This window comes from Amblyraja radiata, chromosome 19 (assembly GCF_010909765.2).
Source record: "Amblyraja radiata isolate CabotCenter1 chromosome 19, sAmbRad1.1.pri, whole genome shotgun sequence".
Classification (NCBI taxonomy): domain Eukaryota; kingdom Metazoa; phylum Chordata; class Chondrichthyes; order Rajiformes; family Rajidae; genus Amblyraja; species Amblyraja radiata.
In genome coordinates this window covers 16,779,546-16,923,724 of record NC_045974.1, presented here as the reverse complement: position 1 = coordinate 16,923,724, position 144,179 = coordinate 16,779,546, and the positions used below count along the sequence as shown (strand labels likewise).

At 43.2% G+C, this 144,179-nt stretch overlaps 3 protein-coding genes across 6 annotated transcripts; 1 reads left to right on the top strand and 2 right to left on the bottom strand.

Annotated features, from left to right (window-relative positions):
* The first annotated feature begins 24,919 nt into the window (after positions 1-24,919).
* Positions 24,920-61,020, top strand: LOC116983880 (aldo-keto reductase family 1 member B1-like). 2 transcript variants are annotated; one of them, XM_033037768.1, is made up of 10 exons: positions 24,920-25,070; positions 44,242-44,409; positions 44,707-44,823; positions 48,285-48,362; positions 48,593-48,715; positions 48,845-48,951; positions 50,805-50,886; positions 51,512-51,595; positions 52,120-52,202; positions 60,700-61,020. In XM_033037768.1, the coding sequence occupies exons 1-10, from the start codon at positions 25,011-25,013 to the stop codon at positions 60,740-60,742; spliced, it is 945 nt and encodes a 314-aa protein (XP_032893659.1). In that variant the 5' UTR covers positions 24,920-25,010; the 3' UTR covers positions 60,743-61,020. The 2 variants fall into 2 exon arrangements, with proteins under 2 accessions (XP_032893659.1, XP_032893660.1); XM_033037769.1 differs by lacking the exon at positions 24,920-25,070 and adding an exon at positions 36,367-36,579.
* A 13,782-nt stretch (positions 61,021-74,802) lies between these two features.
* On the bottom strand, positions 74,803-82,569 carry pkdrej (polycystin family receptor for egg jelly). Its single transcript, XM_033038377.1, has one exon. It carries the CDS (start codon positions 82,567-82,569, stop codon positions 74,803-74,805), a length of 7,767 nt encoding a protein of 2,588 aa, XP_032894268.1.
* A 2,631-nt stretch (positions 82,570-85,200) lies between these two features.
* On the bottom strand, positions 85,201-143,245 carry ddx11 (DEAD/H-box helicase 11). 3 transcript variants are annotated; one of them, XM_033037765.1, is made up of 27 exons: positions 142,771-143,245; positions 136,968-137,111; positions 133,409-133,654; positions 132,033-132,119; positions 130,038-130,192; positions 128,165-128,207; positions 125,882-125,989; positions 123,983-124,070; positions 121,841-122,052; positions 119,766-119,918; positions 117,711-117,757; positions 116,265-116,344; positions 113,932-113,976; positions 110,810-110,877; positions 109,814-109,852; positions 108,294-108,423; positions 107,055-107,189; positions 105,179-105,291; positions 101,928-102,000; positions 97,379-97,482; positions 95,796-95,945; positions 95,200-95,268; positions 91,602-91,702; positions 90,220-90,304; positions 87,036-87,111; positions 85,980-86,134; positions 85,201-85,465 (listed from the first exon to the last, which is right to left on the bottom strand). In XM_033037765.1, exons 2-27 carry the CDS (start codon positions 137,106-137,108, stop codon positions 85,427-85,429), a joined length of 2,742 nt encoding a protein of 913 aa, XP_032893656.1. In that variant the 5' UTR covers positions 137,109-137,111; positions 142,771-143,245; the 3' UTR covers positions 85,201-85,426. The 3 variants fall into 3 exon arrangements, with proteins under 3 accessions (XP_032893656.1, XP_032893657.1, XP_032893658.1); XM_033037766.1 differs by having other exon boundaries at positions 142,751-143,176; XM_033037767.1 differs by having other exon boundaries at positions 143,040-143,176.
* Positions 143,246-144,179: the final 934 nt, after the last annotated feature.

Sequence of the window (144,179 nt, the reverse complement as noted above, 5' to 3'; positions counted from 1 at the left end):
CAAAGAGTGGTGGGTATATCAAGCAAACTGCCAGAGGAAGTGGTGCAAGTAGGTAGAATTACAATGTAAAGAGATATTTGGACAGGTACATGGATAAAATAGAAAAGGTTTGGATGGCTATTGGCCAAATGCAAGCAAAGGAGACTAGCTAAGATAGGCAGCTTGGTTGGAATGATGAATTAGGATGAAGGGCCTGTTTCCATATTGTATAGTGAACAAAATTGTATTATTTGTAGGATTAGTTTGAGGGGGTACTTGTCCGGCTGAAAATCCAGTTTCTGTGCTGTACGACTGTACAACTGGGTCTATAATCATAGGGTTGACGAGGTCTTTGTTGATAAGTATTTTATTGTCCCCGTCCAAAGGTTCTTCATGCTTACCAGTGGTTCTCCTGCTGCCATTCGTTCATTACCAAGTATTTTAGCAACAGAATAAACAATAAAGTGCTGAAGGAACTCAACTGGTCAGGCAGCACCTGGAGAGGGATATGGAGAGACAATGTTTTAGGTCGGGACCCTACTTCAGACTAATGGAGGAGAGAAAGCTCGAAAAGATAGGGGTGGAGCAATACCTGGCAAGTGTTACGTGGATACAGGTGAGGCGGGAGGGTGATTGGCCATGAGTGGAGATACTGACAAAAGTTAGAGGTGAAAAAGAGACAAAATGCTATTTGATAAGGAGAGGAGAGGTAAAATGTAAAGCAGGGGGTGTGGGGGGGGGGGGGGGGGGGCGGGGGGGAGGGATATTAGCAGAAGGAGACAAGGTGGAGGGGAAAGAGGTGGGATAACAGGGAAATGTGGGACTAGGAGATGGGAAGGGTGTGAGATGAGTTTAAGGAGGCTGGGTGAAAAGAGAAGGGGAGTAGGAGGCATTACTTGAAATAGGAAACGTGGCATTAATAGTAAGATTAAACGAGAACTTACCAGTTTGAAGTTTGATCTGTATTTTATGAGGAGTTACGATGAGGGATTACGTGAAGAAGAAGCCTGCCAGGATGCATGCGTGTCATTCTTCAAAGCAGCGGTGTGAAATCACAGATCACTGTAATGACTAAACATAGTAAGATTAGAGAAGAGGTACCAGTTAAGTATATGATCAGGGTGGGAGCGGAGGGCACGTAATCCCTCATCGTAACTCCTCATAAAATACAGATCAAACTTCAAACTGGTAAGTTCTCGTTTAATCTTACTATTTTACTTCGGAGTCACGTGAGTGACTACGTGAAGATTTTAAAGCTCTGATTTCATGCCGTGGAACGAGTCCATGCATCACGTCTGCCTTGACTGTGGGAGGAATTGTGTTAACATAATTTGGACATGAATTCGACATTGAATTCATAAAAATGTTTAACACAAGTTTATAACCCCTTTTTAAGGGTTTAAATTAATTTACAGAACTTAAATTGTTTCTGCAAACGTTCCAGGTTTCATTACTGGTTTATTACAAAATAATTGGAATGTTTCCCCTCCAGACCATCCTGCTGCCTTGAGGATTTGGTCCATTGGTACATCCAAATGTATGCTGCCGATGTAGCCGCAGCCCTGGTGGAAAGAGATTTTTTAAATTTAGTATCCACCCCAGCCTGTGTTAGCAACTGTTTCAGCCATCTTGAGATGGTCTGGACTGTCACTCTTGGTGTGGTTGCTAGTGGCTGACCAAAAGTGCCTTTTCATTGCCTCTTAGGATATTCGTTTTCTTCATGTATAACGACAGATGTCTTGTTATACACAGACGGTCATCTGTTGGGTATGACCTAATTGTATATTGAGGCCAGCTGATCCCTTTTCTGTTCTGCTTACTATCTCATAAATATGAAACTTAATATTTTCTGTTGAGGAAGTCATATTGTCCAGTCTAGTTTTTGCAGTGACTGTATCCTCTGTGCCCTGACCAATACCATTAGCATGACTGTTTAATGTCAGTCTGTGTAGGGACAGAACTGTTGCTGGAGACCAATTCCTGAGCATCTTCAGGATTATTTTCACATCCCATATTAGGGAGTATCTGGTTCCCCTCATAGGTTTTGTACCAGTGGGTGAGTCCCAACAGTGTAATGGTCTGTCCCCTGCCATAGGTAAGTCGATAGGGCACTTCTGGCGCAGTTGATGGCACTGTAACTGAGCCCCTCATCATAGTGGAGGCCTGCCAGATATTCCAGAACAGATTGGATGTTCATGTCTCTGATTCCATGTTTGATACCACTGGGAACCATGGTTGTGTAGGCCAATCGGTACTATCAATACCAGATGCAGAGTATTGTTGTATTTCCTTAATGCCCGACTGATGAGGCAGGAAAAGGCGGGAATGCGTAAAATAACTTGATAACTGGTGGTTAAGTCTGGATGCGAATAAATCGATATCTGGTGTTCCATGTTTTGCTGTGATATCAGCAAATACTATTTTATTCAACATCCATTTGGTGTTTTTCATTAAATTTGCGTGACCTGGTGTTTGCCACTGAATTTAGTCTTCCTGGTAGGTAAGTGGCTGATATCCAAATATCTCTCTGGATACACCATTGCCGATTTGTATAGCCAGATTGTCACATGATGTCGATTTGTTTCCACCCTGTGGTTAATGTATGCTACCACGGTGGTATGGTATTGGTGGCTCCGCACCCAAGTGCACTGGCATCAGTTTGTAGTACCATGGAAAGGTTACTGACAATGCTTGGATAGGAACAAGGCCAGATATTGTCTATCCACCATTTTAGTTCCATTTTAGCTTGATTGGTAGTTTCACAGATCTGTCAAAGTGACCTGCATAGTTTAGAGTGCTTCCAAATTGTGTGGCTGGAAAGGCAGCCATCATTATGCCAATTACTTTAGCTACCAATCTGATGGATGGTTTGCTGATGTCATTGAGGTTATTGCAAGCCTCTATTAAATCTCTAGCCTTTCCCTTAGGCAGAGTCACCGACATGTGAACTGAGTCTATGGTGAAACCCCAGGTAGTCCATAGTAGTGGAAGACGTTAGTTTAGATTTAACTGGATGAAAAATGAATCCCAGTTTTCCAAATAACTTTTGTGTGGCTGTTACAGTTTGTTTGGCCAATTCCAAAGTTTTGCCCATAATGAGTATTTCATCTAAATATGCCATGACCATGTGTATACGTTTCCGTAGAAACGCTTGGGCTGGTTTCAAAATTTTTTTTTGAACAGCCTGGGCTGATGATAAACCATTTGGCAGTACTTTATACTGTCAGAGTTGTCCCATCCAGTTAAATTTTGAGTAACATCTGTGGTCACCTCGTATAGGCACTGAATGGTAAGCATCTTTTAAATCGGTGCTGGCCCTTGAAGTAACCTTAGGGAATTAATTGTTAAGCAGTAACAAAGGTATCTATTTTGTCAGATCTATGATGATGCGATGACCATCATCTTGTTTGTTTTGATAAATATATTGGACACGAATTCTAATGGTTCGTGTTGAGTTTTCTCAATTACACCTTTTATGTGAAGCCGCATCAGTTCAGCTTGCGCTTTTGATTTCCCTTTATCAGAAAGCACGAACATTCGGTTCAGTATATGTTGAACTGGAGGGCTGTACTTGTGTATAAACTCTGTTGTATATCCCTGGATACTGCTTAATCATGCTTCATGCATTCAGAAAAGAGTGTAATCTCCACCCAATCTCCGTGCCCACTGTATATTGTAGGGAACCAGACCCACCTACCTCTATAGTTACCAGTGGCAGGTTTACTTTTTGTAGGTTCTTCGCTGTTGTTGTAGCGCTGGGGTCTGGATTTTTGGTTTGGTTGGCGTTGGAGGTCCCGCATCTTCCAAGAAGGCCGGCCTGGGCCATGGCCTAAAAGACTCATGTTTGTGGGTACCGGTCCTTCGAGCTTTCACCAGTTCTGCTGGTGGGTGCGTGGGGGTGCTGGGTTCCAGTAGGTTCTCTTGTTCCTGCACCACCTGCACACTTGTCTTTTCTTCTGCGGACCCCTCTTCCAGGTCAGCCCAGAACTGACCCGCAGTGCTCCCCTCTGATGAGGTAGAAGCACTGTGCAGCCCTGAAAGAGGTACAGCTGTGGGTTTATCATAGGGCCCACAGTGACCCGACTCCATCTCCCGGAGTCTGTCACGTTGGAGCAAAGCTCCATACACCGCTTCTTCCCGCTCCAGCGCTCTCGGGCGCTGGCCGCGGGCGGTTATTCAAAGTCGGACTCCTCTGAGTCTATGAGTTTGTTTTGTGTCTAGCCTTTCCGCCCGGCCGCGTGGATCTGGCCGGTGCGGAGGCGACATCGGGTACAGCTGATCCCACTACGGGTGATCCAAGTGCCGCTGGCTGCTGCTCCACGGTCCTCCTTCTCCAGCTTTGTCCTTACTGTCCTTCCGTGGAGTGGGTATGGCCGGTGTGGAGGACATCTGGCACAGCTGATTCCATCTAGCCCACCAGCTTTGTCGCAGCCTGTTGTTTCTGCACCTGCAATCAGCATGGAAATACAAAAAAGACCGCAGCTCTTACCTGCAGGTCCAAGTTAAAATCATTGCTACGGGTGAGCGTCGTTCCATCCCGTCTGCTGCCGTCATTGACTGGTCAAAAGTCAACGGCCCCATTTGAATGGTCTCCCGCCCGGCCGTAGTGTTCTGGCCGGCGCGGGACCAAAAGTCGGCACTGCTCTTCCTATTATGGGAGATAAACGTGCCTTCAGCTGCTGCCGCCGACGCCGCTGTCTTCCCCAGCCAGCTTCACTAGCAGCACTTGTGGACACTCCTTTGTCCAGCTTCCCCTCCTGTACAGACCCAGCGCGGGGAAACATTAGTTTTGCTCCCTCTCCCGCCCGGCCCGGGAGCGAGTCGGGAGAGAAAGTCGGGCACAGCTATTCCTTGCCTTTGGTTGCTGCTGCCGGTGCTTTTCTCCTTTTGTCCCCTAATTTTAAAAAGGGGACAGAACACAAATACAACCCACTGTCTTTGTGGGTTGTTGGTTCCGATTTCCTCCACCCGTTTGGGGTGAAGTTTGCCACTCGCTCCCGTTATGGGAGATAGTGGTGCCGACGTCCGTTGCTGGCTGCCTGCTGCTTGTCGGTGTTTTCTCCCCGGAGCTAAAGTCGCACGAACTCCCGCTAAGGGAGATGGTCGTGCCACCGGCCGTTGCTGGCTGCCTGCTGCTTGCAGACTCCTCCCCCGCCAGCTTTCAACAGCCTTCCTGTAGAAAAAAGGTAAGTAAAGAAAACGACGTTCCCTTACCTACTGTTGCAGGTTCAAAAATCCTGCCATTTGGGAGGAACGTCCTTCCTCCCGACAATGACGAGTTGCAATGCGTGTAGCGCAATGATACGCATGCGTCCTGGCGAGCTTCTTCTTCACGTAGTCACTCACGTGACTCCGAAGTAAAATTGGAGGAGGTCCAGACACTCAGCATGTTAAAGTTGGTTAGTCTGAACAACGATCTTAATTTTTGCTTGACATGCTTAAATCACTATGATTCTGTTTCACGATCATTGAGTTCACTGAGTGCACAAATATGTTTAGTAATTCTACGAAATCCCGAGAAGGGATTTGCAAATGTCAGGGTGAAAGAGTTAGTTGACGGCTGATAGTGGAATGGAATGTTAACTGATAGACGAGGGCCAGAGAATCTGTGGAACAGAAGGTGGAGTGTAACAAACATCTGAAATAGATTGGGAAGTCAGCTGTAATAATTCAAATATATATGGAAAATAATAAACATTGTTATACTTTAACAAAGCATTTATACATTAAGTATTATGTATTCCCATCGTATACTGTATGCTTACATTCTAACCTCACATGTTTCTCATGAAAGTAACCATTTAACAGACCAGCATTTTAGTCTGTAGAATGCAGAATGCAGAGTGCTGGAATCTTGGGCAAAAAGCAAAATGTTATGGGACCTCAACGGGTTAGGACTCTTCATGGAGTTCCAAAGGAATCTATGCTGGGACCTCCATTCGTGAAAATATATAAACAACGTGGACATAAATGTAAATAGGTTGGTTAGTATGTTTGCAGATGACATCAACATTAGTGGAGTTGTAGACAGTAAGGAAGGTTGTCAAAGTATACAATGGGATATAGAGCAGCAACAGAAATGGGCAGAGAAAATGCAAATGTAATATAATCAGAGCAAGTGTGTAATGATGCAGTCTCATAAACAACCCTCCACCACTACCCTCTGCTTCTTACCATGAAGCCACTCCTGCATCCAGTTAACTAGTGCTTGCTGGATCTAAAGGCCTTGTTGAAGTCCATATAGACCAAGTCTATGGCCCTGCCCTTGTCAACCTTCATGGTTACTTCTTCAAAAAACTCAATCTAACAATTGTCCAACAATGAATCATATATCTCAGCCAGGACTCTTGCAATTTCTTCTCAAGCTTCCCACAGTATCCTTGCATATATCTGATCAGGCCTGGGAGATGTATCTACCTTAATCTACATACTTCAGAGATGTTGACATTTCATTCATCCAAACAAGCAGAGAGTATTGCAATACGTTCCCGTCGTACCTTATAAATGATATAAAGGCCTTGGAGTCTTCTACTGCAGGACATTCAGCCTTTCACTTGCCCTTGTAGACACAATATTTATCAGGCTGCTTCCATCGTATATTTGTTCATTGGTGACCTCTGAAGACGGAAGACTCTGGATCATAACGCCACTGAATGTCAAGGAGTGGATTAGATTCTCTCTTGTAAGGGATGATTATCTACTGGAACTTTTGCAACATTACCATTCCTTGTCACCTATGTCCATGACTGAATGTTGCCAGACAGGGCTGAGCTGCTTCATTTGCAAAGGAAATTCAACATGGTGCATTCATCAGTGAACAGCCTTAATTCTGAAAAATTGAAAGAAGGAAATGAATTAAGGAATTGAAGATGGTTGGGTTGGATTTGACTGCCATTAACTAAATTCAACTACTGAACTGTTAAATAAATGGATTTAAACTACTTTACTATGAGTACAAAACTATTCTGAACGTTTGGAAATGTTTATTTCATTGTAAGACTTAATCCGGTTTTGTTAGAAGCCATCATATGACAAAGTACACTACCTTCTTCGGAAAGTCTAACTTGGTGTTTGAAATGAGAACTTGCCAAGTTTGATCTAACCACCTACTTAAATGGACAGTTGTGGGAATCTTCAGTAATGTCAAGGGGCCAAGATGATTAACCTCTCAAACCACAACCTTAGTGCAAGGTATTTCATAGTTTCATAACTTTTGATAGAATGTAAAGACATGAACATACAAGTTTATAATTTCCAGAAAGGGGTGGCAGGTATATGTAAAGAGCAGCCAGAGAAAATGCTAGAGGTGGGTACAATTACAATATTTAAAAGATATTTTGATGGGTTTATGGCTAGAAACGATTTAGAGGGATATGGGGCAAATGCAGACAAATGGGATGAGCTCAGGAAGCCACCTTGGTTTGTATGGATGAGTTGAGATTGCAATCAGATTGGTTCATGGTCTTGCCACAGAGTTGTGTGATGCATTCTGATAGAATGCTGTCTCTGGTGCATCTGTAGAATCATTGAGGACATACCAAACATCTTAGTCTTCTGAGAAAGTAGAGGCATTGGAGTGCTTTCTTGGCTGTGATTTTAATATGCTTGGACAAATTGTTGGTAATATTTACATCTAGAACTTGAATCTCAACCATTTCCATTGATGCTGACTGAGAGTGTATACCGCCTTGTTTACTGAGGTTAATGCCAAACTCTTTCCTGCAGCACTCCACCCCCCCCCCCCCCATCCCGATGCACACAATACCCCCCTTAATCCCTCTTTCCTGTGCCCGCTCCCACGCTGTGGTGCTAACATTTCTCCCACCCCCCCAGTCACCCTGCTCCCTTTGCTTCCTTCCATCATTCATCTCCCATTCCCAAGTCCCCCATTTCACTTTCCCTCTCCTCTGTTCCCTTCCACCCATATCCCTCCCTCAGGCTTTACATCTTTACATTCCCTCTCTCTTCTCTCTTCATCTGACATCCTTTTGGCTCCTTTTCACGTGTAGATATTGTCACTTACTCCACCTAATCCTACTCCTGAAGGAGAAAGCCTTTTTGTCTGTCTTCTATGTTATTAAAGAAATCTTTCTTATTACTATCCAATTTGTCAGGATAGAAGCTACCAATTGCACAATGAGACAACTAGTGAATCATCTGCAGGATCCACAAATTCTGTCATGGGTGCAGTGCTAAAAGGGACAGGTGGGAGGGTAGAAACTCAACATGGTCAATGGCCTCCCGAACCACTCCATTTTTGAGTGGTCGCATGCCAGGGATACTCATGAGTCAGTAAAGATTTTTGTTTCTTATGGAGACTTGTTTTTTTCCCCCTATTTTGGGTTCAATTCCCATGATGGACTTGGTGCTGTACTGTATTTCTGTATGTAGATTTTTACTGTTATGGCTCCAGGAACACTATATGGAGATAATAGAGAATTGTAAGGTAGCCGTATCTTCATGACGGAAGGAGCAATAGAGAATAGGGATATTTGTATCCAAAGTAGCAATGGAGTTAGAAAGAGTTAACCATGGTAGCACCCTTACAGCTGTAATAGTGTGCTGCAGATTAAAATCACACTCCAGAGAAGTAAGCATAATGTAGCAGTCAGTGGAATGGAACCACTGGAGGTATCTGCCTTCATACAAATATTAAACTGATGCTTTGTGCAACATCTGAGGCGTGATGAAAGAAAATCTTGCATATGGTTCCTTTTCGCAATTTTCAGCAAAACAAACCAATTACTGTGAAGCAATTACTCTACAGAATATTATTTATCTATATGTGCATAAATGCTCGATCAACGTAAGACATACTCTAATTCAATTCAAAACATTACATAGACTATACTATTCAAAAACCAAAATAAATAAACTTTTCCCTAACGTCTCACCCATTTGTGATAAATGTCAGTCTCAAGAAGCTACCATAACGCACTCTTTTGTTTTTTGTATAAAAATCCCAAAATTCTGGAACGAAATATTTGAAATCTTCACAAAACTATTTAAAATAAAACTGATACCAAAAGCAGAAAGGATTATTTTTGGAATAACGGAAGGTAGCCCTGAACTAAACGTGTTTCAAAAGAATTTATTTAATTACGGGCTAATAACGGGAAAAAAGCTTATACTCAAATTCTGGAAAAACGCTCCTATACCAACAATAAAAATGTGAATTTCAAATATGTTCGAAACATTACACCTGGAAGATATGAGACTCCTCCTCGCAGGCAAAGCAGACCACTTCCAAAAGACATGGTCCACATTTATGAACTTACTACAAGCATAAGGTGCAATAGTAATTTAAAAAATAAATGGTGCCAGGATTTGGTAACGGGGGGTGAAAAATATGGTTGGTATATCCCTTTTTGCGGAGTTTTTTTTATAATAGAGCGATTGTTTCTTTCTTTCTTTCTTTTCTAGGGTCTATTTCTTAACTTTCTTCTCTAACTCTCTCTCTAATGGGCTTTCTTTTTCCAACACTTTCCTGCACTTTCACGACTCTTTCTCACTTTCCTCACTTCTTTTATTTCTATCTTTCTTAAAGCTAAAAAAATGAAGGGGTACAACAAATGTAATAAGATATATGTGGTGTGTATTACTGTAACTTATTGTACTTCTAATAAAAATAAAAAATAAATTAAAAAAAAGAATATGATTCTATAGGCTAGCAATATAATCTCTGAGCAGACAGGGACACTTTCACAACTCACTTGCGTTGGAATCTACCACAACTTCAGGACATTCAAAAATACTTTGTAGCTAATTAAGCTATTTGAAATACACTCAATGTTATGATTCATTTCTTTAAAATAGTCAGATCTTTTGCATCTCTAGGTTCCCAGGAGTCTATTAGGGGTGGATAATAAATGTTGACATTGCCAGCAACACCCAAATCATAATAGATCAAAAACAATATAACAGGTTATGAAATTGAATTTAATATGATGAAAAGCATTGCCAATGTTTTAGAATTTGGGGGGAGGGCGGGGGGGGGGGGGGGGGGGGGGGGAGGGGGCTATAATCTTACAATGCACCATTCAGTCTTAGTGCTCTCTTCTCTGGTGATTTGAAATTGAATCACTGAATTTACCATTCCAGAGATATTACTGTTCTGGTTAGTCTGGAGATCCATGAATTAGTCTTGTTTCACCTGGTCTTCTCTTCAACACGGCATGCAATTCTGCTTAAATCAAATTCTCTTTCCAAGGTGGTATCTGCTACTTTGTTGATCACAAAAAGTACTGTCTAGTTCTTTTACATCATTATTGCAGAAAGTCACAGCTCCAGCCTTTCTCTGATACCAAATGCATAGGAGGTGTATTTAGTATTGATAGTCACAGAGGAACTACAGCTTTAAGGCCATTACCTTATTATGTAATCATCATAACCATGTAATCACATCCTTCTGATGCAGCAATCATCTGTTACATAGAAACATAGAAAATAGGCAATAGGTGCAGCAGTAAGCCATTCGGCCCTTCGAGCCAGCACTGCCATTCAATATGATCATGGCTGATCATGCAGAATCAGTGCCCTGTTCCTGCCTCCTCCCCATATTCCTTGATTCCGTTAGCCCTAAGAGCTATATCTAACTCTCTCTTGAATACTGTTGGAACATGCCAAATCTGTTTGCAGAGCCTGTTGGTCTAAACAGTTTTGATATGCTGAGCTATTGATTGCATGTCTGTTCAGACCCATCCCAAGGTAGCACAAAGAACCCACGCATTACACTAATAATAATAATAATAATGGATGGGATTTATATAACGCCTTTCTAATACCCAAGGCACTTTACATCGCATTATTCATTCACTCCTCAGTCACACTCGGTGGTGGTAAGCTACTTCTGTAGCCACAGCTGCCCTGGGGCAGACTGACGGAAGCGTGGCTGCCATTCTGCGCCTACGGCCCCTCCGACCACCACCAATCACTCACACACATTCACACACAGGCAAAGGTGGGTGAAGTGTCTTGCCCAAGGACACTAGTGATATGGGTGAGATTGACCGCTGAAAGATAAGGATGGGAGCAGCAGAGCTGGATGCACATCTTGGCTCCATGCCTGAGTAGAGGCCCAGCAGCTTATTTTTCACTATCCAATGCAGCGGCCACAGACTATGGCAGTGTTAAAGTGGAAGTACAGCACTGCCTTGGCCTCTCCTCTGTGGTTGCAGCACAGTAATTCCATGACTGGGCAAACCTCCCCGAGCTGAGCTGGCTCAACCAAGGAAGTTTGCCACACGCTGGCTTCAGCCCCACCGGCATACCTCGGAAGAAGTTATGGATCATGTGGTAACGGAACATTATCTAAGGTGCCTGCTGGCTAAGGACCAGCACTCAGTTGCACTACAAGCCCCTTGGACATACAAGGAAATAATTGACTGTGCCGAATGAACCCAAGCCATACAAGCCATGGCTCGGGACCCCCACATGGGCAGGCTCCCCACTCAACCCTGAAGGGAGAAGGCACCCCAACCCACTCGGCCAGCAGACAGTAAGGAAAGGCATGAGCACACCTCATAGCCAGAGCTTTGGGACTATGCCAGGAACAACCCCATGCTCTACAGAGCCAGGATTCCCTTTGACCCAATCCAAACCATGGCTGACAGGTTGCACCATTCATGGGGCCCAGAAGACAGGCAATCATCCTGAACATGCACAACATATATCAGCATTATTAGACTCGGGCAGCCACATTACTCTGCTCCAGCCAGAACTGTTACACATAGGCCAGCAGTTATCTGAGACGCTACCTGATATGTGTGCAAGGAAATGAACGCCAAGTTGCAGCTGCCCGTATATCTATTGCCATTGTGAGATTCAAAAATCACAAATGCTCTGGAGACAAATTCAGACAAAGAAGTGTTTTTATTAATTTCATATTCTGCAGAATAGGTGCCTCTCCACTGATGTCCCCTAGAGGCACACCGAGGATCGGGATGTCTTTTATCTTTATACATTTCTTTTCATTATTATCACATTCTCATCTCTCCCCATTGAGCTTCTTCCAATCATAACATAAAGCCCAGATTCCCATGAGAACGTCGTGGAACGCCCACCCAACGTCAAAGGCACCTCCCCTATCATGCATCGCATGTGCATTTAAATTAGGCATCTTGTCATAGTGGGTGTGAGTACATTTTCATGGCATCTCATCAAGCAAGTGCAGTACAGAGTAGCTCATGCCCCTTCCCCCAGTTACCGTTATGTTCTTGTCTGACTGTGGTTATCTTCTGACTCTCATCCTTGAAATGTCACCATCTGTACTTGCTGCTATTATCTAGAATTTCTCTCTGTTCTTTATATTGTTACTTTCTATTCTACCAGCAGTCTGGCTTCTGCTGACATCTTATTTCTTTCTAAGTTTTAATTTTCAGAGTTCTAGTATAAATCAACCATCCCTATTAACCCTTCTCTCACAATCCACCATTTTTCTTTTTGCTACGTAACTCTTGATTTATACTATCTCCTCCTTTTCTAATGCTAGCAGAAGATTCTTCACCTCCCTATCCTCCTCTCGTTGGTCATACTGTGTTCTGAAGGCCATTATGGTGGCAGCACTGTTCTTCGTCAGGGCGGTTTCTATCAATCGCTGAGCCAATCCCCGTACGCAGGGAATGATACAACATCCGAACAAACACAATAACCCTGCCATGACTATTACTGATGTTAGGGCTGATATATAGATGTGCTTCTATTTCCCAAACCAGGAGTCTAGAAACCCGGTCCAGGAGGTGTCTACTCCAGAGTTCTCAGCCAATTCGAAAGACAGAGAGGTGAGACCTGCTAGGGCTCTTGATACTGACCCATCCGGAGCAGTGTTGTTGGGGATGAATGTGCAACATTGTTCGCCAAACATTACACACACCCCTCCCTTCTCAGCCAGTAGCATCTCCAAGGCCATGCGATTTTGCCAGGCCATTTGGCTGGTAGCTGTCAGTTGTTCCGCTAATCCTTCAACTGCATCTCGAGTGTAATTTATAAAGCGTTGTTGATTGTAGTATAAGTAGTTGATCCAGTCCACATTTTTATTAATTGTGGACCACCAGAAGAGTATGGACTCAAAGCCCGCAGCTATCTGATTTCTGGCTTTAAATTCATCGGGTACCCCTCTTGGCACCCCTGTCGCATCTATATAGATGTGTGTGTCGAATGATCCTCTCACCTTTCTCTTTTGTCGTCGGCTTCCTTTATCGAGTTCTACAGCATGTTCTACTGCTATGGTGAAGGGCATCATCAGTTGTATGAGGGTACAGGTTCCCGTCCATGACCCTGGTAACCGGGGCCACAGGGTATTCTCCCCGCACCACCACCAGACATCGGCTCTACTGACTATCTGCTTTTTCAGCCAGGAGCTATTGAACAGCGGCCCCTGTTCCTCAGCCGTTATATTATACGTCTTATTGCAGTTGAGCACCTCCCCCATGTCCTGTCCCTCTGGGTTATTTCTTGTATAGCACTCAAACCCCTCCTCCCCAAAAGGAATGGTAAATGGAGGAGGTCGAGGGTCTTCCCTTCGGCCCTTCGTATTGTTGTTGCTGGCCGGAAATAGGTAATGATAACTCTGGCATATCACATTCTTTGGTAAGAGGGGATTCGTGAATAGCTGTAGTATACATGTCATAGCCCTAGGTGTTCTATCCCAATTCAGGGGAAATGGTACTGGGACCAGCTGAGGCCTAGCTCCAGCGCAGGCGTAACAATTGGTTCGTTGCATACTTCTGGCTGTGTACATCATCCAGGCAAGCCAGGTGTTGGCTCCTTTTCCCCCTGTTGGTATTCCTTTCTTATATAACTGCCTTAATCCTGTTTCTCCTGCTACTATCATTATCTTCAGATCCTTAGACTCATCTTCCCTGGTGACATTGCTGACTACTGGTGGTGCTGGTGTTGCCCCGGGATCCCTATTCTGACTGTCATCTATCTTGAACACCTCTCCCCTATCCTCGTATATTACCATCTTCCCATCTTGCTTTACTTCTATCTCAAACTTCAGACATGCGTCCTTCCCTGTTTTATCTGCACATATCCAATACCTACCACTTTCCTGTATTTGGACACTCTGTATGCTCACATATACGCGTCCTGGCAATTTCTCGTTCGGGTTTTGATATACTCTCCACCTATCAGTTTGATAGGTGGTCCGATGCCACCCATATTTTGATGAAGTAAACACCGCATGCCAATCTTTACAGGGATGGGTGCATACATACATTCTATAGCCGCACCACCATTTTCCTTTACATACATTAAATGGGATGGTGGTGAACCTTCTATTCAGTGGTATTGTGATTTTTATGCATGTTACATTACTTACAAGTTGGGTACCACCCAACACACGACCCACCAACACGAAATCTTCATTTTTCCTGCGGGTTCTTGGTAAATATTAAAGTCAATGGTTCTTTTCCTTTGCGCACAGTCCACGGGCTGATATCGTCTGGTGGGGCCTCCACAGGACCCTTAACTCGACTTGCGTGTGTCCACCCTTTCTCTTTTGTTCGTACTGCTTTCTCGGTGATTAGTAACACCAGGTAGGGTCCAGTCCACTTAGGTTGCAGCTTTTCTTCTTTCCACGTTTTCATTAATACCCAGTCTCCAGCCTTGACTGAGTGAATCGGAAAGTCCAGTGGTGGGCTCTGGGCCAGCAATCCTTTAATTTTTAGTTCTGGGTTCCATGCACTGGAATTGCTCGATTGATTTTTCGCGATTTCCGACTACTCCCACTTCTTTGTCGAGTCTCTGTGTGGTCCGCATACTACTGCTTAAACAGCTGACAGCAAGCAAGGAGTCTGAGACCGCTGAACTCAGCAGGGTGCACCTTCCCTTCATCCGTCTACTCCCATCAGCTGTCTAGAATATTGGATCCCGGACGAGCCCCCAAGTTGTGAGATTCAAAAATCACAAATGCTCTTGAGACAAATTCAGACAAAGAAGTGTTTTTATTAATTTCATATTCTGCAGAATAGGTGTCTCTCCACTGATGTCCCCTAGAGGCACACCGAGGATCGGGATGTCTTTTATCTTTATACATTTCTTTTCATTATTATCACATTCTCATCTCTCCCCATTGAGCTTCTTCCAATCATAACATAAAGCCCAGATTCCCACGAGAACGTCGTGGAACGCCCACCCTACGTCAAAGGCACCTCCCCTATCATGCATCGCATGTGCATTTAAATTAGGCATCTTGTCATAGTGGGTGTGAGTACATTTTCATGGCATCTCATCAAGCAAGTGCAGTACAGAGTAGCTCATGCCCCTTCCCCCAGTTACCGTTATGTTCTTGTCTGACTGTGGTTATCTTCTGACTCTCATCCTTGAAATGTCACCATCTGTACTTGCTGCTATTATCTAGAATTTCTCTGTTCTTTATATTGTTACTTTATATTCTACCAGCAGTCTGGCTTCTGCTGACATCTTATTTCTTTCTAAGTTTTAATTTTCAGAGTTCTAGTATAAATCAACCATCCCTATTAACCCTTCTCTCACACCATCAAGCAGCTCAGCTGGCCGCTCACAGTAGGGGTGGTTAAAGAATCCCCAGTCCCACTCATCATTGGATGTGACTGCCCAGGGTTTGAGGACCTGTACGTCGGACACCAGGAGACCCACACCCCTCGTTCTTGGAGAAAATGCAGTCGATGATGAGCAAGAGGCCGAAACCGAAGGTGGGTTATCCGACACAAATTAACCCTCTGTTCGATTATTTTGAACAAGTAGGGAAGGAAGGGTAATTTGCAGCAGGTATTGTAATGGAGCTGGCTCACACTCATCCACTTGGATGGCACCTGGGAGCCCAGAGGACTATAGAACATAATACGGGACCAATTCCACTGGCCTTCCCTTAACGCCAAGGCCTGGAACTTTTGCCTCCAATTGCCCAGACTGCCAGAAGATAGCACCCAACCACCCAGCCCCTGCCCCCCCCCCCAGTACCGCTGCCCATCATCGAAATACCCTTTGAAAGTATTGTCGCCACACCGCTCACTGATCGACCATGTATAACAAATGAAGGAATACATTGCTAAAATAACATGAAAAAAAACACATAGAGGAGGTCCAGCAAGCCCAACCTCTGTTACATCTGGATAGCCCAGCCACAAGAGTTCAGGCCCAGAGACCTGATGCTGATAACGAATGCCGAGTGTACGTTTCTGGCCACCTGGCAGGCCCCCTACACCATCATGGAGCAAGTTGGGCCAGTGGATCACTAGGTACAGCAACCCGGAGGGAGAAAAAGAGAACATATTTTTAATTTAAATCTCATTTAAGACTTTTGCCTTCCATTACAGTGAGGAGGTGCCTGGTGAACTCACAGTGGTAGATGTTAAATTTGTGTTTATTATGTATTTTTGTTATTTTTATTATATGTATGACTGCAAGGCACGAAATTCCGTTCAGACCGAAAGATCTGATTGGCAATAGAGGATACTTTGACTTGACTTTGACTTTTGATTAAGAAATGGATTGAACCCTCTCCTCACGGATGGGCTGAGACATCTGAAGATGTACAGGCCTGAGAGTTCATCACCATTGGGGACCAGTTCTCTCCCCACCAGCGGCAACAGGCAGTTGAAACAGTGGACCAATTTAAGGACATCTTCTCGGTGACCCCCAGCTGTTATATCCGATTAGATCCACATCAACCTGGAAGTGGTTGTACATCAGTGGTCCAAAGGCGTAAGGTTGCATCATTGAGGAGGAGGCTGAATAGATGAGGGATCGCGCAGCCCCTAGTCCAGTCCAGTTGTAAAAGCCCCCAAGCCTGATGACACATTCAAGTTCTAGAATTATTATCGACACCTCAACAATGTCTGCTAGTTTGACAGCTATCTCATGCCTTGAGTGGATGAGCTCTTAGAGGGGATAGATAGGTCACTGTATAATTCCACATTACACTTGATAAAAAGTTACTGGCAACTCCCACTGTCCTCCTGTACTGAACGGAAAACAGCCTTCTCAGCTCTCTCCGGCTTTTGTCAGTACATGGTTCTTCCGTTTGTTCTCCTTGGTGCCCCTGCCGCCATCAGCGTATGATGGACATTATCCTCTGGCCCCAAAGCCTTTATGCTGCGGCCTACCTGGATGATATAGTCATCTACTCAGAGGACTAGGAGGAACACCTGCTGTACATCGGGGGCATGCGGCAGGCTTCACAGTCAACCCCAAAAAGTGCAGCATTGGACAGTCAGAGGCACAGTACCTGTGATATCATATTGACCGTGGCCTACTTAAACCACAAGAAAATAAAATCACTGCCGTGAGGGATTTTCCTTGGCCCACCAACAAGACTCAGATACGTGCCTTTTGGGTTAGTTGGCTGTTACACCTCTTTATACCTCGGCTCCCCTCTCAGACCTGACCAAGAAGGGCCAACCAGAGAAAATGCAGTGGACAACAGCAGCAGTAGAAGTATTTCTGAATATAAAAACAGCCCTCACCACTGAGCCCATGCAGTGCAATCCTGCCTTCAACGGGCCTTTCATTGTGCAAATGGATGCCTCCGAGACAGGATTGGGAGTCGTCCACTCTCAGAACTTTGATGGAGAGGAGCACTCAATGGTTTTCATCAGTCTGAAAATTAACGTGGCACATTGCTGTGCAAATGGATGCCTCCGAGACAGGATTGGGAGTCGTCCACTCTCAGAACTTTGATGGAGAGGAGCGGGTCCTGCAGGTGTTACAGTACTATCTGGCGGGGCAAGAGTTCACACTCATCATCCTACAATAGATGGGAAAATCCAAGGACACACTAACACCAGCATAACACGCTGGTTCCTCTCTCTACAAGGGAGTGCAGCATGGGAATGCAGATGACCTCTCCCATTTTCACACCCTCTGGTCAGGTCTGTAACAAATCCCAGGTTCATCATTAAGGGGAGGGGAAGTGTGACGACCCATCCTCCTTAATGTCAGCTCCGATACCAGTCACTGGCAGACAGGCCAGAAAGGCCCAGTACCAGGGTCTGGCTGCCGAAAGATACGGTCACTCTGGACTGAGCTGAGGCCACAGTAAAATGAGTCACAGCTAGATCAAATTAGTGATTATTGGATCAACTCACCTGCACCGTGTCAGCCCTGCTCCTTATTAACCCAGCAGAACCCAGGTAGTCCAGCCAAAGGAGAGAAGGGAAAGAGTAAGGGCAAGGAGGACAGGAAGCAAGGGAAAGAAAGATACAGTCCCTTATTAATTGTGCCTCCTCAGTGATGATGAAGGACTATGCCTGTGTGTGGACCTGGACCTTCCTGTCACTATTGTTTGATGTTAGATCTAAAGCCTATTGTGTGTTCACCTTATGATGAATGCCAGTGTAGTAATTGCTGATCCTGTGTCATGACTGATGCCACACATGGCACTCCAATTTTAGAATACTGTCAGGTGCATTCAAAAAAACTTTATCCATGGGTTTACAGATTAATGCATTCAGTCTATGTTTGTAAATATATTGCAGCTCACATTTGAAGTTATATTGGGAACAGCATTGGTAAACATGATGAAATACTATTCGGTGCAGGAGGTATATATGCATGTGCACATTGTAAGTCAAACAATGAGTGCAGTTAAAATCGAGGACAACAAACAAAACTGCATTTTGCTGGAATCTGAACATAAACAGAAGTGTTGGAAGAACTCAATCAATCAAACCGCACCTGTGAAACAAGAAGCCAGTCGATGTTCCGTCAATCATCCTTCCTCGGCATGACATCTTTGCTGAAGGGTGATCTTGGCAACAAAAAAAAACAGTTAAGGACAACCATTCTATTTATGTTTGACCAATCTGAATAGTTCAATGGTTCCATTGCAACAAAGTAGAATGCATTGCACTGGTCTGCAAGTACAGGTAAACCACAAAATTCAGACAGCAAGGAATAGTCTGCGAAGCAAGCACTGCGAGTTGTTTAAACACCATCATGAGGACAATAAGGAGGCATTTTAAATTGTATTTATTACTATGGACAAAGCCCCAAAGGCAATTGACAGTGATTTTTAAGACCCGAATTAGGGTGAATAAACTAAATTTAGACGTGAGGATAGATTCTGCTGAAATGTGTTAATTCTGTATATGTTCTTTCCATGTTCAACAGGTGGTTCATACACACTCAAATGAGACATGTAAAACCCTGGACTCAATGATGTGTCTAATTTTCTTATTTCAAGAAGTTGAATTCCCAGGCAGTGTTACACTGTATGTGTGGACCAACGTTTCCGGCAGAAATTGGAAGAGATATGGCTGAAGTCAAATATCCCCCTTCTGTATCTAAATTGGAAAATGGTTTGAACCTTCGAACTGTGGCATTCAGGGGTTTGAATCCAGCTTACATCCGGTGGAATGCTAACCTGATTCCTTACATGGTGACATGAGGAAGAGACAGCTGATATTGTACCAACACCCAAGAAAAAAGGTAACCGTTGAGATAAAGTTTGGGCTAGAAAAAACGGAACAGATACAAAAGAGAAGCAGTCAAATTTAAATTAGGACAAGAGGCAGACGCAGAGGAACCTTGCATTTTTTTGTTGGAAACTTGAAACAAATATATTTTGTAAATGATTGATGACTCTTTCACTGAAAAGCATTTATTAAAATCCAAAATCGGGCCTGGCATAATTGTAGCTTTCAGCAGAGGGCCACTGACTAAAATAACTTAGCATGTCTAACGTATCTATTGTTGTGAAGAATGGCCCCTAACTGAAACATCATCTGTCAATTTCTTTCCACAGATGGTGCCTGATGCACTGACTTCATCCAGCAGCTTGTTTTTAATGTCTGTTTGAGTGTTATAGATATTATTGGTCCAGCAAAATGTTGATAGTCCACTGTTTGTTCAGAAATCCTAATGGTATCTGGCTCAGGGAGCACTGTTTCCATACTCCATTTAAACTCACAAGGGCCCTGTTTTCCACACACTTTTCAAATTCACCATGGCCCTGTATCCTACACTCCTTTTAAACTCACTGCACTACCTTAAAATCGTCAGTGTGTTACTTTCCACACTCCCTTGAAATCACAAGTGCCTCTTTTACAACACTCCCGCTAAGCATACCTGCCCCCTATTTTTCAAGATCCCTTTAAAATCCCGTGTCCCTGTTTCCCGCAAATCCTTTTTAACTTACTGGGTTTATTGGAAATTTTATTTAAATATCTAAATAAGTGAAGTAAAAATGCATTGGTGTATTATTTGGAGTAACATCCAAAACTGTCAATGTGGCACCATCTAAATCCTGTGGAGCAATCCGAGTTTTATTTTATGTTTTAATTGTGAATGTTGATGTGTGTATGTTCCTTTTGAAACACAAGGGTCTACAATTTACTCTTATTCTAATTTATTATTGCCTTTCTTAAATACTGCCATGAAATTCCAGCAGAAGCAAAGATGTATTTATGGTTCATTTGTACAAAACTACGCTGATTTTGTTGGTTTTATTGCTTTATGCTTCGGTTAGTGAGCAAGTTCGTGACAATGAATAACACGCATTGTTTATTGTTTTTGTTTTGATGGGGGGGGGAGAAAGAAAAGAAATGTATGATTTCTATAATTATTAATAGACTTCTGAATGAGTTCTGCATGTATAATGTGTAAGTAAAGTTGTGTAGTACAAAACTTAGTCACGAGTCTCCTGACTAATCATGTCTCCTGACTAATCATGTCTCTTCTGATTCCCATAACATTAGATCACTTTAATCAGTAATTGACATTCAATTTTTTTGTTATAATCTTGTGATTGTATAGAGTTCAATATACTTTTCTTTTGCATTGTAACTTGTGCCGGTCTGTAATGGACATGCTTACAGGACCCTATTTGAATGAACATATGATTAACTTTGTTATTTATTTTGTTTTATATGTTACTGGGCAAAGCCATGCGCATTTGTGCAATTTTGGGCTGTCGGAACAGCACGTATCACCGGAATAGGTGGATGCAGAATGTGTGTGCCAGCCATAACTATAAATTTGCAACGGGAAACTGTTTCTGCCCACCTCCCTTCAAACTCTACCCATTTCCGACAGAGAAGAGGGATGGAGCAGCCCGGTTGCGTTGGTCCAAACTGGTCAACCGAAAGGACGAGAAAGGCAAGAATTGGCAGCCTGACACCACAGGCAACAGCCATGTGTGCTCTAAGCACTTTGTGGAAGGCGAGCCAACAACGCTCAATCCAGACTCTTGGTTATTTGTTATCGAACTCCCCAATGTCCCCACGTGCGCTCCCTCGCAGAGATGGAAAACCTTCAAATAAAAGGCGAACGTTGCTAAACAGGCAAGACTTCAGTGAAGTAGCTGGCTGGTTAGCCTCATCATAACTGGCAAGATGATTTGACAGCTCAACGATGGATGTGGGAAGCCAGCAGTTTAGTCCTTTCGATTCTCCAAGCCATCTTTCGTTTCCCTCATTGGATCGGGAAGAATTCTTTCTCCACATTTCACGAGTTCATTGTACTGATCAGCATGGCAACGTTTTTCTTCACATGCAGTCGGTAGCAAGGGCTTCCTGTACGCTGCAGCATGAGCAAGAGTAGCGAGTTCGGCTTTTCGTCCCGTCTTTTTCAACCCCCTGTCCGCTAAAAAATGCTTCAAAGCTTCGACTTTCCATCGCAGAAAATCATCCAGTGTCATATCGTCGTAATTTGGGTCAGCCATAACCAATACAAGATTCAAAGATGAAAACTCGGACCGAAAATGTACTCAGTTTATACAGCGCTTAGTTCGCTTTTTCTTTATTCCGAATGACCTTTGACAAATCTCATTATTCCTTGCATTTATTGAAATACTGAACTAGCTTATTACAGCACACTTTTTTAAAACTTTTCTAGCAGGACTTCTTCCCAACGTATAACTTCACTAATCCCATGATGTTCTGCATGTAAGGTGTGTTCAAATTCTAAAATCAGCAATGTCTTTGCAATAATCTTTCAACCGTGAAGGAGGTTATTCAAAACATTCATGTGATGCAGGGCTGGACAGAAAACCTGGAATGAAATAAAATTGAAGCACAAGTCCAGTGGAGAAATTGTAAAGAAATCCTGGAAACATTTTCAATAAAAAGAATGAACCTATTTATATACTGTAATACTTCACCTGGTCATATCAAAGTCATCCCAATTAATTATACATTCGAGTCGTACAGTAGTTGTTATCTTGGCAAACACAGCCGCTAATTTGTGAAGAGCTTCCCACAATGGTAAATGAGATGAGTGTCCAGTTAATTTGTTGTGACCATCTTGGTTGAGGGAGGAATGCTGACCAGAACACCGAGCACGCTCTTCTAGCAGTGAAAAGGGGTCCATACACCACCCACCTTGTATAGGATACGGGGTGCTATTTTTAATTAAAGGTGATAAATGCAAGATTGTAAATTCAAAAGAGATTATACGCAGCACTTTGCTGCCATAAGAGGAAATATGAAAATTATTTTGTTATGTTGTGATAGATCTAGTAATTTGTAGTTTTGACAGGGAACTTGCACATCCTTTCACATGTCATTTTCCTGATGTACAATTTTATGGCAGTCATCTCACCTGAGAGCCCAGTGGTCTTGCTTAACCGCCAAGGTTACAACCTTGCCAGGAATCCCTAAAGAAAAAAGCAATGTTTGCCCATTTACATTATTTCAATAGTGTTTCTTTAACATCTAAACTACAGATAGCTGGAAAAATACTAGCCTTTGGAGTGGCTCATTGTCAAACCTCTCCCAAAATGGATTTTTTTAAATATTTCAATACGTTCAGAATTTTTTCTCTCAGAGATTAGTTAATCTCTGGAATTCATAGGGGTGGTGGAGACCAGTGCATTCATTACATTTAACTTGGAGTTCTTAAATCTTATATTTAAGATTGATATTTGACAGAACAAAGAATTTTGGTTTTTGGGAAACTGGCATTGATGAAGAGTTAACGCCAGAATGAATCAGTCATGATCATATTGAATTGCAGGGCAAGCTTGAGAGGCCAAGTGGCCTACTCCTGCTCCTGTTTTCTTGTGATCTTGTGTTCCCCTTTTTCGCCCAGTGGTATTGAGCAGATCAGTTTATAATTATTTGCAGTTGCACAAATCGGAAATTGGGCTGGGTAGCCACAAATAATCTGCTGGAGCAACTCAAGTATGAATCATTCCCTTCCACCTGAAGATGTTGCTTGACCCATTGAGTTTCTCCGCAGATATTTGTTGCTCCAGATTATGAATGGGTTTTGTTTTTTAACTTACATCAACGCTACTATCAATAATATCTTGTTTTTGTCTTTTTTCGGCATTTCAATTTTTCATTCTGCAATCGTCTAACACCTACTTCTCATCTGTCAGCATTTTTCCATTCAACTAAAGGAAATGAAAAACTTGCTCTTTAACCTCATTTCCCATGATCCAAGCTCCAAACACTCATGGTTATCAGAGATTCACATTTAATCTAGTGTATTTGCCTTTAATTTATGTTTTATTAAAACATAACAGAGCAATGTGGACAAAATCTATTATTTTGCCCATGTATCAACAATATACTCAGCTATAAAAATGTTGGGAACATACACAGTCACATTTGTTTATGAATACGCATTAGAAAATGCATATCAATTATGACACTGGGGGGCTATTGGGGCAAAAGAAACCTTGAATAATAAAAAAAAATGTGCAGGTATCATTATCGTCACTACCAATTTTGTTTCATTTTTATACAAATCCAGAGCCTAATGTTGACTTAATAACGAAAAGTTTCATTTTTGTCAAACAATGGTAATAAGCAAAAGAACACACTGAACTTTCCAAAACTAAGAAATGGCAACATTCAAGCCCTAAGTGTACAGCGGGAAGATTAAATTTGTTGCGTGACCTCTGGGGAAAGCCTTTATTCAGCCAACAAAGGGGATTCTGACACTAAAACAGAAATACTGGAAGGGCTCAGCAAGTCAAGCAGCATATGTGGAAAGAGAAAACAGTCAATGTTTGTGGTTAAAGACCGCTCATCAGAAATGAACTAGTGAACTTTCCTTTCACAGGTGGTTGTCTTTCCACAAGTGCAGCTTGACTGGCTCAGTGTTCCAGCATTTTTGTGCTTTTGTTTCAATTTGACATCTGCGATTGTATTTGTATTCCAAGAGTGATAATGAACTTCCATTTACAATCATTGTTATTCTCAGTTCCATTCCTCTCCTGACATTTGTTACCATTCCTCTCTATCACTTTGTGAATTTTTCCCATTATTGGTTCTCTTTTCCTGATGCCTCCTTAATCATCACTTCTCTCCTTTCGTGTCTCTCCATCCTCCTTTCCCCAATCCCTTCCTCCTTTTCTATCTTATTCCTCTCGCCCTTTGAAAGTCAGTGGGTCAGGCAGCATCTGTGGAGGGAATTTGATGTCCCCAGGGCAGTGATGCTCTCAGATGGCTGTCATAGACTAACAGTGAACTACTCATTGCCTTTGGAAAGTTGTAATGTGATTCAGTGATTGGATTATGTCTTGCAGCTCAGGAATGCCCCTGCCGTCGCATACAGCATATAATCCTCCAACATTTTCGCCACCTCCAACGGGATCCCACTACTGGACACATCTTCCCATCCCCACCCCTTTCAACTTTCCGCAGAGAACGTTCCCTCAACAACTCTCTGGTCAACTCGTCCCTTCCCACCCAAACTACCCCCTCCCCAGGTCGTTTCCCCTGCAACCGCAGGAGATGCAATACTTGTCCCTTTACCTCCCACCTCGACTCCATCCAAGGACCCCGACAGTCTTTCCAGGTGAGGCAGAGGTTCACTTGCACCTCCTCCACCTCATCTATTGAATCCGATGTTCCAGGTGTCAACTTCTGTACATCATTTTGTGTTCATCTTCCCTACCCTCCCCGATTTACTGATCTGTTGCGGCCACTCCTTTGCTTCGTGCACCTTGCGCTGTGGGCGAGGGGCGAGGGGAGGGACAGACAACAGTGGGCGGGCAACTAGTGGGAGGAGGAGCTGGCACCAGTGGGCTGAGTTGTGGGATTCCATTTAAACCCGGGGAGCGCTGTTTACCAGAACCTTCCACCGGCTTCGCAAATACCATGGCTATCACCCTCAACAACGGATGTCGCGTGCCCAACATCGGGCTGGGCACCTGGAAAGTGAGTAACCCTGCCGCCGTCCGACGATCAAGGCAGATATTAACCCTCCGTGTGGCTTCTGTGTTGATAATCTCCAGATGCTGGTTTACTAGATGGACACAAAATGATGGAGTAGCTCAAGAGTCTGAAGAAAGGTCTCGACCCGAACCGTCACCCCATTCATTCCATCTCTCCACAGATGCCGCCTGTCCCGCCGAGTTACTCCAGCAGTTTGTGTCGACCTTCTGGGTTGATGATGAATGGCCTGAGGAGGGAGGGGGTGCGCCTCTCTCTCTCCTTCCTCCTTCCCTCCCTGCTCGCATTGAACGGACGAACCGACCCAAGGCATTCGCCGGCCCGACGGATCACTTGGTGTGTGCGGCCAACGGCCGGCGGGTTGGGTCTGTGACTGTGTTATAGATGGTGACCGATCGAGAAGTTTAGGTGGAGGGGAAAGAAAAAGTACGCGCGTGGAGAAGAGTGACAGGCGGGAGGATGGTGTGCGCGCCACAGTGGTGGGGGCGGAGTGAGTTGGGTCGCGCGCGCAACAGTTGGGGGAGGAGTGAGTTGGGTCGCGCGCGCAACAGTTGGGGGGGGGGGGGGGGGAGCGCGCTCCGGGCATAGTGAAGTGCACGCGTTCGGTCAGCGGCGCGCGTGAACTCTTGATGAGTGTGTGGGGTGAGTAGATTTAATAAACTTGTGTTGTATCTTGACGTGTGTTCGAGTCAGCTCATTTTCCTGGGGAAAATGCGGGGTTGGGGGCGAGTGGGACAATTTCCCACCTTGGGAAAGAAAGAACGTGCTCGTTAAAACGAGTTGTGGAGAAAACGTTTCTCCAGCTTTTTTGTGTACCCTCGTTAAAACGAGAGCGTGCAACCAATTCCTCAAATAAAGAACTTGTGTATGTGATATCTTTGTTCAAAGCTTCAAATCGTCAAGATTTTCCTCTGTTGAAGGAACACTCAGCATCGTTTATTTGTGGTAGGACTGATCAGTGACAACGATGAGTCAGCCTACCGAGAGGAGGTCCAGCACCTGACAACCTGGTGTGCCAATAATAACCTCGTCCTCAACTCCAAGAAGACGAAGGAACTTATTGTCGACTTCAGGAAGGTCAGAGGGGGCAGACATACCCCCATCCACATAAACGGGACTGAGGTGGAGCGCGTCTCCAGCTACAAATTCCTCGGGGTACACATCTCGGAGGATTTGTCCTGGTCCCTCAACACCTCCAAGCTGATCAAAAAGGCACAGCAGCGCCTTTACTTCCTGAGGAGGCTCAGGAAAGCCCACCTGTCCCCCCAGATCCTGACCAACTTCTACAGGTGTACCATCGAGAGCATCCTGACCGCCTGCTTCACGGTATGGTACAGCAGCTGCACTGTTGCGGACAGGAAGGCACTACAACGGGTGGTGAAAACCGCGCAGCACATCATCGGCGCCCCGCTCCCTGCCATGGATGCCCTCCACCGAAAACGGTGTCTGAAACGAGCTGGGAAGATCATTAAAGACCCCTCCCACCCCAACCATGGACTGTTTGCCCTCCTCCCATCAGGGAGGCGGTACAGGAGCCTCAGGTCTCGTACCAGTAGGATGAGGAACAGCTTCTACAATCATACCGTCGCATTGCTGAACTCGGAGTCCCGCCGATAGATTCCTCCGGTCCCTCCGTCCCCATTGTTTAATTATTCTGTATTTTTTATTATTCTGTGTCCTCTTTTTTTATTTAATTTTCTATATTGCACTACTACGGATTGACGCAAAACTGCATTTCGTTGTACCCATACTCAGTATTTGTGCAATGACATTAAAGTTGAATTAAATTGAATTGAATTTCCATGGCAATTGCCCCACGAGCTTTGCCCGGCAGAAAGTAACGGGGTGGGGAGGATAGGAGAGAACTTGAGATGGGAGGTGGGAGGGTTGCGGCGATTGAGTCACATAGTTGGCGTCGAGTTGTGGAGGTATGGACGATTTGTTTTAAGCTTCGATGAAAGTTGCAGAAGTGGTAAAGTGGTGTCGCACTTTACCAAAGAAAGAGCATGGCATGAGACAGCAATTTTTAAAATATCGAGACACTATTAGTCAAACGTGCCCGAAATATTTGGTCTCCAAATCTGAGGAAGGACATTATTGCCATAGAGGGAGTGCAGAGAAGGTTTACCAGACTGATTCCTGTGATGTCAGGACTGTCTTATGAAGAAAGACTGGATAGACTTGGTTTATACTCTCTAGAATTTAGGAGATTGAGAGGGGATCTTATAGAAACTTACAAAATTCTTAAGGGGTTGAACAGGCTAGATGCAGGAAGATTGCTCCCGATGTTGGGGAAGTCCAGGACAAGTGGTCACAGCTTAAGGATAAGGGGGAAATCCTTTAAAATCGAGATGAGAAGAACTTTTTTCACACAGAGAGTGGTGAATCTCTGGAACTCTCTGCCACAGAGGGTAGTCGAGGCCAGTTCATTGGCTATATTTAAGAGGGAGTTAGATGTAGCCCTTGTGGCTAAGGGGATCAGAGGGTATGGAGAGAAGGCAGGTACGGGATACTGAGTTGGATGATCAGCCATGATCATATTGAATGGCGGTGCAGGCTCGAAGGGCCGAATGGCCTACTCCTGCACCTAATTTCTATGTTTCTATATCGTGAGTTTTTGTTGTATTTCGCCCCTGAATGTATCTGTGGGAGGAGAGGAAATAAACCTGGGTATGGAAAAGCATTTAATTTTTAAACAATGCAACCCATGTTTGTGTTGTGAATTGAACTTTTTTTGTTATTTTCCTTTCCACTTCTTGCAGTGAATTATGTCTCCAGCCCATGCGCCCTTGTCACTTGATTGCTCCCAATGTTTAGGCTGCCATCCAACTGACCAGTTCCCTGTATGGCAGTCTCCTTACCTATTCAGACAACACTTTGGGTGTACAATTCCTGCTTCATAGCTGCAGGAGGGATCCCCATACCAAATCGGCTGTTTGGCACCCAGTTTCTATACCTATTAAGCCAGGGTACACTAACATTTCTAGACCAGCGTATTTGCATCACAGTGCTAACGCATGGACAATTTCTGATGGCCAGGAGCATTTATATTTTTGCATTTAACTATCTAGTTCTGTACAGTTTTTTAAATAACAGATTTGGTATCAATCAGTTTGACAGGAAATTGTGACCTACTGATTTCATTGAGCCAGCCATTGTCTTTGAGATGAAGAATTATGAAGAATGTTAGTTGCCAAAGTTTGGACTGGACTGAAGCTGTCATAGATATTGATACTCTTAAATTAAATTTAAATTTCTTTATTTATATAGCACATTTTTAGTCAACTTGCATTGACCCCAAAGTGCTTCACATAATTACATCCACGCACACAGGCAAAGGTGGGTGAAGTGTCTTGCCCAAGGACACACACAGGCAAAGGTGGGTGAAGTGTCTTGCCCAAGGACACAACGACAGTATGCACTCCAAGCGGGATTCGAACCAGCTACCTTCCGGTTGCCAGCTGAACACTTAGCCCATTGTGCCATCTGTCATCCCTTTACCTCTTTACGTTAGCTGCGGGGTGGAAGATTGCAACCTTCACGTGGACCACCCTGTTTCGACGAATGCAACCAGGCATGCAGAATCAAATAAGTTCAAATTGAACAAGTTGTCCTACAACTTTCGGCTGTGCACGCCATATGCAAGAAGATACACAAAATTGCTGGAGGAACTCAGCGGGTGCAGCAGCATCTATGGAGCGAAGGAAATAGGCGACGTTTCGGGCCGAAACCCTTCTTCAGACTGATGGGGGGTGGGGAAAGAAAGAAGGAAAAAGGGAGGAGGAGGAGCCCGAGGGCGGGCGGAAGGGAGGGTGGGAGGAGACAGCTAGAGGGTGAAGGAAGGGGAGGGGACAGCACAGGCTAGCCAAATTGGGGGAATTCAATGTTGATGCCATAAGGGCGCAAGGACCCCAGACGGAATATGAGGTGCTGTTCCTCCAATTTCCGCTGTTGCTCACTCTGGCAATGGAGGAGACCCAGGACAGAGAGGTCGGATTGGGAATGGGAGGGGGAGTTGAAGTGCTGAGCCACCGGGAGGTCATGTAGGTTAAGGCGGACTGAGCGGAGGTGTTCGGCGAAACGGTCGCCCAACCTACGCTTGGTCTCACCGATGTAAATTAGCTGACATCTAGAGCAGCGGATGCAGTAGATGAGGTTGGAGGAGATACAGGTGAACCTTTGTCGCACCTGGAACGACTGCTTGGGACCTTGAATGGAGTCGAGGGGGGAGGTGAAGGGACAGGTGTTGCATTTCTTGCGGTTGCAACGGAAAGTGCCCGGGGAGGGGGTGGTGCGGGAGGGAAGGGAAGAATTGACGAGGGAGTTGCGGAGGGAGCGGTCTTTGCGGAAGGCAGACGTGGGGGGAGATGGGAAGATGTGGCGAGTGGTGGGGTCACGTTGGAGGTGGCGGAAATGGCGGAGGATTATGTGTTGTATTTGCCGGCTGGTGGGGTGAAAGGTGAGGACCAGAGGGACTCTGCCCTTGTTGCGTGTGCGGGGATGGGGAGAGAGAGCAGTGTTGCGGGGTATGGATGAGACCCTGGTGTGAGCCTCATCTATGGTGGCGGAGGGGAATCCCCGTTCCCTGAAGAACGAGGACATTTCCGATGCCCTGGTATGAAATGTCTCATCCTGGGAACAGATGCGGCGTAGGCGGAGGAATTGGGAGTAAGGGATGGAGTCTTTACAGGGGGCAGGGTGGGAAGACGTGTAGTCCAGATAGCCATGTGAGTCAGTGGGTTTATAATGTATGTCGGTCAGGAGTCTGTCCCCTGCGATGGAGATGGTGAGGTCAAGGAATGGTAGGGAAGTGTCGGAAATCGTCCAGGTGTATTGGAGTGCCGGATGGAAGTTGGTGGTGAAGTGGATGAAGTCAGTCAGTTGTGTGTGGGTGCAGGAGGTGGCACCAAAGCAGTCGTCAATATGCAAGAAGATGTTAGTTGCAATATTACTAAAGGTTAAGTACTTTTGAATGGCGTTCTGGATATCATGGGGTTGGGTGAAAAGTGAACAGATAATCAGAATTTGTTGCACTACAGCAAAGCAGTGTGGACTTTACAATCTGAAATGGTTTTCAACACCTTCTATTTCTATGAAGAGAGAATGTAGATCAAAGAAAGTAATTGACCAGACACATAACTTTCTCTTGTGGAAGCAGTCTGACCTGGGAATTTTCAGCATTTATTTCCATTTCAATTATGTTGAAATCAGTTGGAAGTAATTGCAACTGATCAAGTTGTTTATCATTGGCATATAACATGGAAGTAAGTGGCAAAGAGCTGGATGCCATCCCAAACTACAGCAAATCTGTCTCATGATTCTTCAGCTGCCATGTTTCACAGCTTGTTGAGCTTGAGAAGTTGAACACGTGGAACCTGTCTTGGCTTTCATTCATTGTTCTTTATCTCTCTACGTCATCGTCTATATCTCATGTTTCCCTTTCCCCTGACTAGTCTGAAGAAGGGTCGGACCCGAAACGCCACCCATTAATTCTCTCCAGAGATGACGCCTGTCCCACTGAGTTACTCTAGCTTTTTGTGTCTGTCTTTGGTTTAAACCAGTTCCTACACATTTAGTTGGCTTTACTTAATGTTGCGTATCACTTTTTTACAGCTTAATGGCAATCTTTCTGTTTGAGATAGTGGGAGCACTGGTTTCAGAGCTACTGAAGGACGGGAGGCAATGTATAGCAGGAAAGCATTCAAGCCCTGAGGATGAAGTAAATCTACTGAATCTACTGGCGGTGGATTGGCATGTACAAAGAAGACATGCTTATTGCAAATGATATAATTCTGTTGATGTCACTAATCCCATATCAGTAGTAGGGATAACACAAAGGATCAAATCAACAAAATAAGGATTGAGCTGTGAATAAACGATATATGAAAGGAAATAATTATTGATTGACTGATCTGTTTGATTTGGGGTGTATTTACTAAACTAGCTGAAGGGAGCTAGCAATTTTTGAGTTAATAGTTTTAAAGCAATTTATTAGAAGGATGAGGTAGTTAAATGTTTTTAAAACTTTGTAGGGGTGTGGAATTCTGCATGAAAGGATGGTTGAGGAGAGACTTGTTGATCATTTGCTGAAATGTGGATTTTAGATGGGTGGATATTTTTCTGCAGGCAGGAGCTAGATGGATGGAATGTCTTCCTGTTCCATAAGTTTTCTTTGGTACCATATGGAGGGAGGTTTGTTGGTACAGTTTAGAATTGGATGCACGTTGCAAGATTAAGATATATACAAATGAAAAATTGACTTGTGGGAGAGTGAAGAAAGTGGAATTAAAATACTGAGATGATTATAAGGGTGCAATTTATGCTGCAAGAATTGAGCCTATGGAGGTGCAAAGAGGAATGCATGTGGTGACATGCTCTTGAAAATAAAGTGTAGGCTGAAAGATGCCACAATCTGAGTGGGTTTTGCACAGAAGAATGCATGTTTATTAAGAATGGTGACTACAATAACTAGCGATTTTTGAGAGCGATGCTTATGAATTTTAAGAAAGAAAATGCTTTAAATATTGCAGGAGAATTCAACAATCATGCAAGAGAAATTGAAATAAATATCTGCCTCGAGGCTGGGCAGAATGCAAAGATGTGCACAAGTAAACTGGTGCATGCCAGTTGCGTTGCGTTGGGGAAAATTGGGATACCAAGTTTGAAACCAAATCATAGGGACATGTGTTTTATTAAGTTGAGGTTCCAGGTTAGACTCCGTGTTTCCAGGAATTGCGCTATAGTTCAGGAGATAATTACAAAGCTCCTAAATCATTGCATGATTTATGAAAGGAAAGTTGTTTAAACAGGTAGCAGCGTTTTAATATGCATCTAAAATAGTAGATGTAGAGTATTTACATTTTCTAAGGAATTTTTGATGAGGTGTGATGAGGATAAAGCTCTTGAGGTCGAAGATAGTTTATTAGCATGGTTAGCGGTTTGGTTGAGGAAAAAAAGCAGTGCCAAATGGACTATTTTCAAATTGACAGACAATAATTAGTGGGCAGCACAAAATAAAGTAATTGACCAATTATTTATAGTCGATATTACAAATTATCCTTTATTTTATTCATTAATCTATTCATGGGTGCTGATATATACCTGTGGTTAACTGGGCTATAATAAACATGGAATTCACAAAAGAATATGAGTGGGCAAGAAAGTTGTAAAATAAATTTAATGCGATATTGTGGAAAAAACAATACCCATTTTATTAAAAAAAACATTAAATGTTGCAGTTTAGTGAGGGATGTCCATTTGCCATAACAAGTGGCGCAGCGGGCGATTTTCTGCCTTACAGCGCTGGCAGCGCCGGAAACCCGGGTTCAATCCCAACTATGAGTGCTATCTGTACGGAGTTTGTACGTTCTCCCCGTGACCGCGTGGGTTTTCTCCGAGATCTCCGGTTTCCTCCCCCACTCCAAAGACGTACAGGTTTGTGGGTTAATTGGCTTGGGTTTGTACAGTGCATTCAGAAAGTATTCAGACCCCTTCACGTTTTCCACATTTTGTTACGTTACAGCCTTATTTTAAAATAGATTAAATTCACTTTTTTATCATTAATCTACGCACAATACCACAGAATGAAGAAGCAAAAGCAGGTGTTTCGAAATTTTTGCAAAGCAATTAAAAAGAAATAACTGAAATATCACATTTATATAAGTATTCAGACCCTTTGCTATGACACTCAAAATTGAGCTTAGTTGCATCCTGTTTCCATTGATTATTCTTGAGATGTTTCTACAACTTGATTGGAGTCCACCAGTGGTAAATTCAATTGTTTGTACATGATTTGGAAAGGCACACACCTGTCTGTATAAGATCCCACAGTTGACAGTGCTTGTCAGAGCAAAAACCAAGAAGGAATTGTCCATAGACATCATAGATCGAGACACAGATCTGGGGAAGGGTATAAAACAATTTATACAGCTTTGCAGGTCGCGAAGAGCACAGTGGCCTCCGTCATTCTTAAATGGAAGAACTTTGGAACCACCAGGACTCTTCACAGAGCTGGGCTCCCGGCCAAACTGAGCAATCGGGGGAGAAGAGGCTTGGTCAGGGAGGTGACCAAGAACCCGATGGTCACTCTGACAGAGCTCCAGAGTTCCTTTGTGGAGATGGGAGAAAGTTCCAGAAGGACAACTATATCTGCAACACTCCACCAAGCAGGCCATCTGCATCCACAGCTCCATAAAAAAATTCCTGAAATAGAATCCCAAATTATCTGGAATTTGATGGTATTTACTGAACTTTTCAAAACTGCTTCCTGGGTGCTATTTGTTGGGGGGTTTTTGCGGGTACACATTAACAACACAAAGAAGAACAAGGCAAAACGGATCTATGTAACAACACCGTATCTGCCTACTTCTGTTACTCACTTGTACAGTGTTATGCAAGGCAGCTTTCGTTGCCTACAACAGCTTTCGTTGTCTCCTTTTTTCCAACCTGCTCTCATGTGTCATGTCTCATGCTCTCTCTCTCCCTCTCTCCCTCCCATTTCCCTAAAATTACCTGAAGACAACCAGAATTTCCCGAATTTCGGGTAATTTCCTTCAAAGTGGAAACACTGCCTTTATGGTAGAGTGACCAGACGGAAGCCATTCCTCAATAAAAGGCACATGATGGCCCGCTTGGAGTTTGCCAAAAGGCACCTAAAGGACTCAGACCATGAGAAACAAGATTCTCTGATCTGATGAAACCAAGATTGAACTCTTTGGCCTGAATGCCAAGCGTCACATCTGGAGGAAACCAGGCATCGCTCATCACCTGGCCAATACCATACCTATGGTGAAGCATGGTGGTGGCAGCATCATGCTGTGGAGATGTTTTTCAGCAGCAGGAACTGGGAGACTAGTTAGGATCGCGGGAAGATGAACTGGACGACTAGGAAAAGGGGAGATGCAGCGAGACCTGGGTGTCATGGTACACCAGTCATTGAAAGTAGGCATGCAGGTGCAGCAGGCAGTGAAGAAAGCGAATGGTATGTTAGCTTTCATAGCAAAAGGATTTGAGTATAGGAGCAGGGAGGTTCTACTGCAGTTGTACAGGGTCTTGGTGAGACCACACCTGGAGTATTGCGTACAGTTTTGGTCTCCAAATCTGAGGAAGGACATTATTGCCATAGAGGGAGTGCAGAGAAGGTTCACCAGACTGATTCCTGGGATGTCAGGACTGTCTTATGAAGAAAGACTGGATAGACTTGGTTTATACTCTCTAGAATTTAGGAGATTGAGAGCGGATCTTATAGAAACTTATAAAATTCTTAAGGGGTTGGACAGGCTAGATGCAGGAAGATTGCTCCCGATGTTGGGGATGTCCAGGACAAGGGGTCACAGCTTAAGGATAAGGGGGAAATCCTTTAAAACCGAGATGAGAAGAACTTTTTTCACACAGAGAGTGGTGAATCTCTGGAACTCTGCCACAGAGGGTAGTCGAGGCCAGTTCATTGGCTATATTTAAGAGGGAGTTAGATGTGGCCCTTGTGGCTAAGGGGATCAGAGGGTATGGAGAGAAGGCAGGCACGGGATACTGAGTTGGATGATCAGCCATGATCATATTGAATGGCGGTGCAGGCTCGAAGGGCCGAATGGCCTACTCCATTGTTATGTTTATCTATGTTTCTATGAACGGAGCAAAGTACAGAGAGATCTTTGATGAAAACCTGCTCCAGAGAGTTCTGGACCTCAGACTGGGGTGGAGGTTCACCTTCCAACAGGACAACGACCCTAAGCACACAGCCAAGACAATGCAAGAGTGGCTTTGTGACAAGTCTGTGAATATCCTTGAGTGGCCCAGCCAGAGCCCGGACTTGATCCTGATCGAACATCTCCGGAGGGACCTGAAAATAGCTGTGCATCGACCCTCCCATCCAACCTGACAGAGCTTGAGTGGATCTGCAGAGAAGAATGGGAGAAATGACTCAAATACAGCTGTGCCAAGCTTGTAGCGTCATACCCAAGAAGACTTGAGGCTGTAATCGCTGCCAAAGGTGCCTCAACAAAGTACTGAGTAAAGGTTATGAATACTTATGTAAATGTGATATTTCAGTTATTTCTTTTTAATTTCTTTGCAAAATTTCTAAGCACCTGTTTTTGCTTTTTTTTACTATGGGGTATTATGTGTAGATTGATGATAAAAAAAAATGAATTTAATCAATTTTAGAATAAGGCTGTAATGTAACAAAAAGTGAAGGGGTCGGAATACTTTCTGAATGCACTGTATACTTGGTATAAGTGTAAATTGTTCTTCGTATGTGCAGGCATGAGTTAATGTGCGGGGATTGCTGGTCAGCGTGGACTCGGTGGGCCGAAGGGCCTGTTTCTGCACTATATCTCTAAACTAAACTAAACAAGTCATGGGAATGCTGAATAACATTAATCTTTTATTACAATAGCTTTGGACTATAAGAATAAGCAATATTTACAGTAGTTATAAAGGTTTTGTTGAGGCCATAAATAGACTTGTGTAGTTTTTGCTTCCTTATGTTAAAATTACATACTTATCTTGGAAGCGGTGCAACAAAGAGTCAAAATATGAGTAGGTTATTCTAGGATATGTGGAAACATTGTGCAGATTTTTTTTCTAATGTTCTCGCGCCATGTGATCTAAAATACATACAAGATTCTACAGGAACATGGCAGAGGTGATGTATAAGGGAATATTTCCCATTGGTGGAATGGCTAAAACTGAAGATCATATTCTCTTGGATGTTTAAGACTGGTTGGATGAAAGTTCCTCACTTGGATTGATTCTTAAATTCTCTATCCTAGAGAGCTGTGCCTACAGTTGTTGATCATATGGAAGGCTAAGTTCAGTAAGTTTTTGATTTTGAGAAATATGGAAATTGGGTGAGAAAATGTTGATGTCTAGATATTGGAGTCAGTTTTGTGTCTCATACCCAACTCATTTCATGAGCTGCATTCGTCCTGGCAAGTAATGAGTATCACACATTTAACTTGTGCTTTATAGGTGGGAAACTGATAATCACTTGCTATTCATAGGACGTGCAACCTGACTTGCACTATAGCCACAATAGATACTTGATGCCAGATATTGTAAAGGCTATTAAATATGATAGCATTGCACATCACTATACTGTTGGAGTGGTTGGTCCAAATATGTATCTGGATAATGCTGATGTTCAGTATGTTAATGGGGAGGATGCAATAATGGCACCGTAGTTGAATTCACGGAGAGGTGGTCAGGCTCTCATGTTGGCAATGGTTATTGCCTGGCTCTTGTCTGGCACAAATCTTATTTGCCATTTATCACCCAGTGCTGTTTAGGTCTTGGTGGATGTGGGCATGGACCACTTCATTAGCTGAGGAGTAACAAATGGAACTACACTCTAAACAATTATTAAAGAACATCTTCACTTCTGACCTTATGAAGAGAATGTCATTGAGGCAGCTGAAGATAGCTCCGAGGGCCTCCTGGAGTGATGTCCTGTGGTTCAAATGATTAACCTCCAACTATCAGAACCAGCTTCTTCAAGGTATGATTAGAGAGTGATGACTCCCTCATTTCCATTGATGCATTGTATTTGGATTCCTTGATATTGCACTTGATAAGCTGCATCCATGATGTGGAGGAGCAATCTCTTGTATTGTCTTTGGAATTTGTCTCAAATTCCCATATTAGGACCAACGCCTAAATGTGGTCTAATGGTGCCAAAGTAAGTATTGGCCAGAAAGTTGATATCTGGAATTAAGAGATTGTCTTGTGTGAAATGATTGAGCAGTTTGGGTCTACGCTCAGAAGTGATTTTATTGAAACACAATATTCTGAGGTGACTAAGAGGGTAGATACTTGGAGGACTTCCTATCATGGGAACATCTAGAATAGGTGTGGACAATGTTTTGGAATAAGTTGTCAGTTAAGGAATCTTTTAAAGATCATGAATCTTTGAAATTCGGTACTCCAGAGTGCTGCGCTGGCCAAGTTATTAGAGGATGTGTAAAGCGAATTCTAGGCTGCTGGGATTGAGGTTTATGGTGATTGGGCAGTAAAGTGCAGTTTAAGCTAATGTTAGGTTGGCTGTCATCTTTTGAATGGTGGAATGGGTTTGAGGACCATTCTGCCTCCTGCTGCTGTTTCTTGTAGAATGACAATTGATAACATTGGCATTGAACCCCTCCAGTACCATCAACCAGTGATATGTTTGGTTGAATAAATGTCAGTTGTTCCTGTACAAGAGCAGTTTGGCTGAGGCAGGGCACATTTGCAATATTTCTGTCAGAACCTGTCGTCTGGTGTAACCAGTATCCTTAAAGGGCTTTCTCACTGCGACCTGAAGCAAGATTTAACATCGTGGGAACCTTCTGCGATAGCAGTACGGCATTCGTGGACCACCGAGGACCTCCAGCACTAACATTAACGGCAGGTAGTCGTGTGACTTGGTAAGGTCGGGAGAAAATTCAAACATTTTTGAATTTCTCCAAGAGTGCCTTGAGCACTTTTGGGTGAGCGTTGCAACATTGTATGAACGCAGTGGCCCGTGCGATATCCGTAATAACTCTTGCGGGTACCGTGGGAACTCCTGCGAACGGTGAGTAACTGAGCAGTTTGATTGTCTGTGCTTGTTTTACCTCATTGTTAAATAAATATATTTTTTACTATCAGATTGATGTCTGCAATTCTTCATTAACATATCACTACAAGATGAATGTCTCTAATGTTATAATCCCTCTCATGCTGAAACACAAAATAGTTGAAGGGAGGTGAAATAATCACATTTTCATTCTTTTTCATTTTGAGTGTTCAGGTACCTCACTTGCTGAGCTATTTTACTCCAGCAGTTTGTGTCTCTTTTTGTCTAAAGCAGTTTCTAAGACTGGAGGAACTCCGCGGGCCAGGCAGCAACTACGGAGGGAAATGGACATGCGACCCTTTCTTCAGGCTGCCTTATCTCTCTCCCCCCCTCCCCCCAACTCCCACCCCCACACACAAATGCTGGAGAAACTCAGCGGGTGCAGCAGCATCTATGGAACGAAGGAAATAGGCAACGTTTCGGCCCGAAACGTTGCCTATTTCCTTCGTTCCATAGATGCTGCTGCACCCGCTGAGTTTCTCCAGCATTATTGTGTACCTTCGATTTTCCAGCATCTGCAGTTCCTTCTTAAACACAAATGCACCGAGTTCCTCCAGCACTTCGTGTTTTGCTCAGTATTCCAGCATCCGCTGTCTCCCGCGTCTCCAATAAAACAAAACTACTGTCAAAAGGGTGAAGAATAGGGGCAGAGATAGATACATTCCTGATTAGTGCGGCTGTCAGGAGGTTATGGGGAGAAGGCAAGAGAATGTGGTTGAGAGGGAGTGCCCATCTGTTACTATTAATTGGACAGTTCGGTCTGTGAAACGCAACATGCCAGCCCCGACATCCAGCCCGGTGGTCAGTCCTTTGAAGATAGACACCAGTTGCTTGGAGCAACTCAGCGGGACAGGCAGCATCTCTGGAGAGAAGGAACGGGTGGCGTTTCGGGTCGAGAGCCTTCTTCAGACTGAAAGTTTCACCTCTCAGTAGATAATAAAATAAGACAATCATCACGGTCAATGTGAGACACAGTCTTTATTCCTATTTGACAAAATAAAAAGACGACTTCTTGCACATATTGAGAGAAGGTGCATCACACCAAACAACATTTGTCTAAAAAAAAACAGATTATTCTTCAGCTCATTAAAGAGCTCGGGTGAAAAAAAACAATATAGTGTGTGAAAAAAAGTAACATCATTTGTGTCACGTGATTAACAACACTACAGTCCACGATGTTCATTCAAGATTAACGGGAAAGATCGGGAGACGGACAAGTCACTCGCACAAATAACAGAAATGCCGAGTACCGTGGGAACTCTATCTACCCCCCGTTATATCGTGCGGAACTCGTGCTGGACCACGACCACTTCACTTGGGTGACATCTTGCTTCAGGTCGCACCGTGAGAACTGGCCATTAGATTTGTAATCATTTTGTGAAATGTGGGTGTTGTTAGCAAGACCAGCAAATTCCCCTAGATGGTGCTGGAGCTCACCCACTAACTTGCCATTGCAGTTTTTTCTGGCAAAGTATATCAATAGTGTTTTTGATTTGAGAGTGCCAGAGTTTATACCCATTTTCTATGAAGGGGAAAGATGTGTGTCCAAGGAAGGATAATGTACAACTTGAAGAGCTAGCAGCAGGTGATGTTTCCATTACCTGCTGCCTTTGTTCTCCTTGGTGATAAAGATTGTGCTTTTGAGAGGTGCTGGCAGAGTAGCTGTGAATAACTACTTTGTGAAAGTCTGCAATTCTCTGCTAGTGTAGGGACTCTACATTTAGAATAGTAAGATTAAACGAGAACTTACCAGTTTGAAGTTTGATCTTGATTTTATGAGGAGTTACGATGAGCGATTACGTGAAGAAGGGCCGTCCGGCTGCGTGCGCGTCAATCTTCAAAGCAGCGGTGTTAAATCACAGATAAAAAGAAGACCTGAGAATAGTAAGATTGTGAAGAAACTAGAACTTCCATATGACCTTGATAGTATGAGGGTGGGAGCGGTGTGCACGTAATCGCTCATCGTAACTCCTCATAAAATCAAGATCAAACTTCAAACTGGTAAGTTCTCGTTTAATCTTACTATTTTACTTCGGAGTCACGTGAGTGACTACGCGAAGTTTTCAAAGCTCTGATTTTACGCCGGTTACGAATCCAGGCGTCACACACTGAATGGAATGACCATGGATGCGTGTAATCATTAAAGCATTCAGACATTACGTAGTTAAGTAAAGAAACTGATGCTTTAAATGAAAGAAAAGTTTTTAAAAAAGTTACCCCTCCCAACCTTGGGGGGGAAACTAAGGGACAGAACTTAAAATGGTACGTGCAAACACCCCCAGTCCGGTTATAGGTTTGTTATAAAACCGGTGGCCGTTATTTCATTCGTCCATCTTGCAGCCACTGGGATGTCGTCAAGGGGCACGTCCATAGCTCTTGCTGCCGACGTAGATGCAGCCCTGGTGGAGTGAGATTTAACCATATAAATGTTTACTCCTGCTACCGCCATTACCTCTTTTGACCATCTGGAGATGGTTTGAGTTGACACCTTTTGGTGTGGTTTTTTATGGCTGATGAGGACCAATTGTTCTGTGCCTCTGAGATTCTCCGTAACTCTCAGATAGTGGTGTTAGTATGTTACCACCCACACAACCGTTGGTCCTCTGGATATGCCAAGAACTGGATCTCCATCCCTGGCATTCCTGGCCTGCTCTGTTTATCAGGTTCCTGATTAGGAATGTTATGTTGTTCATATTGGTGGTCATGTAGTCCAACCGTAGCTTTTGCAGTGTCTGGACTCTTTGTCAGCATACCACCTTCAGGGTTAGTTATAGGCGGTCCCCACTGTCAAAGTAGGGCTTGTACCACGCTCACATCCCATGTGTCAGTGTACCTTGGCCTTGGAGGTCTTAAATTGTAAATTCCCTTCATGAATTCTGTTGTAAAGGGGTGCGTTCCTATCGAACTGTGCCCTGCTTCCGGCATCAGATTGGAGGAGAGTGCGCCTCTGGCACTATAGATGCACTATAACTTAGTTTATAATTATAGTACAGTTGATAGGAACTCCAAGACATCCGTTATCCGAACTGTGTTGTATTTGTTCGGACAGTCCTATGCCTTGAAATGGCCTCCTCAGAATCTGCAGACCAACAAGTTATACGTTCATATAGTGGATGATTGCTCCCTGTAACTGGGTTCACTAGGAGGTCCCTGCTCTTGGGTACAGCCATTACTGGCTGGACTATAATTCCCAAAATTTTTGGGGATCAGGCTTGAGTAGGCCAATCTGGCACTACCAATATGCCTGTGGCTTAGTCTTGCTTGATTTTTGTCAAGCATCGGTTTGTGAGACAAATTGGCGGAAAGCATACATAAACATTCCTCCCCAATTGAGGGAGAAAGCATCCACTGCCTTGCTCCTGGATCCAGCTCGCAGGACACATATCTGGGTAACTAATGGTTAGTCTAGATGCAAACGGATCAACATCTGGTATGCCAAATCGTGTAGTTATTTTGTTAAATACTGTCTGATTCAACATCCATTCTGTGTTGTTATTAAACATTCATGATCCAGCATCTGTCACCGTGTTATATCTACCTCGTAGATTTCCCAAATATTCCTCTCGATACACCAGTGCCAAATGAGGTTCGACAATCTCGTAAGATACAGATTTTACACCACCCTTGTTAATGGATATATGCCACCGCAGTGGTGTTATCAATCTGAATTTGAACAAGCACCAGTTGCATATCGCTACAGAGAAGCTTGAGTCCATATTGTGCCCCCAACAATTCTGGGTAATTGATTCCATGTGTTGGGGAATTGCAGACTCCTGCTCATTCCATCTGCCCCCACAGCTTTAGACTGTGTTGGTGTCTCCCCATCCTTAGCCGCTTGCATAGGTCTGAAGAACCCTCGATGGCTTTCGAGCAAAATTTCCCTGAGCTGTCTCCCATTCGTTATCCACCATAGTTCTTCAACAATGGCCTCAGCTGGCAATCCATAGTTTGCCAATTCGGCCTGCACATAATTTGAGTGTTCATTCCTTTGCTTGCTGTAAGTTCTGGTAATGCAAAGGCCCGTACTGCTGGGAATTTATCGCAGTCGCTGCCTCAAAAAGGCTGGCAGTGTCATCAAAGACCCACACCATCCTGGCCACACACTCATCTCCCTGCTACCTTCAGGTAGAAGGTACAGGAGCCTGAAGACTGCAACAACCAGGTTCAGGAATAGCTACTTCCCCTCAGCCATCAGGCTATTAAACCTGGCTCGGACAAAACTCTGATTATTAGCAACCACTTTCTGTTATTTGCACTACCAGTTTATTTATTCATGTGTGTATATATTTATATCATGGTATATGGACACATTTATCTGCACTCGCTGTTTGCCTGATAGATGGCTAGAATTTGACTATCGGGTCATTGCAGGCTTAATTAATATTGTCGTTTGCCCCTAGGCAAAGTCACCAACATATTTACTGTTTTTGATAGTAAATTCTAGGTAATCAATTACCCTTGTAGGTGTCAATTTTGATTTAACTGGATAGATGAGGTAACCAATTCTTTCAAACAGGGTTTTGGTTTGTTTGACTCGTGCTTCTGCCAATTCTTGGTGACTCCAAAATGAAAATGTCCTCCAAATATGCCATGACTATGTAGTTTTGAGACCTTTGTAGGCCCAGAATTGGTTTCCGTAGTTTTGTCAATAGTCTAGGAGCTGATGTCAACCCATTTGGCAGATCCATACCATCCAGTTAAACTTCAAATATCTCCTGTTCTTAGTGAATAGACACCGAATAGTATGCATCTTTGAGGTCGATGCATGCCATGTGACCATTCTATAGGAAGCTCCTATAAAACAGTGGTTAAACCGTAACAAAATTACTGTTTCTAAAAGTCTATACTGCACAAATGAGTTACACCTGGATGAAGTGACATCCTCCATCTGTCACATGTCCTGAATGGCAATCCTGCCCAAAAATACTGGGCCTGCCTCGAAGACAATTCCAGTCCGAGTTCCAAGTCTGCTTGGAACCTGTGTATGTTGTGCAGTAAAATTATCACGTTATTATCTGTTTTTAAAAACCCCGTTCTGAAATTTCTTGTTATTGTCATTTTGAACAAGAACACAAGAGTAAATTACCACCATGTAACTGCTCCACAATCCCTTGTTTCAGTAAACCCAGACCCACCTACCTCCATGGCTACCGGTGGTCTTGTGGTAAGCCCAAAGGCCCCTGATGCGGATTCCTTTCCTCTCTTTGATTGGGAGTAGGACTGGTAAGGAGTGTGGATTCCATGTTTCTCCCGACCTCTGCTTGGGTCTAGTCTGAAACCTCATCATACTGAGCCTGCCTTGTAGGACAATTCTGGCCATTATTTTGAATCTGCCTTGACAGACGACTCTGATCATATTTCCGTGCCCAGCTTTCAAGCTACCACCGGATTCAGTGAACCGCTCCACTGAGAGTGAGGTTCGTAGGCAGCCCTGAAAACAGGTGCTGCCGCAGGCCCCTGAGGATACCTGTGCTGACATGGCCCTTCCAGTGGACCTAAATGAGATTCTAGCTTTGGTCAGACTGAAAAGGACCATGAATGCTCCTCTCCTTAGAGCAGGAGACATTTGTGCAGCCCTGAAAACAGGTGCTGCTGCCTGCGGGCTCTCCATAATACCCGGGCTGTCAAGAGCTAGATTCCATCCAGGGAAGCACCCAGTGGAACCTGGATGATTGCAGAAGCACTTATTTTCTGTTTGTTTGTATGGAAGCTTATTATTCCTTTTATGTAAAGCATTTTGGTGTTGACTTAAACAGTGCAATATGTCAAACTTACTTACTTACTTCCTTTCTTCTGCTTGTCCCTGGGAAGGTTTCCCCCCCCCCCCTCTCTTTGTACTCTGATTCAAAGTGGTTTCTTCCACATGTAGTTCCCCCTTCAATGGGGAAGACATTGGGCTGCCCCATGTGCGAGGCTCCCGGCACCGGCACTGCTGTAGGCCGTGCTGATACTGCTCCTTTGGAGCAGATTATTGTTGGAGCAACTTCTCCATAAGTTGCTCCATGTGGGAGAAGTCGTCCTCAGACGCTCTCCGTTGAGGGAGGGTATCCCTCTTCCCCGGACTCATCTGAGTCAACGGGTTAGTTTAGACTTGCGGGTGGCATTACGTCCCGCAGGGCAACCATGGAGCTCCTGCTCCCGCGCAAAGTCTCCTGCCGATTCTGCTGTCGGCGCTAATGTCGGGAACAAGGCCGTCGCCCGCTATTTGGAAGGCTGCGGTCTTCGGCAGCCGACATCCCCGCGGGCCGTCTCCTCGACATCTGGGCTCTGAAAAAAACTTCAAGCCCGAAAGAACGCAGGTAAGTGATTTCAACTTTCCTTACCTGCTCATCCCGACGGCCTGGGAGGCTCAATGCCTGCCAGTCCGTCGTGCGTGTTGCGTTCAGACGTAATGACGCGCACGCAGACGGACGGCCCTTCTTCACGTAGTCACTCACGTGATTTTTTTTAAAATATGTTCTGTTTTGAAATACTTTGTTTCAATTGATGGTCATTTATATTTATTTTCTATTTGAGCTGTGTCTTTCCATTTGATTTTTTAAAATTTATAAGCACTTTATTGTTCAGTCTGAGCCAGGTAAAGTGACAGTGGCTGTGAAAGAAGCCATTGACGTTGGATATCGTCAAATCGATGGTGCATTTGCATATGAAAATGAGAAAGAAGTTGGTGAAGCTATTGCTCAGAAAATTAAGGTTGGAATTGTAAAACGTGAAGACCTTTTCATTGTTAGCAAGGTAAAGAAGACTACTTTGAATGTCTCTGTTTCTTTCCTAAATTTGTACTCGGTACATTTATTTTGAGATAAAAATAATGAAATTGATGCTGCTGTTACATTTTAGACCCTTATACAGCTTCTTTTTTTTAAAATCTGTCTAAGGTATTGACTGTTATAAATGAATATTTGATTAATTCCAAACTTAAGAGAATATAATCATGTATGTAGATAATATGCAAGGAGAACAAAAGTGTATTTTAACTTTAGTGCATTGAAATTGCAACAATGCTGATTAGAGATTTCTGTTTCCTGTTAGCTGTGGTGCACCTTTCATGCAAAGGATCAGGTAAAGAACGCCTGTGCTAAAACCCTAAGTGACCTGAAGCTGGAATATCTGGATCTGTACCTTATTCACTGGCCTATGGGATTCAAGGTAAAGTACCGCAAAACAACATTGTTGCACACCTTTCTCTAATCTGACTCACACTGATGCAGGAGTTAATTTACTAAGGTAGCCAAATATCCCAAATATCAATAGTAGATTAAATAGAAATCCAGGTTAACCTTGGATATGAAGTACATGCGGTTATTTTCACTATTTCAATTTAGTTTATAAGATACCTCAATCAATTGAATTGCATAGATGTGGCTGATGGAGTAATTGTTGGGGAATGGATGGGCAATGTTAGAACATGAACGGCACAAAACGGGTTGTTTGGTCCACCATGTCTGCACTGACCATGATGCCAAGCTACACACTTTCATCTACAGGCCTCATGGTCCATATACCTCTCCTCCCGCATTTCACGTCTGTCTAAATGATTCTTAAATACTACTCCAGGTGCACAACCTTTTATCCGAAGATCCAAATAACGAAAAGCTCCGAATAGCGGACATTTTTTCGGTCCATGAAGAAAGGTCCTTGAAGACGTTCACCGAGGGCGGCCCGCAGAGGTGACAGCGGAACCTCCGGTCGGTCCTCGAAGAAAGGGGAACTAAATCCCCATTCATAAAAGAGAAGGTGAGGGTATATTGCGCGGGAGGGTTAATAATTGACAATCTGCTGCTGCCTGCCCGCTGAGTTAAAAAGTTCCCACGGTAGACTCACGATATACAGTGTATCGTGAGTCTTGCCTGGGAACTTTTTAACTCAGCGGGCAGGCAGCAGCAGATTGTCGCTCCCTTCAGTTTCACCCCACCTACACCCCTCTGCTTCCCGGCCATGTGTGTGACCCCTTCCCTCCCCTCTCCAGCTCCCCGCCCATTGCACCGGCGCGGGGGCTTTGCACTGTCTTCACGTCGGCGATGCCAGCAGGTCAGTGCCAGTCACCGGAGACGTCAGGACCAACGGGACACCGACCCCCAGGCCCACTGCAAGCACGGAGATCCCAGAGACCCACAGCCAGCAGCAGCCCAGCCCCGTTCCAACTCCAGAGGAACACGCTTCCCGTAGGGACAGGAGCTGATGGTGTGCAAGGTACGTCTTGTTCTTGGGGTGGCGCAGCTCGGGCTGTGGGCGAACTGCCACTTGTCGCCATAGCGGCCCATAGGGGAGCGGATTCCTCTGGAGTTGGAGGGACAGGGAGACACAGCGGCTTTTGAGAATGGTGGGCAATCACTTCCAAAGTTCTGCCCACACAGTCAGTACACCTCTCCTACACTTGTCTCCCACACTAAGATCATCTCGCAGAGAATGATCCCAGCCTAACCCTCCCTATTCTCTCCTATTCTGCAAGAAAAAACTACATTGAAGACTCAAACTCGCGATCGAGTAACTGCCGGGATCGAGGCGCAAACTCGCGACCTTGCGGATATGAGCCGAGCACTCTACCACTGAGCCAGCCGTTAAAACCTACGCTAAAAATCTTCCAATCCAAAAGCCGAAAAATTCCGAATTACGAAAAGTGTCTGGTCACAAGGCTTTCGGATAAAAGGTTGTGCACCTGTATTGTACCTGCAAATGCCACCTCCTCAGGCAGCAAGTTCCAGTCACCTATCAATTTTTGTTTATCTTGCTTCTCAAATCTCCTTTAATTTTTCTCCTTAAACTTATGCCCTGCAGTATTTGATATTTCTACCTTGAGGAAAAAAGTCTGTGTTCGCTTCATAATTTATCTATTTTTACTAGGTCCTCCCCCTTGGTGATGCTCTGGAGAAAACAATCCATAATAACCAATGTTCTCCAATCAAATCAATATCCTGGTCAACCTCTTCACTCTTTCCATAGCCTCCAAGTCCTTCCTATACACCTACAATGCGTCTTCCTAATGTTTATACTCAATACCCTGACCCATGAAGACAAGCATGCATTATGCTGCTATAACATTATATCCACTTGTGTTGCCACGTTCAGGGAGCTAGGATCTTCCTGGTTCTTATCCATGAAACTGAGCTGTTCAAAGAGGGAACACCCAGATAATTATTCAGTTATGATAGAGCCAAGGAGAGCCAACTATATATCTTTCCTGATAGAGTGGGCAGTATGATTTCTGTCCAATGTTCTTGAGATGATTATTATTAATCTTTGTGGTTTAATATTAAATAGTTATTCCACAGATGAAGGTATGGGTAAGAGTTAGACGAATAGAACAGTGCAGCACAGGAACAGGTCCTTCGGCCCACAATGTCCATGATGAACATAATGTCAAATTAAATTAATCTCAGCCTACATATGATTCATACCCCTCTATTCCCTGCAAATCCATGTGTCTGTCTAAAAGCCTCTTAAATGTTATTATCGTAACTGCCTCCACCACCATCAGGAATGTTCCAGACACCCACAACCCTGTAATTTTGCTTTAGAATGTTTACCTCTCAGCATAAAAATGTGCGCTCTAGCCAAACATTTCTATCCTGGGCAAAATGTTCTGACTGTCTACTCTAGAGAAAACAATCTGGGTTTGTCCAGCCTCTTTATAGCCAGTGCTCTTTAATCCAGGCAGCATTCTGGTAAACTTATTCGGCCTCTCCATTCTTCCAGTACTTGTGCAAAAAGAACTGCACACAATACTCCAATTGTGGCCTAAACAAAGTGATATAATGCTGCAGCATGACTTCCTAACTCCTAAATACAATAGACTGGCTGATGAGGGCAAGCAATACCATATGCCTTCTTTACCACTAACTACTTGTGTTGCCACTTTGATGGAATAGTATTAGAGGCTGAGATAAGGATATCAAAGGACAATGCAAAGTGATGGAGTAACTCGGTAGGTCAGGAGCATCTCTGGAGAATGTGGCTCGGTGATCTTTTGGGTTGTGCATTGTGAAGCTCGAGGGAGAAAAGTTGTGAATTGTGAAACTGGAGGAAAAAAATTATGTGGGAGGGGAGGCAAAACCAATACAAGGTCATCCAGGGTTTGGGAGGGGGGGGGGTGTGATGGTGAGAGAAAATTGTAGGCTATCTAAAATTGGAAATTCAATGCTCATGCCGTAAACTGCCCAGGTGGAATATGAGATGCTGTACCACCAGATTGTGTATGGCCTCACTGTTGCAATGGACGGGGCCCAGGAAGAAAAGGTATGGGAATAACAGCTGATCCTGTCTCTCCTGACATGCTCTCCAGACCTGGTAACATCCTTGTGAATCTTTCTGTACCCTTCCCAGCTGTTGTGAAAGGAAGTCAGAAGAAACACAAAAGACCATTGCTCTTGCCATTTACTATGTCTTTTCCTAAATGATGTCCAGGGAAATGTACTGGGAATGTAATCTAAGAAGTCTTACCCAGGAAGTAAATGTCAGGTGCAATACAAATGAAGGATTAATCAAAGATAGAACTTGCAAACAACTGTTAAATTTGGCATAAATTAATTCATTTCATTAATTCCAAGAATTTTCATGGTATACAAGTTATGTTTATGGCAGTTATTTTAAAGAAATGTCTCTCTTTCAAGGCTGGTCAGGTGAACCTTCCTCTTGATGAGAACGACATGATCATACCAAGCAATACAGATTTTGTTGACACTTGGGAAGTGAGTAAATATAAACTCAATTTTCCTCAAATATAATTGAAGAATTGGTAAATCTATCATTTCGAGAGTTATCTGTGGAAAGTAAATTTATAGTACATCTGTTTATTTTCTGCTGTTGCTGTTTGACTGCTTCATGACATTAACTGCATTAAATGTTTTTATTTTAATCCTATATTAAAATTGTTTTTTATACCAGATTTTTAACATTTAGCATTATTTTCCCTTCACAGGCAATGGAAGATCTAGTTGCCAATAAAAAGGTTAAAGCTATAGGGGTGTCCAACTTTAATAGTAAGCAGATTGAGCGTATCCTAAATAAACCGGGTCTAAAGATCAAACCAGCTGTCAACCAGGTAACATTATTTTTAGATCTTGACATCCTGGTATTTTGTTTTCTGGAAGCATTTGGTGATACAATATCTTTGTCCATGAAAATCTCTCTCCAACATTGAAGTTCATGTTGGCTTTGTTTGCTTTAATAGATTGAATGCCACCCTTATCTGACTCAAGAAGATCTGATCTCCTATTGCAAATCTAAAGATATTGCTGTGACAGCCTATAGTCCACTGGGATCTCCAGATAGACCATGGTACCTGACGTGACTCAATAATTTGCTCCTATTTTAGTGCAAAAGAAATTACTATTATAATTGAATAATGTGTATTTTTTTAAGAACACATCTATAAGCATGGCCTTTGTGAATATTTATCTAGAGTTGTAATAAATGTTCAATGTAAATCAGCAAACTGCTCCACATGAAATTGTTATACTGCAAAGATCTATAGTCTGTAAATATATACCATAGAGAGCTTGACCCTTCTCTATTGTTAATATGAAGTGGATATAATTATAGGGTGAATGCACAGAGATTTTACCCCCAGCTTCCTGCTGGATAGGGGTACAGAGAACTAGAACACATATGTTTAAGGCGAGACAGGAAAGATTTAATGGGAACCTGAGGAACAGTATTTGCTCACAGGGTGGTGTATATATGTAATGAACTGACAAAGGAAGTAGAGAAGGCAGGTACAAGACATTTGGTCCGAAACTGGATAGGAAAAAAAAAAATCAATTTTGGAGTATTATAGTCCCTGGGTTTTTGCACATTTAAATTTTGTACTTGTTCTCAAGGATTACAACTTTCCATTGAGCATCCTTAATCTGTAGTAGTATGCTACTAATTTCCTCCTTTAATCTCTGAACATGTGCCTTGGTCCCATCTAATCTAATGAATCTCCCACAAGGACATTGGTCTCAGTCTTGTTGACAGATGCAGGCCATTGCTACAACAAGCCTCCCTCTTTTAATAAATCTTAACATGTCAGTAGCAATGTGTTATCTCAATCTGTTTCTTTACTCACTATTGCGAGTAATCCTTCAGATTACTGACTTTGAGATCATCATTAACCTTTCTCCATGCCAAGCATCTAAACGTCTAATGGTAGCATCTTGATATCTGCTGTCTTCATGTAACTTGTACTAACAAGTATCATGTTTCTGGCTTATTCCCTTTCTACCGGAGAATACTCTGCGGTCTCCACAAAGTATTTTATCCTGGCACCATGAAGCAATTTACATTGCTCAACGCGCATTGGTATTTTAGAGATGTTTCCTTGCTGGAATTTTGACTGCTGGAGTTCATCAACTCTTTCCTGTTTCCCCTATTTCCACCTTCTTCCCTCTGTGTCCTTTGTGCATTATTCATTATTTCAATGTGTCATTGGTCCCAGTCTAAATACACACTAGTTTGAGAGTTGTAAACCTCCAAAGATTCCTGTGCTTCCCAATTCTCAGATCACTACCAACTACTATTCTGATGTTACTAGGGCTGTGAGGTGACTACTTTCTGAAACAAATGTTTAGAGTAGGTTTTTATCTTCCCTTGTACTGGACAATAACTCCAGCACTGACTTCAGCGCAAGTATTAGCGCACCATTACTTTTATTTTAAGGATGGATTAATTTTTTGGGAGTGGGGAATTGAGTATTATGGGGTTGATGCAAAAGAGGGGAGTTGATAACAATCTGTTTGGCAATGAGTGGTGGAGCCGCTTGGAGTGGTTTGTGGAACAATTAGCTTGACACTCTTAAGTATGTTCTCGTGAAAAGATATTGGGGATTCTGTGTTTGGTTTGCAAGATAATGATTTGTGCTAGATGTACATGCAGTAAAGCATTAGATGAGGCACCAGCCAAAATGAGTAAAAACAGCATCTGCATACAGCGAGTGAAGCAGTAATTAAAATTACGATGGCAAGAAATAAACTCTGATGTTTAAAAAGCCTACCTCATAAAGGCATATTTTAGACACTTGTGATCTTTGTTACCTTTGTCAGCCGAGAGCTGTATACATTATGGATCACTAATTGGAAATTGTGCAGCCAAAAGTTATTATTTTAGAAACTTTTTACAGAAGTAATTCCATTTCCTTTCATTTATTACAGGGCAAAGCCAGATGAACCCAATCTCCTTGGGGATCCTAAGATACTGGACATAGCAAAACGTCATGGAAAATCATCGGCACAAGTAGGGGGTTTTCTTGTAAAATCTGTAGTATTGTCAGGTTGTGGTTTGTGGGTTCAGCGGCCATAGTTGTACCTTGCACATTACCGTTCTTTCACTTATTTCAATTGTTCATAAGTTATCTTGTGTATTTGTTCTGCTACTTTATGATTAATGCATAATTACTAACCAACAAAGGACTGATAAGGAGATGCTTCAGTTCTTGATTTTCATTTTTTGAAGGTTTTTTATCTATACAAACCAGAGAGGCCATCGTTGGCTTGACAGGTTAAATGATTTTTTTTTCTCTGTCCAGCACTGAAACCATTGGGGCCACTGATTCATGTTTAACAATCTCAGGAAAGAATCAAAACCTGTTTTTATTTGCCTTTGTGATTTATGTTCCTCTGTAGAAGTTCTTAGCTTATCTGCTATGCTGGCACTTCGGGTATTTTGGTGCGGCTCAGGCCCATTACTTGCCAGCAGTGTTATTGGTACATCTACTAAAATTGCCTTTAACCAGAGGGATGCTTTCAAGTTAACACTGCCTTCAATGCAGCAAATCTTAAAATTTGCCCTCAGTTTGCAATAATCAATGTGGTATTCTACCACAGGCAATTGGTTCTAACTCTTTGGGATTTTGTTTCAGCTGTTGATCCGGTTCCAGATTCAAAGAGGGCTAATTGTAATTCCAAAGTCTGTCACCCCAAATCGAATTAAGGAAAACTTTCAGGTAAGTGAAGGGAGGAACAGCAAATGCTGATTTAAACTGAAGATAGTCACAAAATGCTGGATAACTCAGCGGGACGTTTTGGCTCGAGACCCTTCTTCAGACGAAAGAAGGGTCTCTACCAGAAACATCTCCCATTCCTTCTCTCCAGAGATGCTGCCTGTCCCACTGAGTTACTCCAGCTTTTTGTGTCTATTTAAGGTATGTGAGTTTTGATGAGGGGATAGGATGGGAGTGGTAACCATTACACCAGCTCCTACTTAAATTCTTAGCTCTGCATTGAAACTAATTGCAATGCAGGGAGAAAAGTCTTGGTTGTAATACAATATTCTGTAATCTGAGGATCGCTATTGAAGATAAGAGTATTATGATTACTTCAGCTCTATGCTATATTAGAGTTTCCTGTTTCTGATTTTTCAAGTTGGCAGACCTTAAAATTTAATTTCTGCTGTACACCTATATGGCATTTCACCAGATATCCATAGATTTGACTTTCCATTCTAAAGTTATGTTTCTCCTGTTTGCAGGTGTTTGACTTTCAGTTAAGTGATGCAGAGATGAAGACCATCCTCTCCTTTAACATTAACTGGCGATGTTGTGCAATGCCTTGGTGAGTTGCATGCTATGTGATGCTCATATGTTCATTCAAGCAGTCCCACCAAAGCAAAGGAAGTTAAGTATCACTTTACTGTCCTCACCACACCTACTGCTATTTTATAATTGTTATTGATGACCCATCTAAATCTTGGCATTGTGATAAGGTAATCTGCTGTTGTGCCCTCCTTAATGCATGTGGATCAGGCCTACTTCTATGTAGTTGACTCTGATCTGCTTGCTGAAATGATCTATTTTCAAGGCCAGTGAGGAAGTTAATAAGAGCTGACTTTTCCACAGTTCTACATCCCATAAAATAATACATAAAAAGGATAGGTGTTTGCATTACTTGGGCACAAATGGATGGTTTAAACTATTTTAGCCTGACTGTTCCATTAATGTTTGCTGTAAATTTCACTTCACTCCAGGTGGGCGGCGCGACTCTCGTCAGCAGCGGCCTCTGCAGTCCGTCTGTGTTTTATTATTTTTTGCCTCGTTTTTATGTAGTTTTTGTTATTTTTTTTGTTGGGGTATGTGTGTGGGGGGAGGGGGTAACTTTAAAATCTTTCCCCTGCACGGGAGACCCGACCTTTTCTTTGTCGGGTCTCCGTTGTCGTTGGGGCTACAACGTGGAGCGGCCTCCAACAGGAACGACCTGGGGTTCCAGCTACGGAGCTGCCGACTACTCACCGTCACGGGGCTGGCCGAGTCCGGAGCGGGTGGAGCGGTGGTGGAGCGCTGCTGTGACCCGACCCCCGGAGATTCGGAGGCTGCAACTGCGGGTTTGGCGGACGGCGGCACCGGGAGCCCGCGGGTCCCTGCTGGGTGACCGCTTTTCGGGGCTTCCGCAGCGGCGACTTCTCCCGCCCGAGTTGCGGGGTTGAAGAGCACCTGAGCGGGGCCTTACACCATCGCCCCGCGTGGCTTGGAATGGCCGCGGGACTTTGCGAGCGCCCGCCGGGGGCTCTAACACCAAGACCCGGTGCGCGACCTTGCATCACCCGGCGTGGCTTTAATGGCCGCGGGACAATCGCCATCGCCAGCCGGGGGCTTTGACTTTGACTCTGACTCTGACATCGGGGGGGAGAGTGCAGTGGAGAGATAAGTTTTTTTTTTGCCTTCCATCACAACGATGTGATGGATGTTTGTGTAAACTGTGTTGTGTCTCGGGTCTTTTTGTTTTGTAATGTATGGCTGCAGAAACGACATTTCGTTTGGACCTCAAGGGGTCCAAATGACAATAAATTGAATTGTATTGTATTGTATTGTATTGTATTGTATTGTATTGTAAGTTTGCTGTGCATGTTAGCAGGCGCTTCAAACCCATGGCCTGTTTCGCCTAGCAAGACACGAGAGCGCTCCAGAGGACCATTGACAACGCCCAGAGGATTGTCGGATGCCCTCTCCTTACCTTGGAGGACTTACACAGTTCCCGCTGCATCAAAAAATCCCAGAGTATTATAAAGGACATTTCCCACCCCGGACACTCCCTGTTTGAACTGTTACCGTCAGGCAGACGGTACAGATCTACAAGGACAAGGACAAACAGACTTAAAAACAGTTTTTACCCCACTGCTATAAAGGCACTAAATGTAGCCGCCAAGGAACGCAGGGGCGATACATACTAAGAGACTGTGAAATCGACAGAAGGATGTAGGGCTGGGTGTTTATGCGTGCTATTTTTATGATATTTATTTTAGTTGTTTATCTTTTTAAATATTTTACCTTGTATGTATCGTTAGCTTTTAGAAATGTTTGAATGGTGCACTGACTGGCTGACATTTTACAATTTTGTTGTACATGGTTCATGTTACAATGACAATAAAGAAACTATTCTATTCTATTCTATTCTAGCTGGTCAAATGTAGGTAGCAAGTTAATGAGACTTGGAGATAGACCTGCAGAATGTTGGGTCATAGTTTTAGGCAGATTGGAACAATGAGAACTGATCAAATGTAGATTAGTGCATATGTATGACCCAGGCCTAGATCAGAGTAGCAGCAGATGAGCTTCAAGTGATTTTGAGGTTGGTTATCATGTTGACAAATCTAACCTTGGTATCCTACTTGAACCTGAGTTTGAGCAATCTGGTTTGGAATTTATTTTTGTTAGAATTATGGTGGTAGTCTTGGGACTGCTTTCTGGTTAAAGGTACAGTGCTTTAGTAAAGGTACAGTGAGCTAAAGGTACAGTACTTTAGTAAAGGTACAGTGCTTTTTGTTTATATAATAAAGGTGCAGTTTAAAGGGCAAGAGGGAGCAGCTGTTTGTGTCAGATACCTGCTGATTTCTCCCAGCAGTTTCTATTGTATTATACTGGTATCGGATCCAGGGTAAGGCGAGAGAATGACAGTCAGAGCAGTGTACTGTTCTGGATGTCAGATGTGGGAGGTCATGGTGTCGGATGGCCCTCCAGACGTCCACATCTGCACCAGGTGCAGAGAGATGGGGCTCCTAAGGGACCGTATTAGGTTCCTGGAGCAGCAGCTCGATGACCTCTGTCTGGTCAGGGAGAGTGACGAGGTCATAGAGGGGAGTTATAGGGAGGTGGTCACTCCAAAACCACGGGAGAGAGACATGTGGGTCACGCTAAGGAAGGGCAAGGGGCAGAGGCAGGAACGAGGGAGTACTCCAATGTCGGTACACCTTGCAAATAAGTACTCCTGTTTGAGTACGAATGGGGGTGACAGCGTACCCGGGGGTAGCAACAGCGGACGGGCCTCCAGCCCAGAGACCGGCCCTGTTGCTCCGAAAGGTAGGGAAAAAAAGAAGAGGGCAATTGTAATTGGGGACTCTATTGTTAGGGGGTCGGATAGGCGTTTCTGTGGACGCAGTCAGGAGAGCAGGATGGTGGTCTGCCTCCCTGGTGCCAAGGTCTCGGACGTGTCTCAACGCATCCAAGATATCCTGAAATCAGAGGGAGAGGAGCCTGAGATCGTGGTACATATTGGTACAAATGACATAGGTAAAAAAAGTGAAGAGGTCCTGAAGGGAGGATTTAGGGAGTTGGGAGGAGAGTTAAGGAAAAGGACCAAAAAGGTAACAATCTCAGGATTACTGCCTGTACCATGCGACAGTGAGAGTAGGAATGGAGCGAGGTGGAGGATAAAGGCGTGGCTGAAAGACTGGTGCAGAGGGCAGGGATTCAAGTTTCTGGATCATTGGGACTTCTTTTGGGGAAGGTGGGACCTGTACAGAAAGGATGGGTTGCACTTGAACCCGAGGGGGACCAATATCCAGGCGGGGAAATTTGCAAAGGTCGCTGGGGAGACTTTAAACTAGAATGGTTGGGGCGAGGGACTCAAATAGAGAAAGCTAGTAGACAGAATGGGAGGCAGGAAGCAGAAAAGGGAAGCACTCGGACACAAGAGGAGAAAGGAAAAAAAGGAAATAAACAGGGAAGAAGAGACGGGGGGTTTCTTAAATGTGCATATTTTAATGCTAGGAGCATTGTAAGAAAGGTGGATGAGCTTAGAGTCTGGATACACCTGGAAGTATGATGTTGTGGCGATCAGTGAAACATGGTTGCAGGAGGGCTGTGATTGGAAACTAAATATTCCAGGATTTTGTTGCTTCAGGTGTGATAGAATTGGAGGGGCAAGAGGTGGAGGTGTTGCATTGCTAGTCAGGGAAGATATTACAGCAGTGCTTTGGCAGGATAGATTATAGGGCTCATGTAGGGAGACTATTTGGGTGGAACTGAGAAGTGGGAAAGGTGTAGCAACACTTATAGGGGTGTATTATAGACCGCCAAATGGGGAACGAGAATTGGAAGAGCAAATATGTAAGGAGATAGCAGATATTAGTAGAAAGCACAAGGTAGTGATTGTGGGAGATTTCAACTTTCCACACATAGACTGGGAAACACATTCTGTAAATGGGCTGGATGGTTTGGAGTTTGTAAAATGTGTGCAGGATAGTTTTTTGCAGCAATACATAGAGGTACCTACTAGAGGAGGGGCAGTGCTGGACCTCCTGTTAGGAAATGAGACGGGACAGGTGGCGGAGGTATGCGTTGGGGAGCACTTCGGGTCCAGTGATCACAATACCATTAGTTTCAATATAATTATGGAGAAGGTCAGAACTGGACCTAGGGTTGAGATTTTTGATTGGAGAAAGGCTAACTTTGATGAGATGCGAGATGATTTAAAAGGAGTGGACTGGGACATTTTGTTGTATGGGAAAGATGTAGAAGAGAAATGGTGGACATTTAAAGGGGAAATTTTAAGAGTACAGAATCTTTATGTTCCTGTTCGGTTGAAAGGAAACAGTAAAAATTGGAAAGAGCCCTGGTTTTCAAGGGAAATTGGACATCTTGTTCGGAAAAAGAGGGAGATCTACAATAATTATAGGCAGCATGAAGTAAATGAGGTGCTTGTGGAGTATAAGGAATGTAAAAAGAATCTTAAGAAAGAAATTAGAAAAGCTAAAAGAAGATATGAGGTTGCTTTGGCAAGTAAGGTGAAAGTAAATCCAAAGGGTTTCTACAGCTATATTAATAGCAAAAGGATAACGAGGGATAAAATTGGTCCATTGGAGAAACAGAGTGGGCAGCTATCTGCAGAGCCAAAAGAGATGGGGGAGATATTGAACAATTTATTTTCTTCGGTATTCACCAAGGAGAAGGATATTGAATTATGTGAGGTAAGGGAAACGAGTAGAGTAGTTATGGATACTATGAGTTTCAAAGTAAAAGAAGTACTGACACTTTTGAAAAATATAAAAGTGGATAAGTCTCCAGGTCCTGACAGGATATTCCCTAGGACATTGAGGGAAGTTAGTGTAGAAATAGCCGGGGCTATGACAGAAATATTTCAAATGTCATTAGAAACGGGAATAGTCCCCGAGGATTGGCATACTGCGAATGTTGTTCCATTGTTTAAAAAGGGTTCTAAGAGTAAACCTAGCAATTATAGACCTGTTAGTTTGACTTCAGTGGTGGGCAAATTAATGGAAAAGATACTTAGAGATAATATATATAAGCATCTGGATAAACAGGGTCTGATTAGGAACAGTCAACATGGATTTGTGCCTGGAAGGTCATGTTTGACTAATCTTCTTGAATTTTTTGAAAAGGTTACTAGGGAAATTGACGAGGGTAAAGCAGTGGATGTTGTCTATATGGACTTTAGTGAGGCCTTTGACAAGGTTCCTCATGGAAGGTTGGTTAAGAAGGTTAAACTGTTGGGTATAAATGCAGGAATAGCAAGATGGATTCAGCAATGGCTGAATGGGAGAAGCCAGAGGGTAATGGTGGATGGCTGTTTGTCGGGTTAGAGGCAGGTGACTAGTGGGGTGCCTCAGGGATCTGTGTTGGGTCCTTTGTTGTTTGTCATGTACATCAATGATCTGGATGAAGGGGTGGTAAATTGGATTAGTAAGTATGCAGATGATACCAAGATAGGGGGTGTTGTGGATAATGAAGAGGATTTCCAAAGTCTACAGAGTGATTTAGGCCATTTGGAAAAATGGGCTGAAAGATGGCAGATGGAGTTTAATGCTGATAAATGTGAGGTGTTACACCTTGGCAGGACAAATCAAAATAGGACGTACATGATAAATGGTAGGGAATTGAAGAATACAGTTGAACAGAGGGATCTGGGAATAACCGTGCATAGTTCCTTGAAGGTGGAATCTCATATAGATAGGGTGGCAAAGAAAGCTTTTGGTATGCTAGCCTTTATAAATCAGAGCATTGAGTATAGAAGCTGGGATCTAATGTTAAAATTGTACAAGGCATTGGTGAGACCAAATCTGGAGTATGGTGTACAATTTTGGTCGCCCAATTATAGGAAGGATGTCAACAAAATAGAGAGAGTACAGAGGAGATTTACTAGAATGTTGCCTGGGTTTCAACAACTAAGTTACAGAGATAGGTTGAATAAGTTAGGTCTTTATTCTCTGGAGCGCAGAAGGTTAAGGGGGGACTTAATAGAGGTCTTTAAAATGATGAGAGGGATAGACAGAGTTGATGTGATCAAGCTTTTCCCTTTGAGAATAGGGAAGATTCAAACAAGAGGACATGACTTCAGAATTATGGGACAGAAGTTTAGGGGTAACATGAGGGGGAACTTCTTTACTCAGAGAGTGGTAGCGGTGTGGAATGAGCTTCCAGTGGAAGTGGTGGCGGCAGGTTCGTTGGTATCATTTAAAAATAAATTGGATAGGCATATGGATGAGAAGGGAATGGAGGGTTATGGTATGAGTGCAGGCAGGTGGGACTAAGGGAAAAAAGTTGTTCAGCACGGACTTGTAGGGCCGAGATGGCCTGTTTCCGTGCTGTAATTGTTATATGGTTATATGGTTATATGACTGTTGGAAAAGTTCTGGCTTTTTTGTCCTTGCAAGTAATTGTATGGAAGACATTTGTGCTTGTCTGATAGGAACTGGCGATGCTGTCCATCATCACTTGTTCTCAAGTAAAACACTGCAATTTATTGTATTTATTACGGAGGTTGGTGATTAGATAAATCCGGGCCTGAAAGTTCATTCTTTCATACATGATGGACATAGAGGTGCTGTGGCATCAGTGATTCAATTTAGTTTAGTTTAGAGTTACAATGTGGAAACAGGCCCTTCAGTCCACCGAGTCCGCACCGACCAGCGATCCCCGCACATTAACCTATCCTACACACACTGGGGACAATTTACACTTGTACCAAGCCAATTTACCTACATACCTGTACATCTTTGGAGTGTGGGAGGAAACTGAAGATCTCAGATAAAACCCATGTGAACACGGGAAGAACGTAAAACTCCGTACAGACAGCACCCGTAGACAGGATCGAACCCGGGTCTCCGGTGCTGCAAGCGCTGTAAGGCAGCAACTCTACCGCTACGTCACCATGCCGTTCTTGATTCTCAGAGAAGGTTCACCAGACGGATTCCTGGGATGTCAGGACTTTCATATGAAGAAAGACTGGATAGACTCGGCTTGTACTCGCTAGAATTTAGAAGATTGAGGTGGGATCTTATAGAAACTTACAAAATTCTTAAGGGGTTGGACAGACTAGATGCAGGAAGATTGTTCCCGATGTTGGGGAAGTCCAGAACAAGGGGTTACAGTTTAAGGATAAGGGGGAAGTCTTTTAGGACCGAGATGAGAAAAACATTTTTCACACAGAGAGTGGTGAATCTGTGGAATTCTCTGCCACAGAAGGTAGTTGAGGCCAGTTCATTGGCTATATTTAAGAGGGAGTTGTGGCTAAAGGGATCGGGGGTATGGAGAGAAGGCAGGTACAGGATACTGAGTTGGATGTTCAGCCATGATCATATTGAAGGGCCGAATGGCCTACTCCTGCACCTATTTTCTATGTTTCTATGTTTCCTCTGCTTCCTCATATGAATGAACATCATTTGTAATACAGGCACACCAAACAGGATGACACCATGCTTGCAATCCACCACATGATTCTTTCCCCTTGATCACTTACCTATAAAGTAGCTGCTTGGGTGTTCTGTCATCATTTATTATTCTGACATGCCCTATCCGCATTCTCTGTGAGACTCCAATAACTTCCTCTCTTGCTTTGCCTGATCCAAACCAGGATCTCATCAGTTCCTGGAAATTTAGCTTTTGAATCCCACTAAGATATCTAATGTCTCCTTGCATTCTCTAATTACAATGTCCTCCTTGATAAATACAGATGGGAAGTACTCATTTAAAGCCTCGCCCAAGTTCTCTGGCTCAGTTCACAATTTACCACTTTGGTTCCCTAATCTTTCCTGATTATCCTCTTGCTTTTACCATACTTGGAAAGTACTTTGAGATTTTCTTTTAATCTTACCCACCAGTACTAGTTTGCTCTTTGAGGTACAATGGGATATCAATATTTTAGAATGAATAAAAGGAAAGAGCTTTGCCTTCAACTTTTGTTTTGGCGGTGGGAGAGGAGGAGGTTTGGCAGAAGGAATGAGTGTTCTGAGAATAAAATTGCCTGACTTCCAGTCAAAGGAACTGAATGTAGACTCTCTGTTTTGGGGGAATCATCTCTGCATCTCCCTCTACATCTGTCTGTTTGCCCCTTCCACCTTTGCTGCTCACTGATTGTCCATATATCTCCCTAAAGAGTTGCTGCTGCTGCTGCTGCTTCCCATCAGCCAGAGCTGAGGCATATTCTTATACATTTGGATGTCAGCAGACAGTTGTTCTGTCCAATTCCTGTTCAATGTGATAAGTGGGGTGGGATGACTAGCCGCAACCCACAACTGACTGGAGTTAGGCTTCCCAACAGCATCCAGCCTGATGTGGGGATAGATGGTATAAGCACCTATTTGCTCATGGAAGGTGTTGACACTGGTGTCAGGTTTCAGTAGTGCCTTGACCCAGGATGAAGTGGCAGCAGGATCAGCTGCACACTAATCTAAGCCCCTTTAAAGTTTTCATTCTTTATAGCCATAAATGTAAACCTTAACAGTAAGCAATAGAGACATCCCATACAACTTGACAAGTGTGGCCTTTTTATTTGCACTTTTTCTAAAGTGGAACATCTAACTTTATTCTCTTTTTTACAGGTGTGTTAAACACAAGAACTATCCATTTGAGTTAACAAAGTAAACTGCTTCAAGTGGAACAAGCTATTCATCTAGCAGAAAACTTGTGGTGCTCTGTCTGTAAACTTGAACAGCAGAGTTAACCTAATGTTTAAAAAAAAACCTTTATACGTTTTACTGTCTGGTGACATACTTTTGTAACCATGATGCAAATAAACATTCTAGAGAAGGGTAATTTTCCACTTGTGCTGGGATGCCTCTATCTTCTTTCTGTGCAAAGCCAGATCAACTAGTTCTTGGCACCAGTTTGGAAAAAATGCCTGTTTTCTTATTTTAACCATTGTTCTGTGTTATTTATTTGCTTCTGCTACTGGGTGTGGTTTTGTTTTAAAGCCTGAAGGGTTTTGAAACCAATGGAAATTTACTGGTTGGCCACAGGCCCATCTTGTGTGTCAAGTGGTAAAGTATGTACAGCCTTTCCTGAATGAATTACTGTAAAATGTTTTATGTGAATTTTTTTGTTTTTTTTGCTTTAGTATTTTGCAATGCTCAATAGTTCAGAATTATGTAGATTAAAAATGGGTGCCTCAAAGTATGCTGCTATTCCAAAAATATATAAATCCAATATCTCAATCAAAGAGTTACTGTAGTAAACACTATAGTGCACAAAATCAACTAATTATGTGGCAAATCATTACACTCTTTAACCATGCGGCATTTAGCTGAAAATACTTGTTGAATTTTAACGGTTGATTTAATAATCCCAGAACAATTGCTTATTGAATATATAAGCTTCATGTGAAGTTTGTTCCATTTTAAACTGCAAAGTAGTACACTATAATGAATGTCACAACAGTGTTAACTTTAAAAACTTTTTTTCAAACAAGAGCCTGAAACTATTTCTGTACTGAGATCTCTTTCATGTGCCTGTTCTTCCAGTTGCTGTCCTACTTAAAGTTCCAATCCCTGTATAACAGTTATTTAAGTAGGTCATTTGCCCTATGAAGAAAAGCTCTACTGCTGATGTGGGAAAAAGCAAAACTATGAATGGCAGAAAGGGCTGCATTGATCTGCTCAGCTATTTTTATGGATTGAACAGAACAAAAATTACCGAGGATATGAAGAATTAGTCGTTTGTTATTTATAGCTACCCTGAACAAGCAGAACTGTACTCCTGACTGACTTATTACACAGAACTGAACTAATAATCCAGCGGCCTGCACTAAAATTCCAAATAAATGAGGGAAAACCTGCTCTTTGCTAGCTGATGAAATTACAGGGTAAAAAAATAATATTATAATCAATAAAATAGCCATAGATCAATGTACTTCATACCTATTGTTGCTGGCAATGTCAACATTTATAATGCACTCCTAATAGACTCTTGGGAACCTAGAGAAGCAATAGATTTGACTATTTTAAAGAAGTTGTGGGAGGTTGCAAGACAAGTGAGTTGTGAAAGTGTCCCTGTCTGGTCAGAGATTATATTGCTAGCCTATAGAATAATGTTCTGTAGATTAATTTCTTCACAGTAATTGGTTTGTTTTACTGAAAATTGCGAAAAGGAGCCATATGCAAGATTTTTTTCATCATTCCTCAGATGTTGCACAAAGCATCAGTTTAATATTTGTATGAAGGCAGATACCTCCAGTGGTTCAGTATTCTACTGACTGCTACATTATGCTTACTTCTCTGGAGTGTGATTTTAATCTGCAGCACACTATTACAGCTGTAAGGGTGCAACCATGGTTAACTCTTTCTAACTCCATTGCTACCTTGGATAAAATTATCTCCATTCTCTATTGCTCCTTTCTAAAAGCTGGAGTTTATATTTTTCAGTTGCTGTTAGACTTGCATCAAGATAGGCAATAAAAAAAAGACACTGGCACACCCAGTCCAGTCAACTTTGCACAATATTGTTCAGCATTTCGTAACAAATTAAAAGTGGGAGAACCACCTTCTGTAGTCATACTCTGAAAGTGTGTGTGAATGTGTATAACTGACTTTGATAGGCCTATACCCACACATGTTCTACCCAACTCTTCCCCCCCCCCCCCCCCCCCCTCCACCTGGTTTCCCTTTGGCATCATAATATGAAGTTGAAAGAGACTTAAGATAGACACAAAGGTCTGGCAGCGTCTCTGGAGAAAAAGGATGGATGATGTTTCTGGTTGGATGACCCTTCAGACTGAAAGGGGCAGAGAACTGGAGGTTGAATTCCGATCCGAAATGTCGCCCATCCTTTTTCTCCAGGGATGCTGCTCAACCTGCTGAGTTACTCTAGCACAGAAGTTATGATCCCACTTCTGACACCATGAGTACATTCCACAGCCTGGAGTTTAAAGTCATCTTTAATTGTAACACATAGTATAGCAGTACAGCAGGGTGTTAGTTGCTAATTCATCATCACCGCTTCCAAGACTACTTAATGTAGGAAGTGGGTGTTAATATAAAGCATGCAGTAAGGTGGGGTTAGTGATGCTACTCTACTATGATTGGTTCACATGCAATAACCAATCTACAGTGTCTATTTACAATGTAAACCAGCATCTGCAGTTCCTTCCTACACATTTTGTCTCTGCCTGACATGCCAAGACAAACTCTTGTTTGCCTGCAAAAAAAACTTGCCCCACACATTTCAATTTGCCCCTTACCGTAAAACTATATCTTCTAAACTTATATTTCTTCCTGGGGGAAAAAACTCTCTACCCAATCAATGCCTCTTATCAATTCAAATACTTTTAGGTCTCTACAACCTCCAGGATTCCAGAGAAAACTATCCAAGTCTGCCCAACATCTCCTTATAGCTAATATCCTCTAATCCAGGTATCATTCTGGTAGACCTCTGCACTCTTTCCCAAGTGTCCACATCCTGATTGGAGTGACCCGAACTGCACCAATACTACAATACGACCTAACAAAGGTATTTTAAAGGTGCATCATGACTTCCAGATTCTTATACTCAACGTCTTGATCAATAAAAGCAAACATAGCATATGGCTCTTTACTACTCTAGATACTGGTGTTGCCACTTTTAGGGAGTTATGCACTTGGGTCTCATGATCCCTCTACATCAATGCTGTTCATGGTTTTGTCATTAATTGCACTGAAACAGGACCAATGCTTGATTTATAAAATGATTGCCTTCCAAGCAAACATTTTGCTGAGCCAAAATTCATAAATCTGAAAGATGTCATTAATTTTAACATAAGAACACTGGAGACATGATCATCTACAGATACTGGAATCTTGCATAGACAACAAAGTACTGAAGAATCTCAGCGGGTCAGGCAGCATCTCTGGAGGACATGGATAGGCAACCTTTTGGGTCGGGACCCTCCTTCAGACTGATTTTGGTAAGACAAAATGCTGGAGTAACTCAGCGGGACAGGCTGCATCTCTGGAGAGAAGCAATGGGTGAGTTTCGGGTCGAGACACTTCTTCAGACTGATGTCGGGAGTGAGCGGGGCAGCGTGAATGTAGTCGGAGACAGTAAGACTGGTGGGAGAGCTGGTAAGGGGGATGGGATAGCGAGAGAGAGAAAGCAAGGGCTATTTGAAGTTCGAGAAGTCAATGTTCATACTGCTAGTGAGTAAGCTACCCAAGCAAAATATGACGTGCTGTTCCTCCAATTTGAGCTGGGCCTCACTCTGACAATGGAGGAGGCCCAGGACAGAAAAGTAAGATTGGGAATGGGAGGGGGGTTTAAAGTGCTGAGCAACCAGGAGATCAGGTAGGTTAAGACGGATTGAGCGGAGGTGTTCAGCGAATCGATCGCCGAGCCTGCACTTCGTCTCGCCGATGTACAGGAGTTGACACCTGGAAGAGCGGATACAGTAGATGAGGTTGGAGGAGGTGCAAGTGAACCTCTGCCTCACCTGGAAAGGCTGTCGGGGTCCTTGGATGGAGTCGAGGGGGGAGGTAAAGGGACAGGTATTGCATATTCTGCGGTTGATGGGGAACGTACCTGGGGAGGGGGTGGTTTAGGTGGGAAGGGACGAGTTGACCAGGGAGTTGCGGAGGGAATGGTCTCTGCGGAAAGCAGAAAGGGGTAGAGATGGGAAGATGTGGCCAGTAGTGGGATCCCGTTAGAGGTGGCAAAAATGTTGGAGGATTATATGCTGTATGCGACGGCTGATGCGGTGGAAGGTGATGGCAGGAGGGGGGGGGGACTGTCCTTGATACGAATGGGGGGTGGGGGAGCAAGAGCAGAGCTGTGGGATATCGAGGAGACTATAGTGAGAGCCTCATCTATAATGGAAGAGGAGAACCCCCGTATCCTAAAGAATGAGGACATCTCCAATGACCTGGTATGGAAAACCTTATGCTGGCCGCAGATGCACCTTAGATGGAGGAATTGGGACTAGGGGATAAAGTATTTACAGGAAGCAGGGTGGGAAGAGGTGTAGTCTACATAGTTATGGGAGTCAGTGGGTTTGTAATAGATTTGGGTCAATAGTCTGTCTCCTGTGATGGAGATAGTGAGATCTAGAAACAGTAGGGAGATGGTCCAAGTGAATTTGTGTGCAGGATGGAAATTAGTCGTGAAGTTGATGAAGTCAGTGAGTTCTGCATGGGTGCGGGAGGTAGCACCGAATCAGTCATCAATGTTGTGCAGGTAGAGTTCGGGGATATGGCCAGTGTACGTCTGGGACAGTGATTGTTTGACGTACCCTACAAAGAGGCAGGCATAACTTGGGCCCATGCGAGTGCCCATTGCTACACCTTGGATTTGGGGGAAGTGGGAGAAGTCGAAGGAGAAGTTGTTGGTGTTAAGGACCAGCTCTGCTAGGCGGAGGAGTGTATTGGTAGACGGAAATTAGCTGGTCCTGCGGTAGTGGAAGAAACGGAGGGCTTTAAGACCTTCCTGGTGGGGGATGGTGTAGAGTGACTGAATATCCATAGTAAACATCAGGGTGTAGGGGCCTGGAAAATGGAAGTCGTGTGAGGTGTTTCGGACATAGGTAGGGAGGGATTTGAGGTATGTGGAAATGAATTTGGTGGGACATGAACAAGCAGAAACAATGGGCCTGCCAGGACAGTTCTGTTTGTGCATTTGGGGGAAAAGATAAAATCGGGCCGTGTGGGGCTAGGGAATGATAAGGTTGGAGGCTTTAGAGGTCAGAGAGCCGGAAGTAATGAAATCAGAAATGGTGTGTGATATTAAGGTCTGATGCTCGTCTGTGGGGTCATGGTCCAAGGATAAGTAGGAGGATGGGTCTGAGAGTTGTCGTCTGACCTCAGCCCGGTGACTACCACAGCACCTCCCTTGTCGGCGGGTTTGATTATCAAGTTGGGGTTGCTGCAGAGTGAGCGGAGGGCTGTATGTTCAGGGGGGGAGAGATTAGAGTGAGTAAGGGGAGTGGAAAAGTTGATGTCCTGCCGGCAGTTGGAAATGAAAAGATCTAAAGAAGGTAGAGGGCCATCCGGGGGAGTCCAAGAGGAGGAGGTCCGGTGGAGATGGGGGAAGAGGTCATCACTGGGTGGTGAGGATTCCTTCCCATAGAAAAAGGTACGGAAGCGGAGGCGACAAAAGAAGAGCTCTACATCGTGGCGGACCTGGAACTTGTTGAGGTGGGGGCGGAGGGGAACAAAGGTGAGGCTCCTGCTGAGGACGGACCGTTCCATATCAGAAAGGGGAGCTCCTTTACAGTTTGGTGATTAAAGCCAGTGTGATGGAGCTACTCGCAGTTCTCACAGCTTGTGCACTGAAGTTAGGATTTAATGGGACGCATGGGTCATCGTGCTTGCAACACGAGTTCAACAGACTGGTATAAGAACTAAACCTTGCTGACATGTCAAAATAGGCTGTGGGCCGAGGAGCTTTTTCGTTCAAGTTTGTTCAAGTCCCAACTCACGGAACTACCTGAATTTTTAACATATTGTGTAAAAATATTATATAAATCATACCTGAAACTCGTCAAGAACAAAACCTGCACATATTTTTAAAATATGAGAAAATCCTCAAATTTATCAAGTAGCTTTTGCCCAATCAAAGCACGTTTAACATTGAGTCGGATGTCAATTGGCCAATCACGCGCTTTGTTTCAGGCTAGCTAGGCAGGGAGCACACACCATGGCGGAGAGTACTTCTACTGATGTCAGTGTTACTGGAGACTCCGATGAAGGTTCTTTATTGTTCTGTGGAATACATGTCGTTGAAATTGACAGCAAGGTAATTGAATTTAGTGAGAAAAGCATTAAGAAGTCTGAAGAATGTGCAGCTAAGTGGATAGAAGAGGAAAAAAGTCTTGAAAGCAAAGGTGCTGCAACACAAAGAGGACAGCCAAGTTATGAAACCAGTGAAACATTGTGAGCAACTGGAACTGAAAGGTAAGATCTAAAGTCTGAATTTATGAGAATTAATTTGTATGGGCTTTAATTAATTTAATTTCAACCTCTTATAATGTGAAAAATTAGATCAGGAGGCTGAACTATGTCTATCCATAACAATAGACAATAGGTGCAGGAGTAGGCCATTCGGCCCTTCGAGCCAGCACCGCCATTCAATGTGATCATGGCTGATCATCCCCAATCAGTACTCCGTTCCTGCCTTCTCCTCATATCCTTGGACTCCGCTATTTTTAAGAGTCCTATCTAGCTCTCTCTTGAAAGCATCCAGAGAACCTGCCTCCACCACCCTCTGAGGCAGAGAATTCCACAGACTCACCACTCTCTGTGAGAAAAAGTGTTTCCTTGTCTCCGTTCTAAATGGCTTACTCCTTATTCTTAAACTGTGGCCCCTGGTTCTGGACTCCCCCAACATCGGGAACATGTTTCCTGCCTCTAGTGTGTCCAAGCCCTTAACAGTCTTATATGTTTCATATAAGATATCCTCTCATCCTTCTAAACTCCAGAGTGTACAAGCCCAGCTGCTCCATTCTCTCAGCATATGACAGTCCCACCATCCCGGGAATTAACCTTGCAAACCTACGAACCCACGCCTCCAAAGGAGACTGCGAAGATAGATACCGGGACAAGATGCAAAGTAATGTCTTTATCAAACTTCCAAAGAATTCACAACAACAAAACTGTCATGAAAACAAAGTCCAAGCGACATACATTTGGTGGGGAGGGAGTTGCTACCGGTTGGTAAGGTCACATTACAATGCCATCTAACGTCTCAAGTTTACAATTAGGATTTTTTCATCGTTAGAGGGGAAGTGCCCCACCTTCTAGGCATTGATGCATGCCGCAATATGAATTTAGTCTCCTTCGGCAAAACAGTGTACCAGCTGTCTACCTCTCAAAGTCCCACCCAACAACTACTCGAACAATACAAAGACATTTGTGATAACCAGCTGGGCAAGCTTCCCACAGAATACAGCATTGTCGTTCGTTCTCCTCACCGAATCCTGCACGCAATGAAGGACCGCGTCAAAGCTGAACTTGACAGAATGGAAACACTGGGTGTGATAGCCCCTGTCAACGACCCCTCCTCGTGGCTCTCCACCATGGTCGCAGCAGTCAAGAAGAACAAAGACGAAAATAAGGATTTGCATGGACCCGAAAGATTTAAACACTGCCATCAAACGACCACACCACCCGATACGGACGGTGGAAGAGGTCGCAGCCAGCCTGGGTAAAGCCACAGTCTTCTCTGTCCTAGATGCAAAGAACTCATTTTGGCAAATACAAATTAAATTAAAAGTTGTCACTAATGCCAGCATGTTGAAGTGAAAGAAGTCTTCTTAAACATCTAATCTCGGAGCTGCCTGCGATCACTTAACGAGAAAAAGTGCTCCGACCGCGGGGCCTATGTACTTAACATAGTGAAGCCGCGGTCTCCGGTAAGAAGCGGCCGATTCGGGAACTCTGAACCGCGGAGTGTGTTTGGATCATCTCCACTCGGGGAGGGGGGGTTTACATAGTGCCGTCCGTAGCGGCAACAACGGAGCACTCAAGGCCCCGACCACAGGAGAACAAAGGGGGAAGATTTACTGCACTTTATTGGCTTCCATCGCAGTGAGAAATGCTCAGAAATGGTGGATGTTTATGTTGAAATCAATTGGTGTATGTGTATGTGAACTTGAACTAATTTATCTACGGTAGTAACTTAAAGTTTGTCTCATTAACATTAAGAAGAGGTTGACATTTTATGAATTGAAGTCCATGCAGACTTAAGTGCTATGAGATGTTTTCTTTCTGTAGCAATTCTGTAGCCTCTGCCCCTCCACTCTTCAGAGCCCCCTGCACATTCACACACAAAAGTGTTTTGTGTGAACATGCACTGTAGTGGAGGCCAATTCACTGGACTTTTTCAAGAGAGTTAGATTTAGCTCTTAGGGCTAAGGGAATCAAGGGATATGGGGAAAAAGCCCTAATGGGGTACTGATTTTGAATGATCAGCCATGATCATATTGAATGGCAGTGCTGGCTCGAAGGGCTGAAAGGCCTACTCCTGCATCCAGGGGCGGAAATCGCTATCAAAACATGGGGGGGGGGGACACAATTTTTTTAGCGCCACGCGCATTCGCACACATACGCACACGCGCGCATGCAAGCGCACACATACACACTCGCGCGCGTGCAAGCGCATACATAAACACGCGCGCGCGCGCACACACCCACGCGAGGCTTTAGAGGTTTCAGCCGTGGACCTTGTGGACGGTAACATTGGGAGCTGACCTAGTTAGTGACCGACTCCGTACTCCAGCAACAGCAGCTTCGTCCGCCCCGAATCGTGGGGCTTCAATCGGTTCGTTCGCGGGGCCTTTCATCGCTCGGCGAGGGCTTGCACACTAATTAATTAAGTGCACACTAAGTGAAAAGGTACACACTAATTAATTAAGCATATTAGAAAAAGTAACAGCTCCCTCTTGTGCTCAATAATATATAGCTGTATATGGGAACATTGAATACGGGACTGCCGCATAGGTCCCAGGTTTCACCGGATCCCGAACCCGCATAATTAATGGGTGAGGGCAGATCCTGTGCGTTCCCCAGTTTACTGAACCCCACTGACTGCCAGTGTGCAGAGTGGGGGTCATGGCCATAGTGGTACTGGGGCAGTGCCAGGCTGGGGGTAGGCTAAGGCATCTTCCACATAGAAACTAGGTGCAGGAGGAGGCCATTGTGATCATGGCTGATCGTCCCCTATCAATAGCCCGTGCCTGCCTTCTCCCCATATCCCTTGACTCCACTAGCCCATAGAGCTCTATCTAACTCTCTCTTAAATCCATCCAGTGACTTGGCCTCCACTGCCCTCTGTGGCAGGGAATTCCAAAAAATTCACAACTCTCTGGGTGAAAAAGTTTTTTCACATCTCAGTCTTAAATGACCTCCCCTTTATTCAAAGACTGTGGTCCCTGGTTCTGGACTCGCCCAACATTGGGAAGATTTTTCCTGCATCTAGCTTGACCAGTCCTTTTATAATTTTATATGTTTCTATAAGATACCCCCTCATCCTTCTAAACTCCAGTGAATACAAGCCTAGTCTTTTCAATCTTTCCTCATATGACAGTCCCGCCATCCCTGGGATCAATCTCGTGAACCTACGCTGCACTGCCTCAATCACAAGGATGTCCTTCCTCAAATTAGGAGACCCAAACTGTGCACAACTGTTCCACTGAGAGGAAAATGCCTAACCATAACCCGAACTCGCCCCCCTTCCAGAGCTACCCACGGCTGGAGCTGGATCCACTTTGAGTCCAGGTGCAGGCTGCGTACATGTGGCCGCTCAGTGCGTCTACCTCGGTCAGCATGCCCTTCTGGATCATTAGCAGCAGCCCACCTGACACCACGATTACACCGAATGTCAACATGGTGGGGAGCAGCACTGCCCTGCATGCCACCCGGGCCACCTTCAGCATTCCCATACCAGCCGGCTACGTCAGTCCGCCCGCTGCAACACCGGCCGGCCGACAGACCCCTCACAGCACCCACCAGCTGGCCATCAGCCCGACCGACTGACTCCCTCTCCCTCCCCCCCCCCCCCCCCCCCCCCCCCCCCGCTGCTCTGCTCGGCCCAGGGCCGCCTCCAACACCCCAATAGCGCCAGTTCCATCACGGAAGTCCTCAGAAAAAAATATAGGCCTGCAGGCTAGATGTTTTCAGGTTACGGGCAGGATCTGGCCCGTGGGCCATATGTTGCCGACCCCTGCCCTAACCCTAACCCTCTTCCACTGAGGAAAATTCCATAACCCTAACCCTGACCCTAACCCTCTTCCAGAGGAAAATGCCTAACCCTAACTCTGACCCGAACCCTAATCCTGACCCTAGCTCTACATTTTTATTGATCATTTTTATTTCACAGTTCATATCATAACTTTTCAAAGATAAATCAGTTGTAAAACAAAATTATCAGCAAGTGGTTAGCATTATCTTTCTTCCTTCGAAACCTTGCTATTGTTGTGATGTTATTAGGAGGCAGCCATGATCCCAGTGTGTTCGCTGACTAGCTAGCATGAAACAAAGCGCGTGATTGGTCAATTGGTGTCCGACTCAATGTCAAATATGCTTTGATTGGCCAATTACTACTCGGAAAATTGGATGTTTTTCTCATATTTTAAAAATATGTGCAGGTTTTGGTCTTGACGAGTTTCAGGTATGATTTCTATAATATTTTTACACATTATGTTATAAATACAGGTAGATACCTGATTTGGGTCACAAAATGAAACGAAAAAGCACCTTGTCTCATGGTCTCTTTGCACTTTTTCATTCTTTTCTCGTAAATGTTGCTTCTTGTTTCCTATAGAAATGTTTAAATTCCGTTAAACTTTCATTGCTTGGTGCCATGTTGTTGTAAAGTGTGCGCACAGTAGCGAAAGAAATCGAAAATGATCTGGTCCCAGATAACGCCATATCTCATTGAAAGTATGCTCCTGTCTACACTGATGCTTTTGTTTTGGGCAAATTTCAAATAAAGTAACATCGAATTCGATGAAAGGTTACTATATTCTTTCTCATTTATGTATATATATATATATATATATATATATATATATATATATATTATTTTTTTTTGAAATTTTTTTTTTTTTAAATCTTGTTTTTTTTCTTCAAATTTTGAAAGTATTAAATTTGGTCCAATTTTGATCACAAATTAACAAAAGGATCATAGGTAGGCCCATTTTTAATGCTGTGGTATTTCATTATAAATTAATAACTTTCAAATGTAGCCACCCATGTTACAGTTTGATACCCTTTGACTGACTCTGACATGGGGGGGGGGGAATGTGCAGTGGAGAGAAAAGTTTTTTGGCCTTCCATCACAGCAATGTGATGGATGTTTATGTAAATTATGTTGTGTCTTGGGTCTATTTGTTTGTAATGTATGGCTGCAGAAACGGCATTTCGTTTGGACCTCAAGGGGTCCAAATGACAATAAATTGAATTGAATTGAATTGAATTATTTACAGAAACACCCATATACAATGCTCTAAGAAAAGAAATGTACCACAGTGAGCTTGAATGGTCGTTTTGCCAAATCTACCAAGCTTCCACATGTTCCTGCTGACATTCAGGAGTTCTGTGATTCTTGTCCATTCAGATGATCATGATGATTTTTGTCCATTCTGACAATCATAATCCACCTATTCCCACTTTCATGAGGATTTTTACAACCTTTAGAGTTCTTTCTGCCATAAAGCTTAAGGCATAGAATCATAGACATACAGCATAGAATAGGTCCTCCGGCCCAGCTTGTCCATACCAACCACATTGGCATTCTGGGCTACCATTTCCCTGCATTTGCCCATATACTTCTAATCTAACATTTCCTATCCATATACTTGTCGCAATGTATTTTGGAAGTCATAATTATATCCATCTCTATAGTTTCCTCTGGCAGCTCGTTCCAGACATAGACTATCCTATGAATGAAAAAGGGGTCCTTGAGGTCCCTCTTAAATATCACCCCTCTCACCCCAAGCCTATTCCCTCTACTTAAGTAAAAGACTTTGAATGTTCACTTTATCCGTGTTCAATAAAGGTCACCTCTCAGCCTCCAATGGCCAAAGAAGAGACCTAGCCTTTCCACCTCTCCCTATAACACAAGCCCACAAGACCCGGTAGCATCCTGGCAAAACTTTTCTACACGTTTCCAATCGATTGACGTACTTCCTACAGTCGGGTGACCAGTACTACAACAGTATTACAAATATGATCTCACCAAAGACTTGTATAGCTGGTTCATTAAAGTGCAGGAGATGGGTGATGTCTTGAATATTTTTCATTTTATTTGCCAGGGAGAAGACACAGAAGCTTGCAAGTTCAGCAAAGGGAACAGTAACATCCACAGCATATCAACATTAAGCAGGAGGAAGTGTCGGTGATCTTGAAGCATATAAAAGTGGATACATATCCAGGGCCTGAACAAATGTATCCTGGGACATGGTGGGAAGCAAAGGAGATTATTGGTGCCCAGGCACAGATTATTGCATCTACATTAGCCACAGGTGGTACACCATACATCTGGAGGATTTAAGGATTGCAAAGCCAAGCAACAGAACTACAGGCTGAGATAACAAACTGGGTACAAAATTTGCTTGATATTAGGAGGCGTAGGGTGGTAATGGAAGATTGTTGTTCAGATTGGAGGCCTGTGACCAGAGTGTGTCAGGGCTTGGTGCTGGGTCCTTAATTGCCAGTTATATACCTTAACAATTCGGATAAGAATATGTGGCATAACAGGAAAAATGCAGATGCCACCAAAACTGGTCATGCTGAAGAGTGATGCATGTTGTCTAAGGTTACAATATGATCAAAATCAACTGGCAAAGTGGGCAAAATAAGGAAGATGGATTTTAACTCAGCCAAAAGTGGTGATGCATTTTGGGAAATTAAACATGAGCAGGTCAAAAAGAGTGAATGGTAGGACCCTGGGGAGGGTTGTAGGGTGGAGAAATCTATAGAACTGGAGGGCTAGTTATATGAAATAATTTGAACTGTTTTGGAACTATTTGGAATGAGCTGCCATAGCCTAAAAATATAACTACAATCCACCTAGATTATATCCCTGCTGAAACTAATTAAACTAGTCACCTAGACGAGTACATTTAGGACTTTAATATTCACTGTGACATGAAACTACACTAATAATGACATTTCCATCACTGCTCCCCAAATGCTCTCCTGGTGAAATTTCAATTGATTCACTTAAGTCTCATAACTAGATCCAGCACTGCTTCCTTCATGCACTCTGTCATTGGTATATTGTCATACAGCCTGGAAACAGGCCGTTCAACCCACACTGACCATTTATCACTAAACATACTGTTTCTCACATGCTCTGCTCCTTTCCCACCTAATTCAAATGTTACCCACCAGCATAAGCAAAATATCTTTAGCATGTGGGAATAGATTGGTCATTTATATATATATATTAAAGGTAAAAGAAAAGTGTATGTCTAATTTAGCACCCCTATTTGTCTGTTTTCGTACCAATCTATTAATCTACCTGTTAACCTGATATCTCTTATTCAAGCTTCCAGAATGATCTTTCTGAATGGTTCACCCTATGGTTCTGATTGGCTATTATATTTTACAATTGAAAAAATTAAATCAGACATCAAAATATAGGGATGCTCTATTTCTTTTTTAGGGCTAATTTTCTTCTTCACCTTGGAGTAGTTGTTATTTTTTGATAAATTAAAATTATGAATTCGTAACAAACTCCAATTCTACAACTGGTCCGATGAAGGTTTAAAACAAATAAGCAATTCACACAGTCGCTGGAAAAAATTAAGGGAGGATTTAAGCGAATAAAACTTGCAATAATTTGTCACCGTAAACAGTTGAGAGCATTGATTCAATTACAGGAAAACTGGATAACATCTTGAAACTATTTTATCGGTGTTAATTAAATAAACTCCATGAACATTTAAGCCTGTACATATTGCTCTACCAGTGTGTGGAACAGCTGCAGACTGGCAGTTATCATAGTTTATCAGAGTGAACTACATGATGTCAGAGGAATTATTTGCTAATTCCAGATAAATTAACCCATGCATAACTGAAACTATCTATCTGCCACTCATGAAACTGGTTAAATGCCTATACCAAAGTAAAACCACCTTAAAAATAAAGCAAAGTATTTTGAACTGACTGTTACCTGCCTACATTTCCTCCATTTCTTAGGAGTCCATCCCTGTTGGATTCTTAGTCAGCAGGTTTGGGTAATCAAATAAATAGATAATTTTCCTTCTTCCCTTTAAGTTTCTTCCATTTTAACCCATAAGTTCTTTTGGAGCCACTTCCATAAAGCAAAGTTGAGAGAAACTCATTGCCACCTTCTGGGGGAGTTTTCCTCCACAATGCATACCACACACGTCGAAATTCCTGCACTATAAAGGCTGCCACTTCTGCCTCCTCAGCTGGCTTTTCATGAATGACTTGTCTCATATCTCCATAAGACAGGATGACCACAGATTCAAAAAGATTTATGAGGATACTGTTTATAATAAAGAGAAAAATTACCAGGTAGATGCCACCAATAACCCTATTCGAGGGAAAATCTGTGTTGTCAAATTCTCCTGTGTAGTACGACACAATGGTCTGTGCTGCATGAATGAACGTATTGAAATTCTTATCAAACTGACCAAAGAGCAGGTACCCCAAAAATATAAAAATAAGTGAACACACAATCATTAGCAGAGCCATGGAGCTGAGAGCAGGTAGGTAGACACTAATGGCCTCCTGAACGAGACGTACATAGTAGAGGAACCGTGCGTACCTAAGCAACTTCACAATTGTGACAAAGACTAGGAAAGTCACATTAATTCTGAGCAGCTGATCCAAGGCAGAAATGACATGGAAAGCTATGAATGAGGTTGGATTCTTCTCGTAGAACTTCAACATACTCTGTGATAATAAAAATTTGGCTACGTTAAGAACTATTGCTATCAGCAGCAATAAAGTTAAGACCAAGTTAGTAAGACTTTCCAGTTTCTGGAAGTACATGTATCCTTTCTGTCTCATTGTCCTTAATTCTTGTACGACAAATATGACAAAGAAAAAGATGAAGAGAATGCTAATGAAGATCCAGTTCGTTTCACTTCTCCTAAAGAGCCTAAGGGAAAAGGATTTCACTGACAACGTCTTGCTGATCACACCGAGAGGGATTGTCTCCACAATTAGCGAAATGCTGCATAATAAATCAACATTTGCATTGTAAACAGTGAGTTCATTGACCACCACCCATGTGCTCCTGTCAACCCAGCTGTGATTCTGGAGGATCATTAATCTTTCTAATGAAGTCTGTAAGTTAGATGGGGAGAAGTATATGGAGTAGCCCCCCAATGAATATTGATGATATTCCCCTCGTGTATTATAGAACCAAGGGGAATCTTTTGCTTCGTACAACCAACCGGTGTATTCTAACGAGTCCTTCATGGAAATACTTTCAATCGACAGTTCCCAGGAACCATTGTAATTCTTGGTGTCTTCCTGTTTAATATTAAACAAGGGTCGACAACGGAATTTACCCAGTATGATGGACAATTCATTGACCTTTATAAAGCAATCTGCTGATCTTTGTTTGGATCTGATCTGCCTCATTCGCGGCAAACCTATGATCACGGAGTTGGTGTCATTAAATAAATACAGATTTGAGTCAACGTGAATCAAGGGCAAGAAAATGCCCTTCATCCAGCTGTAGAACTCTTGGACTGTGTTAACGTCCTCCAGATTTTCCGAAAATCTTTGCTGAATGATGTTGTTGTAATAGTAAGCATTATTGTAATCTGCAAAGCACACTGAGTGCAGCAGGAGTCCAAGGAAAATCAGATGCAACAACATCCGTCTGCACAGCACAAATGCACGATGTTTGATGTTCGCTTTCTTCTTGACCAATATGAGCTCATCACCTTCTAGTGGCCTGTACTGCTTTCTGACTCGGGGTTCTAAATAGAGACAGTCACTGTCATTTTTGGGAAGGTTATCTGCACTAATCGTCAGCACCTGTATTCCTATAGACCAGTCCATCTCCCTGGACCGTCTGCGGCTCAAGGCAAAAAGAGCAACAAAGGCCATAATCTTCAGGGGCTGCAGAATGAAAATGCTCTGGAGAAAGGAAACAGTAGAAGCAATCAGCCATAACCAAGAGGTTTGTACACCATATGATAGTCCATAGAGTACGATAAACACTGCAGACACAATTGACACTAACCAAACAATGCACCACGCAAGGTACATGAGACACTGAGAAAATATCCTTGGTCCTATGCTTTTGGATAGATGAAATCTACCTTTCGGTCTCTCCTGTCTTGCAGATCTAACTTGATGAGGCTTTGCCAATGGTTTGGCCTTCATTGTAGCCTTCTTCTCTCTACCAGCCATTTCTTCCACATCCTCCGAAATTTGATCTGCCACAGACTGCGGAATGACACAGTTGTTGTTTTCTTTAGCTGAGGGGTCAAGGATGTTATCCTTACCCGCAATATAGGATAAATAATTGTAGTGCTCATATGTTGGCACATCCACCACATTCTCGGGAATTTCTTCAGCTTCACTGACTGGTTTGTCCATCAAGTACCAGTACTTCAACCTCTCTCTCCAATTTGATTTCACGTTGATATCGTCATTTGATTTGCCGGCAACGTCTTGGTCTTCCTCCACCAATAAGGATTCACCCTTCCTTTGCGCATATACAAACAGACCAGATATTACGAGCTCAACAGGGATCATCACCAATGCACTTTCAACTGCAATCGCAAGAGAAATCCTTACTTTGTACCAAAATTCTTTCTGCTCCTCTACTTGGAAGAGCACGATGCCGGTTAGCAGACTGCACAACAGCATAGCCAAACAGCAGGACAACCGCTGAATCCTGGTGAAGGACTCGTCAACATGGAGGGCAAAGATAGAGAACCACAAGTGTTCTTTCTCAATCCTGCTGGACACTTCGATGAAAAAGACATCCTGTCTCCTCAAAAGGTTACCAGCACTACTAACTGGAAATGTGCCGAGCAATAGACCTTCACCTTTCATGGTAGCTAGCCACTTTCTGCAGAAGAAGTGCCATTGCTGTCTAGTTAACACATTTTGCACCTTTACACGGCTGAGATACCAGGAGGGAGAGTGTCCAACATTATTGTGCCAGACTCTGATAAAGGTAAGCTCCCCTAGATCAACTTTGGCGGTGAGCAGGAAGGTGTCCACGCTACTTCTTTGGAAAGTCTGATGATCCGGATGACGGAGAAGATAAGCATTGCTCTCAGAAGACATGCTGACCAGAATCAGAAAGACATCTGCCGTTGTCCCAGCATTTGGTCGGCCCCCTGTATAAATGGTCACCAAGTAAAGAGCGGCATCACAGGGGTCATTGTCAGGTAGAATAATTATTTTTTTCTTGTCGCTCTCACGTTTTCTCCATGCCCACCAAAACACTAAGAAGTAGATGAGGAAAATGATTAAAACTGTAATTAGTGTCACAACATTCTTTGGCAAGGTGACAATTAGTTCTCCAATTTCATACAAATCAATAGCATTGGGCATGACCAAGATACTGGCAGCCAGGAACCAGGGAAACTTCAAGCTCAGGCTCCTCTTGGTTTTGTTACTGTAAACACTTCTGCAGATGCAGTGTACCTTTTCACTGTTTGTAAGAGGGCCTGCTGTGCAAGAGGCAGAATCCCAAGTGTCAGCCTTCCCTTGGAAAGACAGACAGCTCACAGTAAAAACAGAGATCACAAGCCCTTCCTTAATAACTGCTCGAGGCTTTTTATACTTTGTTTCAACAATGACGCTTATGTATCTGCTACGCTTAGGGTCAGTTTCATTTATCTGGAACAGATTGATTGGGATCATAATGATATAAGGATCCGGTATATGGACACCTCTGTGTGGAGTTGGGCCTGACTCACACTGTGGAATAATATGTTTCTGAGCTGGAACCTGGTCAGCAAATGCCTTCCCTGAGTAAATGCTAACTGTCACGACAGGATTCAAATCCATAGTTAACTGGAGGAAGACTTCTGTAGCTGAGGTGGAGCTCACTACAATCCTGAACACAGCTCTGATCATACTAAATGATGTGGGATCTTTTATTAATTTAATTCTTTGAACAAACATAACATCCCTTCTGACCATAATGGCCTCTGTTTGTTTGGTGACCAAGTCTACCACACTTCCATTGCTATCCAAAGTAGTTGTGTGGAAGGCATTCACATCTGTAACAATGTGTTCTGCATTCCCAAGCCACGGCAAAGGATTCTTTTCAAACTTATATATTACAGAGGTCACCGGCTGTGTCGCTCCCATCCCACTTTCCTCTGTTACTGGGTAAAAGCAATTGGCACAATCCAGGTCAGAAAGAAAGGAATCCTCAAGGTTGCCTTTCTCAACTTTTCTCAAAGTTATTTCCCATTGGCTAGTTGTCATTGTTGTATCTTTTTGACCCGGGACTTTGCTGCGAGACACTACTTCTGTCAAAATCCTTAGGGTAGGGAATATATCAGCTACCACCCGCTGCTGATTTTTGGTTAGAGGGATGACCATTGCAGAGCCTTGAGCAGAAAACTGGAAGGTAAAGGCAGCCATCACAGTGGAGGCCGCGGTCAGAATACTGCAAGCCAACTGCTCAACACTATCGGAGAGAATCACGGCTTCATCCGTATAGTTCAGAAGAACCAACGAAAGTTCTAAGAGTTTTGTGGAAGCAAGGCGCTGGGCATTTTGATTTACTTCATCCTCCTTTTCAGCTGCCGCAAAGATTGATGCAGATATTTGATAAATAAGGAAGGGGGATGTGACCGGAATACTGGCAGAAACATTGAGAAGAGTTTCACGTAGCTTAATGACCTTGGCCTTGTCTTTGTCCGTGAAGGTATTAGAATTCAGAGTGAAAGCAACGATGTAAAGCAGCCTGTTTGCTCTCAGATAATCTGTTTCATGAAGCAGAGTCGTCAAAAGTGCATTCTTTCCTTCCACAAAGCTGGATAGATGATCCACCATGGATCTCTTAATTGGATCAAATGGGACATCATATACTTTGACCTTAAGGTTGATTCTTGTATAGACATTCTGTTTATCAAATATTTGGATAGCTAAAATTAGAACATTATTGCCAAAGATGCTCCCCACGGGAAGGAAAAAGGTTGTAAGTTTTGGCCTAAATCCAAAGTATACAATTACACCCAAAATGTTGTTCTTCAGACTATCAATATTGCCAGTTGGATAGTACGTTTTCGCAATCACCTTGTAACGGAAGGGTGGATCTTTGTCCTGAAATTTCAAGCATGTCAAGGTAAAATTAGTATGAAGGGCCCATCCGTAATTTGGGGTGATACCACAGTGTCCATCCTTTGGGGGGGAGTTGACGTAAAAGTTGTATCTGTTGAGACTTTGGGAACCAAAGGAAGTGGTGGCTTTCAATTCAAATGTATACCACTCATCGACCAAGTGTATAAACGATGAGGGATTCAATGACACATAATACATGGAGTTTCCAGTGAGACTTTCTGATGACCAATCGAATTTCACTTCAGAGCCTGAGTCCCTTGAAAGCAGTTTCCATTGGTACTTCATCTGACTGGAATCTGGACAATTGGAGCAAACCCCAGCCAAGATGAAACGATCTGTTGGTGACAAGGACCTTTGGCAATTCTCAATGCAAGTTATTAACATCTTTGGCACAAAGCTAGGGAGGACTCTGATGGTTTGGTCAAAGTAACTGGTCCTTGTGTCTTTCTGAACTACCACTCGGAAGTGAAAGCTCTTATTCAGGGCCAGCGTGTGGGGAAGGAAGACCAAAGTTTGGGGTGTAGAGGAGTTCCATTTAAGTGCAAGGTTACCACGATGACAATATTGCTTTGCAGAGAGTGTCATGGTGCTGTAGTCTGAGAGTTTCATTGTACAATACCAAGAGAAGTTCAATCCAACTAGCGGATGGGGTGAGTCAGGATCAGCACTCAGGGAAGCATCCAGTGTGATGGTGTCCTCCAAACCCACTGTCCTAAAAGAGCCCCCAGCAATCACTGCAAACAGTGCACTTTTAGTTATTTCAACAGAGGCTTGGGCTGAGTTGTTGAGGAATGGCAAGTTGGGATCTGTAGTGGAAATTATCACATTCAGGATGAGGCGATAGAATCCATAATCTAAACTGAATCTGGGTAGGCGCAGGGTGGCAGTAGTGGTGCGTACACTGGGCGGGAGCGGCACACTATGAGCCCAATTTGGCTCTGAATCCCTGTCTGCCATAGTATAAACCTTCCAAGAGATGGTCACTGATTTAATTTTATCGCAGTGTACGCCAGCATTTCCATACATATCCAGAGCAGTGCCTTTGCTGCTCTGGATAATGGTGTAAGGAGGAGGTGGAATATCTATGGTGGGCGAGGGCACCTGGCAGCGTGCCAGGAGGCAGAGCAGAATGGAGTCCACTGGGGCGGGACTATAACTACCAATGCTTGCATTGATCTGGATCAGCTTATCCCCAGAAGCTGAACAATATACCTTGTACAAGTAACCCCAATATTGCTTGGGGTCAAAGGGTAGCTGGATATCCGGGATATACCGTTGTGCATCTTTAACCATCTGCTTATAACCATGTGAGCTGACTTTGTTATCAATGGTCAGTCTAAAGTTCCAAGCACACTGCAGGGCAGGATGCTGACGGGGAATGAACCAGACCACATTAGCCTGTTTACCTATTCTTTTGGGGCCACTGTTAAACAGCGAGAGACTGACATTCAGACCCTTTAAAGAATTGTAAATCTTCCCTTCTAGGTTCAAGTAGAGTTGGACGGTGAGTGTATACTGCTGGGGGCTGCTGTAATCTATCTGTAAGAGGTGGTTGATTTCTTCAGCTCTGATGAAGAGGAAGTGCTTGTGGCTTCCAGGTGGACCATCTATTCTGGAGTAGTACAGCTGATTGCTGGGGCCGATGTAGTAGAAGACAGTCCCTGGAGTGTTGGGGTCGGGTGTCAGCCGGATGAGCCTGCCACTGTTAAGGAACTGCACAGACCCGCCCTGAAAGGTGATGGTGGTGGTGGAAACTCTGAGGTCAACTGAACGGTCCAGCAGCGAGAGCAACTGGGCCACGCACTGGCTGCTGTGGGGCCAGGTGCAGGGGCAGAGCTGAACGGCCACAGCGTTGGGGTGGTAGGTCAGGGTCCAGGAGCTGGGGGCGAGCGGGCGGGCGGCTAGCTGGTAGGAGAAGATGCCGGCCCTGGCCGACAGTTGCCAGGACACTATCAACGTCCGCTCCCGGGGCAGGGCAGCGGTGCGGGCGCTCAGCAGGAGGGTCATCGCCATGCCGACCTCGATAGAGACCCGGAGAGCGTTGAAAGGGGCGCCGACCACGTCCAGGCTACACGAGTAGTTTCCCGGCTGCGGGAAGAGCACCTCGGCCTCGAACAGGAAGCGGGGGGAGCACTCGGTCTGTTTGTCGTCGGGCAGGTGGTCGATCGGCGTCTGGTCGGGGCTGTCGCCGTCCCGGCTGATGGAGCTGGGCGTGGCCCCGGCGCAGCTCAGGCGGTAGCTCCAGACCGCGCTGCGGAGGTTTGTGCACCAGACCAGCGGGACGAGCGGGGAGTTGCCGGGCCGCAGGCGGAAGAATAGGACGTTCAGTTGCTCGAGGTGGATTATTACACCCCGGTAGATGCAGTCGGGGCAGGAGACCGACTCGTAGGTCAACTTGATGCCCGGGCCGAGCGGCACCCAGGTCAATCTCTGGCGGCCCGACCATCGTGAGCTCATCGCCACTAATTGATCGTCGACGAACCACCTGACGATGGGGGCGGACCCGCTGTCGTCGGTGCCAGGGCTGGGCTCGAAGGACAGAATCAGCGCGAACTGCCACAGGCACGTGTAGCGCACCTCTGAGTCCAGCCTGTGGCTCACCCCGGACGGACAGTGCACCACGATGGGCGGATTGAGAGGCGGAGCGGTCTGTGCCTCTGCGGCCCGTGTCGCTGCGGCCCACAGCAGCAGCCCGAGCTCCAGCATCGGCCCGAGCTCCGCAACCGTTGGAGGGAACCGCCCCGGAGCGCGGCGTCAAGGAAACCCGGGTACCGTGGCGTCATAACCCCCGGGGACGGGAACGCGGGGACCGTGATGTCACGTAAACTTGGGTACCGTGGCGTCACTATGGGGGCGTGATGTCACAGAAACTCGGGAATCGTGGCATCACTACCCCCAGAGCGCGGGGAATTAATGGCCTCACAATTTCCAGAGCTCGGAGGGCCCGACGACTCCAATCCACGACACCGCGATGCCACAATGCCCGGAGTGCTGACACATGCTTGCCTCGGGTCAGGTGGCAAAAACCCTCCAACCAAAACGGGATCCCACCACTAGCCACATCTTCCCATTTCCACCCCTTTCCGCAGAGACCGTGCCCTCCGTAACTCCCCGGTTAACATCCCTTACCAGGCTGAGGTTGGGAAGGGGATTTAAAAAAATATGCAGTCATACCCATGTAAGAGTACAATAATGCATAACTTGTTTATTGTGAATATTATGTCTTAGCTGTTTTCTTGCATATCTCTCTCTCGCTGTGTGTTGGCTGCAGCCATCATCTGCTTCGGTGAGGGAAGCAGGCCAGTGATAGATCATAAGGCCCCTCGGAGACTGTCTGATTGTCCGCCTAGTGACCAGCGCATTATGTGATTGGACACAATGCCCTTGGAGACAGCGGCTGATTGGACGGGAGGAGACCGATTTGTTGATTGGACAGGAATTTTAAGGGAAGCTGGTTGGTGATTGGACACAACCCATTTAGAGACCGCAGTTGATTGGCCTCCAAATAACAGGGCACAAAAAAATGAACAAATAGGAAAACAATAAAACCAGAATTCCGATTTAAATCAAAAGAATACCATGCCTGATCTGCAGCAAAGATATTAGTATCCACTCTAGTTTCTTTGATCTGTAGTTCCTTCCTATTGAAGAAGAACCCTGGCCCGAAACAACTCCTAATCCATTCCCTTCACAGATGAGTTCCTCCAGCACTGTTTTTTATTTAACTCTTGAAATGAGACATAAAGCTGGAGTAACTCAGCGGGAATACCCAGAGCATCTTCATGGCTGCAGGAGAAAATTTCTGGCCCGCTGAATTGACTTGGATTTTTAAAAAATCACCCAGCCCTAAAATCCTCCCAAGATTCCTGTGCATCTCCACCTCATGAACATCCTTAATACAAATGAGGGCAGTGCCTTCAATGTCTAGATCCTGAGCTCAGGAATTCCCTTCCTCAAGCCCCTCACACTCACTCTTTTAGATGTCCCTTCAGAACTTATCATTTTAACCAAGATTTTTAGTCAACTGAGCCTCAAGCTCATCCACCTTATTTCTTATACTTTGCACATTCATACAACACTTTGACCTCCGTATTCACATCCCCCTCACAACTGGTCCTGACTGTACTTTTATCCCTTCTCGAACTTTCCTTACCATTAATTTGAGTCTTTTGTAACTTTTCCTGTACTTTCTTCCCCTTCAACTCCATCTTTATAGTCCCAATTTGTCAAACCCTCCCCCCCACTATTTAGTTTAAACCCACACGTGTAGCCCTAGCAAACCTGCCTGCCAGAACATCAGTCCCCTTTCAGTTCAGGTGTAACCCGTCTATTTTGTATGCGTCACCCCTACCCCAGAAGAGATCCCAGTGGTCTATAAACTTAAATCCTTGCTCCCTGCACAAGTCTCTCAGCCACACATTCAGATCCCCTATCTCTCTGTTCTTGTCCTCACTAGCACAAGGTACTGGAAGCAATCCAGAGATAACCACCCTAGAAGTCCTGCTTTTCAGTCCTAACTCTCTGAACTCACGTTGCAGAAACTCCTTCCTCTTCTTCCCTATGTTGTTTGTGCCTACGTGCACAACTACTGCCGGCTGTTCGCCTTCCCTCTCGAGAATGTTCTAAATTCGGCTCTTGACATCTTGAACCCTGGCACCAGACCATCCCTGCGTCTCGTCTGCCGCCACAGAATCTCCTGTCCGCTCCTCGGACAGTCACCCACCACTATGGGTCTGCCCAACGTCGGTCTTGCCTGTCGAGTCCCATCTCTAGGATTAGAGCCCGCCACTCGGACTGGAAGCGTCGTCTCCCCCCGACAGTTCCCAAGAGGGCATACCTGTTTTCATTAGACACAGCCATGTGGGTCTCCTGCACTCCACGGTTACCACCCTTTCTTGCTTGTACTTGCTGGAGTTAAGAATGCAAGGAATTTCAATAAGCACAGAATTTTCCACAAGCCCAGGACTAAAACGAGAAGGAAATTCTAAAATAGAGATCAATAAACATTAGAATTCTCTACCACAGAAGGAAATCGTAATCATTGAGATTAGGCAGTGGAGTGTAAAGTGATTAAGTCTAAACTGGATGGTTTGATTGAATGATTTGAGACATCATATGCCTCCTGCAGCTGAGATTTAAGCCGCTGGAAGCAATACCCACTTCTACTGGCCTACTCCACACTTCCGTCGTCACCAGCGGTTCCCTCGACTCTACGATCCTCGGGGCCAAGCTCAGCGGCATCCGAGCTTCCACCCTTTGGCTACAGCTGCCGGGCCCTTCTTCGCGGCAGCATGGCCTCGAGGACAGAGGGATAAGATTTCTATACAAATGAGGTCATGAGTATTTATTATTTTATTTCAGCAAGAGAATACAAATAATTTACAAATGCTTAAAACTCAACTATCAATCACAATAAAACAAGCAAAATGGAAACTATAAGAAACAATTGTGTATATTTTCATACAACTGGTGAAGGGCCATCCGGCTGATTCAGTGGCTTAAATCAGTTGAAGCTGAGTGAGGTTGATATTATCACAAGCATTTCACTTTCAATTGAGTCCATTTACGTAGTATTTCCAAGGGACTTCCTGTCTTTGAAGAACTGCAAAACACAAAGAAAAGAAAATCTGTGGGATTATGTTGTAATTGTGTTAAAGAGGCTTCTAACCAAATGATAATGTAATAGAGGATTTTTGAAGTTATCCATTCTCAGCAATATTACTTAGTAATAAATCTAATATAGAGGAGTGTTCACCCGATGCCGGCATTCCAGCTTTCTGGCAAGAGGGCCTGAAAACATCGGACTGGCTGCGGAGGCCACAAATAGGCCCCGACCTCGGGCGATCACAGAGGGAGAGGACTGAACTTTCTGATGCCTTTCCCCACAGTGGAAATTTTTTATTCTGTTGTGGGGGGACGTTTGTGTTGAATTATACAATATGTTGTGTAATTTTTCTTAATTTTAGTTTTTCTATGGATGTATGGAAGCTTAATTTATTTTTTTTCTATGTAAAGCACTTTGGTCTCAACGCGAGTTGATTTAAACGTGCTATATAAATAAATTTTACTTACTTACTAGCTAACAAGTATTAAATGTAACATCTCAGATGCCCCACCTTTCCAATGGCTGCAAGAGCAGGTCCAAATGAAGCCTCTGTACGTGTTCGCCCCCTGATCCAACTTGGCAACTTGCCAAGGATTCTGGGTTGGGTATAGCGATGATCCAGGAGCACAATATTGGCATAGTCCTCACGATGGCGGATCACACGCCCTACACACAGCACAGAACGGAAATGATGGAACGTTGACATGCAAACTTTCACATCGAACAAGCTACAAGACTGCAACTCAGTGACTCGGAAAGTGTGTGTTGCAGCACAAACCACTTTGAACCTCTGTGGCTTGACTTACTACCGTTCCACCATTGATTTTCCAGCAACTGGTGGTCCGGCACCTCCTTTAATCCAGTTAAAATTACGAGCGTGCATTTGAAATCCCCCCCGGAAATCCCCTTGAAAATGTGGCGTCTGGGCCGAATGAGGCGGCCGTTCTCAACTTCATCGAAACTTCTGCGCTGATCAGCGGGTTGAATTTGCCCCCCTCTAGCCAAGTGCGGGTGGGGTAGTGAAGGGATTGATCAAAGCAAGGAAGATCCAGGTGTCGCCACTGCGTACATAGAAGGTGACCCTATCTGATTACACAATACAATGTGTGGCATGTAAATAATGTAAAGAAACAACTCTTGGGGAAACTCCAGAAGCCATCCTGTAGGGATGCAAGGCAGAGTTATTGTTGGGGGGGCAGGGGTTCCTGAACGAAGATCAGATAACTGAATGAGTAAACTTCTGTACAATTTAATGCAACTGCAAATCAAAGATCACAAAGAAACTAAAGACGATAAAAAGGATTTTGTACAGTGAATATTGCCATAACATTGCCTCATCCGACCCTCATTCACTACAGATAGCCTCACCATGACAAAGTTCATCACTTTGAGCAGTAGTACTTGAACATTCTCCTCTTATCTCTGTTTTGTCATCTCATAATGGTTCCCTCATACTGTGCCCATGGCCTTTCCCTGGTAGGACAGTCTCTGCCAGGCTGTTTTCTATCCATTGCTATTCACTGCTCATCCAGTTGTCCTCCAACCTATTTTCACTTTAGTCACCTACCTATAGACTGGTTGACAGCTTTCATGCACAGGTTTTCGAGTAGTACTTTTCCTGGACTCTTTCCATCCGTTTTTGCCTGTGGGGGTGAAATGCACACAGCAAGAAAATATTTTATTCCTTCTCATGTTGTTAGTTGCATAATCTAAAAGTAGGATTGTTTGTAATGTTGCAAACTGAACCACTTATATGGATTAATTTACAAATGACATTGTTTTTCCTCGATAAATCAGAATTTTAGAGGAAACTACAGCAACCTCTCCCAATAAAGCAGGACATTCTCTGCAGTAACATGAAAATTATATATTTCAAAATGACCGCTTTACTGCCTCTTTAAATGAGTGGAATTGCCGAATCATACCCATACTTGAGAATAGTGCTGTCACTGCATGTGGCTTTCCAGATAATATTACAAACTGATTAAATTACACCTGCAGATCTGGGCTAAAATGCAACCTGCACTTTGGAAGTTACCAATATATTGTAAACAAAATATCACAATCTGAAGGTGCAGGAAACAGTCTGAAGAAGGATCCTGACCCAAAAGGTTGCCTGGATGTTCCCTCCACAGATGCTGCCTGACCTATAGTTCATCCATGATTTTGTGCATTGTACAGTAAAGTTTAGTTACCTGCATTCACGTTGACCAATTACTAGTCAACAATAATGGCAGAAAGAAGAGACTGAAGAACAAATAGTTTTATTGTAGCATCACTACTTGTTCCAACTTGCTTGTGCAAGAATGTAGAGGCAAAAAACAATTTAAGAAGAAAATGCTTCAACTACTCTAAACTATTAAAACAATTATCAATCTTATAAAGGAGGAGCAGTAAAGCAATATATTTGTTCGCTCTGAGCAAAACGACCAAGGTTTCCCTTCAATCTATTTGCTCTAGTACGTTTATATTCAGGGTAACAATAAAGAGAGAGCCAGTCTAACATCTCAGACTGGAAATTGTAAAATGAGGCAAGCAGAATAGTTCCTGAAATCAAATGAAACCCAAAAGTACTAAAATTGAAACCATACAGCTCGGCAGGATATCGGTGCAATTTGAAGGAGGTTCCAATTTCCTGTTGCCATATTACAACGACGGGGAGCATTTTGCTGTTTCAGGAACACTTAAACATTTTGTGCTGACATTATTTTCCAAAGTGCAGCACATTAATTCCTTTCCGCTTCTCATATCTCTTCCTCCACCACGCACAGAGGCCCTTTCCCATGTTTTCTGCATTTTCTACCGACTACCCCTCCACCCCATCCCCAACACATGGAAAATGTGAAATTCCTTACTTTGGTGGTATTGTTTGAAATTAGTAAAGATTTGTAAGAGTTGTTATTTAATGGGACGTCAATACCCTCCACACTAATCTCCCTCCAATTTCTCCATGGCCTTCATGAACTGCTCAGTATCCTACCTGATCCTCAATCTCCTCTCAACCATTCAGAATTTATCACCAACTGCCCATCCCCTCCACTTTTATTCCTATCCTCAAACCTTCTTTCCAGCAACTCCAGCATCTCACCCACCAACTATTTTCCTTGCACCCCTCGATTCCCACTGTACCTCCACTCTTTCTCCTTGCATTATCTACCCAACACCAGAGTTATCCTAGCACCTCTAAAATCTATGCCCACTCCACCCAGGGCTACTGGTTAGCAGCCAAGAGGTCTAAACTACTGATCTAAAACCATGAGTTTGAATTGCACTATGCCAGCTAAGGGCTTTAAGTTCAATTAGATAAATCAGCAATCTATAAATAAAAACAGTGTATATAAAACTACTAGATTGTCATAATCACCAATCTGAATCATTAAATGTATTTTGGGGAAGAAAAACTTGACTGCCCTTACCCAGTCTGGTCAAAATGACTCCAGATCTAGCATGTGCTTTGATGACGGCTTCCTCTTTTCAGTGGCAATTAGTGCTGGCCAATAAATAAAAGCATAGAGAACAGATGCAGGTATAGGCCATTCGGCCCTTCCTGCACCTGGCTGATCATCCAAAATTAGTACCCGTTCCTGCTTTCTCTCCATATCCCTTGATTCCGTTAGCCCTAAAAGCTATATCAAACTGTCTCTTGAACACATCAAGTGAATTGGCCTCCACTGCCTTCTGTGGCACAGAATTCCAGATTCACAACTCTCTGGATGAAAAAGCTTTTCCTCATCTCAATCCTAAATGGTCTACCCCTTATTCTTACACAGTGACCCCTGGTTCTGGACATTTTTCCTGCATCTAGCCAGTCCAATCCTGTAAGAATTTTATGTTTCTATAAGATACCCTCTTATTCTTCTAAATTCCAGTGAATATAAGCCGAGTTGGATTTCCAAAAGCATCCACATCCCAGAAAAACGATCCGAATTTAAGGCAAGTTACCTTCTTTTGCCATCATCTCCCTCGACACCAGTCTCTCAACTGCCATTTTCCCACCCTCTGTCTTTTTCTTGGCCATCTGTCCCCCAACCCGATCATCTACCCACCCTGCGACTTTCTCTCCAGAGCACTCTCCATGATCTCCACTGCAGTGAGTGACTGCATTAGAAAGTCCTTTGGATGACTTTACACAGGCAAGTCCTGTTCCACCATACACCTCAATAAGCATTGTGTTCAGTAAGCTTTGGCAAGTGCAATCTACACCATATCTGTACAATGGATGAAATCACGCATTATAGACTTCATCTCAGCATCTTCAGCAGAGAAAACAAAAGGAGGATAACTAACAAATGACAAAATGCTGGAGTAACCTAGCAACTCAGGCAGCATCCCTGGAGAACATGGATGGTATTAAGGAGGATAACTACTTTTTATAATAGAATCATCTCAATTAATCTACAAACATTGAGATATGGGACCAAAAGATAGCAGTGACAAACTCAAATTTCACTGTACCTTAACTGGTATATGTGACAATAAACTGACCTCGAAACCTTGCAAAGTTGTGCCCTTGTAAACTATGAAGGCTTATATCAGCCTTTGCTGAAAATTGAAGGGTCATGTTAAGTATCTCCACGCATACCATGCAAAGTACAGATAACTTTCATGATACCAGAGATGTGTAGCTTGGCTCGATAACAGGTTGCGAGCTGAGACACAGGATTTTTTCCAGTATCTGGAAATTTAAACAAATCTATTCCAGCTCCTGTAATATGAAAAGAATTTGTATTTCTGAAATCCAGCCAACATACCATGTTCTTATCCAAGTACGCCATCCTTTCCTGCAGCTCTGGTGAGTTCACATTGGGAAATGGCATTCCAATCATCACCACGCACCTGTAAGACACATGCAAATGTTATAGTCAAGTCCAGTTCAGGCAGAAGGGACCCTGGCCTTGCAAATAACCTCAGATGTTAGAACCTAAGGACTACTGGGAACTAAAAGCAAATGTGAGGAAGGCTCCAGATCCCACACTCATACAGTTACTGCCGACATATTCTGAGCTTTCAAATCTCTCTGCTGCCTTGAAATTGAATTCCTGGCAGGTCTCAATATGTTCATAGCTCAGTGTTAAAATCCTGCGTCAATAGTGGATCTCCATTGTCCCAAATGAATTGTGTGTCAAGGATTGTATTCATGTACATCGTCACCATGTTTAGGGAGTCCCAAGAATGTTGTCTATTGCCAAGGTCTCGTTTTTTTTCCCCCAACTATCAGATGGTCTTTTCAATCTCTTGCTGTTGAAGGTTTGATTGTATGTTTAAAACCATCAAAGAGATGTCCACCCGGGGCCCAACTTATTTGCTCTTACCTGCAATTATTTCTCCCATGAATTCATCTAAATCCCTTTTGTGAGCTATCGCTGAATCTGTATCAACCATAATCCATGTATTACAAGAAAAAGATTTTCCTCTATATTATTTTCGATTATTTTCCAATCATATTGAATATACGTTCTCTGTTATTCATCCTTCAACCACTAAAACTTTCATGGTTTTAAACATACAATCAAACCTTCAACATAAAGAGTAAACAATTGGTGCGAACAATCTTGAAGATCCAGCATCTAGCCAACGATCATGACATGGATTCTTTGGTACTGTCAAGTTATGCTCAATCATGCCCTGCCCACTGATAGTCAAGAACAGAGGAGAGCTTACCAAGGACAGACAGTGACAGCAGACAGTGACTGCTAGAAGAAACACTTTGATGGTCTTCTTAATCTTGACACAACTGTTCTCGACTCTGTAGTGCACCACCCACCTCAATCTCAGCCCTATCCCACCATGGCAAGAGATTGAAAAGACCATCTGATAGTTGTAAAAAAAAAAACGAGACCTTGGCAAAAGACAAAATTCTTGGGACTCCCTAAACATGGTGACGAGGTACATGAATACAATCCTTGACACACAATTCATTTGGGACAATGGAGATCCACTATTGACGCAGTCCTCCTAGTCTATTGCTGAACATGGCAACACTTTTATTGGATCTCATGTGGAGTAGGCCCAGCAGCTAATGCTGATGCCCTCCCTTCGTTCACATTGAGAGGGAAAGCAAAACTCAACAGCAGCAACATTTCTGATGGGGTTGGACAAAGAACTTTGGAGTTATTACATTTTTAATTCCTACCTGCCCATGTCATCGGAGAAGTTGATTCCTTCGCTCATCTTTCCCCCAACAACAGATAAGAGCAGAGCCCCGGTGATCGGGCCTGGTGTTTCGCTTGAGTTCTGGAGGTCATTAAATATAACAGTTACTTTTGCGGGTATGGGGCTCAAAATGTACTGCAAATGTCGCTTCTCTCTCCAAAACAAGGTACATCAATGTTTCTTCTCAATCGCTATACAACTTTGATCCTTGTCACTTCTACAATGAAACAAAGATAGAGATGCTCAACAAGAACAGGTTTGAACATGAAATAGTAAATAGACACAAAGTGCTGGGGTAACTCAGCGGGTCAGGCAGTTACTCTGGAGATAATGAATGGGTGACGATGTGTGCCGGGCCCCTTCTTCAGACTGATTGTGTGGGGGCTGGGGAGGCAAACGGACTGGGACTGGACCAAGAAAAGACCAAAACAATTAAGGGCCGGCAACAGATGACCTCACGTAGGCAGGTTCCCTGATTGGCCGATTGTTCGCTAGAGACAATGCAATCCCAAGAGGGAATCATTATTATGAACTGTGAAACTAGTTATCCATCTTTTCATGGCGAAGGGGTGGGGAGGGTGGGAGGAGAGTGAGGGGAGCGGGTTACCTAAAATTGGAGAATTCAACATTCATACTGCTTGGTTGTAAGAACCCAAGCAAAATATGCGGTGCTGTTCCTCCAATTTGTGAGTGGCCTCACTCTGGCATTGGAGAAGGTCCAGGACAGAAAGGTCAGTATGAGAATCGTAAGAGGAGTTAGAGTGGTTAGCTATTGGAAGATCCAGTAAGATTTGGCAGACCAAGTTTAAGTATTCAGTGAAACGGTTGCCAAGTCTATGTTTTGTCTCAGCAATGTACAGGAGAAATAGAAAATGCTGGAAATACACAGCAGGTCAGGCAGCATTTGTGGAAAGTGATACAATCAATGTTTCAGGTTCATGAGCTTGCATCGGATTTGGAAAAGATAGGAATTGACCGTTTTAAGTAGCAGGATGGAGAGGAAGGGAATATCTGTGAATCATATCAATGGTGGTGGTCAGTTAATCACAGTTCAATCTGCCTATTCAGAACACTGTTGCTGTTCCACCAGAACACTAAAGAAAAACGAATTTTCTGACTCGCCACATTACCGCCTTAAGGAGCTTGCAATGATTTCTTTCAGACAACTGGCATTTGCAGACCGTTTAAGAACTGGTTAGTTCTGATGAAAGGTTAACCTCCTTTAACATCAACAGATTTTCTCTCACCACAGATATTGCCTGAACTGCTGATTATTTCCAGCATCATCTATTTCAATTCCACATCCACAACATTTTTGTTTGTGCACGTCGGTTGATAGCATTATATTTGAAACAGGGTGGACCACGTGAAGGTTGCATCAGGAAACTTGCAGGCAACAGCTGGGGATCCAATGCACTCACCCTCCGTACTGCAAGCTTAGCCCTAGTCTACTCAACAGCCGAGTTTTGCTCAACAGCTTGGGCTAATAGCTGCCACATCAAACGATTTGACACTGTCCTTAACTTTGCAATGCAGGTCATCACAGGGACACAAGCCAACACTTTTGCAGTGGCTCCCTGTCCTCTCTCATATCGCCCCTCCCAGCATACGCAGAAGTAAGTAGTAAGTAAGTAAACTTTATTTATATAGCGCATTTTAAGCCAATTTGCATTGACCCCAAAGCGCTTTACATAATTTAAATAATAGGCCGAGGATGTTGAAAGATTGGTGCACCATTGAGGTTAACCCTGACCTTTCCATCCATGCTGACTTGAACAATCTGCCCAACATGCGCCTGAAGTCCGCAAACCCCACTGGTCATCAGTCAAATCCCTGGAAGACTTTGACTCCAAGACTGAGTGGCGCAGAGCCTGGAAAGATGCCAATACCAACCATGAAGAGGTCATCACAGACCCCACAGTGAAACCACCGGGATTTGACCTCTATCGCAAGGAATGGCTAACCCTGGACAGAATCCGCATCCTCCACATAAGAACAGCTCCTTACCTGCATAAGCAGGGGGGGGGGGACAGACAACCCTGCTTGCAACTGCGGACATCCAGACCAGACCGTCCCACACATCGTGAATGACTGCTCACTGAGGCTTTTTCCTGGTGGCATCAAAGCCATCCACCCAGTAACTGATGCGGTCCTGGATGTCTACCCTTGATCTACAACTTTATGCTGTGCACGCCATACGTAAGCAGCAGCATTTTTGTTACTACGTTCAAGCAGCTTTCTGTATTTTTCTGTTTCCATTCATCATTTGTGAGTGAGCAGCCTTCACCATTCTCTCACTCAGCACCACTAACAGTTAAACCATACCGAGTACCGTATTTCCTGATGCTATTTTTTACCCTAAAATGAGGCACAAAAATTTACCTGTGTCTTGGAGGCTGAAGGCTAGATTGTTAGCCAAGAAAGATAGACTTGGGCCAAATCGCTTTTAAAACATTGGGGGGGGGGGGGGAGAAGGCACACAATGAGGCCTAACATAGGGGTCGGAAACCTACGGCCCGGATCCGCCCGCAACACAAACTCAAGCAAACCCAAGCGAGCCGACCCGGGAACTGCAGCCAACCTGGGTGTCACAGCCAGACTTGGGGCAAGCGAGCAGAGCTGGGCGCAACAGCTCGTCCCGTGGCACGTAGGCTTTGGAGGTGCGTGGCAGTTGTCGGTCAAGTGAGAACAGACGCACACAAAACCAGTTGGTATTATTTTTGAAATTCTCGTTATCCTTATTTTTGACCTGGCTCGGAGACCGGACAGTGAGGGGATCAGCTCAAGAGCAAAGATCATAGAGTGGAGCGGGTCAGCGGGCGATGGGAGAACAGGACAGCGTGTGATGGAGCTTACTCCTGTGTCAGCACGAGTAATCTCAATTGGTCCTTTGAACTAGTATTGTCATTGAATAAGATCACAACTGATTCAACTTGCACCGACCGGTGTGCTCCCTTTTTTCCCCGCCATCTCTCCACCTGCCGTCACGTCACCCTCCACCCCGAAACCATTCAGTCATTCAGAATGCAGGAGATCTGGAAGCCTTGGGCAAATTGAATTGTTCCTTTTTTAAAATTTATTTGAGAATGAGAAATTATGTCCCGCCAGCCTTTTCTCAAAATTTTGCAACTCAAAATGCGGGGGTGCGTCTTCATTGCTGGGAAATACGGTATATGCAGCATTTTCTGGTTTTATCTAAAAACAGAGGTTTTGCTGGAAACGTTAGCTCTTACGAGAGGTAGGGGAGAGCCACCAGGCACCTTGTTGAGATCTGTTTATCCGTGCAGTGTATGACAACCTATCCTACGTTAATTCTCCAATATCGTTACCTATAGTGCCCTCCATAATGTTTGGGACAAAGACCCATCATTTATTTATTAGTCTCTGTACTCCACAATTTGAGATTTGTAATTGTCCTGTCAGGAATGAATGATGGGTTATATTATGAATGCAAAAGTTTTTATTCATGTGTCAAATTAAACTTGATACTCTCCTCCAGCCATTTTGTTTGACCCTCTATTGAAGAAAACCACCAAACCCTGAAACTTCAAATGATGGCAGCACATGCTTATACATACCTGGATACACCTGGAATACTCGGAAAGCACCTGCTCTACCAGACTGGCCTTTCTGGGCTCCTGGAAAATCTGTGGCACCAGATAAACAGAAGTAATTTAGGCAGCAGAAATCACAGCATCTTATGATTACATCCAGCTATATGATGGCAATACAGAAACAAAATGTACATGGCAACAAGGTAAGTATTGTGGTTAGTGAAAAATTAAAAAGGATTACATTCCAATTAACTGCTGGTGCAAAAGTCAACAAACCTTCCGTCAACATCAGCAAGACCACGGAGATTGTGAATGACTTCAGGAAGTGAAATACACATACCCTTGCATACATTGACGGCTCTGAAGTAGAGATAGGACTACAGGAAACATCTCTCTATATCAACTTTATCTACGCTTTTCATTATTCTGTATGTAAAATGGACGAAGGTACATAAACAAAGTAACCTTCTGGAGTCTGCTCTATTAACACATCTCAGAACCTTGTACATTGAGATCTTATTTCATTCTTCCAAATCTCAGTGAGGTCTGAAGAGTGGAATGATTGGTTATATCAAACATAATAGAGGTCAATGAGTCACAGAAATGACAAACTAAAATACCTTCTTTTTGGTTTCCAGTTGTACCAGGAGACCAGTCTTTTCCCAGTGTTTGTATACAAGATTTTCATATTCGTAAGACGGAAAAAAGCACACTATGCCACCAGGGACCACCTTACATAAATTCACCAGAACCCGGCCACATTCATCCAGCTGAAAAGAAAAAGTGGTAAAATAGTGCAGAAAACAAGATTCCTTCACTGTTCAGTCATGAACAGAACTGAAAGATGCTGAAAACAATTACAACCAGCTGAGCTATAAGAACTAGAGATGGCTTGTGGACATCTCTATTTTGAGTAGAAACATTGAGAAATACTGTATTGGACATTTCAGGAAGGCACAAATAAATAAAAGCTAGTAATACTACTATCCATTTGGGGTTCAGTGATGATCAATGCACAGCATCTCCACGATACTCCTTACACTACAGTTCTATGACAAGTGTTAATCACTATCCCCTAAAATATTCCCAATGGATCTTACACAAGGCCAGATTGAGGTCAGCTATAATGCCGAGGACAAATGTCTGCTTGATTTTACTACTTGGATAGGTTCTTATTCAGAAACATTTCAAGCTCCAATCACAGATACCTCCAACATGTCATGCCAAAAACTGCTGTTATCTTCTGAGTGGCTGGATGTATGGAAAGAAAGTCAAACCTTTACTCAATCAACATCGACAGGGAGTCAAATGAAATGTGGGGGCAGTTTTCCAATTAACCTCCTTTTAGTATCTTACATCAAAGAACGAGGCCATTCTATGGGAACAGGAAGGAGTGAGAAAAGTATTTGATTATGTTGGCTGTTTTTCCGAGGCAGCATGGTGTGGATGGAGTCAATGGCGGGGAACCTGGACACAGACTTGAATCTCCAAGGAATGGAAGACTACATACAAAGTGCTGATAAATGAGATTAGTGTAGACAGGTGGTCAATGGCAGCTAAAAAGGTCCTGTTTTTGAGCTCCATGATTTTAGACTAGTCATTATAGTTCTAGAGATAACACATTTTCATAATGCAGTACAATTAATGAAGCCCACCCTCCAAATAATTTAAAGCTACTACATTATTGTAACTGCTTTTCAAATTCCACACATACTAAATGATAGCAGTCCTAGTAAATGGGATTGTACACATAGGTCGGCATGGACATTGTGAGCTGAAGGGCCTGTTTCAGTGCTGCATAACTCTAAGTGCATCTACAATTTTGTTTAGTTCCAATAACCTTGCAGCTGGTCTTTCAGATAGCAGTAACATAATATTTAAAATAAATGTCCCCATTATCCCAATTTACATCTGTATCTTGAATAGAAAGTTGGTGGAGTCAATTCCTTCAACAATGTGTACCGTTTCCTTACTTCCTTGTGATTTCTTGACTAGTGCATTATTCAAACCAAAAATGTTTGCGTCAAAGTAACCTCGCAACCAACATTAAACACATAAATAATTTTTGGTAAAGATTTTGAATCACTAACAAGAGCAGATAGCTGTGTTTTAGGCAGATGTACGATCTGCTATTGAGATTTGTTGAGTGAGGCCAAATTTTGAGATAAGGCAACAGGAATAATGTACAGACCAATATACTCACCAGTGGTGTCTTGTCCCTCTTCTGAAAGGTGAACTCCAGCTGCTGGCCCGATGGACCATTGCAGAGGACTATAGGCAAAATATTTTCTGGTGGAATTACATGACCTTAGAGATTTAAAGTGAAGTCGAATAATAAGAAAGCTTCACAACAAAAAATACATAATAATAAATTACATAATACAGACAATACCACAAAAGTAGAACTGTAGCATTTATTCGCGTGTAAACTACTGATGGGAGATTTCGCAAGATTAAGCAGTCGTTGAAATGTTGACTCAGTTCCTCATCAGTAACCCATTTGAGGAAGTGGACCCTGGCTCTTGGTAACATCAGCAAGAAGTCATATACGAAAAGGTGCTTATATTGACACACAAAATTACTTTGACGCAACAGATTAGAGATTTCACACAACTATTAAAGCAACTAAGAACTTGTTTTAGTTTCTGATCAAAGTAATAGGATTTGAGTGACCCGAATTCTGGGATGGCATCAAGCCTGATAGCAGGCAAAACCTGGCACTATAAATGAGGAAAGTTGTACAGGGCGCTGGTGAGACTGCACCTGAAGTATTGTGTGCAATTTTGGTCTCCTAATTTGAGAATGGACATTATTGGTATTGAGAGAGTGCAGCGCAGGTTCAACAGGTTAATTCCCGGGATGGGAGGACTGACATATGATGAAAGAATGGGCCGACTGGGCTTGCATTCACTGGAATTTAGAAGGATGAGGGAATCTTAAAGAAACATAAAATTCTTAAAGGACTGGACAGGCTAGATGCAGGAAAAATGTTCCCGATGTTGGGGGCGTCCAGAACCAGAGGTTACAATTTAAGAATAAGGGGTAGGTCATTTAGTACTAAGGGCAGCACGGTGGCACAGCAGTAGAGTTGCTGCCTTACAGCGAATGCAGCGCCCGGAGACCTGGGTTCAATCCTGACAATGGGTGCTGTCTGTACGGAGTTTGTATATTCTTCCCGTGGGTTTTCTCTGAGATCTTCGGTTTACTCGCACACTCCAAAGGCGTACAGGTATGTTGGCTAATTGGCTTGGTAAATGTAATAATTGTCCTTAGTGGGTATAGGATATTGTTAATGCGCGGGGTTTGCTGGTCAGTTCATTAACCTGTTCAAATGTCTTTTAAATATGGTAAATTGTAGTAATCTCTACAACTTCGCCTGGCAGCTCATTCCATATATCCACCACCGTCTGTGAAAAAGTTGTCCTTCAGATCCCTTTTGAATCTTAAATCTATGCCCTCTAGTTTTAAACTCTCCTACCCTGGGAAGAAGACTGGCCACCCACCCTACCGATATCCTTCTTGATTTTATACTAGATTTCACACCTCACCCTCCTGGGTAAAAGTCCTAATCTATCTACCGGTACTTATAATTCAAGCCCCCCAGTTGAAGTAACATCCTTATGGTTTTTTTTGGCTCAATTACATTGTTCCTACAGCTCAGCGACCAGAACTGCGCGCAATACTCCAAGTGTCACCTACGACTTCCTAACTTCTGTACTCAATGCCCTAACCAACGAAGGCAACTGTGCAAAATGTCATCTTCACTACCCTGTCTACTAGTGGTGCCACTTTCAGGGAACAATGTAGACGACGTATATTGTCCTACTCTCAGTTCTCTTAGTCATCTCTTCAAACAACAAACAAATGTGTGGCACACAAGGAAATGCATGAGGTTATCTGTTCACCACCATGCCTACCTTGAAGATTTTTTAATACTATTGCTCCAATGGAGCAGAGGGGCAAAGATTATTCAACCAAAATACAGGATATACAGTTAATAATTCAAGTCAAAGAATTGAGAGAAAAATGTTTTTTTTTACGTCAGAAAAGGTGGGATCACGCACCCCCCCAATCAATTCTGCAACATAAATCTGTACCCACAGCAGTTTGCCATAGTCACAAACAACTCTCTTGAATTAGCTAAATTAAATCTTGAAAGTATAGCAAAACTATGAATTGATAAATAAGAGCAGTGTAACAATTATTGCAAAGTTCTAACCCAATCATTTTTTTCAGCAGCCTCTCGGGATTGACCTATGCTCTAATTTTGTGGGTTCTCGGTTGACTGATGAGGCCAATAGTGGGAAATGTGGAATTTTCTACGGATGGGGCAGGAAGATAAGCAGTTTGCGAAAAGTTGCACTTATACAGCTTACGCAGGGATCCTGTGTCCTCCTGACGCACAGCTTCAGGATCTCAGTCACAACATAAATGGTTTTCTACTTTGAGCAGCCATGGGCCAACGATTTCCTGGATATTCTAGCGATGTTGAATTTCAAGGCAACATTGAGCACATACTCAAGTGTGTTGTAAGAATCTGGTGTACAGCTCAGTCAGTCACTACTGTAGTGTTCAGAAAGAATGAAGCACATCAGCCACTATGGTTAAGTAGTTATACTTGTTCATTTGAAATAATTAGACCTCATCAATTTTTAGTAATAAATTGCTGGACCAAAAAATGGATTACTGTTGTGAAATTATAAAGCCATGGACACAGTACAAGATCAAGGGTGGATACCTGGGCACCACTTAGGACACAAACAATCTTCCTGATATAGTAGTGGCCAGAGGATCTGGGGTGACGGAGGAACTGAAAGAAATGCACATTAGGCAGGAAATGGTGTTGGGTAGACTGATGGGACTGAAGGCTGATAAATCCCTGGGGCCTGATGGTCTGCATCCCAGGGTACCTAAGGAAGTGGTTCTAGAAATTGTGGATGCATTGGTGATAATTTTTCAATGTTCTATAGACTCAGGATCAGTTCCTGTGGATTGGAGGGTAGCTAATGTTATCCCACTTTTTAAGAAAGGCAGGAGAGAGAAAACAGGAAATTATAGATCAGTGGTGGGGAAGATGCCAGTCAAATATAAAAGATGAAATAGCCACACATTTGGATAGCAGTAACAGGATCGGTCCGAGTCAGCATGGATTTACGAAGGGGAAATCATGCTTGTCTAATCTTCTGGATTTTTTTGAGGATGTAACTAGGAAAATGGACAAGGGAGAGCCAGTGGATGTAGTGTACCTGGACTTTCAGAAAGCATTTGATAAGGTCCCACATAGGAGATTAGTGGGCAAAATTAGGGCATATGGTATTGGGGGTAGAGTGCTGACATGGATAGAAAATTGGTTGGCAGACAGGAAACAAAGAATAGGGATTAACGGGTCCCTTTCAGAATAGCAGGCAGTGACTATTGAGGTACCGCAAAGCTCGGTGCTGGGACCGCAGCTATTTACAATATACATCAATGATTTGGATGAAGGGATTCAAAGTAACATTAGCAAATTTGCAGATGACACAAAGCTGGGTGGCAGTGTGAACTGTGAGGAGGATGCTATGAGAATGCAGGGTGACTTGGACAGGTTGGGGGAGTGGGCAGATGCATGGCAGATGAAGTTTAATGTGGATAAATGTGAGGTTATCCACTTTGGTATCAAAAACAGGAAGACAGATTACTATCTAAATGGCGTCAAGGGAAAAGGGGAAGTACAACGGGATCTGGGGGGGGGGGATCCTTGTTCATCAGTCTATGAAAGTCAGCATGCAGGTACAGCAGGCAGTGAAGAAAGCGAATGGCATGTTGGCTTTTATAACACGAGTCGTCGAGTATAGGTCCTTCTGCAGTTGTACAGGGCCCTAGTGAGACCACACCTGGAGTATTGTGTGCAGTTTTGGTTCCCTAATTTGAGGAAGGACATTCTTGCTATTGAGGGAGTGCAGCATAGGTTTACAAGGTTAATTCCCGGGATGGCGGGACTGTCATATGCTGAGAGAATGGAGCGGCTGGGCTTGTACACTCTGGAGTTTAGAAGGATGAGAGGAGATCTTATTGAAACATATAAGATTGTTAAGGGTTTGGACACACTAGAGGCAGGAAACATGTTCCCAATGTTGAGAGAGTCCAGAACCAGGGGCCACAGTTTAAGAATAAGGAGTACGCCATTTAGAACGGAGACAAGGAAACACTTCTTACAGAAGAGTTGTGAGGCTGTGGAATTCTCTGCCTCAGAGGGCGGTGGAGGCCGGTTCTCTGGATAGGGCTCTTAAAGATAGCAGAGTCAGGGGATATGGGGAGAAGGCAGGAGCAGGGTACTGATTGGGGATGATCAGCCATGATCACATTGAATGACGGTGCTGGCTCAAAGGGCCGAATGGCCTACTCCTGCACCTATTGTCTATTGATAAGATGCAGATGAACAGAGCGAATGAATTGGCTGTAAAATAAACTGTTTGGAAACTGTCTAGTTGGAATTTCGCAAGCATGACAGATAGCGAGGGTGGGTGGGTTGGTTTAGAGGGGGAGACATTTCTATTCCACCTTAAAGGTAAATTGTGGATATTTGATAGGACAGTTAATCATAAGTAATGCTGTATTCCCTTGTATGTTCATGTGTAATGAAATCAGTAGCTCCAATTTGAAGTAAAGGTGTACAAGATGCATGTCTCCCTCTTTCTCTCTCTGTTCAGAAAGTGTGCCACTACTCAGATACCCAGTTGTTAAAGCAATGTCATGGCTCAGCCTGGACTTACCACAGGAAAACTCCGCCAGTCTGTCTGCAGAGACTCCAGAATTAAACAGAAGCTGGTCTTTGAAGTCTGCCACCTGCCAATTGGAAATGCCATAATTACCTGATAAGTACGAGATTTCTTGATTTTACTCTATTGCAATTGATTCACCCCACTTGACATAATTCCATGACACCTCAATACAGCACAACTACTAATTTTCCTCACTCGCTTCCTAATACTACATCCAAGCTTGCTTTATTAAATCATGCTTTCTGACTTTATCTCCACTATTCCTAATCTTTCCTGCCTGGATGATATCTAACATCACGGCTTTGACCCTTAGCATGTGATCAGTTATAAACACATATCAATTCATTCCTAAATCAAAATATCAACATCCTTTCCAGTTAAATGCAAATAGAGCCCCTTGATGATGTTATGGCTAAGTTTCCTATCAACTATGTAACCATGTAAATGATTGTTTCATGTACATGTGTGAGAACAAAAATGGAAATTCATTTCACAGGTGGTGTGAAACTGCTTATTGATACTGCTTTGAAACATATAGGCTTGTATCCTTATGGGATACTGAATGGACAACCTTCATTTAAGTCCAGAGTACTGTAGTCAACTACTTTTAAAATATGGCTCAGTCTTCATGGAGATTTAAAAAACTATAATTCTTAATATCCAGCCATGATGAAGGAACTAATGAAAATTAAACATACAAACATATAAATGGGTTTTGGTAATGCACATAATGATTACACAGAGCAAACATATGGGGTGAAATGTATGAATGATTTTGTCATTATGGGTATTTGGTGCCTCCAATATTTGTGGCGACTTGTGGTAACTTCAGTAAGTAAAAAAAAAAAAAATACATTTCAGTGTTCAGTTCAAGAGCGAGTGTCATTTTTAAAAGGAAACAAAAGCAGACTGAAAGTGAGATAAAAGTAATAAGTTTCAATTAACTAATTAATAGTAACTAATTAAAACATTAAGCAAATAGACTCACCCAATTAAAAATGTAAAACAGAACAATAGAGGGCAGTTGAAGTGTTGAAAACATAACATGCCAGGAATTAAAAACATTGGGAGTAACCACATCTGCAGTATCCGTTTCAAGCAAGTTCAGTTAGATTTGCCAACCTGGAGTACCATGCTACCACATATGCTTCATGCATCAGGGAAGGGAGGAATTAACTGCTAAATTAATTAGAGAGGTGGTTTGGTAGTGGACTGGAGTAAGGGAGAGACCAGAGAAGGAAGATGTGACTGAGAGTCAGGAATGTGACGACGCGGGAGCCATAGCCATTGACCTCCACCAACTTTACTTGCTGCTTGTTTGGATGCAAACAAAAACGGTAGATAGGACTGGGAAATTAAAAACATGCCATACAAGGTGAATCAAGCAGGGCGGCTTCAACGGAACATGATAGTCACCAATGTTTAATTGTCATATACACCTCAAAGAGAAAAATTAAATTCTTACTTGCTGCAGCCCCATAGGAACATTTACGCAACACCATAACAAATAAATATATAATTAATAATACAATAAATTGTCAGTAATACTAGGTAAAAGCACCATAATGATGCAGTACATAGATCAACCATACAAAGTCTACAGTGGATTGTTGCTCAGGAAGGGTTATGTAGTGTAGTTCAAGGACCAGATGGATGATTGGATGAAGCTGTTCTTCAATCTGGAGGTCACAGATTTCAGGCTCCTGTACCTTCTTCCTGATGGTAGCAGTGTGATGAGAGTGTGACCAATCTAGCGTGGGTCTCTGATGATATTATCTGCCTTAAGGCAGTGCATCCTAAAGATCCCTTCGATGGTAGAGAGGTCAATACCCATGATGGAACAGACAATGTCCACCACCTTCTGCAGCTTCCTTCGCCTTCTGGTATTCAAGTTACTGAACAAGGGCATGAAGCAACCATCTTGCACGTCATCTTTCTCTTGCACTGGTATTACAGATTTTAACACACGTGGGACATCGGACCATAGGAGCAAAAGGTGGAAGATGTCGACAAAAACTTCAGCCATGTATCTGTCCAAATCTCTTTTAAATGTTATTGAAACTGCCTTGGGTACTTCCTCTGGCAGCTTGTTGCATATACCCACCACTTGTGTGTGAAAAAGTTGCCCCCAGGTTCCTATTAAATTGTTCCCCTCTCACCTTGAATTTATGCTTTTTAGTTTCTGATTCCCCACCCTGGGAAAAAGACAATGTGCATTCACCCTATTTAGCCCATGTTTTTATACACCTCATCTGCAAGGAATAAAGTCCAAGGCTGCCTAACCTCTCCCCACAGAGAGGATTTGGCTTTCTTACAGTTTGGCTTTCTTCCCAACCAATTGTTCAAGCGCTTTTGATTGCAACATGCGCCTTAATTTAGTTCAACAAAGAAACTGACAAGTTACTAAAGAGCTGAAAGTGAGATAAAAGTCCCAGAAACATCTTGTAAATCTCTGTACACTTTCCAGTTTAATGGCATCTTCGTTATAGCAGGGTGAGCAAAACTGAAGATAATACTCCAAGTGTGGCCTTACCATCATCTTGCACAACTAGCATAATATCTCAACTTCTTAACTCCATTCCTTGACCGATGAAGGCCAATGTACCAAAAGCCTTTTTCACCATGCTATCTACCTGCGACATCACTTTCAGCAAACAATGTACGTGTGCTTTTGGATCTTTGATTTACAACATTTCCCTGGGCCCTACCATTTGTTGTGAAGATCCTGCCCAAGTTTGACTTCCCAAAATGAAACATTTCACACATATCTGAATTAAATTCCATTAGCCCTTGGCCCACTTGCCCAGCATCATTCCCCGAGACACACCACTAGTTACAGGCCTCCAGTCTGAAAAACAACCTTCCACTACCACTTTCTGCTTCCTACCAGGAAGCTAATTCTGTATCCAGTGAGCTGGTTCTCCTTGGATCCAATGCAACCTAACCTTCCAGAGTAGTCAAACCCCTTTAAACCAAGAGTGCACTACAGTCAAACCTGGAAATGGCCCAACTTGAATTCAATGTGCACTCACACAAACATGTACAGAATTTCTGGTTAGTATTGATCAGGGGTAAGAATGTCGAGCAATTATCCCCTCCTTAGTTGGAGCTGCAAAGAGTACATGTGGTGAAGGAGGAAAATCATTTGACTCGGTTCGCAGATGGAAATGAGGGCTGAGAATTAATCAGGGAGCTGACAAAATCTCCCAAAACATCCTCCATGTGGTGTCAGGAAGCCTTACCGGCTGCATTGTGCCTCCAGCGATGACCACTGCTCGACACTCCTTCACTACCTCAGCAAAGTGGACGGCCGGGTTAAGCAACAGGAACTTCAGGCTGCTCTGAGATACTGTACCTGGAAATCAAGTTTGAGATCAACCTCAGCTTAAAACCACACTGCATCAAATCAGTTTTGCTCAACTAAATTTGTCATTTGGTTCTGTAGCACAGTTCACAGCTGAGGCAGCAGCTTACCTTATATTTTAGATGCTAATACACAGAGAGAGCTAATATTTTAAACTTTTCTCACCGCTGAGGAGAGCCCTAAACATGGAAAATTGGGAGACCAATACTTGGAGAACAGAGGATGCCATTGGAGAAGATAGTCTCAACCAACCAAATGATTGATGATAAATGACTCGAGTCGAAATGTCGATGGGCTGATCAGTAAGTATGCAGTCAACAAAAATTAGTGGAATTGCAGACAGTGATGAAGGCCGTCAAAGGATACAAGATATGGGTCAGTTACAGATATGGACAATGAAATGACATATGGAGTTTAATGTGGGCAAGTTTGATATGTTGCAGTTTGGGAGGTCAAATGTAAGGGGAAAGTATACAGTTAATGACAACATGTTTAATCCGTTGCAACAATTATTGTTATACAGAGGGATATTGGGGTTCGAGTACATAGTTCCCTCAAATTCACAACAGATAGATTAATGAAGGCGGCATTTGGTATGCTTGCCCTCATTGGACAAAGCATTGAGTATAAGAATCAGTAGGATACGTTACTTTATAAAAGTTTAGTTAAGCCGCATTTGGAGTATTATGCACAATAATATTATAACCCATTAATCTGTTCCTGGGCACATGAACAGTGTGGGTTGGCCAACGGAGTCAACTGAGTGTTGGGGAAGTTGGGCTGAGAGTATGCTGATGCTGGGTTTCTATACCTGTGAGTGGATTTGGAGATTATTTTTCAGGCAACATAGCTGGTGTCTCTCCAGTGTCTTGAGGTGCCTGCTCTAAATTGTCAAGAGCATAGATCACTTCGGACTGAGAAACCCCCCCCCATTAGATTTGACCCAGGTTTGAGGTATTTTAAAGCAGCTTTAGTAATATCGTTATAGGCAGAGGAATGAATGACATCAACAAACAAAGGATTGTATGAAGCCTCCATAAGGAACCACAGAAAATATGAGGAAAATATTTGCATAGAAGATTGATTGCACAGATAATTTAAGAACATTATGACCATGTTAAGTTGCAATAGGAATAGGGTGGCACAGTAGTGCAGCTAATAGTAGTGCAGCTGCCTCAACTCCAGTGATTTGGTGGCAATCCTGACCTGGATGCTATCTGTGTGGAGTCTGCATGTCCTTCTTGTGATTGCATAAGTTTCCTTTGGCTGCTCTGGTTTTCTTCCACATCCCAAAGATGTGTGGATTGGTAGGTTAATTGGTTGCTGTAAATTGCCCCTTTGAGGTAGAATCTGAGGCTAGTTAATGTAAATATGGCAAGAATAGTTTACAGAGAAAATCAGCGAGGAATGAGACTATGCTGTGAGCAGGCATAGAAACATAGGTTAGGTTCAAAGGGCTGAAATGGTCTTTTTAGGATGCAAGGTAATATGGACAAGTAGAACATGATTTTAAGGAAGGTAGAAAGTAGAACGGAACTGAGTAAGAGGAGGAGGAAGAGGATGGGTAACACAGTAAGCCCCTGCAGGCTACAAATGGTGGAGAGGCAGTCAGAGGCTGAGCCAGGAGTTAAAGTGGAGTAATTTGAAAGAAATTAACCAAACTACAAATAATTGATATCAATTAGATTTTCTTCTTACCAAATAAACTAAACTTAAAAGATCTGGTTTGCCTGTACAGGTTTGTCTGTTCCTACCTTGTCTCTGAATGACCACTCGCCCATCTTTGTTGGCACTTGTGAGGGCAAAGATAAACCCCTCAATGTGCATCATCGGCGATGCCATCATAGGTTGTTCCTTGTCCACGGCCTCTTCCTGCTCATGGAGTTTAACTGAAAAATAAGCAAAACAAAAACAGGTTATAAAATATGCAACCTAAAACTTCAGGCAGAAAACTTCTAAACATAGAAAATAGGTGCAGGAGTAGGCCATTCGGCCCTTCGAGCCTGCACCGTGAGCAATTGTATCAATTTATAAATCACAACACAAATCTCAATACTTACCTTTTACATAATTTTACTTTTCACCCATGTATGCTCAAATCACATATAGTATGTGATGTTTGATTGGTGGACTTTTCTGTATGCTTATCTCAGATATCCTGAAGCAGCTTTATTAGCCTAATAGGTGTGAGATAAGGTTAGAAGAGGTGCGAATTGTGAAGCCAGAGGAAGGAATATAGGTGAAAGGGAAGAAATTGGTGCAAATTTCTCCCCCACAATGTGTCTGGAGAAGGTTCCTGACACAAAACATTACCTGTTCATGTTGTCAGAGGGTCAGGCAGGATCGCTGGAAAACATGGACAGGCGTTTCTGGTCGAGACCCTTCTTCAATCTGAATGTTACCCATCCATGTTCTCCAGAGATGCTGCCTGACCCGCTGAGACACTCCGGCACTCAGTGTCTTTTTTCTTAATATGTGGGTTTGGAGTCGGACTTTGTCCAGCCCTGCCCCTCTTCCAGCTTTAGCTTTCTCAACCTTCCTCCCACCACGATCAGTTTGAAGAAGGTCCCAACCCGAAATGTTACCCATTCCTTCCATCCAGAGATGCTGCCTGTTCTACTGAGTTACTCCAGCATTGTGTCTATCTTTGCTTTCACAGAATCTACTTTCACCCAACTACAAAAATTCACAAAAGCATCTTTTGGTAAATTATGAACCACAAATGATATAAAATCAAATTTAATTTACAAACAAACAATTTTTCGTTCATGTGTCTCATGCAACATCTCAAATATCCTGCAATTTTGAATTAATTTTGTAGGTAAATGTTCCACACGATCCTCTTGAAATCTTTGCGATGATTATAAAGCTGCATGTAGAATATCCCAGGAATGAATCAGCTTCAGAACTTGAGCAAATTTACAGGACAGCTCTGTTACAGATCACCAGCACAAAGAACAGTTCCCATCACAATCTCAGAGTTAGATACTGACCTAGTCCACTTGAGTTGTCATTAAGATTCTGAAGAAAATTCCCAAGGGCAGATGTCTTGGATTCTTTCTGATTTTGTGCATTGAATGGTTTTGAGACCAAATCCTGGTACTTCTCCACAAACCCAAGCAGCTGTGGAATGAGGGGAGCCAGTTAAAAATCTGTGATGCAAACAATGTCACAAACAATTAAATGTTGGCAATTAAGAAACATTGATTTCAGAATGAACACCCATCATCTATCTCAGTAAAACTTTAAAGCCTCTAAATCATGGGATTAAAATAATACTTACCTCCAACCTGTGTTTAATTTGAGCACATTTCCTATGAAATGACGAATGATACAAGTTCATCTACTCAGATAAACATGAGGTGAAACATTTCAGGAAGTCAAACCAGGATCTTCATAGTAGGGCTCTGGGGGCATTGTACAGCAAGAATCTAGGAGTACAACTACATAGTTTCCCGAAAGTGCTATTAGTGGGTGGTGAAGGAAGTTATTGGTACATTGTCCTTCATCAGAATATGGAATTGAGTAAAGAAGTTGGAACATCGGTGATGCCGCATGAGTATTGTGTTCAGTTTTGGTCACCTCGTCATAGGAAAGATGTCACTAAGCTGAAAGAATGCAGAGAAAATTTATGAGGATGTTGCTCAGGCCCTCATAAGAGAAGGTGTTGGACAGGCTAAGACATTATTCTTTGGAGCACAGGGTACTGAGAGGTGATTTTATTGATGGGTATAAAATTATGAAGGGGTTGGAGTAAATGCAACTTTCTTTTGCCCAGGGTAGGAGAATCAAGAACCAAAGGGTATAGGTTTACGGTGAGAGGGCAAAGATTTAGGAGCCTGAGGGGCAACCTTTTCACACAGAGGGCAGTGGGTAGATAGAACGAACTGTTAGAGGAACTAGTTGAGGCAGCTACAATAACGATATTCAAAACACATTTGGACAAGTACATGGTTAGGATAGGTTTAGGGGGATATGGCCCAAATGCTGGTAAATGGGACTAGCTTAGATGGGGCATCATGGTTTGCATAGACTAATTGAGCAAAAGGGCCATTTTTGTTTGCTGCATGACTCCACGACTGAATGCGGGCAAGGGTGAGTGATTTGGTGCATTTGAATAAAAGGTTAGTTACAAGGCAAAATTCCCTCGATACTGCTGCATTGAATATCCATTGGACAGGCCATCATATCTCTAGAATTATTAACTCCTTCACTCCTTTATTCAAACAACTCTCCCTATTCCTAACCACAGCAGTTATCCCCGCCACATCAGTACATTTGTCATATTGACAGCTCCCATACTACGATGCCAAGGAGATTACTAATATTGCATCACTTTGGGAGTCTTTCTAGACTTGAGCTCTAGTTAATCAGAAATGGAGTTTCATGACTATGCACACATGTTATCTATCCCATGTTGAAACTAAGACCTTAGATGCAGAAAGCATGCAAGTTCCACTGCTACCTTAGTAAGAATAGACTTCCAACTCTATTGGCATTAACAAGCTCTCACCTTTTGACTGAGCATACTCTTTGCATAGTAACGCTGTACCTGTAATATAAAAAAAATAGCAAACTGAATACATGAGGCATTTCACATCCATGCCAGTGGTACTGAGATTAGAGGTAGGACATGTTACTACTGGGATTCCAATTACACCCATCAGTAGATTGTCAATCAATAAACTTTCCTTCTTTGACGAGGCTAACAATTTACAATGACAGAATATTTAAACAAAAAGGCTATTCAAACCGTCATACCCATAGCAACTGTACTGATCTTTCCTCAGGCTTACAATGTTATTTATCAAAGTTGTAGCTTGTGTACTTCATAGATTAGCTGCCATTTCAAAAAAATGCTGGATTTATAAATAGAACAATCATGTGGCCTTTGAGAATGGAGCGCTCCAGGCAATATAATCTTGTTCTAGAATAGGAGAAAAACTCAATTTACAAATGTTCTAAAGGTTGGAAAATAAAACACTGACTGATACACCCAGTCCATGTCAAGCAGATGTGTAGGAAAGAACTGCTGATGCTGGTTTAAACCAAAGGCAGACATATAATGCTGGAGTAACTCAGTGGGACAGGCAGCATCTCTGGAGAGAAGGAATGGGTGACGTTTTGGGTCGAGACTGAAGGGTCTCGATCCGAAACGTCACCCATTCCTTCTCTCCTGCGAAGCTGCCTATCCCGCTGAGTTACACTAGCATTGAGTCTACCATGACAAGCAGAAGCTGAGAAATTGTATACTGCTGTCATCTCAGTGTTTGAGATGGCACTTTAGGAGATCAAGACAAAGAGGTTTACCGGCACCTTGCATTGCAATGCGCAAGATGCGGAAAACCCCCAAGTTCTTTCATAGCAAAAGTTGACCAATCTCAGCCCGGGCCAACATTTGAAATGAGTCTCACCATCAGAGGTAGAGGACAGTGATGGGTTGTGGAGTGGGGGTGGGCTGGGGAACACGCACTAGAAGGGCTTCTCACTGTACATCAATGCTACTTACTTTGAATAAGTTGATGTTGTCAAATTGGGCACGGAAAAGGAAATCGTTGATAGATTGTAGCTCAGTGCCTTAAGAAAGTAGTGAGAAAAGCAGAATTAACTAAAGGCACTTTTATTACACAAAAATCAGAGTAACTACATAGACCGTCACATTTGCAAGGGCTTAGAAATATCACTAAAGGTAAGCTGCTTGTTCAAACTATAAACTTAAACTCCACATTGATAAGAAATTGGCTAAATTCTGATGGCATACGGTCACATACTCGACTATTTTGCTGACATGTGTAATAAATCTTCTCTGCATTCTTTCAGCTTAGTGACATCTTTCCTATGACAAGGTAGCCAGATTTGCTGACATGTGTAATAAAATTTAAGGTCTTATAGATTTGAATTTCATATTTCTCCATGACAATAGAAGATATTCAATCCATTAAATCTATGACAGCTCTCAGAGCATTCCCACACCCCCAGTAATTTTCACTGTAAATTGCCATTTATAGAGCGTTGGGTGAATTTTACATCTTCACTTCACTCTGACAAAGTTATTTTTCTCCAAACTATTCAATTTTACCATTTGATATTCCATGCTCTGTATTCTCTCACCAGAGTAACCATTCCATCCATTCCGTGGGATCCTTTCTTCATTTTCAATATCGTTAATCAACATTCTCTAGTTGATCAAACGCAAGCCTCGTTGTGCAATCTAACCTCTAGATTTAACCCCTTTGGGCAACTGGCCAGCAAAAGTAACCAAGGACACTTACTTCACCCTCAGACACATGCCAGACAGAGTTTCTCACTCTCTAATGAATTACCTCGATCTTTAGTACACACTGCTTGCAGTGCAAACCAAGCCATGACAATTAAACTCATGGCAGAGCATTCTTCATTTACAAGTGCACCAAACCGTAAAAAATATATATTGGTGGGTACATATAACCATATAACAATTACAGCACAGAAACAGGCCATCTCGGCCCTACAAGTCCGCGCCGAACAATTTTTTTCCCTTAGTCCCACCTGCCTGCACTCATACCATAACCCTCCATTCCCTTCTCATCCATATGCTTATCCAATTTATTCTTAAATGATACCAACGAACCTGCCGCCACCACTTCCACTGGAAGCTCATTCCACACCGCTACCACTCTGAGTAAAGAAGTTCCCCCTCATGTTACCCCTAAACTTCTGTCCCTTAATTCTGAAGTCATGTCCTCTTGTTTGAATCTTCCCTATTCTCAAAGGGAAAAGCTGATCCACATCAACTCTGTCTATCCCTCTCATCATTTTAAAGACCTCTATCAAGTCCCCCCTTAACCTTCTGCGCTCCAGAGAATAAAGACCTAACTTATTCAACCTATCTCTGTAACTTAGTTGTTGAAACCCAGGCAACATTCTAGTAAATCTCCTCTGTACTCTCTATTTTGTTGACATCCTTCCTATAATTGGGCGACCAAAATTGTACACCATACTCCAGATTTGGTCTCACCAATGCCTTGTACAATTTTAACATTACATCCCAGCTTCTATACTCAATGCTCTGATTTATAAAGGCTAGCATACCAAAAGCTTTCTTTACCACCCTATCTATATGAGATTCCACCTTCAAGGAACTATGCACGGTTATTCCCAGATCCCTCTGTTCAACTGTATTCTTCAATTCCCTACCATTTATCATGTACGTCCTATTTTGATTTGTCCTGCCAAGGTGTAACACCTCACATTTATCAGCATTAAACTCCATCTGCCATCTTTCAGCCCATTTTTCCAAATGGCCTAAATCACTCTGTAGACTTTGGAAATCCTCTTCATTATCCACAACACCCCCTATCTTGGTATCATCTGCATACTTACTAATCCAATTTACCACCCCTTCATCCAGATCATTGATGTACATGACAAACAACAAAGGACCCAACACAGATCCCTGAGGCACCCCACTAGTCACCTGCCTCCAACCCGACAAACAGCCATCCACCATTACCCTCTGGTTTCTCCCATTCAGCCACTGCTGAATCCATCTTGCTATTCCTGCATTTATACCCAACAGTTTAACCTTCTTAACCAACCTTCCATGAGGAACCTTGTCAAAGGCCTTACTAAAGTCCATATAGACAACATCCACTGCTTTACCCTCGTCAATTTCCCTAGTAACCTCTTCAAAAAATTCAAGAAGATTAGTCAAACATGACCTTCCAGGCACAAATCCATGTTGACTGTTCCTAATCAGACCCTGTTTATCCAGATGCTTATATACATTATCTCTAAGTATCTTTTCCATTAATTTGCCCACCACTGAAGTCAAACTAACAGGTTTATAATTGCTAGGTTTACTCTTAGAACCCTTTTTAAACAATGGAACAACATGCGCAGTACGCCAATCCTCGGGGACTATTCCCGTTTCTAATGACATTTGAAATATTTCTGTCATAGCCCCGGCTATTTCTACACTAACTTCCCTCAATGTCCTAGGGAATATCCTGTCAGGACCTGGAGACTTATCCACTTTTATATTTTTCAAAAGTGTCAGTACTTCTTTTACTTTGAAACTCATAGTATCCATAACTACTCTACTCGTTTCCCTTACCTCACATAATTCAATATCCTTCTCCTTGGTGAATACCGAAGAAAAGAAATTGTTCAATATCTCCCCCATCTCTTTTGGCTCTGCAGATAGCTGCCCACTCTGTTTCTCCAATGGACCAATTTTATCCCTCGTTATCCTTTTGCTATTAATATAGCTGTAGAAACCCTTTGGATTTACTTTCACCTTACTTGCCAAAGCAACCTCATATCTTCTTTTAGCTTTTCTAATTTCTTTCTTAAGATTCTTTTTACATTCCTTATACTCCACAAGCACCTCATTTACTTCATGCTGCCTATAATTATTGTAGATCTCCCTCTTTTTCCGAACAAGATGTCCAATTTCCCATGAAAACCAGGGCTCTTTCCAACATGTGAAAATCTACTGAGAAGTTATTTTAATCTCATTTCAATAGGTTCCATAACTAACAGAATATATACAACATTCAAATCACCGGATTACTGAATGGAAAATAGTTTTGTTAGTATGCTTAAACTAAACAGAATATTACAAAAAATCTGACGTCATCAGTCACTTACCTCCCTGAAAAATCTTCTGCATGTTGGGATTTTGTCCAACCTTTCCTGGTTAATCATAAAATAGGAAGTTACTATAAAGGATCAAGCACACAGAGAATGCACTAAAAATGAACTATAAAAGGCAGGTACCCAATGCTTCAGTGGGAAAGCTGCTGGGTTCAACCCTGACATAGGCTGAAGGAACCCTCTCCCTGCTGGGTGAGAAACACAAATAGTTTTTGACAGCTTTTATCCATACTGTCTGATGTTAAGATCAGATTTTTGGTCTGATGCATACTCAGATGAAATGGCTGAATGCTTGGAAGACAAGAGATCTGTGGCAAACAGTTTGTGGTGCACTCGCCACATCCAGTCTGTCCGAAATTTCTGTCTGACCTGCCTCTGAATTCCAAATTAACTCCAAATGCTGAACAATGTTCCAAAACATGTCAAATCTATTCTTAGGATTAGGATGCCACTGGCCAAGCACATTCATCACCAAGTCACTGAGGGACATTCGGGAATCTCAGTCCAGAGAAACTTTTGGTGAACCCGTTCCAACAAAAAGATAGTTTGCAGTCATTTTCTGTTGCAACCAGGAAGTTAATTGGCTTGCTGAAAGCAGTGTTGAAAATAGTGCCATTTTAATTTTGTGACCCAAATTGCTGGTCCCATTGCTGCTAGACTGTTAAATCCCCATTGACACGTTGCAGTAGTAAGCCAGCTTCATTACTGATGAGTGACAATCATGTCCCACTACATCAATTCCTTCCCTTCCTAATGTGAAAAACTTTGTACCTCAGTATTTCTTTTCATCTTTGATGCACAGGGATGCATTTATCATGTCAACTTTCAGTTTAAGCTAGAGAAAACAATTGTCATATGACAAATGTGTACAAACAGCTGTTTCTGCACAAAGACACGAGCCTACAGGTAAAGTTATTAAAGGTTGCACAATGCAGAAAAGCAAAATTGAGTTACAGATAAAACACAATATAAATATCAAGGGCAGAACAGATCCAGTCCAGAACATGGATGAAAGGGGCCAGTGGAACTTAGAACAGTATAACACAGGAATTGGCATTTTGGCTTACCATGTCTATACCAACCATGATGCCAATCTCAACTAATGCCATGTACTGCACATCGACGTACATACACATCATCTATATCTATTTTCCCTGCCTGTCACGTTTATCTCCAAATGCCTCCACATTGTTGCTATTGTATCTACTTTCACCACCCCTTTGCAACATTTTCCAGGCACATAAAACTCTATATAAACAAACTTGTCTCGCAAATATCGTCCCCTCTCTCATCTTAGACCTATGCCCTCTGCTACTTGTCATTTCCACCCGGGGAAAATACTATTTACTCTATCAATGCAATTTTATGCACTTCCTTGAATTGCCCCATCAACCTTACTCTAGAAAAAACAATCCAAGTTTGTTCAGCCTCTCCTTATAGCTAATATACACTAAACCTGGTAAACCTTTTCTGCTACCTCTCCAAAATCTCCACATCCTTTTGATAGTATGGTGATCAGAACTGATCACCATAACTTGCCACGCTAACTTTCATACAATGCTCCGACCAACAAAGGCAATGATCTGGTCTGTACCACCCTCTCCACTTGCATTGACACTTTCAAGGATCTATGGACTTGCATCCAAGATCCCTCCGAGGATCAATGCTCCCAAGGGTCCTGCCATTTTATTGTAATCTTTCCTCGTGCATTGGACCTTCCAAAATGCATTAACTCACTTGTTTGGATCAAACTACATGCCATTTCCCTGCCCAAGTTTCTAACTGATCTGTCCTCCATGATCCACAACTCCACTGATTTTTCGTGTCATCAGTAAATTTGTATCATTCAATAATTAAAACACAATTTAATTTGCAAAACAATCTTAAATTCATTGACAAGATTTCAAGTGGATCAAGAAATCAGATTGTTATCGAGTCTCCATGACAAAAGAAGATTTTAAAATCTTTCCAGGCAAGTTAACTTATCAAACATGTAATTCCTAACAAGACCCAAGAACAAGAAAACCATCACATTGAACATGCAGTAGGCCATTAATATCTGATATATGTGTCTTCATATACAAAATTAAAATGTATCATATCTGGCTTTGTTTGGTCAAAAATAAAAGTATTGATTTTGAATGCCCATTTATCTCTGGTCCTGACAAAATAGTGTAGGACCAGAGTATGTTAGCAATGCACCCAAGTTTGATATGTTGGTAATCCAAAATAATCATATTGGTAACTAAATGTTTAACTCCACCCATCTACAATACACAATTGCTGATAAGAAATCTTAAATCAAGGCACAAACAATAAAACCTTACCTCCTAAAACCTGAAGTAAATTAACAAGGATATAAAGGATCTGTTTGATGTACATCATGTTTTTTGCTTTTAGTCTGCTTCTGTGTATTAAAAGAAAAAGCATTTTGATGTTAAGATTATAAGACTATTTTAATACTAGACCAAATCTGCAAAGGTAAGTACGACTAATTTTATTCAATACAGTATCATCATGGTCTGTAAAATCAAGTACATAAAGGAGATAAGAACACAAGACGTAGAAGTTGTAGTAAGCCATCCAGACCTTTAAACCTACTCACACCATTCACTCAATAATATCATGGGTGTTTTTCTACCTCAGTACCTTTTTCTATCACTATTCCCTCATCTCTCAATTTCCTTGAGTGTATCTACTCTGTAATTGGAAGAAGGGCATGAGGTGGTGGTCCGGACGGTATGAAGCCCCTTTCCCATACGATGGCTAAATATAGATCAGAGCAAACTGGACTCTAAATCTAGTAACAATAAAGGGTGTCAAAACACTTGAGAAAATAAAGACAAAATCTGGACTGGACAAGTTATGTAGATACTGGAAAATGGGTGTAACATCAATCAAACATACCACAGGTGCAGTAGAATGGCTGAGTGAAAGAAACAAGTAAAAAGAGTGTATCGATTGTTTATGCATTTTAAACCTCTTCCGGTGAGCAGCTTTTAGGAGCGGCAGGATTCACAACCGATTAATGGTCCAACAGCCATAATGCAATTGTGCCAGTTATGTTAGTCCAAAGTAGTTTTATGGATGTTCACAAACCATACATGCAAGGGTAAAATCCACTCCCACTGGAAACAAATTTGTTGGATATCAACTGAGAATTCAGATCTGGAACTCCCAGTACACATTTACCACAAGTGTTTGGAGAAGGCTTGAACCCTGCCCCTCAGACAGAAACAACCGAATCAAAGACTCATTGGCCAGATAGATCTTGACATCAGATCAAAGATTGGGAAACAAGCCAGACCATTCTACGTTTGGCAAGTATTACGGTTCAAGCAAATATCCAAATTACCTCCAGCTGAAGGAAAGGTTGTTCAGTTTTAAATTAGAACATTTTGTTCCTGCATGTTTGTTTCCAGGATTCGGCCCCACAGGCATACACCACCACCCAGCGATTCTCTCTTCTTTTAGCAGAAGCCTTAGAACAAGATCAATGGCCTATTCCATTTCAGCAGCATCGCACAAAGTCCATTCCTGTTGTTCCCATCCAACACCAATACAGGGCACAGGACAGTCATGAACCACAGATACAGATTGATTGTGTAGTTCCTGCCTAACATCATCTAATATAGCTAAGACCAGAGATCAAACCTGGGGTGATCATAGTGTGGCTGACTCCACCATATTATACAATTTAGTGAACATTAACTGATCCTGTTCACAATGGAGAAGACAGAACGACGATTTGCAAAAAGAGAATGAGGCCTCACCTGTAACGCTCCAGGTATTGAGACAGTTGGGAGTGAGCACAGCACAACTGGGAAAAGAAAGACATAACAAACCATGAAGGGACTCACTTTGCCCAACTTATGTCAAAGAGGTGTCTGCATTACACTCACATTGACTCAATTCCTTCCCTGCGGCTTGTTTACATATGAACCTATCACTGCCTTAAAATGTGAGATTCTGCTTTCATCAATCTTTAAGGAAGAGAATTCCAAAGACTCATCTGAGAGATAAAGTTGTCTCATCTCTGTCTTAAGTAGGCAATTCCTACCTTATAAACAGTTCTAGAATCATCCATTAGAGGAAACATTCTCACCACATCCACCCTGTCAAGACCCTTCAAAATATTTTGCTTCATTTAAGTCCCCTCTCACTTTTCAAAGCTTCAGCAGTTACTAGGTGGTTATTCACCATCTCCTTCAAGACACTTAGGGATGGGCGTTAAATGCTGGCATTGGCAGCTGTGCCAATCTCTAAAATTAATCAGTTATAATGAAACGACTTATCTCCATTGATGCTATCTATGGACAGTGATAATCTGAACATGCTTCTTCATACATGCCCTTCCTCATCAGAGGGTTAAAATTGTTGACTTCACTCACTTTGCATGTTTAACAAACATTTAAACCCGAGCACACCGTTTCTAAACATCACTGGCAGCCTCCTTAAATAAACTATTGCTTGCTTCTCTTCTCCTCTACCCTAACATCTGCCTGAGCCCACAAAAAATTGGAACACAAGCAACAGATGATATTTGTTTCAGAGGATATTTGGAATATAAGAATCTGTAAATCACAACTCGCTGAAGAAGTTACCAGAGGAAGTGGTTGAGACGGATACAATAACAATATTTAAAAGACAATTGGACAAGTACATGAATAGGAAACGTTTAAAGAGATGCGAGTCAAACATTTGACACTATCGTAGATGGGCTCCTGATCAGCATGAAAAAGTTAGGCCAAAGGGCCTGTTTCTGTGCTGCATGATGCTATCACAAAGAAGCAGAATATTAACACTTTCTAATAAAGCGTATTTGTAATTAGGAAGGAGTTTTAAAAGGCGCAATGACAGCATTAAAGACAGTTGGTCTATAAAGATATGAGACAAATTGAGATTATATGGGACGAGATGCTAAGAAGTATTGGGAGTTAAAAAAAATGTGGATTAGAAAGTAGGAATATGAAAAAGTATGTGGTGTGAACAAAGGGTGAAATCAGACATTAGAAGGCATGGGTAGACTTGCAGTCTTAGATTGGATAGCACAGATTTTGTAAATCAAGGCGGCTGTATTTTGTATTGTAATACCATTGGATCATTTCATTTTTAAACAATAGTGTGTCAGTATCCACAACCTGATTCACACAAACTCACAGAACATATGAAATGGATGCAGTTCATTAATCTCATCGTGCATGCCCTGCCATTTAATAAAACTAGGCTGATCTTTACCTTTGCACCACCTTCCTGCATATCTTTCAATCCCCTTATTATCTAAACAACTACTGATCTTTAATATACGTCTATGGTCTCCACAGCTCTATGAGTAGTGATTTCTCACTCTCTCTGCATCAAGATCAAAATACATTTGTCACATGTACCAATTGGTACAGTGAACTCAAGTCATGCAGCCACCCATTTTAGTATCATCTGGAGCAAACACTCCAGATATCTCAGCAACTTTATGATTGGCCAATAAGTGCTGCTCATGGTTTGACAGTGCTCTCTGACCTTACATTTAAGAGCCATGTGCATCTCTTGTCCTTAAGGGTAATGCTCCCTCAATGAAAATATAGCAGATAAAATTCCAGGTTATTATCCAAGATCTGTTCTAAATTAGTTGGTCTCAGCCTGGACCAGCCAATATTTTTCATTTGGACCACATAATAGGGAAATTGCAAAGATACTCAAAAGATAAAAACATTTGCAGAGGTATTGGGAAAATTAGTGGATGGGACTAATTAGATAGCTAGTCAGGAATGGTGAATTGGGTGAAAGATCCAGTGCTGTCTCATTCCATTATTCTCGTGAACAGTACCCACCTGTGATCCAGTCACCTTGTAGCTGTGAATGGCAGTGATGGTATCAATAAGGTTGTGTGCTTCGTCAATCACCAGCACCTGCCCCTTCAGTTTAATGCCGGATGCCCGCCTGGTCGAGCTGTGTAGCAGCGTTTGATAAGGCATCACCACCAGCTGTCACAAGTAAAGCAAGACAATGCTTATTCCTCTTAGTGTCAACTAAATGCCTGCCTCCAAATCACCTGCTATCCAATAATCATTTTGCATCCTCATAAAACCCACAGAAACACCGCTTTACTGTGCTGCATCCACTGTTGAACCTCCTCCAACCTCATATACTGTATCTGCTGTTCCTGGTCTGGAATCGGTGAGATCTATTACAAATCTCAAATTGTGGAGTACAGAGGCAAATAAATAAATTATATGTCTTTATCCCAAACATTATGGGGTGCACTGTAAAGGTTATCGTCTTCCAATGGAGTCCCCCATGTGAAAATTGGAGTAATTTAGATGAAAAGGCATCAGCTGAATCATTAACTCCTGTATCACTCTCACGCATGCTGCCTGACTGGTTGAGTATTCCCATTTTATATCAATTTCTCACTTATAAATATTCACAATTTCCACATGATAGTGATCATAGATTTGGAAATGGCTGTTGAAGCAGCTTATGGGAGTAGTTACATTAAATGGTGCAACCAAACTCCAGCAATGGTGGCAGATTGCACATTTAGAAGGGTGAAAAAGATAACAGGCTACATTGCCCTAAATGCCATAGAACTCCTTGACTGTTAAAATCAGAGCATGGAAACAGACCCTTCAACCCAACTTGTCCATAGCGACTAAGATGTCCCATCTAACCTAGTCCCATTTGCATGTGTTTGCCCCATATCCCTCCAAACCCTTCCTATCCATTTATGTGTCCAAATGCCTTTAAAATATAATCCCAGTCGATAATAGATCGACTGGTCTTATAGTCACTGGAATTCAGAAGGTTGAGAGGGGATCTTATAAAAACATATACAATTCTTAAGGGATTGGACAGGTTAGATGCAGGAAAAATGTTCCCCATGTTGGGGGTCCAGAACAAGGGGGTCACAGTTTAAGAATAAGGGATAGACCATTTAGGACTGAGATGAGGAAAAACTTTTTCAGCCAGAGTTGTGAATCTGTGGAATTCTCTGCCACAGAAAGCAGTGGAGGCCAATTCACTGGATGTATTCAAGAGAGTTAGATATAGCTCTTAGGGCTAATGGAATCAGAGGGAAATGAGGAATCAGAGAAAAGCAGGAACAGAGTACTGATTCTGGATGATCAGCCATGATCACATTGAATGGCTCAAAAGGCCCAATGGCCTACGCCTGCACATATTCTCTGTGTTTTGAATGTTGTTTTGGTACCTGCCCCTATTGCTTCCTCCACATGCTCCTGCTTATTCTGTCCACTGAACTTTTTGTCACTGATTTCTGTATCAGGTGGAACCGGGAGTAATCCAGAGACCCTACATTCACTCTGCAGGATCCTTTGTGCCAATGTGCACAAAAACATCTGGATGCACATCCTCCCTCTGGCTCACCTGCTCTGGAGCCGCTCTCACCGTAGCATGTGGAGAACATACTTTCATATCCCTGAACTGCCCGGTAAATAATGGAAAGACTTTGAGAAATAAGGCGAGACATTCACCCCTCCCAATTACACAATCACCAACCTGCTCTTCTAGACAGTGTTTATGTGTGGATGTGTTTCTGATTGTGATTTCCAGAATATTAATGATATGGTAATGTAAATGCTACTGAATATCAAGAGTAGGTGTTCAGGTTCTTTATTGTTGAAAATGATCACGGTTGCCCTTGTATGTCCTGTACTACTCCTGCCATTAAACAACCCATGTTTAGACGACAAGATCTTATACATACAAGCACAGACAACTTCATTATCTGTAAAGCTGCAAATGATTCTACAATGTTCAATTTCATCTGCAAACATTCTAATTTCTGAACAAACCATGGAACCAAGATCACTGATGGCCAAGGATTGTACCCTGAATAACTTCTATGTTTTCGGGCTGTTGTGAATAAGGTGAACATTTCCCTTACCTGCGCTGGTGGAATGGCATAGCGGCTGGCATAGTAAGGACATGCCTTCATCTCTTTCCCGAGTGACACCAATTGTTCTATGTCCTTCACCTCCACCAGCACCTCATCGCGCAGGGACTGCATCTGCTCATGGCTGTAGAACGGACATGTTACTCGGCTCTTGCGCTTCCGTTTTGGTGTCTCTTCTGTATCTTCGCTGCCATTTCTGTCAGCTAAAAGAAGGTGGTTATTGAAAGCTCCTGCCTCCATCCTGACGACTCTGTTCATTGAGTGATCATTACAATGAAACTAAAATCCCTTCACTCTCATTTACTCAGACGAACTATAAAATCAAATCTGAATCACCTCTTTACTTGACATTAATTAGAGATGACAAAGTATGAAACCTGAAGTATCAGAGCAACACCATGGACAGCAAGAACTGGCAGAGAGAAATAGCATTCGGAAACTGATAACAGATCAACTATTGGTTTCAAACTTGGCCATTTGTGGGTGATTGCAGTTTAAATATTAAAATCACATTCACTATATTTCAACATTATTTTACGCACTCTGAAGCACTTCAGGACATCAATTCACTCATTACCTTAAAACCCAAAGTCTGGCTCTCATGAAGAGGAGTAACCACATCCTTCAATTAAATCTGCAACCCTTCTTATTATTAATTTACAATATGTGGCTGTTGCTGAGAGAAGCAACATTTATTGCTAACCCTACTTAATCAGGTAATACTGCACAAAAATGCAACCACGTGTTAATTATAATTCTATTAATTTGTTTCAACCACAAGCTTGAAAAGAATACCGGGGCACAGAACAGAAGGCCATCGTTCAAATCCTCCTTGAGCTACCTAATCCCAGCAAAATGTAGAGCAGCTGCAATTACACTCAACGCTCAGAGCAAGATGTTAATTAGGCAGAAATAAGAGTTAAGACCAAAATGTCACCAATTAATTTCCCTCCAATGCTGTTTGACCCTCCTAGTTCCTCCAGCATGTTCCTTTGTTGCTGCATGTTTATTAGGGACTCTACACCTGATCCACCTTGATAAATGTCAGTTGGCAAGAGTTGGCTTGAATGTATTGCTTTACATGGTGACGTTGCCACCTTAAGTCTATAAATCACAGTGCCCCAAGACTAGATTTTCCAACCCTAACTACCGCCCTTCTCCCAGAACTGTACATTGCCTGGGGAAAGGTCAGCAAATTGAGCAACAATATTATGATATACACAACACTGCTGTATGCTCAGCCTTAAATAACGTTAACAAAAGGCTTCAACCACGAAATAAATTACCTTTTTCATCCTCACTTACCGAGAATCCTGCTTTGAACTGTTCTGATTCTAGATCTCAACATTCACAACTCATGGGTAGACAAAATTGCTGGAGAAACTCAGCGGGTGCGGCAGCATTTATGGAGCGAAGGAAATAGGCAACGTTTCGGTCCGAAACCCTTCTTTAGACTTCAGATCAGTCTGAAGATGGTTTCAGCCCGAAATGTTGCCCATTTCATTCGCTCCATAGATGCTGCCGCACCCGCTGAATTTCTCCAGCAATTTTATCTACCTTCGATTTTCCAGCATCTGCAGTTCCTTCTTGAACATTCACAACTCATGCTTCTCAACTGCTTCATAAGAATGGAGCCCATTTCATTCAACGCATATGTATTCAGTGTTGAACAGGGCCACATAAGGACATATATCCCACTCTTGACTGTTAGATTATTGTCAGAATTTTCAGACACAAATTAATAGAATATTGTAGGATGGAATATATCAGATGGACTGACACCTATATTCTGTGCCTAACACCTAAATGCAGAAAATATACATGCATTCATACACCAGGATGTTCAACTCCCTCTAGAACTGCAACAAAAAAACTAATGGAAGACAACCGTTCAACTATTTTGCCCTCATGACAATGTCTCAGGTGACACAACCAAGCTCAGCCTGAAGCAGTTGAAAGATGTTGAGCTGGCCAGAGAACAGCCTGTCAATAAAGATGGCTATCAGAAAGCTTAATTATGCTTAAAGTAAAAGTGCCAGCTAGTCAAATGATGCATCTTATGTTGCTGATGGAAGTGAGTGTGAAAGCTACAGAAAGCTTTTACACATATCCCACAAAAAGACGAATACTCACCTCGTTTATTCTTTTGCATTTCTCGGCACCGATCGTTGATCTGCTGGATTGATTTCAGACTCCTCACCTCCTCATTTACACACAGGTTCTGCAGGGCAACGGGAGGAAAACAGAAAATGCAGCATGCATAGTTATTGTTCATTGAGTTTAACCATGAACAGACTGAGCACAAATGCTCGAATTATAATAAACATCCAACAAATGGTATGACTATGTCAATGGCAGAGCTAAATTTGCTTAAGTGGGCTAATTTCATAGGGTCGGCTCAAGTTATTTTTTAGGCTTGTCTCCTGTAAACGTGGTTGGTATTATCTACTGTTGGCACTGAAGGAGGGAACCTTGGCTGTACCTTTTAACCCATGGATATCATTTCTAGTTGGAAGGTCTACCAGCCACTTTCTGATGGTGTTGCATATCAAAGCTGGCCTCTGGTCACGGGGAAGTGAAACTTTCTGGATAGTGGCAGCAAATTCATCCGCTGAGATATTTTAGCCAATTGAATGGATGAGTGGCAAGGAACCTCCAGATGAGTGAGATACTGACATTTCTCAGTCTCTGTCAAAGACTCCTGGGGTGGGTGGGTGATGGAAAATGTTTTTGTGAATTTGGCCAATCCGCCAACGCACAATTATACTGTCCAAATAATCAAATGAAAGCAGAAGCTGGATTGAATTCTTCAAAAGGTCTTAAAGAACGATGAAATGTTGCAGGAAATACTGTACTTCACCTGCTGAACTCAGTCAGGAGCTCAAAGAATACCAAGCCATGCACATGTAACTTACAAAACAGTGGCAAGCTAATGAGTGCGAGATAATACTGCAATTTATAGTCAGGACGGTGATGAACCTTTATGGAATGACTCATTAGTGGATTATGGGTTTCATTGTGAAAAAATAGGCACGCATCCTGGGGCAGGCTTTCTAATCACTATCTTTCTCACATGCACATTTGTGGTTAACAAAGGCTTGTGCTGTAAATCATTCATTTGTCTGGTGAGGTAGTGGAAACATGCAGTCTCCCATGATCCATGGAAGAGTCAGCTTCAGTGAAAGAGAAGCGGAAAAAAGTTTGCTATTTCTTGCTTACAGGTTCATCACATTCCCCATTTCTGTACCCTCATCATGTGACGCTTCTCCAACCAGGAAAGCAAAATTACAAGTGTGGATGAGAATGTGGAATACATGGTGAAGCACCTCATTCCACCCTCCACTCCTGGAACAAATGGCAAGAGAAGATATGTAGCAGTGCAGCACAATTCCCTTCTAATCTCCATTCGGATCAATTCCTGTGTCATTTTATTTCCCCATTTCAAATGTAATTTAAAAATATTAAAAAAAAAAAAAAAGTAATCAGCCTTTAAATGTACATCAATATGCACAGTTCAAACTCAATCTAATTCACGATCTCAACCATGGGATCCCTGGACACCTTTCTCTCTCTGTTGCAGTCACTTGAAACAATGGCTTGGCATCAGAGTCAAAAACATTTGTGAATCATCCCAATTGCCCAGGTTCTTAAAACAATTTTTTCCCCAAATTAATATAATAACTGATTTCCTAGAAGTTGGTGAAATTCCTGACAGTTGATCTGTTGAGAGAAAAACAAAATTAAGGCGTTCTTCTAAACTATTAGTTCTGAAGGATTGTCCAACATAAATATTGTGTTTCCTTATTAACCTAGAACTATGTTGCTTTAATTATACTTATCCTGCGGAACATTACAACATTGAGGCAGGGATTTATTTGTGGTCCAAATTTTCATCAGACAAGACTTTATGGACATGCTTCAAGTGCTTAAAAGCACACCTACTAAACAATAAAACAGAAAAGCACACTTATTAAACAATAAATACGTGGAGAGACCAGACTGCATGGTGTGGATCAACTGTACATTACTCACTTGACGTGACCCAAGCGACACCAGCCTGATTTCTTTGCCAAATGGACTCTTCTTAACTTCATGAATGAACTGAGCGAGTTGGGAGTGTGTGCGTGTGCAGTAATAGATCTAGGAAGAAAAAAAAAAAACTGTAAGGTTAGCTCAAACACAATGGACATTTGTAACTATAACAATCTTGGCATTATTACTGCCTGCCTTTTAATGTCACATCTGAATAATCCATTAACCCCGTTTCCATGGTGGAGGAACACAATTCCCGTTGAAATTAAAATGTGCACTCCCAGAATGGTGCAGTACGAAGCCTTGTAGGTTAATTTTACAGTGCCCTGTTAGCGGTACGGGTCCCATTAGAGCCCGTGTTGAATAAACTTCTTAGCAAGGAACATAGGGTTTCTCAACTGGCATTTGGACCCTTTGAGCTTGGATAGATTCATGAGTAAAACCTAGCAACTATCCTTCTAATCATCATCCAATAACTACTGCTGGATATGGATGTTTTGGAATCAAAGGAATTCCTGGTCTTTAAATAAACACCCTTACCAGTCTTGCCCTGTCATATGCTGAGAGAATGGAGCAGCTGGGCTTGTACACTCTAGTGTTTAGAAGGATGAGAGGGTATCTCATTGAAACATATAGGTTTGTTAAGGGTTTGGACACACTAGAGGCAGGAAACATGTTCCCGATGTTGGGAGAGTCCAGAACCAGGGGCCAGTTTAAGAATAAGGAGTAAGCCATTTATAACGGAGACGAGGAAACACTTTTTCTCACAGAGAGTGGTGAGTCTGTGGAATTCTCTGCCTCAGAAGGCGGTGGAGGCAGGTTCTCTGGATGCTTTCAAGAGAGCTAGATAGGGCTCTTAAAAATAGCAGAGTCAAGGGATATGGGGAGATGGCAGGAACGGGGTACTGATTGGGGATGATCAGCCATGATCATATTGAATGGCGGTGCTGGCTCGAAGGACCGAATGGCCTACTCCTGCACCTACTGTATTGCCCCAGATTGTTTATATGGCTAGGACAAAAAAAAACATATGGATACTTCTGTGAGGTACTAACACTTACTTCAGACTAATGGCAATGCTTTCTTCTGCATCTCATCGTTTCAGCATGCTCTTTTTATATTCCATCTTATCTCAACTGTTCTCATTCATCTATTAACCGGATAGAATTAAAGACATTGCGTCACCTGACCAACTTTGATCTCCAGACTACTGGACAATTCCATTATTGTACCCGTACGCCCTCCCTCACATTTTAAAACAATGCTGGTTTTCTCACCATCTATGTAGATGAAAGGTCATCAAATTGACATGTTAACTCGGTTGGAAGGATGGGATGCAGTCAACATGTTGAAAAACATTTATTGGTGTTGATATGATTATGGGAGGCACAATAGTGACTGGTGCCAGTGTTGTACCACAAAGTGGTGACAGACTGGGTAGCAATGAGAGAAGAGGTGGGAACTGTGGAGTGGATGGTGGGAAAGAAATGAAATAAAATTAATGTTGGGATGACCAGAGACAGTGCCTCTCTCTGCGACCATGTAGGTTTCCCTGCTTCTCTTCCACCGGGTGGCGCCAGCAATGGCTGCCTTGCCAACAGTCTGTTTGCCCCTTCCTTCTTTGTTGTTAGTTTGTATGTGTTAAATGTATGTTCTTTAGCTTATTTTATGTGGGGGGTGGGGGTGGAGTTGAGGGAAATTTTTTCTAATCTCTTGCCTCGACGAAGATGCGATGTTTTCTGTGTCATATCACCGTCCGCACTGCGGTCTGACATTTAGGAGTTGGCGGCCTTTGCTTTAGGCCGACTTAAGAGAGCTCCACCGCGGGAGCCTGCGCACATAACATCACGGAGCTCCCGATCCGTCAGGGATCGACCTCTGAGCTCTACCACGGGAGCCTGCGGACTTTAACATCGTGGTGCTTGCTGTCTCTGGTTAGAGACCGACTTTGGGAACTCCAAGCCGCAGGAGCTTCGACCGCCCCGAAGCGGGAGCTTCTATCTTTAAAACCTCTCCCAAGGCAACATTGTGAAAAGTTTGGTTTCGTAATATGCCTGGGGAAACTAGGAAAAGCAATACTGTTGCTGAAGTTACATTTACTGATGAAAGATTAATGAGTAAAGGAAGAGATGAGTGTACTAACAGCAGCAACAACTTATTATTTGCCCTCAAATCAATCACTGGGATTTGATACTCAACCCTAGCACAAAAGACCTCTTCTGAGAAATGCATAGGTCACAAATCACTAATACACGTCGATTAGGCAACGTCTGTCCACCAAACCTTTGTCACATGTTCTTCCTCCAAATCATCCTCGTCAGACAGGCTGAAAAAAATGAAAATGAAATCAGCCATAAAACTTCACAAAAACATGTTTATACTATGCGATACAGCAGGGATAAATTTCTACAGGCCTTACAAATTAGTTCTTCCGTGGACAGAATAGTCCAAGGGCTATATAATTTACTCAACACTTTGTTTGCTTGAGTAAGGTCTTGGGACACCAGCAACCTGCCCAAGCTTTCCTCAATTACTAATTTATGCAAACTGAAGTCAACCATTGTATAAAATCATGAGAGGAATAGATTGGGTAGATGCACAAAGTCTCTTGCCCAGAGTAGGTGAATCGAGGTCGAGGACAAATGTTTAAGACGAGGAGGAAATTATGTAATAGGAATCTGAGGGGTAACATTTTCACACAACGGGTGGTGAGTGTATGGAACAAGCTGCCAGAAGAGGTAGTTAAGGCAGGATCTAACCCAATATTTAAGAAACAGTTAGACAGGTACATAGATAGGACAGGTTTGGAGGGATATGGACCAAACATGGGCAGGTGGGACCAGTGTAGCTGGGGCAGATTGGGCCAAAGGACCCATTTCCACACTGTATCACTCTACTCTAACCTGATCATGCCCAACACTTGTGAAACAACTACTCTGGGCAAAATTGAACAGAAATCAAGAGCAGGAACCCAGGTTCATTATTAGTTTCTCCCATTTCCTGGCAGATCAGTTGCAGTTTCAGCTGTCAGCATGGCAGAGATTAACTTATTAACTGGCTGGGAGTTGCAATAACCACAACCAAAGTTGGTTGTCTTTCCAACTGGGGAAAGCTGAGAAGTATAACAGTTCAGATAATTAATTATATCATAAAGTTGCCATCTTAAAATTCTGGTCGCTGAAGTTTTCAAATATTGAGATAAGAGAAGCACCAATAATAAAACCCCAGAAGATCTAGAACCTAAAATCCTCATCCAACAAAATGATAGGCGTTGGCTGACACTTAGATGGCAACAATCTCTCCTCCGAAACAAAAGCTCGTGGGCTCATCAACTACCCCAGAGATTACCAAACTGCCTGTCCGAGATTTTGCTGCTCTGGTGGAAATAGTATCTTGTGTGATTTCAGCTGATGAGCTGTCAAACAAAAATTTCCCATTCAAAGACCGAGAGGTGTTCTTACCAGAGGCCCCGCCAACACATATCCTTCACTAACATCACAGTCATTATCACATTTGTGGGAACTTGTTTTATGTACAAGCAGGCAGATTTCACTGCCATACTACAGAACTAAAATTTCAGAAGTATTTAATTTGCTGAATTAGAGGGTATTAGCTATAAGGAGAGGTTGGACAGACTTGGATATTTTTTGGTGGAACATCAGGGGTTGAGGGGGGATCTGATTGATAATATTAAATATGAAATTAGAGGCCTAGGCAGAGAAGACAGCCAGAATATATTTCCAAGGTGAAAAGATCAAAGACGAGAGAGCATAGCTTTATGGTGAAAGGGGCAACATTTACCAGAGATGTGCAGAGCAAGTTTTGTTTTGTTTTTACAGAGGGTGGTGGGTGCCTGGAATGCACTGTTAGGGATGCTGTTGGAGGCAAATACTATAGTGGTGTTAAAGTGGCTTTTATATAGGCATGTGGATATGCATAGAATGAAGGGCATGGATCATTTGCAGGCAGGTGAGATTAGTTTATCTTGGCATCAGGTTCAGCACAGATATTATGGGCAGAAGGGCCTACGTATGTGATGTACGTTCTATGTTCCATGTTCTAAAACACTTCATGGTGCACTGAAATCACACAGGAACTATTTAAAGCAAATTCTTTTTTTCACTATCACAGAGACAATGCTAAGACTTTCACCTACCTAGAATCCTTTGACTTCTTTTCATCATCACTCTCATAATCTGCCAGGATGAAGCCTTCGTCCTCCTTGTCCAGACCATCAGTGTTTGACAGCTGTTCAGCAGTCACCACTTCTTTACTCATCTGAATGAGGTGTTCCGTGTCATCGGTATCTCTCTGGTGTCAAGCACAGGTTTGATAGAGTATTCTAGTTATCACTAGCTTGTGGAAGATAGTATCTTACAGCACAGAGAAAACGCTAGATGCAGTGAGCAGCTAATGGGCTCTCGGGAGAAAAGCAAAACATCTCAGCCTTTTATTGAGCATCCGAAGGATTGTAGGAATCCCTGTACTAAATGAGCCCAAGAATCTTGGATAGTTTCTCACATGTCCACTGCATTGTTTTAGCACAAGGAACACCAGTTTATTATTTTCTTTTAACAAAAGAGGTCTCGTCTCCTGTACCTCAGCGTTGCACCATCTTGACACTGACGGTTTATGTAGAGATAAATGTTTGAGAGGACGCATGAGAAAGTAGTTGTGTAGGAAAGAACTGCAGATGCTGGTTTAAATCTGAGGTAGACACAAAATGATGGAGTAACTCAGTGGGACAGGCAGCATTTCTGGAGAGAAGGAATGGGTGATGGTTTGGGTCGAGACCCTTCTTCAGAGGGTTCCTTTCCCATGAGAAAATAGTTGTTTTGCTGAGCTGGGGCAGAGAGAAATTAGTTTTCTTGGAATGCCGGAGAGTGAGGGGAGGTCTGAGAAGTATATAAAATTATGAGGGGCATAAAAAGGGGGAGACAGTCAGTACCTTTGGATAGAAATGTCAAAGACTGAAGGACTTCGCTTTTAAGGTGAAAGGGGCAAGGTTCAAAGGAATCAAATTCAAATATGCAGGACAAGAGCTAATTGTCCATTCATAATGTTAGATACAAAGATCAAATGAACAGATTAACAAATACCCAACAATATTTTTTAAGGCACGAGACAGGATAAAAATGAAAAAAGAGGAAGTTGGCGGTCCAGTGGGCAGCACCCCCTGGTGGTGATAAAAGGGGGCAGTGCCCTCTTTATGCAGAGAATTTTTGATAATTATACCTCGAAATTGCTTGTTTTACCTGATTAAAAAAAGAACATTGTAGTGTCTGACATAGACTCTTGAATGCTTTTGTTTTTCAAATGAAACAGTTCTTTATTTTAACACTAACAGGGCATATGCTAGATGGATGCAATGCATTCCCATTATCTTTCATGAATTTGCCAAGTCTTGATACCGACTCCCTTTCTGCACAACATGTACTTCTAACACAAGTGGGGGAGGGGGGGTTAAGGAGAGAGTTGTACCAGGGGAGTGGGGGAAAAAGTGTTGTGCCATGGGAGGGAGTTGGGGGAGGGGGGTAAGGGGAGAGTTGTACCGGGGAGGGTGCGAGGGTAAGGGGAGCATTGTACCAGGGGATGGAGTGGGGGGGGGGCTAAGGGGAGAGTTGTACCAAGGGAGGTAGTGGGGGGTGTAAGGGAAGAGTTGTACCAGGGGTGGTCCCTCTCTCCGCCATGTGGTCTCGGTGCCATGCTGGCACCTACTTCCCTTCCATCGCCACCATTTACCTCAGCCGCTCTCCCGCCAGCTGCTCCATCTTGGCCCAACTCGAGCTGACGCGGACGATGCCATCAGACGTCGTGACGCTGATGACGCCGTCAATCGTCATGAAGCTGGAGAAAGGCAGACGTTGTTACGCTAAAGCGGTAAGCCATTGAAAGAGGAGATTGACGGAATTTTTTAAATCGAGTTTTCTTTTTAACCGAATTTCAAAACTCGCGGATTTCCGCGGAGAAACCTCATGCCTGACTAAAATAAGCAACGGAAAAATTAGGATGGTGCAATGAAAAGGGAGCAGACCAGGCAGGCTGGAATTATAAGCAGCACTACAACAAAAATAAAATCTCAATTGTCAGTTCTTCTGTCTTTACAAACCCATGCACATTCCTGCACATCGATACTTTATAGAATTAGTACCTTGCGCTTCAAAGCGTATTTAAGCTGCACATTATTACGCGTTTGCTCCAATCGTTCTTCTCTTTTCTTTCTTCTTAATTCTTCATCCTACAAAAAATATAGTTTAGAAATATGTACGGTTTACAACAAGCAGTATGGACATAGTCACTTGGCTTCCTTTGAAGAGGCCCAAATACTCCCGATGTTCCATTTACATTTCAGTTTGTGGAGACTCCCATGCATGTCAAACTACTCAGAGGAAAATTAGAGCAAAATTGGAAAATACCACTCCTCATTCATGGGTTATTTATTTAACAAATAATTTTAACCACTTCCAGGCCCTAATAAGAAATCAGAAACAGTCACTGAACTTTCAGCTTTTTCTTTTCAAGTCACTCAATTGACATAATAGCAGAAATTGCAGGACTTCCTTGACAATCTTTCAATTAGCACGTCCTTGACAATCTTTCACCATCAACGTCTTTCTTTCTTTCTACGACCATTCCTTTATCAATTCAGTTATCCTCATTCATCATCCAACCTTATGGATAGGAAATGTTTAGAGCGATATGAGCCAAACAGGGGCAGATGGGACTAGTGAAGATGGGGCACCTTGGTTGACATGGGCAAGCTGGGCCAAGGGCCTGTTTCCGTGCTATATGACTCTATTACTGTTATCCCACTATTAGGTAATTTGTAATTATCATTTACTTTTTTATCAATCTGAATTCTCCAAAATAGGATTTCACTGGCCTTTAATCAAGTTCTGAATTTCTAGTCTTTCCAACCCTACAAAACAGTTTACACTTGTTAAAGCAGCAACCTTATATCTTTAATGAGTCCTTCAGCTACTGACATTTATTTAATCCACACAAAGTTCCTAAATATTATGTGGCAAATGGATTTCTATACATCAGGACTCTAAGTTGAAATCAATAATATTAGACTTCCACCATTTTTCTTTCCTTTCCCGTAGCAAATCTAGATTACATTCAGCATCTCGACTTTCTCCACACATACTTCCACTATTCACCTTCCTCATTGAGCAAGTGGCTCCACTTGTGTTATTTAATCTCTTCTAGTCTTCACCCGATCACAGAACTCTTGTTCTTTCGGACTCTCCCTCCTTTGCCTGCAACCAACTTGTGTATTTTTTCCAAAGAGGTCAAACCTAAAATTTAAACAGTTTCCCTTTCATAGGTGCCGTGAGACCTACTAACTATTTTCTGCATTTTTCAGTTACATTTCAGTCTCCCGTGCATAACACAAACTCTCAGGCAACTCCACTATTTTAAGAGCAAGGCCTCTACAGTTAGAAAGACCAAATGGTACATATTTTAATGGAATACACGACATCATAAAATTTAAAACTAATCTCAATTTTCTTCTGAAATAACCTTTAATTTATCAACCAGGTCCCGTTCTGCCTTCTTCTGCACAAATTCAGTGACCCAGTCAAATTCACTCCCAGAGGCCTTGGCTTCCGACTCCTTGGAACCAGCATCGGAGGAATTCTGGAGATCCTGGGACCGCCGTTGCTGTGGAAGTCGATCTTCCAAAAGCTGGGCTGCTTCCAGTTTTGTTTTCTCTTCAAAGTCTCTGAGCCAAGTGAGGGCACCACAGATGAGACTGAGTGATTTCCCCTGATGAAGAAAGGCAGCCATATTTAGTACATATAAGAGATAATAAGTAAATACATCAATGAAGAAAAACTGTGGCTGGAATTTACTGGCAATGCCTCCTGCCAGTATGTATGTACCATGATCAAGTCAACGGCAATTAAATGGCCAAAGCTCCAATTGACGATTCCCCATTCATTGCAGGAGCTTCCAATTATAAATGGTGTTAAGTGACCAGACCCACCCATTGAAATGCTCTCAAAAGCTTTGCCTCTAAGCTTAACCAGCCAACAAAGCGGTCAATTAACTTAATTTGATCTGATGAAAGATCATTGAAATGTGATATTAATTGTTTCTCTTTACATAGGAATTGCTTGACATGCAGAACGTTTCCAGCGTATTCGTTTCATTTTAAGTTAATCTTCGAGAATGACTGACCAAGACAGTACAATGTCCCATCTTGCAAATTTGTTTGACCAATCAAATTTAACACATCTAAAACTGCCCAGGCATGCCCAGTCCACAAAAAACAGGTCAAATTCAAACCTGACAGTTACTCCCCATCAACCTATTCTCAATCTTAAGAGGAGAAAAAAAAAGGTGTTATCAAATGGGCATCTTTCACCAAAAATCAGATTGCCAACATTTAGTTTGGGTTCATCAAAGCTACATTCAACAGTAAGATGACAGTGACTTCCCTTCACAAGGAAGCGTTTGAATAAATATGACATTTATGCAGTCAGAATCCTGAAAGTCGCCACGTAACAACACCATGGAAACTCTCTTACCAGAGACTTGTGGTTAAAGTTGTGGCCTACCAGCAAATTCCCAAGAGAACCCAAATAGCACAGCACAGGAACAGGCCCTTTGGCTCCCTGTGTCATTGACCAACCCTTATCTGCCTGCATGTAATCCATATCCCTCCAGTCCCTGTATATCCATGTGCCTATCTAAAAGCCTTTTAAACACCACCATGGTATCTGCCTCCACCATCACCCTTGACAGCGCACATCATCCTCTGTGTAAAAAAAACTTGCCCACACGTGTCCTTTAAGCTTTGACCACCTCACATTAAAGCTATGCACATTAGTATTTCATATTTCCATCCTGGGGAAAAGGTTCTGACTGTCTACCCTATCTATGCCTCTCATCATTTTATGCTATTATGTAATACCCACTTAGTGCTCTAGATATGTTCCTAGAAAATGGACCACTAAACGAATCAGCGCTCTGCGGGATCATTATAACAAGCATGCATGGAGATACGATCCTGATAAGTAATTTTTAACACACTTATTGCATTCGCAGCTCTCGTATAAAATGAGACATGTAACAACGGGACTTCCCGACTGGAGCCTCGAGTTATTACGTTACATTATCCCCTGCAGAGATATCGCACTCAAAGGAGGTAAAGTTTTCATTTACTGGCAAATCTCTTTCCCAGCTTGGGACTTGCTTCAAGCTCAAAGCTCTCTGCTAATGAAAGAACAAGAATGCCGGGCAGCTCAAAACCTGACAGCATGCGGCACAGCGGGTAAGTCTCCCGACACCCAAGTGTCCTTGCTGTTGGACCCACAAATAAGGGTTCGTCAATGACATAGTGAGCCAAAGGGCACGGGGCATGCAGCTGACGCCCCCAAGTGTTACCTGATCACTGAGCACCAGCGCATTATGGCAGAGCGGAAAGTGCACCGCAAGCAGCGGCGGCGGGAAGAGGTGCAGGGGCTGGCCCCATGCCTGCGGAGAGCTCACAGAAGCTGCAGCAGCACCAGCCCATCCGTTGCCCCAACCTTAAATCCAGCCACCAGCATCTCCTAGCCAGAGGCCGAAACATCACTCCCGGTCAGGCCTGGGCCGTCCCAGGGCAGGGAGGACCAGATTGGGCGGTGGTGAGAGAAAGGACAGTCATTCTGCCTACATAGTCCATACCAGTTCAGTAAAACAAAAAAAACAATGCAAATTATTTAAAACATTTTCCAACATACTGAACTTGTAACTCATACATGAGACGGAGCTTCACTTGTGTCGAGTGCTGAAATTTAGGCTCTCATGTTTGCTTTGTCATTTGTGTTTGAATCCAGTGGGTTTGGAAGAGCAGAGAGGGAAAAGACTCCTTTGAACACTGACAATAAAGATGGCTTGAAAGAAATGGACCAGGGGCTTTTGTCCATTTACAAATTACATTGCTTTTTGAGACTTGTAAAGTGTTAACACAGAAACATTGAAAATAGGTGCAGGAGACCATTCGGCCCTACGAGCCAGCATCGCCATTCAATACGATCATGGCTGATCATCCACAATCAGTACCCCGTTCTGGTTTTTTCCTTATATCCATTGATTCCTTTAGCCCTAAGAGTTAAATCTAACTCTCTTGAAAACATTAAAGAAACATTAACCGCATCTAAAATTTTGTTTGAGTTCCAAGCGATCCTGATGTGCGAGATTTACTACTGTTAAATGAGAGCAGGGTGGTGTTAATTTGGTTTGTACATCCACATTTAACTCTACTCTTGGCTAGGCATGGCAAGTTAGCCAGGAGAGAGCTCCTAACGCCAGCAATATCCTCACATCCCAGGCTTAAATACCCCCCCCCCAAAATGTTTTATGCTAAATCTTTACTTATGCTAATCGTTACTTTAAAATTAAATCAAACAAGGCTCTAAAAAGAAAGAGCGCTATAGCGAAGCCGCACTGTGCGTGGTAGCGCTAAGCAAAGTATACCTGTATACTTCTATGAGATCTCCCCTTAACCTCCAACGTCCTAGTAAAAACAATCCAAGTTTGTCCAACCTCTCCATAATATCCTCTAATCCAGGCATCATTCTGGTAAACTTCCACTGCACCATTAGAAGTTGATAGTAAATGTTGACCAGCTCAGTAATGCCTACTCCCCATGAAATATATTTAAATGAAAAAATACTGTTCAGAGGCTTTGAACATATCATCTCTCCACCTGGTCACCTCTTCTCGTGAGAGCTCAAAATAGAGTTTGCTTCTCATGCGTAGCATTTGGTATGCGGATGGCATGGCTTGCTCACATGGGCAACTGAGTGCAAGGGAAATGTATCAATTGTACATCCTGGTGTCATTTATTATACTTTCATTCTTATTCTTTCACACTATAGATCATACACCCACATCGGCAAATGGAAACTTATTCCAATTATTCTCCTCTGGAAAATCACTGCCATGTTGCTTTTTGTGAAACCGTACTCTGCACAAGTTGGCAACTGTACTACCACTTCACTGGCTGAAAGCATTCTGGATGTTCGAAGGTTGTGAGACCAGCCATTTAAATGCAAGCGCTTCTTTTCTATCTTGAAATATTAAAGCTTACCGTCCCGGTGGGACTCTCAAATATGCCAATCTTCCCATCTTCAAGAACATTGTACAGTGCAGTCATGAATTCCTCCTGAATGGAGTACGGTTTGAAGGGAAACAGGAACCTTGAGGAAGTTTGGCCTTTCTCTTCAGCCATAACCTGCAAAGCACAGGGACAGAAGGAAAGAGAGACTCTGTCATCATTGAATAAAACTAGTCTAAACAAGATATGATCATTACAATTCAGTAAATTTAGCGATTTTGCCCAGCATTTAGAAACTAAAAGCAGCGTTACTCGAATCCAGGAAGTCAACCTATCACTCAACACAGTCAAACCTACATGGTCACAGGTCTGCCAAGAACAGTCTACTGAGAAGCCGTTTATTTTGATGGCTGCAAAGTGCCACGTCAATGGACAAGTTGCCTCTCCTCCAGATTCACTGAAATGGCGGAAGACACCAAAGATCAGAGTAGAAGGAGATTGGAGAATTAAAGTAAGAGGCAATGGAAACTTTTGGGTTCCACATCCTCAGGACTCAACACTTAATTTAATAATCTCAGATGAAAAACATTCAGGTTGTTTCGCATGCTTCCTTCCTATATTCCATTTTAACACTCCCTACACTCTGGCATTTCAGATTTCATTCATGAGATATTTTCTTATAGTGCATAATGTCATTCATCCCATTGGGTCTATGCCAGCTTGCAAAGAAATCTCATTAGTTACATTCCCTCTCCTTTTGCCTCGCAACCCAATTTCCCTCATATTCCCATTAACTCCCCAACTCTTCTGACTCCCAACCACATCAGAGGTAGATTATATTGGACAATTAACAAACCACACCTCTTTGGAATATATCCACATTATAAAAGCAGATGCTGGAGGTCTTGTGGCATATTAAGGTGAATAACTACCCAGGGCGCTATCAAGTGTATCCAAGGACATTGTGCATCTTTACCCACGGGTGGTATACTGGAAGATTGGAGGTCAGTTAATGTTGTGTGTTTATTTAAGGAGGGCTCCAAGGGAAAGACTGGCAATTACAAACTAGTATTGTGATTCAGAGGGACAGGATCTTCCAACATTTAGTAAGGCAAGGACTGATTAGGGCTTTAGCGTGGGAAATCATGTTTCACATATTTATTTTGAAGAGACAACCAAGATAATTGACGAGGACAGGGAACTACACATTGTCAACGTGGACTTTAGCAAGGCCTTTGATGAGGCCCCACATTGTAGACTAGTCTGGAAGGTTAGATCACATGCGATGCAGGGCAAGCTAGAAAATTGGACACAAAATTGGCTCCATGGAAAAGTCAGAGTGGTAGTGGAGGCTTGTTATTCAGGCTGGATGCCTCTGACTAGTAGTGAGGCAAAGGGATTAGTGCTGGATCTACTGTTGTATTAACAATTTGGATGTCAATATTGTTAACATGGTTAGAGTTTGTGGATGACAGAAAAAATGGTGGGTTAATGGACAGCAAAGAGGTTATCGAAGATTACAACAGGAATTGAGCGATTACAAAGGGAATTTAAGTTTGACTAGTTCGAGGTGTATCATTTGGAAAGTTAAACCAGTGCAGGACTTAAACAGTAAATGGTAGGGTTCCTAGAGTGCATTATACAGACTCCTAGAGGTATATATACACATTGTTCCTTGAAAGTGACATGCGTAGAAATGGCAGTGAAGGTAGCCTTTTGAGTACAAGTTAGGTAATAATGTTACAACTGTACAAGTCATTGATGAGACCACACTTGGTATTATTATGCACCAATAGACAATAGGTGCAGGAGTAGGCCATTTGGCCCTTCGAGCCAGCACCGCCATTCAATGTGTTCATGGCTGATCATCCCCAATCAGTACCCCGTTCCTGCCTTCTCCCCATATCCCCTGACTCTGCTATTTTAAAGAGCCCTATCTAGCTCTCTCTTGAAAGCATCCAGAGAACCTGCCTCCACCACCCTCTGAGGCAGAGAATTCCACAGACTCACCACTCTCTGTGAGAAAAAAGTGTTTCCTCATCTCCGCTCTAAATGGCTTACTCATTCTGGGTTTTTGGATGAATATCATTAAACTGCAAGGAGTGCAGACATTAATTGAGGACTGAAAGGCTTGAGTTGTAAGGAGAGGCTGCATAATCTGGGGCTGTTTTCCCTGGAGCATAGGAGGGTGAGAAGAAACCTTATAGTGTGAAATCATGAGGGGCATAAATGAGTAGTGACAGTCTTTATCCTAGTATAGGGGAGTCTAGAACTAGAAGGCATAGATTTAAGGTGATAGGGGAAAGATAGAAATAGGACACAAGGAACAACTTTTTCCTCACAGAGGGCGATAGGTATTTGGAAGCTGTCAGACATGGCAGGTACAATCACAACATTCAAATGGCATTAGGACAGGCACATGGACAGCAAAGGTTTAGGAGGACTAAGAGCCAAACTAAGTCAAAAGGGACTAGCACGTAGACAACGTGGTTGACGTGAACAAGCTGGGATTAAGGGGCTGTATCCATGTTGCACAGATAGTTCTGCTATAATAGTTGCATTGCCAGGAAACTCCAGCAATAAAAACAATTGTGTCATTGGGAAAAGGGAGTCAGAGGCCAGAATTAGTTATTTTTCCATGCAGGATTTGGGAGTTTTTAATAATTATACATTTATTTTTATTGCAGTAATGTAAAATAAAGATTGTGTTTAATAGAATTGTTTAATTCTACCTCCAGTTTAAATTCCATTTGGAATATTTTGGAGGACCAAGAAACCAAGAATAGAGTAATATTGCACAAGTTCACCAAGCCACCATATCTAGCACCATCACCGACTTCATCAATTCCCACGCCCTGCCCAACCAAGCTTCCAACCTCATCGTTCCCCAGCCCCGCACGGCCCGTTTTTACCTTCTCCCCAAAATCTACAAACCCGGCTCTCCCGGCAGACCCATTGTCTCTGCTTGTTCGTGCCCCACCGAACTCGTCTCCACATACCTTGACTCCATACTATCCCCCTTGGTCAAATCCCTTCCCACCTATGTTCTAGACACCTCAGACACTCTCCGCCGCCTCCGCGCATTCCACTCTCTAGGCCCTCACCCCCTCATCTTCACCATGGATGTCCAGTCACTCTACACCTCCATCCCCCACCAGGATGGCCTCAAAGCCCTCCGGTTCTTCCTCGACCAGAGGAGCAACCTATACCCAGCCACTGACACCCTCCTCCGCCTAGCGGAGTTGGTCCTCACCCTCAACAACTTTACGTTTGACCTCCCATTTCCTCCAAACACAAGGCGTAGCTATGGGCACACTCATGGGCCCCAGCTACGCCTGCCTCTTTGTCGGGTACGTTGAACAATCCTTGTTCAATACGTACCAGGGCCCCATTCCCGACCTCTACCTCCGTTACATTGACGACTGCTTTGGGGCCACCTCCTACACCCACACACAACTGACTGACTTCATCCACTTCACCACCAACTTCCATCCGGCACTCCAATACACCTGGACCATTTCCGACACTTCCCTACCATTCCTTGACCTCACCATCTCCATCGCAGGGGACAGACTTCTGACCGACATACACTACAAACCAACTGACTCACATGGCTATCTGGACTACACGTCCTCCCACCCTGCCCCCTGTAAAGACTCCATCCCCTACTCCCAATTCCTCCGCCTACGCCGCATCTGCTCCCAGGATGAGACGTTCCACACCAGGGCATCGGAAATGTCCTCGTTCTTCAGGGAACGGGGATTCCCCTCCGCCACCATAGATGAGGCTCGAACCAGGGTCTCATCCATACCCCGCAACACTGCTCTCTCTCCCCATCCCCGCACTCGCAACAAGGGCAGAGTCCCCCTAGTCCTCACCTTTCACCCCACCAGCCGGCAAATACAACAAATAATCCTCCGCCATTTCCGCCACCTCCAACGTGACCCCACCACTCGCCACATCTTCCCATCTCCCCCTATGTCTGCCTTCCGCAAAGACCGCTCCCTCCGCAACTCCCTTGTTAATTCTTCCCTTCCCTCCCGTACCACCCCCTCCCCGGGCACTTTCCGTTGCAACCGCAAGAAATGCAACACCTGTCCCTTCAGCTCCCCCCTCGACTCCATTCAAGGACCCAAGCAGACGTTCCAGGTGCGACAAAGGTTCACCTGTATCTCCTCCAACCTCATCTACTGCATCCGCTGCTCTAGATGTCAGCTGATTTACATCGGGGAGACTAAGCGGAGGTTGGGCGATCGTTTCGCCGAATACCTCCGCTCAGTCCGCAATAACCTACCTGAACTCCCGGTGGCTCAGCACTTCAACTCCCCCTCCCATTCCCAATCCGACCTCTCTGTCCTGGGTCTCCTCCATTGCCAGAGTGAGCAACACCGGAAATTGGAGGAACAGCACCTCATATTCCGCCTGGGTTGCTTGCGTCCGAATGGCATGAACGTTGAATTCTCCCAGGTTTGCTAGCCCTTGCTGTCTCCTCCCCTTCCTTAACCCTCGAGCTGTCTCCTCCCATCCCCCCGCCCTCGGGCTCCTCCTCCTCCCTTTTTCCTTCCTTCTCCCCCCCACCCCCCATCAGTCTGAAGAAGGGTTTCGGCCCGAAACGTCGCCTATTTCCTTCGCTCCATAGATGCTGCTGCATCCGCTGAGTTTCTCCAGCATTTTTGTGTACCTTTGCACAAGTGATCACTTGTTAATTTCAATAGCCTCACAGTGAAAGTAGGTGTATACTTAAGAGCCAAATGTGCCCGATTAACATATGGAAGTTCCTTTGAAACTATTATTTCCAAGATAGCTTTTTTTTCTCCTTGCCATATTCTAAATTAATTGTAAATGGTCCTCTAGTTCCTGATCTAAATTACATTATAACCAATGAGACCCACATAAACATAATGCAGTGTTCCCTCATTTATAGATTGCATTACATCCAATGTGCATTATCAAAACAGTGTAGCAGAACTACCTATAAAATTGAGCACCTACATGGAAGGAAAACAGAGCATCAGTAGGAAAACACTTAGTTAAGAGGGGAAAGATGCAAACTTTCTAATTTCTACAAATCTGCACCATACCTTATCACAGGCCTTCCCTTTTGTTTTATCCCCTTACACCCATCCTCCAATATTAACAGTTTTTGCAACATTTTCCGGATCCACTTCACTAACCTAAAATATTAGCTCGTCATATCTGCCATTTTTTGTTTTTTATTTATTTTAATTAACTCAGTTCTCACTTGATGCTGCCTGGTCTGCAAAAGTATTTCTGAGAGTTTCTATTTTAAGATCAGATCCAGCATATGCAGTATTTTTTTCTTTTTGACTGATTTGCGGAAAATCTTGTTACCTATAAAAAGGATTCAGGCAATCTACAATGCGAACAGTTCCCAGCACCCCGCAGTGATCCCACCCAACTTTTTTTTAAATTAGATTTATACAGCACAGAAACAGGCCTTTCGACAATTCGTCCACGCCGACCAAAATTCTCCATCTAATCTAGTCCAATTTCCCCGTGTTTGGCCTACATGCCTCTCAACCGTTCCTGTAAAATTCCACCACCAAAGCCCAAATGATAACTGTAGTGTATCCCACTATCCGGGCAAAGGATCAGAGCAAACTCCCCCTCCTCCCTACATGGTGGATTCAATCCATCTTTACAGCGAGTTTACCCTCCCCCACCCGCTAGCAACGTGCAATGATTCCCCTCCCGCTATGCTATGGATCTCACTACCCCCACACAACATGCCGCAGATCCACCATCACATGAAGCAAGAGGGATCCCAGCGTCTCCACATTAAGCCCGAGGCCCACCTCAAGCGGCGAGTCATCACCTTGACGTGCCGGAAACCTCGCCAGGTGCCGGCTCCAGCGCACACCCGCCGTCCCCGGGGACTCACGACGTCAGTCAGCGGCCCTCACCGGCGCATCCCGCCACGTTCGCACAAGGCCCGGGCGCGGTGCAATGCGGCAAGGACGGCCTCTGCCGGGACCCCCCGTCCCTCTTGCGGTGTCCGGCCCAGCACCTTGCTTTGCTCGAACCCAGATGCGTCAGGGCCCTTAAGGTTGAGGGGGGGAGAGGCGGGCTGAGAGAGGGTCAAACCTTCCGGACACCAGCCACACGGGACGCTGTAGCCCCCAATCACCCTCCGCCGGACACCAGCCACACTCTAGGCCGCAGTACCCACGCCGGCCTTTGATGCCCCTCCGCCGGACACCAACTAAACTCGAGGCCGCAGTACCTACGCCAGCCTTTGATGCCCCTCCGCTTCCTCACGTTCAAAGAGCGCGCGAACAAAGATGCGCCTTGCCGGTGACTGACAGCACCCGCCGACCAATCATTGGCTCTGGGGCGGGACGAAGGGGAAGTCGTCACGCGCCAAGGGCCAATCGGAACGCAGCATGGATGTGTCCCTCCCCCTTGCACCCCTCCCCCCCCCACATCGTCAACTCAACCCATCCAAGGCGGGTCATCCAACCAACTCATCCAGATCATCCAACACATCTTGCACCCAACCTCCCCCTCTCCAACTCATCCAAGGCAGGTCATCCAACAAACTCATCCAAGGCAGGTCATCCAACTAACTAATCCAGATCATCCAACTCATCTTGCACCCACCCTCCCCCTCTTCAACCCATCCAACTAACTCATCCCAATCATCCAACGTATCTTGCACCCACGCTCCTCAACTCATCCAAGGCAGGTTGGATAGTCTTAGCCAGGCAGATGGTCAATGCAGCTTAACCAGCCAACTGGAGTTCAGTGTGTAAATCCAATTGCCCATTGCTCTGAAATTTGATATTGCAAGAAGATCAAGTGCTGTTTCTGTTACTTGCTGTAGAAGGACAGCAGCAAAGATTTACCAGACATCTGGCAGGGATAATAAGTTTGCCCTGTCGGGAGAAATTGAATGAATTAGCTCTGCAATTGCTGGCATTTCAGAGATCGTTTTTGTAGTTTAGAGATACAGCTTGGAAACGGGCCAACCGAGTTCACACGACCATCAATCCCAACTGGAAGGGTCTCGACCCGAAACGTCATCCATCCTTTTTCTAAGGAGATGCTGCCTAACTTAGTGAGTTACTCCAGAACTTTGTGCCTATTTTTGGTATAAAACAGCCTCTGCAGTACTTTGTTTTTACCCATACACTAGTTCTATGTTATCCCACTTTTACATCATACACACTAGAGGAAATTTACAAAAGCTAATTCACCTACAGACCTGTATGTCTTTGGAATGTG

Bases quoted from the DNA above. Each gene is read 5' to 3' on its own strand.
- pkdrej (XM_033038377.1), bottom strand. From the start codon at position 82,569: ATGCTGGAGCTCGGGCTGCTGCTGTGGGCCGCAGCGACACGGGCCGCA.
- LOC116983880 (XM_033037768.1), top strand. From the start codon at position 25,011: ATGGCTATCACCCTCAACAACGGATGTCGCGTGCCCAACATCGGGCTG. The intron at 44,824-48,284 runs GTAAAGTACCGC...CTCTCTTTCAAG, and splicing joins ACTGGCCTATGGGATTCAAG to GCTGGTCAGGTGAACCTTCC. The intron at 48,952-50,804 runs GTACCTGACGTG...CATTTATTACAG, and splicing joins GGATCTCCAGATAGACCATG to GGCAAAGCCAGATGAACCCA.
- ddx11 (XM_033037765.1), bottom strand. From the start codon at position 137,108: ATGGCTGAAGAGAAAGGCCAAACTTCCTCAAGGTTCCTGTTTCCCTTC. The intron at 133,655-136,967 runs GTAAGCTTTAAT...TTTCTTCATCAG, and splicing joins TTGAGAGTCCCACCGGGACG to GGGAAATCACTCAGTCTCAT. The intron at 116,345-117,710 runs GTGAGGCCTCAT...TTTAATACACAG, and splicing joins CAATACCTGGAGCGTTACAG to AAGCAGACTAAAAGCAAAAA.